The 144,179-nt window shown below is 37.8% G+C and overlaps 4 protein-coding genes across 6 annotated transcripts; 2 read left to right on the plus strand and 2 right to left on the minus strand.

Moving 5' to 3' along the window:
- The first annotated feature begins 53,790 nt into the window (after positions 1-53,790).
- On the plus strand, positions 53,791-57,744 carry LOC129258399 (uncharacterized). Its single transcript, XM_054896679.2, has 2 exons — positions 53,791-53,987; positions 55,906-57,744. The coding sequence occupies exon 2, from the start codon at positions 55,941-55,943 to the stop codon at positions 57,720-57,722; it is 1,782 nt and encodes a 593-aa protein (XP_054752654.2). The 5' UTR covers positions 53,791-53,987; positions 55,906-55,940; the 3' UTR covers positions 57,723-57,744.
- A 4,190-nt stretch (positions 57,745-61,934) lies between these two features.
- On the minus strand, positions 61,935-62,486 carry LOC135153991 (keratin-associated protein 10-3-like). The gene has a single exon (XM_064099001.1). It carries the CDS (start codon positions 62,484-62,486, stop codon positions 61,935-61,937), a length of 552 nt encoding a protein of 183 aa, XP_063955071.1.
- Positions 62,487-68,781: 6,295 nt separating this feature from the next.
- On the plus strand, positions 68,782-72,668 carry LOC129258397 (uncharacterized). The gene is made up of 2 exons (XM_064098480.1): positions 68,782-68,974; positions 69,341-72,668. The coding sequence occupies exon 2, from the start codon at positions 69,369-69,371 to the stop codon at positions 71,085-71,087; it is 1,719 nt and encodes a 572-aa protein (XP_063954550.1). The 5' UTR covers positions 68,782-68,974; positions 69,341-69,368; the 3' UTR covers positions 71,088-72,668.
- A 7,338-nt stretch (positions 72,669-80,006) lies between these two features.
- LOC129258943 (probable serine/threonine-protein kinase yakA) lies at positions 80,007-110,174 on the minus strand. Of its 3 annotated transcripts, XM_064098481.1 has the most exons (10): positions 110,006-110,174; positions 108,726-108,815; positions 103,500-103,677; positions 98,015-98,088; positions 96,338-96,549; positions 94,868-94,974; positions 88,984-89,125; positions 87,254-87,366; positions 83,557-86,153; positions 80,007-82,726 (listed from the first exon to the last, which is right to left on the minus strand). In XM_064098481.1, exons 1-10 carry the CDS (start codon positions 110,015-110,017, stop codon positions 82,499-82,501), a joined length of 3,753 nt encoding a protein of 1,250 aa, XP_063954551.1. In that variant the 5' UTR covers positions 110,018-110,174; the 3' UTR covers positions 80,007-82,498. The 3 variants fall into 3 exon arrangements, with proteins under 3 accessions (XP_063954551.1, XP_054753168.2, XP_054753169.2); XM_054897193.2 differs by lacking the exons at positions 108,726-108,815; positions 110,006-110,174 and adding an exon at positions 107,879-107,903; XM_054897194.2 differs by lacking the exons at positions 108,726-108,815; positions 110,006-110,174 and adding an exon at positions 107,542-107,553.
- Between the last annotated feature and the right edge of the window lie 34,005 nt (positions 110,175-144,179).

A 144,179-nucleotide genomic window follows, 5' to 3' on the forward strand; every position in this document is an offset into this window, starting at 1 on the left:
TGATAACCAGTCAACAGCAGTATCAAATTTGGTTTCAGGAGCTTACTATTTTAGCTATCAAAAGTAAATATAAATTAGCTTTAAATTTGTAATTGAAACCGAAGTAAATCATTATCAGAAGGTGTCAAATTTAATGAACGCATTGATGTGATACTTTTCTTGGTTTCTGAACGATAATTTTGATGAAATTGTCTATCTTTGATTTTGGGGCGTTTTAGCGGTGCATTATCTGTATGTGCAGTATCATAGCGTATTGCACGATGTGCCGAAATCTGACGAACTCTCAAAGGCTTATGATAGAGTTTGCTGTGTAGTATCGTGTCGTATTGCGCGGTCTAATGACTAATGTTCATTGAAATTAATCATTATCATGGATGGCCTTTCTGATCATGGGGTACTAAAAGCATCAAAGGGCCAATATTACATTCACCTACGATTCGTGTGATAGTGGCCCTCACTCGTGGAATATTTTCTGGTATCCCATTCTGATAGATTCAATGTACTAAATAAGAAAACAAATACACAAGCAAAAAATTAACAACAGGTACGAATGGAAACGTATTCAAAGTAAGAATCAAATGTATTTTTTTAGTTTTAAAGCCCTGTCACGCTTATTAAGAACCCAGTACTTGTCAAAATTTTGATGACATTCGGGAAAATGCACGATTACCGTTGACCAGGCGCGCCGCAGCGACTACATTTTCCTCACTATATCCACAGTGGCCATGGGAGCTTTCGCTCAGCAACGTAAGGAGCATTCAAGACAATAGAAAGTAAATTGCCAATTTCCCGACATTACAAAAAAAAGAAGTCTCTTTCGAAATTCGTGAATTGGTTCTGGGAAAATTACATAATTTGAAACTTTTCGTCAGCTCTGAAACTTAGGACGAAACCGCTGTTCCGGTTCACCAATTTCGACAACGACCTCCCAGTTTTTTTGTCATTTAATGGGCATTTTCGATACATTTACTCTGTTCTGGAAAACTCTCTATTGTGCAAGCGCCGACTGCCAAAGATGCTACGGAATGCTTCTTGAACGCTTTGAATGCTATGACACTACTCGCGTATGGATTTTAGCCCTGTGCCATACCTGTCATATTCCAGGACAGACAGGATATACCTCAGAAAAGGGGTTAACATGTCGCGGGATGGTAAACAAAGATCCTTCAGAACTCGAGGCATATTCAGTTTCCTACTCACTTCTACAAGTCATTCAAGTAAGGTTCTTATTTGAGATCATCCTAGATAAAGATACCGAGATATTTCATCGCTTTCATGAATTCAGGTTTTGATTATCTTCCAAAAAAGAAAAAAAGTGGAGGTGCTGATGCGTTTCGCATATAGGCGATTTCCATTTTCAGACATTTCAGAAATATCATCTCAAGAGAAATCACACCAATCTGCGTGGACATGAAACAGCAGCTTGCACCTCAGATGGGTCATTCCTATAGAGCGACTTTCCACCAAAGGTCATATCAACACCGATCAACGTACCTGTTGAAGGCTCAGTACTCGACAGGATCCTTGCGCCGCCATTGATCATAATTATCTAGAAATGTGATGTGGCCCAGAGGAGCACATTCAGTGTTGCGGCGTTTCTCAGTTACATGAGGGCCGTCTGCACCAGCCCGAGTTTTCGAATTAGCGCGCTATTTCTGATCCGGAAAAATTAACCAGATCTGAACAATCTCGAGATTATATTTAAGTAATGGAGACGCAATTATCGCGCTAGTTCGCAGGAGATTGTCTTCTGCGCCACAGGATATGCAATTGCTCAAAGGCGTCGAAAACGACTTCGAAAGAAATCGATAGAGAGTCGTCGTGTCTCCTCGTTAGTTAGCAGGGTTACTAGTGGATGTACCCAAGAGCTCATTGTTGATAACTTATCGCAAATATCAAGTAGCGGCCCATAGAAAGTTCCCGGGATTAGAAGAGACAAACACAAGGGTACCCAAACTACAAGGAATGACCCTGAGAGAAGAGCTACCGTGATCACACCTCTGAATCGTCCATTCGGTTTAAATCTCTTTTTAGGGATATCTCTTTGTTCGGAGATATTCCCAGAAGATCCAATGTGGCCATGTAGGCCTATTTCCAAATCTTGAACCATTTTCTGTTGCCGTCTAGCTATTCTCAGAAGATTAATGTACACCACTGCCGAAATTGCGAATGTAATAGAGATCGAAAGAATCAAAATTACAGAGTCAATAACTTCTAGCGGATTCTGTTTGAGAACGATTTCCTTCATGATACACTGGACTAGTCTATTCTGAATAAAAGGCGACTTAGGTACGGGAAAGTTATTTCCACTTGCAAGCAGAACTATCAAAATAATTATAGCAAGTATGACTCGTATCCGTTTAGTGGTAACAATGATGTTGTAGCGCATCGGTCGAGAGATCAGAAGGTAGAGGTTTAAGTTCATGGTGCAGAGACAGGCCATCATCAGTAGTGTGGTAAAACGAGTCGGGAACAGAAAAATGAGAGAAATGATTAAACATGAATATGCGTCCTTAAGTTGGAACCATAGAAGAGACCAAAGATTCCATACGATGCCATTTACAAGAGTGGCGGCCGCGAACACTCGGTGCATCAATCGCATCATATCCTGAAGTTCTCTCTGACGAGTAATGACGGTCAGAACTAAAACGTTCAAAAATATGCAAAGAACTAGATTGACAAAATATATGCTAGACTCAGGATCAATTTCAAACCCAATCGTGTATCTGTCATTGTTAGTGATATTCATTTCGATATTCGCTAAAACTTGGTGTCAAATATAGTTTGCCGATTTCAAGGGATGATGAAAGTCCCAAAATTTCATCAATGGATAGAGAACAAAATGGAGGTTATTTGGAACCTGGTGCGAACCATAAGAATTTGTTCCTGATGTGTTCTACTTGGTTACGTGGTTACTCTTCATTTAACATGTTTTAAAAAATCGTTCTCATTGATAGAGCTGGCGAAAATAACAAAAGTCGTCTTTGTATCTATCGAAGCTATTTTCGAAGTCGTGTAAAATATTAAATGAGGATGGTCTCCGAATCATGTGACATCTTCCTACTTATCTCCCCAATATACCTGAGCAGGCAAATCACTAGTTCCACTCCGTAATTACTCTTGACAAGTCAATTTTCTGTGAATGACATATCCATTAATATAGTTATCATTTTCAGCAAGTCACAGGGACAAACACGCATATTTTATGAAACCATCAATCATGATTATACAGCCCCTGGAGTATTAAACCAGCCTTCCCTCTCGACACTTTTCACTATTGATGTTCCTGTTCCAGTCAGCCGCATTTTGGTTGTTTGCAGTTTCCGAATAATCTCGATTTTTCTCGTTCGAATATACAAATAATTTTCAACTAATGTCGGAGTATACTTCTGCAGGCTATCCGAATGCCTTAGAATAATTTCCTCTTCGAAGACTTAAAGATTTGGAGCATGAGAGCTAATCTTGCCAGTGGATCTGAACATTTTAAATTGCTCCCTGAACACAGTCGGCGTATAATATAGACCAAAATCATTTCCAACGATAATATGATTTTAATGAGAAAAAAAAAGAATATCAAAAAATAAGCATGGCGCTTAAAATGTGCATGTGATGTTTTTGGTCATTTGGAGAATTTTATCATCAATATGTCGTCTATAAATATGTCAGATCTGGTAACTTTCCCTGATTTTTAATTTGCTAAGTGGCTGTCTGATTGTTTATATTGTAAATGTCGTATTTAAATCATTTCATGAAACTTTCCCCTGGTCTGTCTCTATAAGTAGCATAAAGGTTCTTTACAAACAATGATGCCAATGCCGATGAACTGAGACGTTGATGGTATGGGGACAACCTTTTCCTTATGTTCTTTATATCTCATGAAAATAATTTCTCGTATCAGGGAGGCCTTCTACTCCATCTCTTTAACACACGTTACGGAAATGCGGTCGCTCATTGACGTCGAAATCGAGTTCGAAAGAAATCGATAGCAAGTCGCCTTGCCTCCCCGTTGGTCACCAAATGTATTAATGGGTGGACCCAGGAGTTTGCTGAAGCTAACTTATCGAGGATTGTAAACAGCATTCCTGAGGAAGCTTTCTTTAATAGACGAGTCACACAAAAGGGCGTCCACACCACGAGAAATGACCCTGACAGAAGAGCTAAAGTGAACGCGCCTTTGAATCGCCCAATCTGCCTCGGTTTCTCTTTACGCGCATCTCTACGTTCAGAGCTTCCTGCGTCACTATTGTGGCCATACATTTCTAAATTTTGAACCATTCTCAGTTGCCTTCTAGCGATTCTCAGAAGATTAATGTAGACCACTGCCGAAATTGCGAATGTAATAGAGATCGAAAGAATTATAATTACAGAGTCAATAACGGATAATAGCGGATTCTGTTTGAGAACGATTTCCTTCATGATACACTGGTCTAGTCTATTCTGAATAAAAGGCGACTTAGGTACGGGAAAGTTATTTCCACTTGCAAGCAGAACTATCAAAATAATTATAGCAAGTATGACTCGTATCCGTTTAGTGGTAACAATGACGTTATAGCGCATCGGTCGAGAGATCAAAAGGTGGAGGTTTAAGTTCATGGTGCAGAGACAGGCCATCATCAGAAGTGTAGTAAAACGAGTAGGGAACACAAAAATGAGAGTAAGGATTGAACATGAATATGCGTCCTTCAGTTGGAACCATAGAAGAGACCAAAGATTCCAAACGAAGCCATTTACAAGAGTGGCGGCCGCGAATACTCGGTGCAACAATCGCATCATATCCTGAAGTTCTTTTTGTCGATTGATGACGATCAGAACTAAAACGTTCAAAATAATGCAGAGGACTAGATTGATTAAATATATGGTAGACTCAGGATCGATGCCAGAGGCAATAGTAAAGCTGTGATTGGTAGTAATATTCATTTCAGTATCCACTTAAGCAGCGTGTTTTTAACAAATAGGCCTATAGTTTGCTCTTTTCAAATGATGATACTTGTCACAAAAATTCTATGGACTTCGAACGAAATGGAGTTTATTTCTAAGCCGGTGCAAACCAAACGAATTAGTTCCTGATATGTTTTACTTGGTTGCATCGTTACCCTTTATTTTAAAAAAGCTCGATTTTGTTGGTAGAACAGGCGAAAATGAAAAAAGTCATCTTTGTATCTTTCAAAGCTATTTTCGAAATCATGTAAAAGATGAGACGACAATGGTTTCCTAATCATGTGACATGTTCATAATTGTCTGCCTTACATCTGAGCAGGTAAATCCCGAGTTCCACTTAATTTTTAACACGTTAATGGATCCGTTTAGATATGTAAGCAATCACTGATTTTTTAGAATGACAGTAATAACATCAAATATCTAATGACATACTGATCTTTTTCAGCGTGTCGCAAGAACAAACCTGCAGATTTTATGAATCCATTAAGGCTATTGAAACAGCCCCACTAGCGTACCTATAGGGGGCAGACTGCCCCCCCCCCCTGACTAGTCACAACTGATCCCTGACGAGCCACCAGTGGCCCCCTCCTTTGAAGTTGAAGAACAGAGTCACTTTTTTTTTTGCTTGTCATTTTTTTTCTGGTACGAAATCCTTTATTTGTGGTTGAAGACCATTTTTTTTGCTTGTCAATTTTTTTTGGCGGACGATTTGACCCCCCCTGTGGAAAATCCTAGGTACGCGACTGAACAGCCCCCTCCCCACCCCTCGACCCTCTTACACGACAGCTTTGTGACGTGAAAAAAATGTGCCACGATGTTTGATGACTTCTTTTCCTTAAAGGTCTAAGACCGTCGACACAAAATGGGACGCTCGGGTAAGCGCTTCCCAAGTTACGCAAGATTGTGAAAGTGCATGTCAGAACCAAACTTGCCCGCCAGTGTGATTTCAAGTACAAATCCAAAGCAATATCTTTATCTAGCAAATTTTGTTATTATCAGAAGGTATGTGATGGAAGTGTTGATATAATGCTTTGGCATCTTTACTGGTTATACATGTATTCTTGTTTGATATTTGATAAGACAAAACGACCATGGCCCTGGGAAGCGGGGGTGCTGGGGGTGCTTCAGCACCCCCAGAAATTCTGGAAGGTGCGACTAAATGGACAATAGTAACCAAAATGACCAAAATATTTTACAGAAAGCCTTTTTTTGCTTCTCAAATTTCTCGGGACGAAAATGAAATGAAACCTTTTTCTTTTTTTTTTGCTTGGCAAATTTACATCAGCATTCCCACTCAAAAAATCGTTCCCAGGACCCTGCAAACGACTACAGGTGGAATTGGGGTGTAAAACCCTGTTGAGTCCAGGAAACAGTTGGAATCATCCAGAACTTAACAATTTTAAAAGATATAAAGAAAGAAATTTAAATTTGTATGGATACATTTAATGATAACCAAGCGATTTCTAGGAACCGGGTCGTGTGGTCCAGTGGTTAGAGCATTGGACTCATTATCGCAAGGTTGTGAGTTCGAATCCCAACTCTGCCATTGTCTCCACTTTGATAAATAGGCCCAAGAGTGATATCTGTCGTCTATTACGTCAGCCACTATGACTGATTAACCTAGACGTAAAATGTTTCCAATGTAATTGGTTATATACCAGCTTGACGTTTACCAGCAAAATGCTGTCCTGTCGAGTTCCTACGGGAGTTACCACAAACAGAAACAGAACCTACCGATCTAACTGTGTTTTTCTCCCTCGAACACGACATTCTCAGTAATGTCGGAGTACACTTTAGAAGCCTGTCCGAAGAATAATTTCCTGTTCGAAAAGTGTAAGATTTTGAGCATGAGCAAAGCATGCATGAGTGTTGATCTTGTCAATGGATCTGAACATTTGAAATTGCTCACAGAACACAGTCAGAGTATTAAAGGCCAATCCATCGATCCTCAATGAAAATTTGATTACAATACAAAGGAAAATCAAACAATAATAGCATGACGCAGAAAAAAAACATTTGCATGTGATGTGTTTGATTTTTTTGGAGAGTGTGGTTAATCAACACTTGTCGCTTAGAAAGTTGTCTGATCTGATAACTTTCCTTGATTTTCATTGGCTAAGTGGCTGATTGATGATACGATAAATTTTGGATAAATCATTTCATGAAATTTTCCCCTGCATGGTCCGTCTCTGTAAAGGTTCGTTGCAATCCATGATGTCTATGCCAATGAACTGAGACGCTGATGCAATTAGAACAACTTATTTCCTTCTTTATATACTGGTAGAGGGCGTTGCAAGAACACGGAAGTTGGGTTGCAATTGAACGCATGAAATACCTACACATTTGCGTTAATAATTAAATGATTTTGCACATGGTCAATAATAATTTTACCTTCTAGCTAATTCAGTTATTGGTCTGTGTATTGCATTTCCTTCTATTCATGTCCGCTATATCAAACGAATAAATGTCAAGCCCGGTCAAAATGAACACACCGTCGTATGAAGTTAATACAAGTCATCCTGGCCTCCTTGGTAGTCGTTAGGTATACGAGGGGTTGGACCCAGCAAACTGTAGAAGCCAGTTTATCCAAGACGTTTAGCCAGTTACCCGACGAACCTCCTGGAATCAAATGTAACAGACTTATAGGTGTCCATACAGCGAGGAAAGAACCGGACAAAAGAGCTACGGTGAAGATGCCTTTGAATCGACCCCTTGGTCCCTGCTGTTTCCCCTGGCCTTGCAGATCCGAGCCATCGGATGGATCCCCGGTAGCAACATGCATTTCAAAGTTTTCAACAGCCTTTCTTTGTCTTCGCAGAATTATCAGAAGATTGATGTAGATGCCTAACAATAGTAAAAATGTAAAGTTGATAGGTACGAAGTAACTGATGGCGCTAAGAAGTTCGCCCAATCTTTGTTTCAGTACGACCCTTTTCATCACACATTCCTCAATATCCTGTTGAGTTACAGGGGAAGTCAGAACTGGAAAGTTGCACCCACTGAAAACCAACACAGCAATAAGTGAAGTAACGAAAGTAACTTTGACTCGTCTGGGGGTAACAATGGTGTGATAACGTAATGGTCGGATGATCAGAAGGTACTTGTTGACGTTGATGCCGCAAAGACACGCCATTGTTAAAACTAATGTCAGACGAAATGGGAACACAAATATAAGTGTAATAAGAGAGCATAGATGCCGACCTTTCACTGCAAACCAAAGCAAAGACCAGCAATTCCATGAGATTCCATTGGTGAGACACGCGATTGCTAGCATCCGATATAACAGCTTCATAACGTCCTGAATGTTTCTCTGTCTGTGGATTACGATCAGAAATACTATGTTGAAGGTAATTCCAAGGACTAAGTTGACTACATGCACACTGGCTCCATGCGTGAAGCTCCAGGTAGCCTCAATAGTATCATTATTCAGTTCATCCATTACTTTTTCTTTAAAGTTAAGTTCCCAAAGAGACAAAGATTACCGTTGTGCTGGTTAATGTAAGTCATCGATCGACAAATTAAAGGAACTGATTCTTTGGCAAATAATACCACAGAAGTAGCCACTTACACTATTTCAGGAATATAGCTGTAGTAATTACGGGAAATAATTTTACTTTCTTTGTAAAAGCGGTCTCGACTACAGACAAGATCTGCAAGATAACCATAGGCAACGATTTCACGCTTACATCGATCGTGTGTTGTTGAATCGCGAAACTTCTTCGATTCCCCTGGTATCATAGGAAGCATTCAACTGTGTGAGGTAAAGGAAAATAATTAAAAAAATTAAAGGCGCTCTGAGGGGGATACTGCAAATTAAAAAATCTAAGCCGGCATTGTAATCAATCATTATGAATGCAACAAACTGGGTGTCTTCGCTTATCATTAGTTCAGAATTTTATTGTAACCTCCGGAATAATGACATCGCAAGAGATGGAGTAAATTGCATGATAAGTTTGTTTTCTTTCACTCCATTATCTCACTATTGCATGAATGGTGCTGCACCATCCCGAGTTTGCTCAATCTCGAGATTTTAGCCCGATCGGCCCACTTCGCGATTAATCTCGAGATTCAAGAAACCCCGTCTCCACCATCGCAAGAAGAGCGATTCCTGCTCGAGCGAGGCAACAAGCCCGATGTTACGAGCATGCGCACTTTCGGATCTTGGAGTTTCAACGGCCCGCGCTTTTGAATAACTTCCCGCGATATGCAAGCAATGTACTCCTTTCACTAGCACTTTCGCCGAATTCGACCGGTGTTATGCAACAATCCTCTCAGCTCACCGAGTGAAGAAGTGATGTATTCTTCGTTAAATATGATGGCGGAGTAGGAGGCAACGACAGAGAGAGAGAGAGAGGGAGAGAAGGAGGAAAGAAATGCTATTTGCTCACATTTTGCGAAGGAATAAGACAACACTGCTGTCAGTGTTGTTATTGAATATGACCATCGTCGATGAGCGCCTCCCCCTTCGGTCTGGTCTCTCCCAAAATCCATTCACTGGTGGAACACCATCGTTGCTTATTAGGCAATTGATGAACGCTATTCGCATGTATAAAGTTGACTTTCGCACGTGTTTATGTTTTGACCAAGGCGGAAGTGGAACGCGAATTGCATTATGGTCTGACGTCGTGAATAAATTACCCCGAGTCCAATCTCGAGTGCGTCTGCACCGACGAATTAGCGGGATAATTCGTAAAATAGCGCGCTATTTTCCTATTTTGCAAATAAACCCGAGTTGACTTGGGATTGCAATCTCGAGATTAATCATACGAACTAGCGCGATAATTGCGTCTCCACCGCCAACTATCTCGAGATTTTTCAGATCGGGATAATTTGCCGGATCAGAAATAGCGCGCTAATTTGAAAACACGGGATGGTGCAGACGGCCCTATTACACCAGAAGGATGCAGAGTCAGACATCGGAGTAAGTCAAAAGATAAATTATTGATGGGACCAAGGTGGTACTCTCCGAAATCATATCCAGGGCCCTGTTGCATAAAAGTTAATATTATGGTAACTTTGCGATCCAGTGGTAACCACCATGGTAATGATCAACAGCCAATCAAAATCAAGGAGTCGATGCGAGTTACCATTGCATGACAAAGCTACCATAATGGTAACTTTTATGCAAAGGGGCCCTGATAAAGCACAAACCCTTCTCGGAAACCATTGATAATGTACGGTATCCATGGAATGAAAAATAAACATGCAGAATTAGTGATCAACCCTTCAACTGGACGATCTAGGATTTCCAGACGGTACATCAATCCGATTCCGCAAATGGCCAAATTTGTTACCCCTATTATGAGTATTCTCGGTGCTGCTATGTCGGAAAATCCTCAAACCATTGGTAAGCGCCCTTGGCCTGCTTATGCACGATGAAGAGTAAATGAAATACATCGGAGGTACAAGGACTACGGTTAAAAAAAAGGCTCGATGGTTAACGTTAATGAACGGGTGTTAATACGACCAAGGCACCTGTTGTTTTTAATCTCATCGACGGGAAATTGAAATGGGGAGATACGGTCCATGGATTACTATATTCAAAAGGTATTAAAAAAATACCAGTGAAGAGATGAGCTTTTTTCCTGGTTAGTACGGTGGAGTATCTGAATGGAGATACAGGTTGAAGCTAATTTCACAAAGACATATCATCACGGATGAGCACAAAGTATAATTTACAAAAGGAAGAATTGTATTGACAATTGTACAAGCCTCCCCACGCTGTAAAAACTGTGGTGTTAAAATTGACACCAGTTGGGGTTAATAGAGGACCACACCCCGAGGTGTTAAAATTACACCCTAGAGATTGAACATAACACCAAAGAGTGTAAATGTAACAACCAAAGGTGTTGTAATAACACCTATAGGTGTTAAACTAACACCATCAATTTAACACCGGAGTAAAATAACTGGTGTGGTGCTCTGATCTATGTACACCGGTTAACACCACAGTTTTTGCTGTGCACCTAGTTCCTCGACGGATATACACAGGATGCTCCAGAAGCTCCACCTGACGATGTAAGCAAGGTCCAAGATAGCCCAGTAATTGGTAACGCATCTTCATGTAGTCCTGAAGTTCTTTCTAAAGATGGATAGCAACAAGTACGATAGCATTGAAACATACCGACAGGGCAGATATTGCTCCGTACCCACACGCTGCTAGATAATTGAAATAGTCTGTAGCGTTCCCAACCATGTCTAATCCAGAATCAGTGGTGACCATCTTCCGGTCAGGACAGGTTCTTGGAGAATGTCAATCAGAGTCGAGATCAAAATGAATAATGACGTGTTCCTAAAATCTTGTCAGATTGCAGATTTCCGATCTTGTCATATTCTTGTCAGATTCCCAAGAAATCTAAGAACCATAAGCACACGAACTGAACGAATACACCTAATAGATGACAACACCCCGACGCCACGGTAATGTAGTATTGTATTTCTGTCACCTCAAAGTGAGCTCGTCAGGCCTGATAATTGAGCCACATCATTACTGGCTAATAACGTGGCCGATATAAAATGACAGCTTGATTGGATGGTTCATTATGAAAGTAAATATTAAGGATTCGGAGGGGGATCTGTATCATTAATGCAGTTGCAGAAAGTGGCACTATTTCTGAAAGGTAATATAAATTGATTGGGAAAATGAGCAATAACAGATCAATCATAATTAAACTTAGTTTGCATCATCAAATTAATTTCAAAATATAACCACTGACAAGAGGCAAATCTACCATTTGGTTCATTTCATTTCAACCCAGCATTAAAACAAATAGTTCTACAATTAACAAGATATCAACCCTATCTAACAGAAACGTTGATTCAAAGAGAAACACCTTCCCCTTTCTTCTTCCTTTTTTATTTATTTTTCTTCTATTTTCATTTCTTTTTTTTTCTTTCCTTGGTATCTTTTTTTTCAAACGGTAGTGGCATGTTGTCTGTAAATTTAGAGCTCACTCGCTTCAATTGCTTGCAGTTTGCATCTTATCAAATGCCAATTTCATTCAATTATATATTTTAATACAAAGATTTCGAGAATGTATTATACTTTTAATCACATCGGATAGTCACAATCTTATTTAAACTTACTCGTTGCTTTGGTTTGTATTTTGAACAGTAAGCAAGGATTATTTTTGAATTTGCAGACGAGCGTAGTGACCGAGAAAAAGGCATTAAGAACTGTTGAAAAACAAAATCATATATACGAGATGACGATTAGTTGGATGGTGATTCTGGAAGTGGAACGTACTTCAATCGTAGTTGCTCCGGAACACAAGGGTTACAAACCGTCTGGTCTTCCTCATTATCGTAGGATCCATCGCAGTGTTAGCATTAGAAGCTATACAGCAAACCACTAAGCCTATGGTCACATCAAAAGAAAAAGATAATTCAAATAATATTCTAAGTGTTTCAGGTTGTACTTAAAATCGGATCACAATGCCAGTATTTGAGACATTACTTGCATATAGTGCATCTCCTTCTTTTTGCAAAGTATTATCAATGGCTTCTTGGTGTCGAGGATCTCCGAGGAAGTTTCGTTCCATGACGTCTCTGATCATGTATTTCAAATGTGCAACAACTTAAGTAGAATTACCCAGGTCTGTAGCACCTTACAAAATTTAGGAAAAGTCCTCTTGCTTCAGGATTCGTCAACAAGTACACAATAGGCTGTATCCACGTGTTGCTCAGAGGGAAAAAGTCAAGTGTAGTTTTTAATGTGGCATTCATCGACATGCTGTTGAAAAAATATGGTATCCAACAGATACAGAAAGCAGAGTTCAAGATGAGGATCGTAACCAAACCTTTGAACCGTCTTCCCCGACGACGTTCCACCTTGCCACCCACTTGTAGGTCTGCTCCATTCTGGGTCTGTCCATGCTGTTGATGAGTTTCATCGCGTGGTCTTACTGCATTTTCAACTTCATTCGATTTCTTCCTGGCAATGAAAAATAGCCTGATATAAATGATGATTGTGCATAACATCGTTGCGCCTACTGGAAACAGAATATAAGCATAGGCGATCCTGAAAATTGGACCTTCCTGCATGACTTGAAGTGTTTTACATTGGTTTATGAGTGTTATAATGAAGGGAGAATCCGGAACTGGAAATAACATTCCGCACGCCAACACTATCAACAAGTAAGCGCCTGAAAGTGTACAGATGAATCTTTTTCTTGTTACAATAGTGTGATAGCGGAGAGGTCGTGTGACTAAGAGATAGAGGTTGAAACTAATACCACAGAGGCATAGCATTATGGACCACAGAGCTGTGGTATTCAAGAATGGAAAGACCATACTTATAATCAAACAGGTCTTGTAGTCACTGAAGGAGAACCATATCATGCTCCAAATACCCCATGTCACTGCCAGGATCATATCAGATATTGTCAAAATCTGATAGAGATGTCGCATGTATTCCTGCAGATTTTGCTGACGATAAATGACAAACAGAACAACTCCATTCAACACAGACGAAAGAAGTATAGTCAAAATGTAGAAGGTTCCACTTTTATGATCAAGGTTTTCAGTTTCTCTAGCCGCTCGATCGTTCCCTCCAAAGTTAAATCTTGTCGACTCCTGCGTAGAATTGATGATCTCCATTGTCCAGTAAAAAAAGATAATCAAATACTAGAAGAAGTCATTAAATCACCAGACAGCAGAAAGTGTCAAACAAGCGATTTCTAAAAGTCTGAAATCTGCTAATCATGACTCAACCATCAAGGAAGTCTTTGTCGATGGACATTGTCTGCAAAGAAAACCTAATTAAGTGAAGTATGATATCATTTACTATGTCTTCAGCATCAAAGAGTTGGAACATGTTCTTTCCAAGGCAGCTTCTCAATATTCCTCGCGGCCAGAAATGAAACTGTCCACGCCTTCTGCACGATGCATTTTGTTGTAATTTTTGGAAACATGCTTAATAACATGCATTTTCATGTGAAAGTTTTCTGATTTGTCATCTGCCCTGATAAGAGCTCAGGAAGTCGTGACAGGCAGGCGTAATATACAATCATACTGTAATTGCATATTTGATAACGTGTCATATCTAATAACAAAAGTTAATTTATCAATCTATCTGTGCCAATCGGATCTCATGAAGTCATATTTTCATAATGAAATAAATCAGACATTAAGCCCGGAGAAGGCAGCAAAGTGAACCATAATTATGTAAAAGTAATATTTGACCAAGGGTGCAGCTAAAATCTGCCTCAATTTGAGCTCATGAAGTCATATAATCATAAAGCAATTAATTTTACATATCGGAAAAGGCGGCAAAGTAAACCCATATGTGACAGCAGTTGGTCCAAGGTGACAGCTAATAAAGGGGCTTGGCTAAGGTGGGGAGGGGGCAATTGCCTTGACAATGGTCAGACGTGGAAAATGGAAGATAGACGGGAGGAGTGAAGGGAAAATTTAAATATTACGTCATGTTCTCATCCTGCATTTCTTTTTAATTCCTATCTCTATTTGCTTTTAAGGTAATATTGATTATACCTGTCAAAGTCGGCTACCCTCGTAACACCCCCCCCCCCCCTCCTCCCACCTATAAGGGTATGAAGGGTGTGGTTTCTTTATTTCTTCGAGAGAAAAATAAATTACTCCTCTTTACGAATCTATTATATTTCGTTTACTTATTTGAAACGTATGATTTATATTATTATTACTTTTAATCTTGTTCTCTCTTCCGTCAGTTGTCGTTTGATATATGCTTGATTCTGGCTCTTGGTTATTCACGCTGACAGTTCTATATATATATACGACTTTCGAAATATTGAATTGAATTTATTACCAAATATATCACTGTCAGGTACAATTACATGGAATAGTACAGCACATATAAACAAAACATTTGGTAATTGGAGCTAACATAATAGCAAGATGATAATCGAGGTTAGCCCCAAATAATGTCATTATCATAGTTTAAACAATAATTTTCACTAAATCTCAATATTGTACATCAAATTCAGTACTAATTCTACTTATTACTGTTGCAGAAAATTGCGATCATTTTAGTGAACATATTTACACTATTTACAAAAAAATATCATAATTATTCACAAAATCTTTATATAGAATGATTTGTTTTCAGGCGGTATTTACCATACCAAATTAATTATAGTCTTCCAGTAGCATTAATTTTAACGATTTGCTTAATATCTTGCGACTGGGGGTGTTTCTATTATTACTTGGCAGATGATTCCATAAAGTAGGACAAGAAAATGAAATTGATTGTTTTCCCAAATTGGTATTATTTTTGTCAAGATTGACATTTCGCTTTTCTCTATTTCTCGTATTGTAAGGATGGTCTATATGAAAAAAATCTATAAAACTATGCGGCAACCGATAATTAATTAAATCGTGCATAAATACTCCTATCAAATATTTGTATTGTTTGAAAATATCGAGAATATTTAGATCATAAAATAAAGGAGCAGAGTGATAAGTATGATGGTTGAACGTCATTATTCTAGCTATTCTTTTTTTAAGTAATAATATAGGGTTCAGGGTCTCTTTGCACGTCCCACCCCAAACTTCCAGACCATACGTTATATGTGGTAAAATAAATGAGTTGTATAACATAACTAAGATTATCTTTGTTACATAAATCCTCAATCTATTAAGTATTCCAATTTTTTTGCTTAGCACATTGCATACAATGTCAACCTGTTTCTTCCATTTAAGGTTTTTGTCGATACATATACCAAGAAATAATGTTGATTCCACACACTCTAATAAGGTTCCTTTCAATGACAATTGTCCTGATATTAAAATATTTTTTCGTCTATTTTTAAACAACATATATTTAGTTTTCGTAACATTGATTGTCAATTTGTTGGCATTGCACCATGCTATTATATTGTTTAAATTGAGACTAATTTCTGATAAATCAATATGTTGTTCATCACAATTGAAATTATGAAATAAATTTGAGTCATCCGCAAAAAGACGGAAATTGAAATAATTTGATGAGTTTGCAAGATCGTTTATATACAACAAGAACAAAGTTGGACCCAAAACTGATCCTTGTGGAATACCGCATGAAATCGACCTGTATTCGGAATTTACACCATCATAATTAACAAAATGCTTTCTGTTTCGTAAATAATCATTAAACCATTCTACTGCCTCACCACGAATGCCATAGTGTTCTAGTTTCTTAATGAGAATAGAATGATTAATCATATCAAAAGCTTTAGCAAAATCGATGAATATTCCTACTGTCACCTTTCCTTCATCAGTATATCTTGTAATTTGATTAATCAGATTTATCAGTGAAAGTTTCGTACTGTATCCATTTCTAAAACCATATTGGTGTTTGTACAATATTTCATTCTTTTCTATGAATTTCATCAATCGTGCATTCACTAGTTTTTCAAATATTTTGCTAATCACGGGTAAAATCGATATTGGTCTATAATTTCCAGGTAATTCTTTATCTCCCTTTTTGAAAACTGGTATAATTCTTGCGACTTTGAATTTATCTGGAAAAATGCCTGGGGTAAATGATAGATTGAATATATGAGAAAGAGGTTTGCAAATACAATTCATATGGTCGAACAGATATGTCATCATAGCCACTTGCTTTAGATTGATCAAGAGTGTATAACATTTCTTTAACTTCTGAACTTGTTATTGGCAGGAAGAAAAATGTTTGAATAATGTATGGACCAATGAACTCTCGGTAATTAACATTCGACTCCTTAATTTTCTCAGCTAGATTTTTCCCAATAGTAGAGAAATAATTGTTGAGTGAATTTGCTATATCAACAGATGAAGTAATCTCGGAAGGTTCATTTTCTTGGGTAACAACTAATTTGTTAATTTTTTAATTCAGATTCGAGCCACTATTTTTATTCAAAAGTTCATTGATATGACTCCAAGCTTTTTTGAATTTTTTTTTGTCTGCTTCAAACTTATGTCCATAATGCATTTGCTTTGCTTTCCTTAAGACGGTTGTTAACTGATTTCTGTATTTTTTTATATTTATTCAAACAATCTTTATCATAATTCGATTTTATAACTTGAGAAAAAAGTTTGTGTTTTGTCGATATTGAACGCTTAATACATCATGTTTTCCAGGGTTTATTTTTCTTTTTCTGTTTAACACATTTTGTCTTGATAGGAGCATGTTTATTACAAACAAACAAGAACTGTCTTTGGAAAATATTATAAGCATCATTAGGATCCATACATTCTAAAATGCTTTTCCAAAAATCAGTAGTAACATGTAGATCATTACAAAATGAATCTATTGAAAAATTATGAAAGTTTCTCCGTGTTACACTATTTTTTCTTTGTTTAACACACTTGAAGTTCTTAAAAACGGAGTAAACTGGGAGATGGTCAGAAATATCTACTTCAATACACCCTGCTTGAATAGGATAGGCATATATATTAGTATAAAAATGGTAAATGAGAGATATGCTAGAACTTGTTATTCTTGGTGGACTTGTTATCAACTGACCATAAGCCATAACATTCTGTCATGTGAATAAAATCACGCCAACTTTCAGTTGGAGATAAAAGATTTATATTGAAATCTCCTACAATAATGCAATGGTTTCTGTCTAGATTCAAGTTATGCAATTGCTCGTTGAGATCAAGACTAAATTTATCAAAGTTACTGTCCGGTTTTCTATAAATTACCCCAAACATGATACATCCTGAATAAGAATTTTCAGCCATAATGATTCAGCATTGTGCAAGGAAAAATTAGGCATTCGTTTGTAATTAAGTCCTGAATGAATATAAGCACCAACTCCACATCCTCTTGTAATATTTCTACATTGTAATTCAATATTATACCCTGGCATTGAAAACTGATTTATGTCCTTAACATTCCAAACTTCTGATAATGCGATTATATCAAAAAATGATTTAAATTCATCTTCATATACTTCTTTCAACATTTCAAAATTGCGATTCAAAGATCTCACATTCACGTGCGAAATGGAGCATGACTGAGAAAAAGCTTTTGTCGAGGAAATATTTTCAGGAGAAAGTGACGCTGTTGTTATTTGAAATGGATCAAGTTCTTCGTTGTCATTAAGCGTAATTCTGTTGATAATTGTAGTATCCATTACGTTCCTTAGTATTATGTAAAAGATAAAATAAAGACATTACATATTTACAGTTATTTCAGCTTCGAAATATCTTCCGTCGTGATTATGATGACAGGAGCTGTTTTCCCGTCCTTCGACTTTTCACTTACAGTTTTTTTTTATCGTAATACCGATATTGAATTGTCCAGTAAGATTTATTGCATAATAAAGATGCTGTTATTGAACATGCTTGCGTAAAAATGGATGCAAGTTTCCTTGGTCTCCCTGTTGGTCGTATATTAGTCCCATGCAATAGCCATGATAACTAAACACACCAGGTTATCCAGAATTGCAGGAAGTGATCTGACCATGCTCCTTGAATCAGGTTTAGAGAAAGAAACTCTTGTGTAAAGTTTACAAATGAGTACAGATAAAACACAGGAAATACAGAACAAGATTGGTCTCAGATTCAACAGGAAGAAATGTAAGGTAATGGAAATAGGCCAGAACACAACTCAAATAACCATAGATGGTGAGGCAATAGAGAAGGTAAACTCATTCCCATATCTTGGTAGCACAAATAGTACCAATGGGAAAAGCTCAGATGATATTTACAGAAGGATCGGCAAGGCGCAGTCAATGTTTGGGAGCATGTATGCTGTCTGGAAAACGAAGAACATTCGAATGCAAAACAAAGTGAGGGTGTATCAAGCCACCATCTTATCAATCCTCCTTTATGCCAGTGAAACCATCACAAATATTTACGAAGGATCTTAAATACCTCATGGAGGGCCCACACTACAAATGAAGATGTACAGGATGTAAGGAATCAAACAAACAAAAAAGTTACTTAGCCAAATAATTGTAAAACGAAGGCTGACATGGCTTGGTCACGTCCTAAGGATGCCAGAAAGCAGCATAGTCAGGACGGCTGTAACGTGGAAACCAAAAGAAATCTTACTGATCAGGACACAACTTGGAACGAAGTAGTCCTCATCGCCCAGGATCGACGCCAGTGGCGGACCTTTGCGGATCAATGTCCGCATGTGGATGGAACAAGCTACTTAAGGTCTAAGGTCTATGATCCGTCAGTATGACATATTATCTGGTGCAAAAATGATAAAGATACGAAACTCTGTCAGTAATAAAAATGATCCTTCCGCAATTAAACTGCTTCCAGTGCTGTAAATTCAGTAAAGTGGCTCATCAGCTCAGTAACAACTTACACATTTTAAGAAAATTCCTCTTGCTTCAGGATTTGTCAACAAGTACACAATAGGCTGCATCCATGTGTTACTCAGTAGAAAGAAGTCAAATATAGTCTGCAATGTGGTGTTAGATAATCTGCTGCTGAAGAGAAAAGGTATCCACGAAATACAAAAAGAACAGGTTAAGATTAGAATCGTAACTATAAGCATTTGAATCCTTTTCTCTGTCGACGTTCCGCGTTGACAACCACTTGTAGATCGGCTAAATTCTGTGGCCGTCCATGTTGTTCGTCCGTCCTTGGATTCCCCGGGGTGTCTTCTCGCTGCCTTTCTACGTTTTGAACCTCCATTGCTTTCCTCCTGGCAATACAGTGGAGCTTAATATAAATAAAGGTCGTACATAACATTGTTAAACACACTGGGAAAGAAGTATAAACATAACATGATCCAGTTATAGACTAGACACATTTTGGAAAAAGAGGCCTATATAAACTTTAAGAAGCATTTTGGGGTAAAAGTTGGAAACCGGACTATTTCACACAATTCAATTATGCTGAATCTGATCAGATCGGTTCCCAAGCTAATTTCTCATGTTTTGACCACCTAATTTGCATAAACAAAATGGCTACCAAATTGACAATTTATAATCTTATTTCTACAATATTCTTTTATAATTTTCGCTTTTACCGATATGGATACTGCAAAATCCTGCATACTTAACATGTACCATTTGGGGAAATTTGTTATTTCTGTTTGCGGCTAATTAATTATGCAAATTTATGCATATTTTGCAATATTATGCTTTAATTTGATAATTTCAGCTCAAATGTTTATATTTTTGGTACAAATAGCATTTACATCATTATAAATAATTGTACGGCCCTTAGAATGTAATATCACAGTGAATAATAATGTATCTTATTGTTTTTTTTTTATTTCTTATGTATTTCTTTGTATTTTGTACCTTTTGTTTTGTACATGTTTTGTTATGGGATCTGTCAAATTATTGATTATCAATGGCAGAAAATAATTAACTTCAATGATTTAATTATGTAATCACTTTTTTATTCGCATATATCCATGGGCATAAACAGATGCACCCACTCCCACATCTGCATACAAAGGTAAACTCCTGCACGGAGGGCCTTCCCATTTAAAAGCACACTGGTGGAGATCCAACGAATTTCATGAACCTATCTGTATTCAAGCGAATGTCACTATTAATTGCTTATATTTTTATTATAAAATGGTATCTTGAATTATGATATCAATCCATTCATATTTACAATTTTAGATGATGAATTATTAAATTTGAATCATAACAGTACTGTAATTCTCAACTCCTAATACTAGTCAATCAGTTGCATTTAATATCCTTTGGAGTAGTTATGTTCCCGACCAACAGAATCTGATCACACATACATGTATATAAATTTAGTGTGTTTTTCTTCAGCAAAATGAAGTGAAAACCGTCTGCTGAAAATGAGATGTCCTGTGTTTTTCTCCATTACGCTCGTCAAATTGTTTGTCCCAATATTGAACAAAAATTCTCAGAACTGAACCCACATATAATCCATCAATTAGACAGTTTCCGTGTTTTAAAAGCCAGACTGTGATGTTCTAAAGTTCCACAACGAATAAGTCACTGCATATCCTTTTAATAACAATTTTTTATCATTGGACTTCATTGACGGATTACATGTGCATCTCCATAATATGTCTTTTCCAATGCAGTACTGCACCTGTCCTATCAAGGATTGCCGCTTCATCCAACTTAGAGGCGTCCAGCTTCCCCCAGCTTGATATACACTTTTACCTTCGGGGTGTGGAATGATCAATGTCAGTTATATCATCGAGCTGGTGTTCCATTGGATGGCTTGATTGATAGGGCAGCCTCATATTATAAAAGTGATCTCTAATTGTTGAAATCAAATCAATTTAGTACAAGTATTCTGCGGAGGCAGTTCGTATCGAAGTCATCGTGTTTGTGTTCTTGAGATATGTCCGATTCTCATGTCACAGTAGAGAAAACCTAAACTTTTGTCTTGATAGAGAATCTGCTGTCTAACCAACCAGATCTTGTTTCAGGTGTTAAAATGCTCGGAGTGCACCTTTTCAATACCGCAGTGAATTGTGTAATGTCTTCTAGGTCATTTATCGAACTTCTAATATTCACACATCTTCATATCTTCATAAGATAGACTATTTCAAATTGATAACGAAGATATCTTTCAGAGGAAGGTGGGTTCCTGGCATGTTTGGCGTTCCTGTAGGTGATTATTAATCCACTTATTTTGATCGGTATTAAACCCAACAGCATCCAATAGCTTATACCCAGCTCTGATAGGCTGCATGCGAGTCTGAGATATCACCATCAAAGTCTAGATCGAGAATTTCTTCGATTGTAGATCCAGGATGTCTCTTTCTATGAGGAAAGCAGTTGCCTAAGTTATGTTTGACTTGTCAACCGGTTTTGATACCAGTGAACATGTCATTCCTCTTGGGAGACTGACAGTCTGTTTTGGAATTGATGATTCTGCACTCCAATGGCAGGTTTCCTCTTACCTTGCCAACAGAGCTGTAAGAAGCTGTATTCATCACTGGCATGCAGTCTCCTGTGACTACCCTTTGATATGGAGTTCCTTGGGAGTCTGTCCTTGTCCCTTGTTCTTCAAACTGTACATCATTCCTCTTGGCTCTGTAAAGTGGCAACATGGTCTTGCTATACACTTATATGCTAATGACATTCAGCTGTATACCTCACTTTTGATCCAAAAGGTAAATATACAGAGGTTTGTGCAGCTGCTGTTGTTGGTGCTCCCATTGAGGATTCGATGTTGGATGAAGGTCAACTTCCTGGAGCTTAACAATAAAAAGCGAAGTATCTTGTTCTGTCATCTCCATATATGCGTAATTATTATGACTACAAATCCAGTCTTAATAGGTGAGGAAGCTATATATCTCCAGTATGCAAGGCTAGATCTCTTGGCGTAGTCTTTGATACAACAATGAGTATGAAGAAACACACATCACATGTCTGCCAATCTGCACATTACCTGCTCCACAGAATTGCTGAGATCAGACATTGTCTTACATGAGGTGGTGCAGAAAATATCATCCATGACCGGATAACCTCTAGACTGGACTTCTGCAATTGTCTCCATGCTGGTTTACCTTCAACAGGCATCTCTAGCACTTTTTAACCATAGGACACACTGTGAAAATTTGTTCTGCATTGGGCAGTGACTGGGCTGGAAACCTTGTTTTGCCCATGTTTTAACAATGGAGCTAATCTGTGTTTAGCACCATGTTTTTATCATTTCCTCTTCTGTATTCAGTATCGTTCGTCAAAGAATCTTCCAAGGCAAGGATTGGATAAAAGCTGTGGTTTTCAGTTATCACTTTGATGGTTGACTTGGGGAAAATATACCGTTGCCAAATAAATAAATAAATCGGTAATGACCAAAAAAACTAGTAAGTGATCCAGTAATACAGACCCTTTGCATGTATTACAAATTGTTCTTTGGTTAACTGCCATGATTGCAGTTCTGATGGAGCTGAATCGAAGATATAATTTTGCTACAAGGATAAAAACAATGTACTGATACTTATATCCGATTGATAAACTACACTGCGTAAATCATACGTTTAATTGATTATTTGATCTGTTTTAAAACATTTTAATATATCTATTTCAAGAAATTTAAGTTCAGCATGATTACAGGTTTTCCAACTTCTAAACTCTTCTTTTCTTACGGGTTCATTGTATTTGGTAATTGTCATGATTATAGGATCAGCATCAATGTTTTTATATTGGGCATGTCTACTACATATACCTTGCAAGTATATTACTTTCTATATACAGGTGTGGGTGTGGGAGCATGTGTGTGTATTTGTTCCTGAGTACAATTAACAGTTGTGGCAAAAGAAGTTTATCAAATGATTCAAATCATTGAAGCTTAGTATTTGTCAGCCATTGATATTAGTTTTTTAAAGATCTCATATCAAACATATACAAAGCAAATGGCAGTAAATACAAGAACACAAAAGAAATATCAAAGAACAATAAAATAAATATAAAAATTGACTTGAGTATTATATTTAAGGGCCAAACAATTATCATAATGATACAAATGCTGTTTGTACCCAAAATAATAAAAATTTTAGGTGTAATTATCAAATTATAGCATAATATTGCAAAATATGCATAAATTTGCATAATTAATTAGCCGCAAACAAAAATAACAAATTTTCCAAAATGGTACATGTTAAGTATGCAGGATTTTGCAGTATCCATATCGGTGAAAGCGAATATTATAAAAGAATATTGTAGAAATAAGATTATGAATTGTCAATTTGGCAGCCATTTAGTTTATGCAAATTAGGTGGTCAAAACATGAAAAATTGGCTTGGGAACCGGTCTTATCAGATTCGGCACATTCAAATTAGGTGAAATAGACCGGTTACCAACTTTTACCCCAAAATGCTCCTTGAACTCAAGTTCTCCCCATATTGGTCTTGTCTATTAAACGTGTTGTCCCCAAGTATCTCAGTTTGACATATGCTTATGAGTTTGATTATGAAAGGAGAATCATTGCCAATGAACGCCACTCCTGCCCTTTCCGAAGTTGAATTGCTATCCATTGTCCAATCATTCAGGATCCTAAATTACTTTATCAAGACAATTCGTCCTGCTTACTGACAATATATTAGGAAATGTGACACTTGAACAGTTCGAAACCTTGCATCGATATCAGACATGAGTCGCCTCCAATTATTTGGACGTTCGACTGCAGATACAGACTCCTTGGTATGGAATACACCTACTGACCTACACATCGACAGAAATGTATTTGGCATCTCATCAGGAGGAATTTGCCATTTGCCTTAATTTGGTTAAACATGATAAAGCAATGGAATATGACATATGTCTTGCAATATTACATTAACAAATGTGTTATCTGATCAGTCTGCCTTAATTGGGCTCATGAAATCATGATATATATGCTAATAATGTGATAAAAACCATGTCATACTCACAAAAGTTTTTCTGATCAAAAATATACGTCTTGAGCATCATCCATGCTTTAACCCTATGAAGATGGGGGGCTGATTCAGCCCCCCTCAACATTTTTCGTGATAAATCCGCTGCGCAAAATTTTTTGACCGCGTCGTTCGCTGACTTTTTACATTCAAGTCTCGCGCAACTTTTGAGACCAAAATTGCGACTCCCGTGTACGCGGTTCCGATATTACGCAATATTTCGTAAGTGCATGCAGGCCCAAAGTTGCTCAAAAACGTGAATTTGTGTACAAATCCAATGGCAATTAGTGTTTGTAGCCAAAATGCATAAATGTATCATTATTTTTCCTTTTACTAATTAAAATCAATTAACCCCATCTTGTTTATGGTAAAAAAAAGTCCCCGACAATTTCCATTGAAAAAATAATAAAAAACAAAAAGTCGAAAAACAAAGAAATACACAAGAAATTTAGAAAACAATAAAATACATAAGAAAATAAATGTGATGTTGTAATTTTTTTAAGGTACATTCAATCAGATCCCTGTTAAGAGTCTGTGTACCAAAAATTAGCATTTTAGGGGCATTATTTAGTTAATAAAAGCAAACTTTTGATTTTACGCATAAATTAGCATAATTAATTAGCAATGAGATTTTACTCAGAATTTGATCTTGTCGTTTTGTAGATCACGCCATGGGTAACGTACGTGCCAATTTTCGTTGCGATCGCGCGATCGACGGCCGAGATCAAAGGGGGGGGGCTGAATCAGCCCCCCCCCCCTCAGTCTTCTTAGGCGTCAAAATATCCCAGTCTATTTAGGGTTAACCCTAAACGGACTGGGCTATTTGAGATGTATTGAGGACTGGGGGGCATAATGCCCCCCCCCCCCTTCTGATCTCGGCCGCCGTTCGCGCGACCGCGCCGAAATTTGGAACGCATTTTCTTTACCACATAAACTACAAGCTGGTATTTAAAAAAAATATGAAAATATTTATTTATTATGAATAAAATATGCAAAGTTATTCATGAAAAACATTATTTGCATATTAACACCCAATCTCACTTCAATTGTTCTTCTTTTTTTTTGCATACATTATGTCATAGGTTTCAACAAAGAAAAATTGCGAAAGCCAATTTTTTCTCAATGTATTTCTTTTTTTTTTAGATTTTCTTATGTATTTCTTTGTTTTTTCATCTTTTGTTTTTCATTGTTCTTTTTTCAATGGAAATTATTACAGACCATTTAAAAACTAAATTAAACCCTAAATTCATTGAGCAGACCAACTAGAACGAAGAATAATCACCTTTTTAAAATTTCATTTCCCATACCCTTTGTACACAAAGTATAAAAATGAGCCATTTTCGGCATGTCATTGTCTCGTAAAAAGTCACGTGACATCGCGATGCTATACCCGTATGTCGCGAATTTGGTCTCAAAGGTTGCGCGATACTTCAAAAAAAAATCCAAAAGATTTGCGGAGCTATCTTTTTGCGTTTCGGAAATATCGGGCGAAGCGTCGAGGGGGGTCATGGCCCGCAGTCCTTTTAGGGTTAATTATCAGTTTCTTTTTCTAAACATCGTGTACAATAAATCATTTTCACTAGGTTTTATGAACAGTCCATTTGCCTTGATTTGAGTAAACATGATAAAGCGATGGAATATGACATATTAGACTGGATGTCTTGCAATATTACATTAACAAAGGTGTTATCTGATCAGTCTGCCTTAATTGGGCTCATGAAATCATGGTATATGCTAATAATGTGATAAAAACCATGTCATTCTCACAAAAGGTTTTCTGATCACTCGCTTTGCTTTGATTATACTTACTTCCAAAATTAATGGTACCCCATGTTTGCGAGTGACTATCTTGATCAAACTTGTGAGCGGCAAAGTCAACAAATTCATGACAATGATCATTAATACAGAATTACAGAGAGGTTGGTTAGGAGAAGAGAGGGAGGAAATCTAATGACGATTAGAGACGGGAGATGTGTATCTGTAAGAGAGAGGGGGGACGTACAAAACTTTACCCCTGCAGTCATGTCAGTGCTTTCTAAATCAGATTTATTATCGAACTATAGTAGCCCCAACTTGTCAAGTCTAAATTTAGCACCTTTTGGTGGAGCCTCATCCTTTTTTCGGAGGGGGATCTAAAATTTCTGAGACGCGTGTAGACACTTATTTTCTTGCTTCTAGTGTCTTTTTTCTTACTTCTTTTTCTTTTCACTTAATTTTTAGCCCTTCAAGTGTATGTTATTGTTGTGTGACTTGGGACTCCGCCTCCTTAACAAAATGATGGCGTCTTCTTTACATACAAGCTATGTCACTGTGCAGGCTGTCTGGGAAGCATACTTCTCTGACGAGTAAAGACTTTTCCTAAACATACGATTGCGACCAATCAGAGAAAGCCACTTATTGGCATACATTAATACATAGCTGTCAATATTTTTCATTACTCTTTTGAATAGGGGTATCATTTTTTTCACAGATATATTAGCAGGTTTGCTCTAACATGCGTTGTGAAAACAGGGGAAAACAGCCATGCATGGTATAGATCCCTTGTTGAAAACTAGGCTGAAGACGTGGCCTCGATCAATGCCCAGTGAGCAGTGATCATACCATGCTTAGTAAAGACATGGATACATATATTACGAAGATATTTGACACATCTAATATCATGCATAATACAGGAAACATCAACGGAATTGGTATATTGTTTATGTGGAGAAAAACAGGCCAAAACGCACGATTTCTACATTTGAACCATGTTGAAAAGGGGGCTGAAAACGTAGTCAAGTATAGTATGAACATTTCATAATTGATTTATTGATATGTCCCGGTAGAGTTATCTTCTCTGCATAATTTGGTACCATCTTCATATGGATCTTTACATGCGCGACAGACTACGAGACAATCTCCAGAAGGTCGTACAATCTCAGTTGCGCCAAGTTGGTGGGTGAAGAAGGAAGTGTGAAAAATATTATATCTTGAGTACAAGCACCTACCAATTCTTTCACACAGAGACACACACATCCTCCTCCACACCCTCACGTACACACACTCGCTTCCACACACCTTCACACGTAACAGATCACCTCTCTCGCATACACGCACATACACCCAGCCAAAACTTCAAAACACTTCATTTCCCCCCACCCATCTCATAGGTCATGACTTCTGTTTATCAATAATAGTTAATGACAATTGTCCTATTGTTACGCCTACCTTCAAAATGCATTGCCTAATTTTGAAGCAGTTATAATGAGCCCTTCACCGGTGTGTGTGGGTGATGGTGTGTGTGTGTGTGTGTGTGTGTGAATTATACTGAATTATACAGATACACATATATTTTCTTTGTCGGGTATGGATTCAATTCAATTCAAGGCTTATTAAAAACATGAGTCGCAGCCAAATGGCTGAATTGGTCATGTATATACAAAGTAAAAATAATTAAAAGACTCATTACATATTTCAAACATTAAAAAGCAGTAACCTTTGTAAAAACTGACATGAGAAATATGTGTATAGGCAAGAATACTTAGGCAATGAAAATGTATATACATGTACATAAGATAATGAGGAAAAGGTAAATTAAGAATAATGAAAACAAAATAAGTAAGCTGTAAAAGATCAATAAAAATATATGGATATTAAATAAAAGAGTTGAGTTTTGAACAATGACAATCCGCCATGCCTCAGCTGAATCAGCGCGAATGCTTAGATACAGTACATGTACAGAACAAATTACAAGTGTGAGAAATTATACATGAGCAACAGATTTGCCAACTCTTTTTATTCAATTTTTGTGAAAAAATAGATATCCTATAATGTATTAATAACGATATTGATATTTATATAGCACTTTTGACAAAAGTGTCAAAGCACTGTTAAATCATCTACAAAATGAAAGAGAAAATTACATGAGAAAAATTATCAATACATAATAAAATATTACCTTACAATCATTCAATCGAATAGAAAACACATGATACATATAATCTAATCTACAGAATGACAAGAGCGTTGGAGTGTTGTGGCCCAGTGGATTAGTCTTCTGACTTTGAAACAGAGTGTCGTGGGTTAGAATCCCAGCCATGGCGTAATTCCTTCAGCAAGAAATTTATCCACATTGTGCTGCACTCAACCCAGGTAGGTGAATGGGCGGCATGACTAATTCCTTGAATGCACTGAGCGCTGAAAGGCAGCTCGAGCTAAAGCTGGGGTAATAATAATAATAAACACTGCGCCTCGGAAAAGATTATTTCTAGATAGATGACGCTTAATAAATGCCTTTTATTATTATCATTAAGAGAAGAAAAAATAATATCATAGCAATCGCTGCTCTGTCTGGAAAAGATGAGTCTTCAGTTTAATCGAAAATATGTGAGTGCGGGTGCATCATGAATGTATGCAGGGAGAGAGTTCCAAAGCAAAGGTGCACAAACATAAAAGACCCGGCTGTCATGGTGATTGTGAGTGCGAGGTGCAAGTGCGAGTTTGGGGTCCTGTGGAAGATCAGTGTCGAACGCACATAAATACTGTCAGCCTAACCATGGACCTACTACAAGTAGTAGTAGGTCCATGGCCTAACAGAGCGCTAACAATTATTATAGGCCTAAGCCCAAGCAGTCTCATCTTTCCGATTAAACAATAAGTCAAAATGTTCAGTTATCTAGGGTGTAAATAACGCGTTGTTATCGCTGCGACATTATTTTGTAACAGGGCTTCTGTTAGCACATTGTTAGTGCTATCAAGGTTTCTGTGCGGCCGGAAATGGGATCAAGTGTTGCTGATTTTGGTCGAGATCAGTTCGGTTAAAATATTATGATGCACAGTGATAGATAATGTTGTAAAATTTAATGAGGAGCACGATATTGAATAGGATTCAATTTAATAACAAGAGCGAGTGGTGAGACGAGTGGCGGTGTTCTATTCTGTGTGTGCTGAAGAGGGGCCAGGTGGGAAGCAGTTCAGTAATTGATGAGCAAACTGTTACAATATAGTCCAAATAACTCGACGTAATCTAGGCATTGTCGAGACGTTTCGTAGAGCTCTGATCAAGATAATTCATGTATTTTGGCCTATCCTGTAAATACCGAAGTTAGCAGCAAGGCAAACCTTGCGAATATGCTCCTTCAAGTCAAGGTTTCATCTACAATGACCAGACAAGTGTTTCCACTTTGAAAGAAATTTCCCGAATTTCGGATCTTTTTCAGGTGATTTTCGGCATGACGAAAGAGCTCCGTTTGATAACACTATACCCCTCTTCTCCAAGTACGAAAACCCTACTGCCCCAGGCATGCAATGTTAGTATCAAAACACCTGTTTCTTGACCTCGGTCCGAAGATAACACAACAGCTCGAGTGCGGTCCGGGAAAACATGTCGCCATTTTTTATTCACTTACTTTCCTTATTTCGAGGTTGATTTTCTTTGTTCGAAATTGAAACTGGGCTAGCATTGAATTTCTGAATACAATATGCCTTTGAAAACGTGATTAAATATCGAATACAATAATTTAATTCCGAAGGTCCTTCTACAGGCAGAGAAGACTTACATAATAGCACAGCTGTTGTTATCATTTCGTCCTTGGCTCAATGCTCATAATCTGGCCTGTGGGGATTACCTGGCCAAGCGGGGTTGATCAGGCGGGTGTTTCATAAAGCTGTTCGTAAGTTAAGAGCGACTGGTGATCATGTCTTGCGGTAAATGGTACAACTGGCGATGATCACCAGTCGTTGTTAAAGTCGCTCTTAACTTACGAACAGCTTTATGAAACGACCCCCAGGGCTTGGAAATGATGTTTTAGATTTTCAAACGCAAAATGGGGTGAAATACCGCAGTTTGCAATCCGAACTGCGGTCCGTTCCCAAACGGGGGTAAGACGTAATGGGAAATGAAAAAATGTCAGGAAATTCCGGGAAATCAGAAAATTACAATCAAACTACAATTAAACGTAGCAACTTTCAATATCCATGTTATATTTAAAGAATTGTTTGCCTCATACGTATCTCCAAATTTTCTGCTGGCGCTCCGCGCTCGCATTTTGTAATTTTGTTGCTATTTATAAAAGGTGCATTCAACAAAAGAGGTTAAATTCCTTGATTTTGGTCACTTGAACCAAGTTTAGGCTCGCTTTGTTATTGTCCGATTTTTTTTGTAAAAAAAAAAAAAAAAATTTGAAAATTCCAGGTAATGTCTCTGAATAAAAAAAAATAAGATTCAGTTCCGGGTAATTTCCTATTTCCTTTTTTTTCGCTATTAATATAAAAATCGATATAATTAGCATCAATATGTAATTCATAATCATCTATTTAATTCATACGCCACCGCCAAGACAGCGACCAAAAATATGTTTTTTGATCGATTCTTCTTACTGTTGCCGAATACGTTTCCTGATAAAATCAATGCAGAGTCGTCTTGCCTCTTCGTTATTCACTATATGAATAAATGGCTGCACCCAGGAGTTCGACGAGGCAAATTTATCGATGACATTCAGCCATAACCCTGAAGAACCTCCTGGGAAAAAGTACAACAGACACACTGGTGTCCACGCAACAAGGAATGACCCTGACAGAAGAGCTATAGTAACAACTCCTTTGAATCTTCGACGGAATCCAGGCTGAATCCTCTGAGGGTCTTGTTCGTTACGATGAATCTCATTTGGCGACGTAACGCCGCGGGTACGCGGATCTAAGTCTTGAATCGTTTTCAGTTGCCGTCGAGCAATTATCAAAAGATTGATGTAAATCACAGCCGAAATGACAAAGGTGAAAATGATCGGAAGAAGCACACTCATTGCGTCAACGACTCCTGCCATGTGCTTCTCCACAGCAATTTCCTTCTTCAGACACCCGTCAATTCTATAACGAACAATAGGAGAGCTCGGTACCGGGAAGCTACTCCCACCAGTCAGCAATACGATGACGAGAGCGACAGAAGATAAGAGCCGTACTCGCTTACTGGTAACAATCAAGTGGTAATGCATCGGGCGGGTGATGAGTAGATACATGTTCAAGTTGATGCCACAGAGACAAGCCATTCGCAATATTATGATGACACGAGTAGGGAACAGAAATATGAGGGTAATGATGGAGCATGAAGACGGATCCTGGACTGAGAACCAACAGGCGGACCATATATTCCACAAGACGCCATTGGCCAGGGTGGTTGCAGCGAGAACTCTCTGTAACATTCTCATCATTTCTTGAAGTTCTCTCTGTCGGTGTATGATTATCAGAACAATAATGTTAAGGCATACACTTAGAACTAAATTGACAAGGTATATGCTGCACTCCGGGCAGAAGGTGAAGGTTGGTTCTCTGCTGGAATTGCTAGTGATATTCATTTTTACCTAAAGAATTGAAAACTCTTTTGGAGAGAGACCCATTTGCCTCTGGTAAGAATGATTAATCATGACCGTTACACAAATGGCAATGAGAAATGATTGGGTTTTATCCAACTATAATCGTATATTACGTTATTTATCTAAATAATCATTTATTTGCTGATGACGTGAGCGAAAAAGAAGTTGTATTTGAACGCTAGTATTTGCAAATCAATTCATTTTAACGGAACAAAGGGATCCTTTAAATGAAATTACAGGTTGCTCGGTCACAACTGTTCATAGTCAATAGCAATATACATCATCGATTCATAGTCCTGACAATTTAATGAATCCATCGTGGTGCATGTGAATTGTTCATCACTGATACTGACAGAAGGACTCATCCGTCTAAAAACCACTTAATAAAAACCTAATCTCATGAGAACAAACAAGACTACAAAACATATATAATGGAACCATGAAGTTCAAACTTTAATTTTGAGTTGACTGTTTTCACTTACTGGGTACAGAGAGTTGTTTAAGGGTATCAGGGGATCCTCGGTCTGGAAGGAAACAGCTTCAACTCGGTATTCTCCGTCACTCAACTGTTACGTGTGGCAGCCACACCTTGGTAACCAACTCGAATGGAGGGTGCATTTGAGGGATACAACAGAAAGTTATCACCCAGAGACGTAAATGGGATTCAATAACGGAGAGTAACAGTCACAGTCAAGGACAAATGTGCAAATGTGTAGTTGTAAACGAAACTGCCGTTACGGTTCTTGATTATTTTTTTGACAAAGGTTTCTTATGCGTCCTTTATCACTTGACAATACTTTGATGATTTGATCTGTTCGTAAATACTCTGGACGCCGCTGAGCAAATCTTTTTCTATCTTGATACAGATCCCTGAAAATAGACCAAAAGTAACAGGAGCTAATAGTGGCTGCCGTGCTGTCAATATCACGAATTTCTCATGAAGTAATCGACTGGCGCACTAGTGTCATGAGCCCCCCCCAAAAAAAAAAAAAAAAAAAAAAAAGAGAATAGGGGGTCAGGCATGGCGCACTGGCAAGATTTTCAAAATCTAAAAGGCTGTGAAAGAGCGAAGCAATCTAGCAAAATCAATGCCCGATTGATGATAGATGTTAACATTATATTCGGAAAACAATATATCCCCTTATTTCCTTTCCCCCTTTTTCCTCTTTTTTCTTGGTCATAAAAATTTGGGGGTCCGTGCTCCCAAGCCCCCCCCCCCCATGAAGGCTATATAGCGAAGAGGCCTGGCGAGAATGAGGTAAGTTATTTTGTTATGAATTTTGCTTTCACGCAAAAAATTTAAAAAATGGAACCCATTAGAGATAAAAATCCATTCAAATGATTCAAATGAAGCCCCTGCTTCTTCAGTTTTGATGTTTTGTTGTGGTTTATGTAGTAATGGTTCTGTGATATAACATGGTTTGAAATACCCATGCATGTTTTTGTTTTTTTCTGTGTGTGCCTGTGCAGAGGTGTGATTCAATGTTGATGTTAAGGTGCATGAAAACAAAAGGAACCGCTGAGAAACACAGTCATCACCACAGTGACCTTCAATATTGTGTCATTTTGCAACTTTTGAATTTTGACCTTGCCCCCACATTTCAAGGCACTGCACCTCCATGTGAACCATAATCATATTATGTAGGGTGTCATTTTAAAGAAAATCGAATGATCTATTTATTGGTATCAATCAAACATTAATATTCACTAAAACCGAGGAGGGATTATCGATAAAAATCAGATTTCCATTTTTTTTTTAGGAGTTTAGTTGCATATACTCTACTGCGCTTGATACTTTGTATCAAATTATTACCCCGGCTGTAGCTGAGCCGCCATATAGGCGCTCAAGCATTCAATGACTAAATCCTACCGGATGCCTATTCACCTCACCTGGGTCGAGTGCAGCACTATGTGGGTAAATTTCTTGCTGAAGGAAAACACGCCATGGCTGGAATTCGAACCCACGTCGTCCCTCTGAATGAAAGTCGTAACCACTAGACCACGACGCCCCCACGTACAAGTCTTGCAGGGGCCGTGGAACCAGGGGTTGGGGCTGCATACTCTTTATGCTAAATGTTATTAATTTTTGTTTCATTACTATCAATAATTCAGAATGACAATGATCTCACGAGAGCAGAATATAACTTCACGACCATGGCATTGTCTTACAGATATCAAAGAAATCTTTCTCTACACTATGAATGGCTTTTCAAAGGGCTAAAACGAATGTTACAATCCTTAAAGATAATTTTCCCAATTATGTCATTGCTGCCGAAGATGCTTCCGGATCAAATCGACACAAATTCGTCTAACCTCCTCGTTGTTTACCAAGTGAATCAGTGGTTGAACCCCAGCAGTTTGTCGAAGCCAGTTTATCGAGAATGTTCGTCCATACCGCCGAGGAAGCTCCTGGGGTAAGGAAATTAACAAACATTGGCGTCCACGTGGCAAAAAATGACCCTGACAAAAGTGCCACAGCGACGACTCCTTTGAATCGATTTGGTTTTTCAAGATCTACCCTTTGACCCTGAATGTCAGATCCTTCAGTAACTTGCCCTTGAGCAGGTTGATTACGACCATATCCTACGTCTTGGATCACTCTCACTTGCCTTCTAACTATTATAAGAAGTTTCACATAGATCGCTGCAGAGATAACAAATGTAAAAACTATAGGAAAGAGAAGTATCAGAGTGTCAATGAGTCCTACAACATCATAATTCCGAGTAGCTTTCTTCTTTTCACACTGATTCACATTGATTCTGTATTGGATAATAGGGGAGCTCGTTACCGGGAAGCTACTGCCACTGATCAGAAACATAAGAGCGGTTGTGACTTTTTTCCGCGCAGAGGTTATGATCATGTAATACCGCATTGGTCGGGTGATGAGGATGTACATGTTTGCGTTGGTGGCGCAGAGACAAGCCATTCGCAAGTACAAGGTGAAACGGAAAGGGAAAAATAATGTGAGAGTAAGGATAACACACGAGGATTCATCGTTTAATGAAAACCAACAGATGGAATAAATATTCCACAAAAATCCATTTGCAAGAGTAGCAGCAGCTAAGATTCTGTACAAGATTCGCATGGTATCTTGAAGCTCTTTCTGTCGATTGATGACGACCAGTACTATAGTGTTTAAAAATACGCAAGGGATTAAATTGACAAAGTATATAATGCTTTCAAGATTAAAGTTGGAGAACGTCGCTTCGCCATGATTTGAAAGTAAAAAATTGCCTTTCTGCAGAGCACGGTTGTTTGATTTCGAGTGAAAATATTTGTAAAAACAATGAAGAATCAAAGTAAATCACAAAAGCAACCAGAATGTTGTTCCTGTGCTGTTGGGGAGAGCATTTGCTTTATGCCTGATGTGTTTCTTGTCGATGAATATGACAATAATGAAGCGACGAGCCGAGGATCTTTCCTATATAATAAAACCTTGCAGTCATAACCAACTGTTCATCATCATTATAAACTTGACAACCTCTGCACGCCAGGTGTTCACTTTCTTAACAAGTTGATGGATCCGTTCCATGTTTGAACAATCATTGCTTCATGAGACAAACACAGTGACTAATAAAATTATGTTACGTAGAATCTAATCTAACCAATGTATATAATAACATTATCCAAGATACCAGGAAAATGTGATGAAATCGTTTTATGATTTTTTTTTTAGCTTGCATGTTTTCATCACATACATAGCAATATAATAACAAGCCCCGTCATAGTTAATCCACAAAAGAAGCTGGGTCAGGTGCAACGCTTCTGTCCGCACGCCGGAAAACCTAAGAGTAATTTGAATCGTCATGTTCATCTGGCTATCTATTAATGGCCTGACCCTGTCAAAGATATTAGATAGGATTTCTTAAATGCTGTTCATTCATTCGTCATGGTAATTGAAGATAGTTTATAATGATCGGAGCTTTAATATTATTATTTCAGACAGTCCTCATCAGCTCATAATGCTGATGTCAAGTTAATAGAACCGGGTGTTGATGACTGGGATTATCATTTTCTTTATACGAGCAGTATCATGAGTAGGATCATCAGAATATATTTTTTGTTATTTGGCGAAATAATTTGTCTGTCTCGACAAACTGGGGTGATCAGCAGTTAATTGTGGTTAATTCAATATTATTTGTATCACTGGTGATTTCTGAGAATGAAAAATGTTTGGACGTAACGTTGGTATAATTAAGATGAAACATTTTAGAACCAGTAATCTGATTGTATGCGTGTCCTCTCATCATGGCTGTGTTCCCGGAAACTTGACACAATTATGTATCTTATTCACCAGCTGAATCAGGTTGTAATGTTCTCCCAATGTTCTGTTCATGAAAATGAGCAGCGAATCCGTATAAGACTCAGAGCAATTCGTTTGGCTTCTTCGTTGGTCATCAAGTACACGGCAGCCTGTACCCAGGATCCTGTTGCGGCCAACGCATCAAGGATGTTCAACCACTGATTTGCCTCCGGGATCAGGTATGACATGCATAGAGGTATCCATACAGCAATAAAAGAAGCCGAATGAAGTAAGACGGTCACGACTCCTTTAAATCTCCTTGACAATCTAATATTTCTAATACGGAGAGCGAACACTTCTCCAGAATGCCTTTGATCAAGCATACTCATTCTGTCAACCTTCCGAAGTTGCTGTCGGATGATCCGCAATAGTTTGACATAGATAACTGCCAACAAGGTGATGGTGAAGAAAATGGGCAGAAGAAGAGACACGGCGTGCCACACCTCTGCCATGCTTGTATCGGGCATACCTGTGGACCTTTTGAGGATACATTGGTCGATCCTGTATCGGAGGAAAGGTGAACCTTTCACAGGGAAGGAATATCCGCTGGCCAGTAGAACGAGAAATGTGATGAGACCTAATGATAATCGTACACGCCTTGTGGTTACCATCATGTGGTAACGCATCGGACGACTGATTAGGAGGAAAAGATTGAGACCGATGCTACAATGGCACGCCATGATCATCACAACAGCAAACTGGAAAGGAAGCATGAAGATGAGAGACATCAAATAACACGCATGCTCATCGTAAAAAGCGAACCAAAGGATAGACCAGACATTCCAGATTACACAGTTAGCGAGAGTGGTTATGGCGAGGATCCGGTGCAGCAGTCGCATGACGTCCTGAATTTCCCTCTGGCGATGTAGCACGATCAGGACTATGATATTGGAAAACAAACCGAGAAATAAATTGGCGAAGAATGGTAAGGTATTTTCTATGGTTAAATTGTCAAGAAGCCAACCAGTGTTATTTCTAAGCCCCTTCATATTCGTTCAATCTTTTCAGTTCTGCGATTTGACCGTATATGCGGCTAATATACAGTACTTTCATCGGAGAGCATGGGTACCTGTAAATATTCATCAAATGAAATCCCACAGTATCGCGAATCGATTATGTCTATATATCACAAAGGTATAGCTCAGGGTGACACTGACTGAGGTTTCATTTATTCTCCATGCTACGTCACAAGAATTGACCAATAACACAAAGATTCTTCGAAGAATATTCTGAAGGGAACGTCTGCATAAATATTATTTTATTGGACATGGCGGTATTAATTACTGTCTCTTTCAATCGACGATCTGTCAAGAATCTGTCAAATTGTTGGTTCGATTGAAGACCTTCAGCTCTCATTGTTTATGCATGTAATTGAAGCTTATACAACAAGGGCTACGAGGTACGGTATCGATTTCAGTGAAGAAGATCACTATTGAAGATGTGAAGAGCAGAGCAGGTGCAGGGGTTCGGTCACGATATCGTCGTTGCACCATTTCTGATGGTGCTATATAGGGACAAAGTAATCTCCTATGATTTTCGATGAGTGAAAAGGGTTTGAAGGGGAGAGGAAGGAAAAGGAAGAAAGTTTATCAACAAGGTAATCTCCTATGATTTTCGAGGAGTGAAAGGGGTTTGAAGGGGAGAGGAAGGAAAAGGAAGAAAGTTCCGGGAATCAAGATGAAAGATTTTGGTCGTGTCATTGTATAAGACCCTTCATTTTTTTAATGTGGAAAATGTAATACTTAAAGTGATTAACCCCCCCCCCTCCCATTCAAGTATAGCATGACGCAACACTCATGTAACTATAAACATCAAAATAATTAATAATTTTTTTTTCTTCACTGTTAAATATTTATTATAATCGCTAAGACATATAATACTTCATTCATTTCAACTTTGAAATGCATGGCTGGTAGACGAAATTCTAGATCTTCATCGATAAGAGAGAGAGAGCGTGGGAGTCTTAAGGTAAGTAGAAAATATCTAGATTGAGAACAGGAAACAATTCTGTATTCGTCAAATTATACTTTATATTTATTTAGCGAAGAAGTGATGTTTGAAAATAACTGGGCAAACACGCGAAGCATGCTCTTTGGTTAAAATAATTCAATAACACGTCTCCCGCACTCGGTGAAAGTCTTATATATTGAATTTTACTTACAAGTATCAATATTAAAGAGACGATAATTACAAAAGGTAAAACTTGCTATTAGTTGAATCGATATCTCGTGATTATGTCGAATTGAAAACTTATTAAAATGTTCCCTGGTTTCATGTACCTTTTGCACGAGAAATTATCAGGTATATAAACTGGTATGTCCGTACTATAGGTTTAACATAACACATCTGAAAGGAACTACCTGGATGTCAGTGCAAGTGGAAAATGCGCGGGAAATGTGACTTCATTGTAGCCATAGCCAACTAGCCAACCCTCTGAAATGCAGCCTCTTCACCTGTACTATCACCAGTGAGCTTTGACATAGATTTAATTTACAGAGTATACAAATGTCTGACTCTGCATCCGTCTGTTTTAATGCCGGTTCATGCAATAGTTGGATAATGGAGTGAAAGAAAACAAATTTATCATGCAATTTACTCCATCTCTTGCGATGTCATTATTCCGGAGGTTACAATAAAATTCTCAACTAATGATAGGAGAAGACACCCAGTTTGTTTGACCATTATTCACTTTTTTTTTAAACTATAAGGACTTGTCGGAAGTAGATAGCAATCAGCATTCAAACAACGACAGTAATATGACTCCATTTGCTTGAATGTCTTCTTTACCTTTAGAACAAAAGCACTGTACATTATTTCCAGACAGTTATATTCACAATGGCACGAGAGATGTCATGCCTAAATTTCAAATTTGCTGTATTTCCCTCAGACATGTGAGAGCGCATGTGTTGTTTACCTTACATACTTGATTGCTATGTACCCAGGGAAACGAAGAAGTTTTGCAGTTCAACAACACCCGACGAAACATGAAAAGCGTTGCTTGACTATCAGGTTTTGGATCTTGTGGATCTGCAGTCAGGATCGTTTTTCGGTATTTACATTAGCAAAGCAAAATATTTAACAGTAAAGGCGGGAATACTAAAATGTTGGCCATGTCGGCGTTGCTGCCAAATAATCAGTTTCTTTTGTTGATTTAATATTGAAGGATAGCAACCAGAATAACAGTATAAACAATAATCATGGATGAACTGAACAATGGTACCACTGAGGCTACCTGGAGCTTCAATCATGGAGCCAGCGTGTACGTAGTCAACTTAGTCCTTGGTATGACCTTCAACATAGTATTTCTGATCGTCATCCACAGACAGAGAAACATTCAGGACGTTATGAAGCTGTTATATCGGATGCTAGCAATCGCGTGTCTCACCAATGGAATCTCATGGAATTGCTGGTCTTTGCTATGGTTTGCAGTGAAAAGTCGGCATCTATGTTCTCTTATTACACTAATATTTGTGTTTCCATCTCGTCTGACATTTATTTTGATAATGGCGTGTCTCTGCGGCATCAACGTCAACAAGTACCTTCTGATCACTCGACCATTGCGTTATCACACCATAGTTACCCCCAGACGAATCAAAGTTACTTTCGTTAGTTCTCTTATTGCTGTGTTGCTTTTCAGTGGGTGCAACTTTCCAGTTCCGACTTCCCCTGTTACTCAACAGGATATTGAGGAATGTGTGATAAAAAATATCGTACTGAAACACAGATTAGGCGAACTTAGCTCCATTAGTTACATCGTACCTACCAACATCACATTCTTCCTATTGTTAGGCATCTACTTCAATCTTCTGAGGATCCTTCGAAGACAAAGAAAGGCTGTTGATAACTTTGAAATGCATGCCGCTCCAGGGGATCCATCCGATGGCTCGAATCTGCAAGGCCAGGGGAAACAGCCGGGACCACGGGGACGGTTCAAAGGCATCTTCACCGTTGCCCTTTTGTCAAGTTCCTTCCTCGCAGTATGGACACCATTATGTGTGATATATTTAATTCCGATAGCTTCGTCGGGTAACTGGCTAAACGTCTTGGATAAAATGGCTTCTACAGTTTGCTGGGTCCAACCCCTAGTATACCTATCGACTACCAAGAATGCCAAGAAGCCTTGTATTGACCTCATACGACACTGTATTCATTTTTACTGGGCTTGACATTGGTTCATTTGGTAGTGGATATGAGTAGAACTTAGAAGACAATGCCATACACGTACTAAATTAGCTTGGAGGTGAGATTAAATTGACCATGCGGAAATCATTTAAAAAGAAATTTATAATTGATATATGCGTTCAATTGCAATTTCAACTTTCTTGTTACAGCCCATTACGTCTGATTTGAGACTTATGCTTGATTTTCAATTAAACGTAACGGTTTGCAAAGCCCCATTGTGGAATTTACATGGATCAATATAAGTTTTACTCAGTGTCCTGATAAGATCTGCCTTCACAGAGAGAGAAGAAAAAACACGAAAGTTATAAGTGTTTGATGTATAATATTAGGCCTATCTGCTTTTTTTTTTATCTTGTGATGTCTTTTATGTATAGGCTAGTGTGTCCCTCTTTGGTGGATGATATTGACAAAGAACAAAAACCATGTGTTCCATATTTCAATTTTAAAAAGATGATAGAAAATCGACTTTAATTGTACATCAGATTAATAAATCAATTTTTTCCTTATTCTTTAGCAAACCACTTATTTTGCGAGTCGGAGAGGTGATTTGTTGACTTTGCCACTCGCAATTTTGATCAAGATATTTACTCAAAATGTGATGTACCATTAGATTTTGAAGTCAAATTAAAGCAGAGTGATTGACACAAAACTATTTTGTGAGAATGACTCGGGTTTAGCCACATGATGAGCATATACCATGATTTCATGAGCCCAAGTAAAGCAAACTGATCAGATACAGTGGCGTAGCTACGGGGGTGGGGGGGGGGCCTGGGGGGCACGTGCCCCCCCCCCCCCCTGAAAAAAAATTGGCAGAGCAAAAAAAAGGGAGAAAGAAGAAAGGAAAAAAGGAAAAGAAGAAGAAAGACAGAAGAAAAAAAAGAGGAGGAAAACGAGTGAATGAAATAATGTGAAGGGAAGACTTGCAAAAAAAAAAAAATCTTTCATGTTACTTTATAAAACGTTTGCTTGCGCTTCGCGCCAGAATTGCCTGTTCGATGAGATTCATATCTTGCTCAATATAGGCTGATATGGAGCAAGTTTTGAAGTCAATATACAAAATATATTTTAACTCGGACATCGAGCTTTCATCAATGTTTTTTTCATTAACAAATTTAAGTGCTCTAGCTGTAAAATGTCCCTTTTATAGTCTACATATCAGCATTTTTAAGCTCATGCACGCTGCGTGGTCAAATTGTTTGATTTGCCAAGTTCCTATTGTCTACGTGTATTCCATAATGTTCCATTAAACAAATGTATTCAGACTGCCCAGATTCTAGGTCTAAATCTAAAACATGCGCGATAGCCTGCATGTTCTTTATATTAAATGTACTTAAACTATCCAGTTTCACATCAGAATATCAATACTTGTATGCTCACGCTTCACGATCGCATTATTAATGATACCCAATTAACTATATCCTATTTATGATTTACAAAATATCTGGAATAGAGTGTCCCGCTTTTAGGTCTAAAATCTCAATTTTCTTCCTCTCCCGCTTCGCGCTCGCATCAATTGTTTAGTTACATACCTATCCCATTTATTAATACAAAAAAGTGCTTAGAATGACCATTTTTTAGGTCGGAATGTCAAAAAAAAAATTGCTCGCGCTTCGCGCTCGCACTATTGAAATATATACCGTCTTCGTGGGTAACTGTAAGCAGTCCTTAACAGGTCCCTTTTCGATAATGCTAGAACAGTTAATAAAAATTTCTGCTCGCGCTTAGCGTTCGCAGTAACCATCTACTTACATACGAATCTTGTTCAGGATCACACATAACATTGCCCAGAATATTAAATTTTCACGATACAATACATGAAAGTAACAACAACAAAAAATCGCTCGCGCTTCGCGCTCGCACTTTTTATAAGGCTTATGAGATTATTTCATGTTTATGTTGTTTTATAAGAATAAAACTAAGAAGTGACTGATCGGGGGAAATATAGGTGAAGATAATTTCGGGCCCCGTCCCCGATTGGCGAAAGTCGGATCCGCCCTTGTGACACATACACACACAACGGAAAAAATGGTGCCCCCCTGAAAGAGCAAGGACCCCCCAGGAAAAAAATCCTAGCTACGCCACTGATCAGATAACATGTTTGTTAAAGTCATATTGCAAGACATCCAATCGAATATGTCATATTCCATCGCTTTATCATGTTTACTCAATATACTTAAGATGGACTGTTCATAAAACGTAGTGAGAATGATTTATTTTAGATGATGTTCATAGAAAGAAACTGATATTAAAATACGGATGGTGCCCGAAACGTAGCAGTGTCATTCCAGATCCAGTGATAAGCTACCTAGAAAAAATATATTCCTCCTGATGAGATGTCAAATACATTTCTGTTGATAATTATGTAGGTGTGTTCCGTACCACGGGGTCTGTATCTGCAGTCGAGCATCCGAATCAATTGGAGGCGACACATTTCTGATATCGATGCAAGCTTTCGAACTGTCCAAGTGTCACAATATCTTACATTTTCAGTAAATAGGACGAATAACTGATGCTTAATTGGGTTAATTGTCCTGATAAAGTAATTTAGGATCCTGAATGATTGGACAATGGATAGCAATCCAACTTCAGAAAAGACAGGAGTGGCGTTCATTGGCAATGAAACAAAAAGCGGGACTAAAATCTTAGATCCGACAAGCAGCACTTTGTATCTCTTGAGCATCATGTTGTCCACTCTTTTGAATGGACTTGTACTGGTTGTCATTCATCACCAGCAAAATCTTCAGGATTACATGCGAATTCTCCATCAGATTTTGACAGTATCTGATATGATCTTCGGGATCACGTGGGGTGTTTGGAGCATGGTATGGCACTCCTTAGGTGACTACAAGACATGCGCGATAGTCAGCATGGTCTTTCCATACATGACTTACACTTCGCTGTGGTCCATCATGGTATGTCTCTGTGGTATAAGCTTCAATCTATATCTCCTTGTCACACGACCTCTCCGTTATCACACAATTGTAACAAGAAAAAGATTCATCTGCACGTTGTCAGGTGCTTACCTGGTGATAGTTATGTCCTGTGGAATCGTATTTCCGGTTCCGGATTCTCCCTTCATAATCAAACTCATAAGCTTATGTCAAACTCAGATACTTCGAGACAACGCGTTTAGCTTGATCATCTATGCTTATTGTTGTCTCCCCGTGTGTGTAACAATGTTATGTACGAGCTTTATTTATATTGAGCTACTCTGCATTGCCAGGAAGAAAGCAAGGGAGGTTCAAACCGTAGAAAGACGGCGAGAAGAAACCCCGGGGAATCAAAGGACGGACGGACAACATGGACGGCCACAGAATCTAGCCGACCTACAAGTGGTTGGCAATGCGGAACGTGTACAGAGAAAACGATTCAAAGGCTTAGTTACGATACTCATCTTAACCTGTTCTTTTTGTATTTCGTGGATACCATTGCTTGTGAGCGGCATGTTTTCTTACATCACATTGCAGACTATACTTGACCTTTTCCCTCTAAGTAACACATGGATACAGCCTATTGTGTACTTGTTGACGAATCCTGAAGCGAGAGGACTTTTCTTAAAATTTGTAAGGTGTCAATGAGCTGATCGGGCCATTCTGAATGTACAGTGCTTGCTGGCGGTTTAACTGCTAATGGATCACTTCAATTAATGACAAAGTATATGAGGTTCTGAAATTTGCACAAAGATTACAAGTTTATCATAGATATAACCTATTAATTTCCCGATTTTGATGGAATTGTTATGATTTAATTAATTCTCTGTAATCCTCCTATTTCAGTCAAATTGATTTTGCACAGGAGTTTCTTTCCTCCGAATCTGATTATAGGAGCATCGTCGGATCATTGTCTAATATTCTGGATAAACTGGTTTGTTCAGTTTCTGCATGGGACTAATTTATACGACGAACAAGGAAACCAAGGAAACTTGCATCTATTTTTCGCAAGCATGTTAAACAACAGTATCTTAATTATGCAATTAATCTTAATGGAAACTAATAACGGATTCGAATTGGACAGTTCAATGCCGATATAACGACAAAAATGATGTGTCTGTGAAAGTCGATATTTCGAAAGTCGTATAGAATTAGAACTGTCAGCTCGAAGACCCCAGAGCCAGAATCAAGCTTCTATTACACGACAATATTAAAGGATGAGAGAAAAGATTAAACATAATGTTAATTTAACAAGACACGTTACAAATAAATAAACGAAATATACATGTAATGGAGGGGTATTTTTTCGAAGCACTAAAGAAACCTCCACCCTTAGGGGGGGTCCGAAGGGAACCGCCTTTGACAGGTAAAATCAATATTACCTAAAAAGCAAGTAGACATAGCAATTGAAAAGCAATGCAGGTTGAGAGCATGACGTAATATTTAAATTTTCCCTTCACTCCTCCCATCTAGCTTCCATTTTCCACGTCTGATCATCATCATCATCATCAAGGTAATTGCCCATCCCCTCCTTAGCCAAGCCCCTTTTTAGCTGTCACCCTTGATCAATTATTATTTTCACATACTATGGTTCACTTTACCGCCTTCTCCGGGCTTAATGTCTAATAATTAATTTCATTATGAAAATATGACTTCATGAGATCCGATTGACACAGATAGATTGATAAATGAACTTTTGTTATTAGATATGACACGTTATCAAATATGCAATTACAGTATGATTGTATATTACGCCTGCCTATCACGACTTCCAGAGCTCTTATCAGGGCAGATGACAAATCAGAAGACTTTCATGAACATGCGTGTTATTATGCATGTTGAAAAAAAAAGTTACGACAAAATACATCGTGCTAAAGGCATGGACATTTTCATTTCTGGCAAAGGAATACTTAGAGGCTGCCTTATAATTTGTAAGAACATGTTCCAACTCTTTGATGCGGAAGACATTGTGCTGATAAATTATTTCATACCTCGCTTACGTTTTCTTTGCAGACAAATGTGCATCGACATAGTCCTCCTTGATGGTTGAGTCATGATTAGTAGATATCAGACGTTTAGAAATCGCTTAATCCTTTTTGCTTTTTAATGATTTAATGTTAGAATGATTTCTTTCAGTATTTGATGAACTTTTTAATCGGACAATGGAGATCAATTCTGCGCGGGATCTGACAGGAGTTGATATTGGAGGGAACGGAACGGCAAGACGAACTGGTGAGAACCTTGATTGTATCAGTGGAACCTTCTACATTTTGACTATAATTCTTTCCTCTCTGTTGAATGGAGCTGTTCTGTTTGTCATTTATCGTCAGCAAAATCTGCAGGAATACATGCGACTTCTCTATCAGATTTTGACAATATCTGACATGATCCTAGCAGTGACATGGGGTATTTGGAACATGACCTGGTTCTTCTATAGTGACTACAAGACCTGTTTGATTATAAGTATGGTCTTTCTATTCGTGTATACCACGGCTCTGTGGTCCATAATGCTATGCCTCTGTGGTATTAGTTTCAACCTCTATCTCTTAGTCACACGACCTCTCCGCTATCACACAATTGTAACAAGAAAAAGATTCATCTGTACACTTTCAGTCGCTTGCTTGTTGATAGTGTTAGCGTGTGGAATGATATATCCGATTCCAGATTCTCCCTTCATTACAACACTCATAAACCAATGTCAAACCCTTCAAGGCATGCAGGAATTAGGCTCACTTTACAGGATCACCTATGGTTATATTTCGTTTCCAGTAGGTGCAACGATGTTATGCACAATCACCATTTACATCAGGCTACTTTTCATTGCCAGGAAGAAATCTAAAGAGGTTGAAAATGCAGTAAGACCACGCGATGAAACGGATCAACAGCGTGGACAGCCACAGAATGGAGCTGACCTACAGATGGGTGGCCAAGTGGAACGTCGTCGAGGAAGACGGTTCAAAGGTTTGGTTACGATCCTCATCTTAAACTTTGCTTTCTGTTTCTGTTGGATCCCATATCTTTTCAACATCATGCCGGTAAACGGCACATTGGAGACTATACTTGACTTTTTCCCTCTGAGCAACACGTGGATACAGCCTATTGTGTACTTGTTGACGAATCCTGAAGCAAGAGGACTTTTCCGAAAACATGTAAGGTGCTGCAGACCTGAGCAAATCTACTGAAGTTGTAGCACATTTCAAATACATGATCAGAGACTTCAAGGAACGGAACTGCCTCTGAAATCCTCGACACCCAAAAGCCATTGATAATACTTTGCAAATAGGAGATGCACTACCATGGACATATGCAATTAATCTATCATATATTGGTATTGTGATCTGATCTTAAGTGCAACCTGAACCACTTGGAATATCATTTGTTTTATCTTTTAATTTTGAAGTGATCATAGGCTTAGTGTTTTGTTGTATCGCTTTACAGTTTTAATGCTTACACTGTTTGAGATCAGTTTCAACTTATACATTCTGCTTATTAAAACCAGGCCCTTCCGCTGGATCCTACAATAATGAGGAAGAGCAGGCGGTTTGTAACCCTTGTGTTCCAGACATGCCGGAACAACTACGAGGTACATTCCAGAATCACCATCTCGTTAATATGACTTTGTTTATCAACAGATCTTTTAATGCCTTTTTCTCGCTCGCTACGCTCGTCTGCATATTCATAAATAATCCTGGCTTACTGTTCAAAATACAAACCAAAGCAACGAGTAAGTTTAAATAAGATCGTGACTATGCGATGTGATTAAAGGTATAATACATTCTCGAAACCTTTGTATTAAAATCTATAATTGAATGAAATTGGCATTTGATAAGATGTAAACTGCAAGCGAGTGAGGCGAGCGAGCTCTACCACTAGAAAATTTACTACTACCGTTTGAAAATAAAAGAGATTTAGGAAATAAAAAATACTAATTAGAAGAAATAGACAAAAAGAAAAAATGAGATTTTTTTTTCCTCTTCGGATTGACGCCTCTATTAGATATTCATTTATTGTATGGTTGTTATCTGCCTGATTGAAAAACTATTTGTTTATATGCTGAGTTGAACTGACATCAACCAAATTAAAGACTTGCCTCGTCTGATCATATTTTGGAATTAACATGATTAAGATGATGATGCAAACTAAGTTTAACAATGATTGATCCTTAACAAGTCTCAATAAAGTTATTGCCCATTTCCCATCAATTTATATTACCTTTCACAAATAGTGCCACTTTCTGCATTTGCATTAATGATACAGATATCCCTCCGAATCCTTAATATTTACTCCTATAATGAACCATCCAATCAAGCTGTCATTTTATATCGGCCACGTTTTTAGCCAGTAATGGCGCCTGACGAGCTCACTTTGAGGTGACAGAAATACAATACTAAATTGGATTTCCGTGGCGTCGGGGTGTTGTCATCTATTAGGGGTCTTCGTTCAGTTCGTGTGCTTATGTTTCTTAGAAGATTTCTCGGGAATATGTAATCTGACAAGATTTTAGGAACACATCAATATTCATTTTGATCGCCATTCTGATCGACATTTATCAAGCGCCTGTCCGGACCGGAAGATGGTCACCACTGATTCTGGATTAGACATGGTTGGGAACGCAGCAGACTATTTCAATTATATCTAGCAATGTGTGGGTACGGTTTAATGTCTGTCCTATCGGTATGTTTCAAAGCTATCGTACTTCTTGTAATCCATCTTCAGAAAAAAACTTCAGGACTACATGAAAGCGCTTTATCTTGCCATCTTGTAGTCCTGAAGTTATTTCCATCTTGGACCTTGCTTACAGCGTAAGCTAGAGCTTCTGGAGCATCATGTGTATATCCGTTGAGGAACTAGGTGGGGAGGCTTGTATACAATTGACAATACAATTCTTCCTTAGTTTCGTATATCATACTTCGTGCCCATCCGTGATATGATATGTCTTTGTGGAATCAGCTTCAACCTGTATCTCCTGGTGACAAAGCCAATCAGATACCTAACCATACTAACCAGGAAAAGGTTCATCCCTTCACTGGTTTCATACCTTTTTGAACATATATAATTATCCATGGACCGTATCTCCCCATTCCAAATTCCCCGTTGATAAGATTAAAATTGATATGTGCCTTAGTCGTATTAACACCCGTTCATCGAAGTTAAACATCGAGATATTATACAATAATATCCCTGCCGTTCTAACCTTAGTCCTTGTAACCACGATGTAATTTCATTTACTCTTTATCGTGCGTAAGCAGTCCAAAGCGGTTGCCATTGGTTTAAGGATTGTCGGACATAGCAGCACCGAGAATACTGATAGTAGGAGACAAGGAAATGGCCATTTGCGGAATCGGATTGATGTAAACCGCCCGGAAATCCCATATCGTCCACTACAAGGACGGTTAAAAGGGTTGATTACAATTATTCTGATTACATCTTCTTTTTTTCATTACGTGGATACCGCACATCATTAATGGTATCCGACAAGATTATGTGTTTAATCTGGATATGATTTCTGAGAGTAGGCCTACCACCTGGGTCCAGCCAATTATTTATCTTTTGACTAATTCAGAAGCCAGAAGAATATGCTGGAAGTATTACCGACATTGCAACAAGTATCTATCGGCGTAAATGTGAAGAAAGAGTACAGATTTGAACAGACTGTGTGTACACCAAACAAAGAAAATGCGTTCTTCCAACACCTATAGGAACATGCCCCGAACTCTCACCTTTCCGGTCCGAAATTTAGAAGGCTCTGACTCCTTCGGCTGTTCATCACATTGAACTTTTAATATTGCCCTTTCTTTCTTTCTTTTTTTTCTCTTCAGTTTCCCCTTGCATTTTTTCACACACTGAACATGGCACTTAGCCCACGTGCCTGTCTTGCCCCTCCCAGATACCATATTGAACTAAACGATTTCGCCCTGGCTGTCCATATACATGATATACAGTTTGTATTATAATCATGGTTTAAAAACCAAATCGTTGCTTTAACCCTATCTAGGCCGGGGTATTTTGGGAGATCATATGCCCCCCCCCCTTTTGGGTATGAAATATCCTTAATCTATGGCTAAAAACCTTTTTTTTGGCTTGTCAAAATTTTCTCCGATAAATTTGCCCCCCCCCCCCCTTTGGAAAATCCTGGATCCGCCCCTGTCTGGGACATAACCTACAAAATTGTATAGCAATTTATTTCATGCAAATTGCTATTAATTGATTATGCTAATTTATATGCAATATTTTTTTTAAACACATGCACACCTAGTTACCAAGAATGCGTATAGCATTTTCATTTATTTGAATGCAGGATAAAAGAGCAGAGTAGATTAAATGCTTTGCTCACGGGCAAAGGTGACGCGGCCGAGGATCGAACCACGGACTTTCCATGTAGGCCTACAGTCAGGCGTCATTATACTTTTACATTATACTTTTTCCTATAACTCCCTAAATACAGCTCCAAATGTTCTAAATTTTGGTGTAGAAACTCTTTGTGGTGTTCTCAGCAAATGTGCGTAAAAAATTTGGGATAACGGATCAATTTCTTATGTATTATATTTTTTTTGCAATTTCTTATGTATTTCTCTGTTTTTTCGACCATTTGTTTTTTTCGATTAACTTTCTTGGGGACTCATTTGAGATCATAAACAGCATAAAATCAGCAAAACTAAAAGTAATCATTTATGATTTTTGGTTGAAAACACAATTTGCATTGACTTTGTACACAAAATCACGTTTTTTAAAGCAAATTTGGTCTGACCTGCACTTACAAAATGTTGAGTAATTTCGTAAACTGCGTACCCGAGCGTCGCAAATTTGTCTCAAAAGATGTGCAAGCGGCTCGGTCAAAAAAAATTGCACGGCGAAAATATTGCGCGAATCGTAGAGCTCGGAGCCCCCCCCCCCCCCTTGGCCTATTTAGGGGTAAAATAGTGTTGTGATTATAATAAAGATACACACATTCAGATTTGTTCATTCGAGTTGGTTTAAAGTAGGCCTATAGAATGTATTTGTTCATATTCGAATGTCATGAATTCTACCACTATGCTGTAGTACTTAAAATTCTGTGTACTTTTTTGTTTCACATATTAACTGCTTGTTAAACATAGACTCATTTTAGTCTTTATGGCGTGTATATACTGCGACGAAATTTCATTTTCTTACGCTAAACGGAATAGACAAGTGATAACTAGCTGATTTATTAATTGATTGATAAATTGTTATGATAGATTGACTGACTGATTTCTCGTTATGAATCCATCAATAATGTGTTACTGTTGGTTATTTAATTGTTATGGTTAATTGTATGGATCATTTTTTATTGAATTACTGATTGCTTGATTGATAGATTGATTGATTGATTTGATGATTGATTGATTGATTGACTTATCGAATGATTGATTGATTGAATGGTTGATTGATTGGATGGTTGGATGATTTGTTGGTTAGTTGCCTGCATGATTGATTGATTGATTGTTTTAGTGAATGGTTGATTGCTTCCTTACTTGATTGATTGATTGATTGATTGATTGGTTGTTTGATTGGTTGTTTGATTGATTGATCGATCGATTGATTGATTGATTGATTGATTGATTGATCGAATGGTTGATTGATTGATTGAATGGTTGATTGATTGATTGATTGATTGATGTTGATTGATTGATTGATTGATTGGATGGTTGGATGATTTGTTGGATAGTTGCCTGCATGATTGATTGATTGTTTGTTTTATTGAATGGTTGATTGCTTCCTTACTTGATTGATTGATTGATTGTTTGATTGATTGATTGGTTTGATGATTTGTTGGTTTGATGATTTGTTGGTTAGTTGCGTGCATGATTGATTGATTGATTGATTGATTGATTGTTTGATTGAATGGTTGATTGATTGCTTGCTTGCTTGCTTGATTGATTTATTTATTGATTGATTGATTGATTGTTTGATTGAATGGTTGATTGCTTGCTTGATTGATTGATTGATTGGAACTTTCTTGGGGACTCATTTGAGATCATAAACAGCATAAAATCAATCCTTTGCGACCAGCAAAACTAAAAGTAATCATTTATGATTTTTGGTTGAAAACACAATTTGCATTGACTTTGTACACAAAATCACGTTTTTTAAAGCAAATTTGGTCTGACCTGCACTTACAAAATGTTGAGTAATTTCGTAAACTGCGTACCCGAGCGTCGCAAATTTGTCTCAAAAGATGTGCAAGCGGCTCGGTCAAAAAAAAATTGCACGGCGAAAATATTGCGCGAATCGTAGAGCTCGGAGCCCCCCCCCCCCCCTTGGCCTATTTAGGGGTAAAATAGTGTTGTGGTTATAATAAAGATACACACATTCAGATTTGTTCATTCGAGTTGGTTTATAGTAGGCCTATAGAATGTATTTGTTCATATTCGAATGTCATGAATTCTACCACTATGCTGTAGTACTTAAAATTCTGTGTACTTTTTTGTTTCACATATTAACTGCTTGTTAAACATAGACTCATTGTAGTCTTTATGGCCTGTATATACTGCGACGAAATTTCAATTTCTTTCGCTAAACGGAATAGACAAGTGATAACTAGCTGATTTATTAATTGATTGATAAATTGTTATGATTGATTGACTGACTGATTTCTCGTTATGAATCCATCAATAATGTGTTACTGTTGGTTATTTAATTGTTATGGTTAATTGTATGGATAATTTTTGATTGAATTACTGATTGCTTGATTGATAGATGTTTGATATGTTGATTGATTGATTGACTTATTGATTGATTGATTGATTGATTGACTTATCGAATGATTGATTAATTTATTGATTGATTGATTGGTTGATTGATTAATTGATTGACTTATCGAATGATTGATTAATTGATTGATTGATTGGTTGATTGATTGATTGATTGACTTATCGAATGATTGATTAATTGGATGGTTGGATGATTTGTTGGTTAGTTGCCTGCATGATTGATTGATTGTTTTATTGAATGGTTGATTGCTTCCTTACTTGATTGATTGATTGTTTGATTGATTGATTGAATGATTGATTAATTGATTGATTGATTGATTGATTGATTGATTGATTGATTGATTGATTGATCGATTGATTTGATGATTTGTTGGTTAGTTGCCTGCATGATTGATTGATTGATTGCTTGCTTGATTGATTGGTTGTTTGATTGATTGATCGATCGATCGATCGATTGATTGATTGATTGATTGATTGATCGATCGATTGATTGATTGATTGATTGATCGATTGATTGATTGATTGATTGATTGATCGATCGATCGATCGATCGATCGATCGATCGATTGATTGATTGATTGATTGATTGATTGATTGATTGATTGGTTTGATGATTTGTTGGTTAGTTGCCTGCATGATTGATTGCTTGCTTGCTTGATTGATTGATTGATCGATCGATTGATTGATTGATTGATTGGTTTGATGATTTGTTGGTTAGTTGTCTGCATGATTGATTGATTGTTTTATTGAATGGTTGATTGCTTCCTTACTTGATTGATTGATTGATTGATTGATTGATTTATCGATTGGTTTGATGATTTGTTGGTTAGTTGCCTGCATGATTGATTGATCGATCGATTGATTGATTGATTGATTGAATGATTGATTAATTGATTGATTGATTGATTGATTGATTGATTGATTGATTGATTGATTGATTTGATGATTTGTTGGTTAGTTGCCTGCATGATTAATTGCTTGCTTGCTTGCTTGATTGATTGATTGATTGATCGATCGATTGATTGATTGATTGATTGGTTTGATGATTTGTTGGTTAGTTGTCTGCATGATTGATTGAATAACTTATTGGTGTTGCTCTAATGAATGATTCATTACGTCATCATGATTAATTAAATTCACTTACATACCTTACTTGTCTTATGACTATACGCAGATCAGCTACATAATCATGAGACAAGTGTCAATGTAAGTGGATTGATAAAATTAATTTGAACAGTCTGTGTCAATATTATACAACGTGTCCCAGTAAAAAAATTATTAGTGATTTATCATTACAAAGATCTTACCACATATACATATAAATAATTCTTATTTACCCAGGGCCAGGTAAGGATTTTAACGATAAGCTAAATTTCACGCGGGTTCTGCGTATAATTACCCTTCTCTTTTCTCAAAAGTCAAACGCAAAAAGACGTAAGGTCCCTTCTATTAAGCCTTGAGTCTTTTGACTCAGCCGAGTTTGAATAACGAAATTTTGCCTCTTTAAAACAATGTTTGCATGTCAATAATTTCATGAATCAAATTTGTTTAAACTGGTAGCCTATCATTGCGTAGTTGTTCTTCAACAAAATGTAAGAAAATAGAGTGGCGAGTAAAAAACAAAATACACAACCAGTGAAGATCTCTTCCGTAGTTTAATGCAAGTGTTAATTAAAAAGTATCCCGATTAATGTATGACATTAACGAGCAGATACTCTCAAGAAAAGTGATTTGTATTTACATTTTTTTCTTAAAATTGTCTTCACTTGCCAATGCCACATACTGCAAAAAAAGTAGATTTTACGATTACGAATGTTCGAGCAACTTAGTATACATGTACCTGTATATATTTGGGGTTAAGTTGTGGAAAAAATCCGATAATTCTCAATTTCGGGTTTTTTTATGGGACGCACTGTGCAAGCCTATCTGGTAAGCCATAATCAGAAGATAAACATATTGTACAGTTATTTTCCACAAACCTTGATCAGTAAATAAAATTGTCAAATCGGAAGAGGCTGCTCTGACGTCACTTGTAATAATCACGAGGAGCAGTAAAACACGTGTGAAGTTATTTATGGGCATGATGGACCTGTAAAGATGGAGTATATACATTACATGTACTTTATATAAATGATATCCCACCGGGCAAAGATATATGCACTTTTCTTCTTTGATCTCCGAATAACAGTCCTCTTCTATTCGATATCCAACATCCAATTATACATTCCTTAGCGGCTGTGATTTTCACTGCGTCAGCTAATTATTGTAAGTATTTTTGAATATCATCTATTAATTTGCAAGTTCATTTTTTATTAATTTTAACATCTGATCTCATTTGTACATTACCATTCTTGGTCTTGTGCAATATCGCCTAGTACATTCGAGGGCGTAGGCTGGAGGGGGGGGGGTCATTGGGTGCACGTGCACCCTTCCTCCGAGGCAAAGGAGTTCCGACACTGCCAAGCAAAACGAAATTTGTACCCCCTTTTTTGCTTTCAACAGATGATTTTTGTCTCACTGCATAGCAGAGCGAGACTATAGCCGCCGATTTTCCGACGGCGGCGGCGTCGTCGTCAACACCAAATCTTAGTTAACCGAAGGTTAAGATTTTGAAATGTCATCATAACTTAGAATGTGTATGGCCCTAGTTCATGAAACTTGGACTTAAGGTTAATCAAGTATTACTTTATTAACATCCTGCCTGAGTTTCAGGTCACATGACCAAGGTCAAAGGTCATCTAGCGTCAATGAACTTAGACCATGTTGGGGGTATTTTTTGATTTCCATCATAACTTTAAAGGTTGTGGATTTGGTTCATAAAACTTGGACATAAGAGTAATCAAGTATCACTGAACATCCTTTGTGAGTTTAAGGTCACACGACCAAGGTCAAAGGTCAATTATAAAATAAATAATATTGGATTTGTATAGCGCACGTATCCACCTTGCTAGGTGCTCAAGGCGCTCCTTTATTACCCCGGCTATGCTAGTCTACCCATTCTGGTGCGCACAGCTTTTTGAGGAATTATTTCCTGCCGGTACCCATTTACCTCACCTGGGTCGAGTGCAGCACAGTGTGGATACATTTCTTGCTGAAGGAAAACACGCTAGCCGGATTCGAACCCACGACCCTCTGTTTAAAAGGCGAGAGTCAGAACCACTAGACCACGACGCGCCCACTTTAAATATTTAGGGTCAATGAACTTATGTAATGTTGGGGTATTTGTTGAATTTGCAATCATAACTTTAAAAGTTTATAGATCTAGTTATAGAAACCTGGATGTAAGAGTAACCAAGTATCACCAAACATCCTGTGCAAGTTTCACGTCACATGACCAAGGTCAAATGTCATTTAGGGTCAACAAACTTTTGCCAGGCATGTTGGAGGTATTTGCTGAATTGCCATCATACATGTAACTTTGAAAGTTTATAGATCTAGTTCATGAAACTCAGACATTAGAGTAATCTATTATGATTAAATTGAACATCCTGCTCAGGTCACATGACCTATGTCAAAGGTCATCTAGGGTCAATGAACGTAGTATTTTATTATCATATGAATCGTGTTTCTTTTATCAAGATAACTGTTAATAGTTGTTTTTTAAAGTCAGCACTGCTGCTATATTGACTGGCGTAATGTAGGCGAGACTGCCAGAGGCGCTCCACTTGTTTAAACTTAAGTTCCACCTCCCCAAGATGTGCACCCCTCCCCCTCATATCACTTTAGTTCCACCTCCCCATGCTGAAACCAGCCCACGCTCTTGTCATTTTTGTTCGATTTCAGGGTCAACATATTTTCCATTCAGAGCAAGAATAAATTTGAAACAACTCAAATTATATCAAATGCGACTATACACACAAAATAAAATAATATTAATCTAGTACAGTTCAGGAGCTAGCAGAATCTATTGCTCTTGTCTATACACACATATAAATGTGAGAAATTATACATGCACAACAGCTTTGGCAATTCTTGTATTTAAATATGCTGTGAGAGAGATGAATGAAGAGAACAAGGTTCCCCATAACTATCACCCTTTGGCATGGCAGCTTATCATTGTTCAAAACTCATCTACACCCGACAAAGCCATATAGGTTGAATGACTAATCTAAGAGCGAAAACCAGCTATTACTTATAAAAAAAAATTTAACCCAGATTTATCATGTTTATATCTTATTTACAGATTTCTTACGAAAACTCACACAATTATATATCAGAATGGAAACCACCTCCAGCATACACAAACTTCATCAAGATCTCGAATGCCCCCTTTGTCTTGAATTGTATAAGAACGCGAGATCACTCATATGCCTTCATACATTCTGTCATGGATGTCTTGTGAAATACCAGGGGAAACAGCGAGTCAAGAATGTCCTAGTGTGCCCAACCTGTAGGGAGCCGACAGCTCTTACTTCAGGAAATATCTGCAGTCTTCGACTGAACACGATTGTTAATAGTATGGCAGACACTTGGAGAGCGGTTGTCAGATCTCCAGGAATGGGTGAAGAGAACTGTCAAGGTTCTATTAATGGTCCGTCCGCAGAGGGCGTTGTATGTCCCATTCACAAGAACGAACGACTCGATCAGTTCTGCTGCGTGTGCATGGTGGCTGTCTGTCGTAACTGCATTATTGGAGACCACAGGAACCACAACTTTGATGACCTAGGGATAGCTGTAGGGAAGATGGTAGCAGACGTCATGATCGCAACGAGTGCTACGAGTTCGTTCCTCCCTAAATTGGAAAATGCCAGAAAAGTACTGGAAGAGAAAGAGGAGACCGTCCATTTGTCGGAGGCAGCTACTGCATTAAAGAAAGAGATCAATATGGCCGCAGATTCCGCACTGGACTTTGTTAATGATGAAATTAATCTACAGCGAGACGCTCTTCTGGCTACTGTTGATGGTCTGAGTTCAGCATCGACTGGAACAATTTCAAACAAGATTGAACAGGATGCTAAGACCACGTACCACCTTGCACAATCTGTAATCGATTCGCCTCAAAAGAAAACTCTTTCTGGCGTCGAAGTTGCGAGCATCTATCCGGAGCTCCGACGAAAACTTAAGAATATGATAGAGTCTTGTCTTGACGGTGGTTTGCTTGATGCGATGTGCGGACTGCAGGTACCATCATTCTCTCCCAATCCACAACTTGTGAAGCAAATAAACATTGGGCGTCTCGACCATCCTACAAGCTGGCGGCTTGCCAGAACTGTGAGCGTTCCTACTAACAGAATCGGTGAAGCCATCTCTATGAAAGCAGCACCCAACGGGAAACTGGCGATTGGATACAAGAACGGAGGTGTGGAAATTATTGATCCATTGGGAACTAGGGAACATGAGTCAATCTTACATGACGTCAAGCTTCTTGACTTTGCTTTCCTGCAGGATAGCACAATTGCAATTGTGACGCTACACCGGAAACTATTCCTCTTTAGCCAAAAGAATGCCAAGCTCGATGTGACCTTCAACACCCCAACTACAAGTGGATTGATGTCTGTGGATGTCGACGACCACGGATCAATCATCGTTGGCTTTGCAGAACACCGGGTTATCCACGTCTACAGCCCAGATGGAGGAGACCCAACCAAAGTGATTGACCTTAAGGACTTTGCCCCCTGGAATGTTAAAACCGCCACCATGGGTCGCATCATCAGCAAGGATCTCAATTCAATCAGAGTCTACGACCGATCTGGTGCTGTCAAGGCCACCATCTCAGAGACACCTCCTCTCTGTTCCTTTGCCACAGCGGACAAGACGGGCAGTATCTTTGTCGCGGTCCTCCGTAAAAGCAAGCAGATCTCTGTTGCAAAGCATCGTCTTGATGGGACTCTCGATGAGATCATCATGAAGGAACAGACTGTCTACAAGATCGACGACAAGAAATTCTGGTTTTCTCTATCCGCGCTCTCCAGAGACTGTCTGGCTGTGTCTGACACGAGGAATATCTTCATTTATCGTAATATTCCCGTCCTTCCAGATTTAATCGAATTGGCAAAATAAACCCCTTGCCTCCTTCTTTTTTTCACAAAATAGTAAGATAGCAAATAGTAAGGACCTCCCTCATCACTGCTCTAAAAAACCCGGACGATCAACTACTATCTTTTTTTACTTGGCCTTATTCTGAAGGGATTAGGCATATTATTGACAGATAATGGGGGTTTCATCAAGTGACAGAGACAAGTAGTGGAATATTATACTAGGGATCAGTAGAAAAATACCCGAAAATTAATGTATTATTTATCCATGCAAGGTGTGTTAAGGCTAGAAAGTTTCAAAGTACCATTTTTTTTTTCAATTCATGGTCAGCTTATTTCCACTTTTCGCTTTGTACATACAACTCGCACAGTAGATTGGCATTTATCCAAAATAATTTGAGAAAATGAAATAAATGGCTCTGGTATACAGTTAAAAAGTATTGGAAGTTGTAAGAGCAAAAAGGTAACTTGAAAAACAAAATGCCTTGAATGAAAAAGGTACAGATGGGCCAAAGTTAAAGGCAAGCTTGTGATCGAGTTATAGACCCTGGCCGCAGATAGAAAGATAGACAAGGCTATGATATTGTACACACAAAAAAATTCCAACAGCCATATCTTTCGTAGACCTTACTCGATATCTTTCAAACTATCAATTTCATATATTTCTCATATCACACAGTTCATTGTATTGCCATGGCTGGATTCCCCTTAAACATTTTTTTTAATATGGGCCTTTATTCCCTGCCATTCAATTTGAATATTTTTTAATCCGATTTCTGAACTTTGGAGTTGAGTGCTTTACTCAATATCACTTTGATTATTACTGTTAAGGAGTCCGTTTTTTATTTGTCATTTCATGCGCAAGAATTCTAAGAATGTTCCAGTTTATAATTACTTAAAGAAGTAGTTTGGATTGGCTAATGATTATATTTGTATTTCAGTAATAGTGAAAGAATTGTGTGATGGCCATGCACAATCGTATGCATAACTAATAATCCCTTTTAGGTTTATACGCAAGGAAGGATATTGTGACGAAATGTCACTTTGAGCTAGGTAAAAACCCGCAATGCAGCTTTAAGGTAAAGAGCCCTCTCGCGGGAAGAGAGGGACAGGCAAAATTCTCTCCAGTTTAACTGTTTCACTCCCAGGCCGACCAACACCTACACGCAGTAGCACTGATTGACCATTACCCAGGAGTGGAATAGGCTTAAACTACCTTTTTATAAATGACCAAAATCTCCAGACAATGGAAGCTTGTGAAAACCTAGCACTAACCCATCCAATACCGCACAGCCCTACTTCCAGCTCCACTCCAGTAGTTAAGACAAATTTCGAGAGGTATTGACTTAAGCGATTAATTGTAACTCTTAGGAGTAGAGAACAAGGGAGGCTATGATCGAGGCCAGATATAGTTACCCTGGTCGGGCTATTTCCAACCCCTGTGTTTAGAGTGGGGAGAAATAGCTGAATTTTAAGTACAGCTCCCTATGGGTAAAACTATCTTCCGGGGTTTACAATGCTTAATGAGCAGAAGTAATGCTTATGTAACTCTCCCAGAGTCTATGCTTGAGTGGTATAGAAGGGCTCGCTCGAAGGGTATAAATAGGGAGGATTTTTCGGGTAAAAGAGAGGCACTTCCAGAGCAGACTCGAGCAGGAAACTTCCGTACCACCAAGCATCTAAATTTCAGTCGTGAGACTGGGGGGCCAGGCATCAACACCAATGTAGGTTACCATCTACATCCACCTTGGGTTGGGTGGGGGGCAGAAGGCTGGTATACAACGCCTATGGGTGGGCGGTGGTGCACAGTTACTAATGGGTAGCCTAGTAAATGCTCGAGCTAGCTTGCTCACACGAACAGCATCCATGTACTGGCTGTGCATCCCCAATTACTCTATGGGGTTTACATACTAGGCCACATCACGTTAGGTTAGTGGGGGATTCATAGGGCTTGTTACATCCTTGGTATGGGGTTACATAATAATACATGGGTCGAGGAACTACCTCGGGACTGCCTAGTATGTGTATTACACGAACAGCGTCCTAGCCTCCCCTACGTATATTATGGTCGTCTCATTGCCATGGCTGTTTGCATAGCCATACCAAAACAAGGGGGATTCATAGGGCTTGCTACATCCTTGGTATGGGGTTACATAATAATACATGGGTCGAGGAACTACCACGGGGCTGCCTAGTATGTGTATTACACGAACAGCGTCCTAGCCTCCCCTACGTATATTATGGTCATCTCATTGCCATGGCTGTTTGCATAGCCATACCAAAACAAGGGGTATCCATTGTTAGTATGGGGTTACTAGTGTACACTAAAGCACTGCCCATGGGTTTACATAGGAGAAGAGTTTAATAGGGTTAGGCAAATTGTTACATAAACTTGTTGGGGTTCCACCATCCACTGTTTACACAGGGACTTAATCATTAGGGTAGGAAAGACTCAGGCATGTGGGCAGTTAGGCTGACAGGCGCAGTTGGGAAAGCAAGGGACAGCTTACTTTAATGCATAGTATATTAATGATGTACTGCTCATATACCTGTTCCAAACCCCTTCCTCGCAATGTTTGCCAAGCCAGCCCCACAGTGCAATGAGAAGGGATTATGCAGATAGATTAGGGACCGTTATATACTGTTATGGGTCAAGGGATATGTATAGTCCAAAACATTGATGCCTGCGCCGACCCAAGTTCTCATTGGCTTGTTCTATTATTATATTTATCATGTTCACTTTTTATATGGCCATGTATAATGCATTGGTATTGGCCTTCACTGTATATACACTGCATCAGTATGATTGGTTGGAAGTAGTATCAATAAAATGGGAGCTGGAGAGCCCCAATATAGTTGCACTGCAAGATTATGCTCTCCGTGTCGTCATTGGTTTAGCACCTATGTCATACACAATGCGTGGATCTCAGCCCCACTGTTGCTTTGTTGACCGCTCGCTACCAAGAGAGGGATTGATCGAGAGAGAAGCGCCCCGTACCCCATTTTCCCAGTACTACCCATACCCCCTCGAACTATAGTTGATATAAAAGAGAGAGAAGGATTGGAAAGCCCCTGTGAACCACACCCCCCCCCCCTCTATTTTCGCCACACCGGGGGCAGCGGTGGGATTGAAGAGCCCCCGTGAAGCACATCTCTTTCCCCCTTCCCTCCATTTTCGCCACACTGGTGGCAGCGGTGGGATTGAAGAGCCCCCGTGAAGCACATCTCTTTCCCCCTTCCCTCCATTTTCGCCACACTGGTGGCAGCGGTGGGATGAGATCAATTGACTGTTGTTAACTGGCATTGGAGAGTTAGCTGATTGCAGTGTCAGACTGGTTGCTGGAATCCGCAGCATAGACATGGAAAACGCGAGCTGAGTGGATGCAGTTACACTACAACATGTATGCTCGATTGGCTGATAGTACAGCAGGCGTGGCAGTGAATGGACCGCCAACAAGGAGGGCTGAGCTACGGGAAGGCAGCTAGGAGAAATGGCTGCTGAGAGGGAGCAGGTAGTGAGCTGAGTCGGCGGTAGTACAACCCACGTGCATCAATGCAGAGCTACATGTATATAGCAGTACCTAACACAACAGGTACTGTCCACTACAATCAATGGGCTGTAGTACAGCTAACAGTACCTAACACAACAGGTACTGACCACTACAATCAACGGGCAGCAGTACACCTAGCAGTACCTAACATAGCAGGTACTGTCCACTACAACGGGCAGCAGTGCAGCTAGCAGTACCTAACACAACAGGTACTGACAACTACAATCAACGGGAATCAGTGCAGCTAGCAGTACCTAACACATCAGGTACTGACCACTACAATCAACGGGCAGCAGTACACCTAGCAGTACCTAACACAACAGGTACTGACCACTACAACCAACGGGAATCAGTGCAGCTAGCAGTACCTAACACATCAGGTACTGACCGCTACAATCAACGGGCAGCAGTACATCTAGCAGTACCTGACACAACAGGTACTGACCACTACAATCAACGGGTAGCAGTACATCTAGCAGTACCTAACACAACAGGTACTGACCACTACAATCAACGGGAATCAGTGCAGCTAGCAGTACCTAACGGCTAACACATCAGGTACTGACCGCTACAATCAACGGGCAGCAGTACAGCTAGCAGTACCTAACACAACGGCTAGGTACTGTCCACTACAATCAACATGTAGCAGTGCAGCTAGCAGTACCTAACACAGCAGGTACTGACCGCTACAATCCACGAGCTACGCAATCACTTGCAGTATCCAATATACAGCAGGTACCAGAGCCAGGAGACAGCAGGGCTGTGACGGCATGCAGAGCCAGGGAGACAGCAGGGCTGTGACGGCATGCAGATCCAGGGAGACAGCAGGGCTGTGACGGCATGCAGAGCCAGGGAGACAGCAGGGCTGTGACGGCAGAGCAGAGCCAGGAGACAGCAGGGCTGTGACGGCAGAGCAGAGCCAGGAGACAGCAGGGCTGTGACGGCAGAGCAGAGCCAGTGAGACAGCAGGGCTGTGACGGCAGAGCAGAGCCAGGGAGACAGCAGGGCTGTGACGGCAGAGCAGAGCCAGTGAGACAGCAGGGCTGTGACGGCATGCAGAGCCAGGGAGACAGCAGGGCTGTGACGGCATGCAGAGCCAGGGAGACAGCAGGGCTGTGAAGGCAGAGCAGAGCCAGGGAGACAGCAGGGCTGTGACGGCAGAGCAGAGCCAGGGAGACAGCAGGGCTATGAAGGCAGAGCAGAGCCGGGGAGACAGCAGGGCTGTGAAGGCGGAGCATGGCTAGTGAGACAGCAAGACAGAGATGGCATGGCAGAGCCGCTTAGACCGAAATGCTAAGGTCGCAGAGCGAAAGTCGGGAGACACCCGTGATGAGACTTGGAGAAGCAGAGTGGTGGAAAAGCAGTGTCATTATGGTATAAACAAAACAAAAACCCGTCGCTATATGCAAGGGGATGGAGTGGTGAAAAGAAACTGAACAATCGGCCTTTAAGTTGACCGCTGTTATGGGCACATTGACAGGGCTAGAGCACTTGAAATTCTGTACCTGCTATTAGTGGGGATACAGTGCAGTTCTGTGTGCCTATGATTTGTGTGATACTTGGTAGCGGAGATTAAGTTATGTGTATGAGATTCACCGGAAACAGTTATATGGACTCTACTTCATATACAATTGACTGTTATATGCAAATGATATTCGTTGGACCTTCTGTCGCTACAACCACGGTGAGACGTAAGCAAACAGTGATAACGTGGATCAGTGGAGGAGCTGAATCACAATTGATTTGTGTATCAATCCCAACGATTGGCAGGACGTTCACACATAGCCTATAACAGAAACTCTACATTCTTGAATGGAGAAGGGCATTTGGACTATGACATCCAAGTTCAATCAAATCATTTAGTGAACGCTGGAATCATGGGCAGGAGGCCGCAGTAAAACGTTTTTTTCGCGGAATGTCAACTTTATTTGCCAGGGCGGACAGTGATAATTGTTATGGATTGAGTAAGCATCATATTCATACGAGATGAATGACACACATCAGGCAGTCACCAGTACGGTTTGTAAGGTGGAAGCAGACTGAGGCAGATGAACTGGTTGGAAAATGCTGGTCAATGGAATGAACCATCTTGCAGCCCATGTTAATCACCTTTTTGTTTTACGGAGAAAAGGAATGTTTCGACAAGGTTCTGTGTTGAATTTTGGAAAATCGATGACGTCGCATTAAACGATGCCTATCCAATCACACGGACTGGCAACACCAAAGAACTGTTAGGAGAAGCAAATGGTTCCGCAGTTTGGACCTGGATAGATGCTACGCAGGGAACTGGATGAGGACAATGAGGACACGAGGAACCGAGAGCAGCCCTTTCTACTAGAATGGACCAAGGGAAGGAGAAATATGGGTTGTGTAATGCCCCATCGATAATGATCTGAACAATGACTGGAAAGACATTGGGCATGATGATTGGTCTCTCTTTAAATGAAAGACGCAGGATTAAGAGACTGAATAGACTTTGAACCCTGATTTCTATAAGAGCAGTAGATTTGATTTTAGTGGGTCATGAGTATATCAAAAGCGAAGGACTGTATACCTTGATGACTACGTCTAATGCTTTGGCATTGATAGGTATGGTTCATTATTTTTGTTGATAAAACGTAGGTTCTATTGTATCCTTATTCTCTTTTCTCTTTTCCTTGCCATTTCTTCTCGGCACTTCAAATCTGTCACGCTACTCAGCGTAGTACTATCCTACTACTCTCCACTACTTGCATTAACGAATTTCCATACCTTATTCTTTTTAACAAACTTTCCTACCCTCCTATAATACCTCTGCAGACTACCTAGAAGCAGACTATTCTCCCTTCTTTTCTCACAACCTTCTTGTCACTCATCTTTGTCACTGCATTCTACTATCTATTCTCCTTGTCCTTAGCAGGACACGGCTTGAGTTATGTACGTCAATATAGTTCGGTACGTCAATAAACGATGGTTTAGAGTTAATACAGTAAGTGTCAGACTGTAAGGTTATAACTTTCTTTGTATGAAGTGTGTTTTCTGTAGGAAGGTGGAAGAGAATATTAGAACGTAGGTAGATTTTTGTTAAATAGTTGAATAGTCAAGGATCGGGTTGTAAGGCAAATTGGTAGGTGGTAGGTATACTCTCGTTATGCATAGTTATTACATAGATTGTGTGTTTATGGTGTCACGGTAGGCGTAGGGATTTAGAGAGCTAAATAGTCTATAATCTTCTAGTACGAACTTGATTTGGTTGCGTAGGTATAAGTTATTATCATATTTTAGTAAGGCATTGGTTTCGTAGAGATACAGTAAGATCCCGGGTGCTTAATGCAACTTTGGTGTGCTCAAAACGGATAGGATATTCACTTAAATATGTGTGTTACTATAAGGGATATGGTAGAACACTAGAGGGTGGATGCTCAGTTGTTTTGTTTTGTATTGTGACTTAGCCGATTAGAGGGGTATAGCATTGTTTAGGAACCCCAAGTAGATGTAAGTAGAGCAAGAAGTTAGATGGAAGTAGATAGTTATGTAGGTCTTTTTTGCACTTTGGTAGGACGGTATTAGTCAATGTGTTGATGGAATGGAAAATATTTTGCCAGACCAAAGTAATTTCCTCGATCCAGGAGTATCGAGCTGGGGAGGGGGCTGTGTGACGAAATGTCACTTTGAGCTAGGTAAAAACCCGCAATGCAGCTTTAAGGTAAAGAGCCCTCTCGCGGGAAGAGAGGGACAGGCAAAATTCTCTCCAGTTTAACTGTTTCACTCCCAGGCCGACCAACACCTACACGCAGTAGCACTGATTGACCATTACCCAGGAGTGGAATAGGCTTAAACTACCTTTTTATAAATGACCAAAATCTCCAGACAATGGAAGCTTGTGAAAACCTAGCACTAACCCATCCAATACCGCACAGCCCTACTTCCAGCTCCACTCCAGTAGTTAAGACAAAGTTCGAGAGGTATTGACTTAAGCGATTAATTGTAACTCTTAGGAGTAGAGAACAAGGGAGGCTATGATCGAGGCCAGATATAGTTACCCTGGTCGGGCTATTTCCAGCCCCTGTGTTTAGAGTGGGGAGAAATAGCTGAATTTTAAGTACAGCTCCCTATGGGTAAAACTATCTTCCGGGGTTTACAATGCTTAATGAGCAGAAGTAATGCTTATGTAACTCTCCCAGAGTCTATGCTTGAGTGGTATAGAAGGGCTCGCTCGAAGGGTATAAATAGGGAGGATTTTTCGGGTAAAAGAGAGGCACTTCCAGAGCAGACTCGAGCAGGCAACTTCCGTACCACCAAGCATCTAAATTTCAGTCGTGAGACTGGGGGGCCAGGCATCAACACCAATGTAGGTTACCATCTACATCCACCTTGGGTTGGGTGGGGGGCAGAAGGCTGGTATACAACGCCTATGGGTGGGCGGTGGTGCACAGTTACTAATGGGTAGCCTAGTAAATGCTCGAGCTAGCTTGCTCACACGAACAGCATCCATGTACTGGCTGTGCATCCCCAATTACTCTATGGGGTTTACATACTAGGCCACATCACGTTAGGTTAGTGGGGGATTCATAGGGCTTGTTACATCCTTGGTATGGGGTTACATAATAATACATGGGTCGAGGAACTACCTCGGGACTGCCTAGTATGTGTATTACACGAACAGCGTCCTAGCCTCCCCTACGTATATTATGGTCGTCTCATTGCCATGGCTGTTTGCATAGCCATACCAAAACAAGGGGGATTCATAGGGCTTGCTACATCCTTGGTATGGGGTTACATAATAATACATGGGTCGAGGAACTACCACGGGGCTGCCTAGTATGTGTATTACACGAACAGCGTCCTAGCCTCCCCTACGTATATTATGGTCATCTCATTGCCATGGCTGTTTGCATAGCCATACCAAAACAAGGGGTATCCATTGTTAGTATGGGGTTACTAGTGTACACTAAAGCACTGCCCATGGGTTTACATAGGAGAAGAGTTTAATAGGGTTAGGCAAATTGTTACATAAACTTGTTGGGGTTCCACCATCCACTGTTTACACAGGGACTTAATCATTAGGGTAGGAAAGACTCAGGCATGTGGGCAGTTAGGCTGACAGGCGCAGTTGGGAAAGCAAGGGACAGCTTACTTTAATGCATAGTACATTAATGATGTACTGCTCATATACCTGTTCCAAACCCCTTCCTCGCAATGTTTGCCAAGCCAGCCCCACAGTGCAATGAGAAGGGATTATGCAGATAGATTAGGGACCGTTATATACTGTTATGGGTCAAGGGATATGTATAGTCCAAAACATTGATGCCTGCGCCGACCCAAGTTCTCATTGGCTTGTTCTATTATTATATTTATCATGTTCACTTTTTATATGGCCATGTATAATGCATTGGTATTGGCCTTCACTGTATATACACTGCATCAGTATGATTGGTTGGAAGTAGTATCAATAAAATGGGAGCTGGAGAGCCCCAATATAGTTGCACTGCAAGATTATGCTCTCCGTGTCGTCATTGGTTTAGCACCTATGTCATACACAATGCGTGGATCTCAGCCCCACTGTTGCTTTGTTGACCGCTCGCTACCAAGAGAGGGATTGATCGAGAGAGAAGCGCCCCGTACCCCATTTTCCCAGTACTACCCATACCCCCTCGAACTATAGTTGATATAAAAGAGAGAGAAGGATTGGAAAGCCCCTGTGAACCACACCCCCCCCTCTATTTTCGCCACACCGGGGGCAGCGGTGGGATTGAAGAGCCCCCGTGAAGCACATCTCTTTCCCCCTTCCCTCCATTTTCGCCACACTGGTGGCAGCGGTGGGATTGAAGAGCCCCCGTGAAGCACATCTCTTTCCCCCTTCCCTCCATTTTCGCCACAATATAATTTCGTTCGATAACGTGCCGGGGGTAAGCATATTATCAGACCGTTCCCATCTTAATCCTAAATCAACTTTGATATTTTTTCTTGTATTTTTCTCCGGACTTTTTAAATGAATAATCATGTTATTTATTTCAACCCTAGTGTTATTAGTTTGTTTGTTGTTGCTGTTATTGGATAGGTAATAAAATCTTGAACCGGAATCTGGAACGACGTATTGATTGAAATATGGATCCCCGTCGTAAATCTTCCAAGCACATCGAAAAAAGAAGGGAGCTTCATATTATTTTTTTTTTGTATTGTGCGAAAATGCGATAAACCCTTTCAGAGAATTTGAAAAACACTCCCAAAACGAGGTCATTGTATGTATTGGGGGAATGGGATTATTTTATGTTATCAAGTATATCAGATATTGGTATGGGTTTCCCGTTTTCAGGGTGTATTTATAATAACGAATGACGTCAACCCAATAGGAAACTCTTTTCATGTTCATTGTTGTGCAGCGGCTGAGGAAGTGAGGGGGCTGGAGGGACGGGAGCCTTTGTATTTTTGGCCAATACATTTAGTAAGATGAAATACAGCATGAAAAAGGATGTGTATTAAATGCTCTATTATTTTTCAAATATATTTCTTTAAAAATAGTTTTCCATATTCAAATTGCTAAATCTAACAGAAATATATTGGCGTAAGATGATGTTAGATACACTTCTCCCCTCCCTTTGCTCATTTGTTTTTATTTATATTCAGGTTGCTAGTTTACTATTAACCCAGAGATTATATTGACTTCATCATACCTATAAGGCACACGATTCTTTTTAATAGTTGATTAAACGACATCTGATGCCAATAATCTTGGTAAATACAATATGATTCAATAAAAAATACATTTTTGCTAGAATTTTACGGGTTTCTAGCATCCCCTCCCCAGTAATTGAATGCGTAATCAATGGAGAAAATATATAGAGACAGTTAGCTAGAGAGGATGTAAGAGAGAAAAAAGAAAGCACAGATAAAACATGCACATGGGAGCGTTTACGTTTGGGTGTGTGTGTGTGTGTATTGGTGTGTGGGAGGATGAGGGTGTGTGTGGACATGCGCGTGAGGCGAAGAGTCGTGGCTGAGTGGGCTAGGGCGCCCGACCTCACCATGAAAGTCCGGGATTCTATTCCCGGCACGGCCCTTGAGCAATTGCATTTTAATTACATTGCTCTTTTATCTTGCATCTAATATAATAATGAAAATGGTGTATCCGTTGTTGATACCAAGGTGTGCACGTGTTTTAAAAAAAATGAGATAAAGGGCGAGAGATAAAGAGAGGGAGGCATGTCGGGAAGAATATGACAAAGTAATATCAAAGGGATTTTTTTTATTGTCCATGTTCGATGAAGTTTCCAACAAGATAACAAGAAAAACAAGACGAAACATTTCTTTAAGAAAAAATAAATCATGAAACAAAAAATCAAGCTTGAGATTAATAATATGAATATAGGCTATTGCGAATTGATAGCCTGATATCTTATAAAAGAGTGGAACACCAGGACCAGTTTCTGGTTCATTTAGTTTCAACAATTCGTCATAATTTTTTTTTTCAATCTTTAGGAATGAATATTCGCACCATTCAATAGAAATCATTGAACTGTGTTATGACTAAGGGTAGAGTCTCATTGGTCGGATGCTTGTTAGCTTTATTATGATACGTAGAGGTGTATTACATCAACCGCTCGACAGAACATAAGGTTCACCAGTGCTATGGAGTTTGTGTCAGTTCCTGTTGATAAAATTGGAAACTGTATGCTTCAAAATCAAGGGTGACGAGCTGAGCCTTCTGACAAGTCCAAAACTCCCGGTGTCCTGGCCTACAATTCTGGTAAGAAAAATTGCGGTTAAAATAATAACAATTTGTAAAATGAAAATGTAGTTTTAGTGTTCCTAACGCTCTGATCCGGTGACTGGTTCATGAAATGAAATACTTTAAAGAAAAATAGTTTCTGCCTCAACAATTTTGTGAAAACCTGCGATAAGCCTACTATACAGATTGGAATACAAATTCGAATTAATAGTCATAAATTGTGAAAGAATACCCTCTCTCTCTCTCTCTCTCCCCCTCTCTCCTTTTCACCCTCATTTCTCTTCTTTAAAGTTTCTCTTACTCGTGTCTTTTCAATTCCCCCTACCTAACGAGATTTCGTATGGGTGGTATCAGAAACCGTATACCTTTTTCATATATTTCTAGGTCAGAGTAACGACTTTCATAAACTAAGATGGCCATGGCGTTTTCTGAAGAAACGACTGATTTCCGCTGCCAAATGTGCACAAACGACGATTGCAGCGAAACTGTAGCAAACTATACCCTCAACAGCATTAGGAAAAACCTCTGCAATGGATGCGCTAAGAAATGCCAACAAAACATCGTCACCGATAAGGTCCTCAACAAGTGGACTTGCCACAAGCACCACACAAGGAGAGCCGAAATCTTTTGCGAAGACCATCAGAGTATCATTTGCCACAACTGCGCAACAACGTCACACAAGCCTTGTGACATAAGAGAAGTGGAAGAAATTCTGGATGAACGGAGATGTAAGTTGCAGCGGATGATTGAAGAGACGAAGCAACTTGGGAAATCCGAAGCGTCAGTTGAAAAGCTTGTCGCAGAAGCATCAACACATCTTGCAAAGGTCGAGGTAAAGATGCAAGAGGCAATTCACGAGGCGATTGAATACGTTGAAGAGGAAGGAAAGCAGACTTTGGAGTCGATCAATAAAGAAGCCGATAGAGAGATTGAACAAATCAACATCAGGAGAGCAGTAAGATTGAAGAAGAACCTTGCCGTCATCGACCAAGGAAGGCAGGATATCTTAAAGAGACAGTGCATTTTACAGGACGAACTGCAGTTGCTTATGGGAAAACTGAATGACTGTGCGAAAACGTGTTTGAAGAATCAAAGCTCTGCAATCGAAAATTCGCGAATGAAGGCCGAAACACTTATTAAAAATGAGATCTTGTTGCTTAAAAACTATTCGGAAGTGGAAGGTGAGATGATGCAAAGTCTTCAAAAAGACAACGTCGAGCGTTTGGCCCTACCGATAGTAGAGAAAGCACGACAAGTCAATTTCGAAAGAGAGTCGGGACCAAATCTCGGTATATTGCAGGGACTGGATGGAAGTTGGGTTCTTAAGCCATCGCTTACCGTTGATATCAGTGAGCCTGCCTTGGTCGGGTTTACCAACAAAAAAAACGTCATTGTAATCGACAAGAGAAGCGATTCCCTCGTTCTGGTTGACTTCCAGGAACAGCAAGCATGTAAAGTCGTGAACGGTGAATTTCCTCGAAACATCTACAGACTGGCTCTTCTCGATGATGAGAAGGTTGCTTGTGGAACAACTGACGGATCGTTGTTCATCTTCCAGAAACAAACATGGGAATTTATCGAGAGAGTCCCTTTATATCTAGGCACGCCTGTGATTCTTGCTGTTGATAACGTATCTCGCAACCGACGAATTTTGGCAGTTGCTCAAGGGGAATGTATCATTAACATCGTCAGCCAAGAGAGTAACGAAGTAACATCTTCTGTTTCTGTCAAAGACACACCAATTATTGACATCGCTGTACTTTGGCAAGGGGACATTGTTGTCCGTACTCGCTGTGCTTCAGGAGACGACCTTGCAGTTCTTAATCGCAACGATTTCACAGTGACATCTGTCACACATTTCCATGACAAGTATCTCCGAAGCATCACGGCTGATCAAGGAAGAGACGCCCTCTACATCCGACATTTTGATCCCAATCGTCAGAAGTGTTCTGTTGAAGAGATGCGTCTAATGGATGGCAAACTGACGTCTGTGGGGAGTATCTTAGAGTTCTCTCCTTTGAAGAATAAGTGGCCAATGATCAGTGCCGACTGTTGTGCCCCTGAGCAGGGGAAGCTTGTGCTTCTCCGGGGGAAGCAGATCATGGTGTATACGAAAAGATTCCTTACCTAGGAAAAGTGAATGCTAAATCACAGTGAAAAATTATAATTACTATAAAAAGATGAAGGTGTCAAACAATACTATTCTTTGATATTTCATATTGTAAAGCGCTTAGGGTATAATGGGAAGGCGTCATGTTAAAATGTATGTTTACGTATGTACATCATTCTAATATCCCAACTTGCTGAATTATCAAGATTAAGGGGGTATGATAATGATGATGATGACGATGATGATGGTGATGATGATGATGGTAATGTTGGTGATGATGGTGATGATGACGATGATGATAGTTATGATGATTATTATGATGGTGATGATGATAACGATAATGATGATGATTGAATGTATAGTCGTGTTGATATTAGTGATGGTACTGGTAACGATCGATGGTGATGATGCTGATTATGAAGATGATGATTATGATGATGATAATGATGATAACGACGATTATGCTGCTGCTGATGATGATGATAATGATGGTGATGATGATGGTGATGATAAAGCGGATGATAATGATGACGATGATGACTGCATGTATAGTCTTGTTGATATTGGTGATGGTGTTGGTGATGATGGTGATGATGATCTATACAGGGATAAGTGAATATTAGAAAAAAATGGAATAACCTAAGTGGAGATAAGATAAAATGGTAAATCGGCTAGCCCAAATGGCTGGTAAACGAACAAGGTTTAGATAGTTATAGTTTTTTGGGATGAGACCAGGTGGCAAATTAACATGGTAATAATTGATGACAATAATGGTGATAATCTCACAAAGTTGGAAAAGTAAGTATCGACTTCATTTGATGAGCGAGATTTTAGAATGTGAAAATGAAATATCTTTAACTATTGTGATTTTTTTCTTCAAATTTTAATCACATCGGAAATTACTACAGTTTCCATGTTTATGATTATTATTGAGTTCATCATGTTTGTAGTCAGTTTGCGTTACTTATATTGTCTAAAAAAGTAGATGGAAGATGAAACTTTACATACGTTATCAAAAAATGTTCAATTATGTTCATGTAAATATTGTTTGTTTGATTATAATTATAACTGCGTGATCATTCTTTTTATAATGTCTATCATTTTCCCCTACTACTAGTAATTGTACATGATTATCTACAGTACATGTTGTTTTTTACCAATATATATTTTTTCCGGAACCGGAACAAATATTGTGTAAAGGTGTAGGAAGGTTATATGTAAATAGATATTGCTTTATATTCAGCTAGAAAAGGCAATTCAATTGTTAGACATGTGACAATGAATGAAGAGAAAATACAAATAAAGAGGAAAGCCCCCGACATCATAATAACCACTGATCTGTATAATAGCAAAAGCTTTAACCGAAAAATACACCCGCTTTAATTATACTCATGTCATGTGACAATGAGTATAAGAGGAATATGAGATGATCGGGGAATACCCATAAAGTCCATCATAATACCATGACATCATTAATAAAGACTTGGACCGAAAAAAGTACCCATTAAACTGCACGTAGTGATTTTCATTTTCGGGTATTTTGACATTCTGACGAGAGTAAATAAAGTTTGAAGTTTGAGATGAAAATAGATGTTCCCTCGGTAACACGCGATATGTAGGCTACATTCATCTCATTTTGGGATTGATTGTGTTTTATTTCCTTCTTTTTATTTGAGACATTCTTCCGCTACTATTGAGCAATGACACCAGCAATAACAATAATAACACATAACTATTCCTGCCTGCTGCTACTACTTCTACTGTACAACAACAACTACTACTACTACAACTACTACTACTACTACTACTACTACTACTACTACTACTACTACTACTACTACTACTACTACTACTACTACTACGACTACTACTTCTACTACTACTAATACTATAATTTGCTTCTGCTACTACTACGTCTACTACTACTACTACTACTACTACTACTACTAACTACTACTACTACTACCACCACTACTACCACTACTACCACCACTACTACTAATACTATTACTACTACTGATGCTGCTACTACTACTACTACTTCTACTACTAATACTATAATTTGCTGCTGCTGCTGCTACTACTACTACTACCACTTCTACTTCTACTACTACTTCTACTACTACTAATACTATAATTTGCTTCTGCTACTACTACGTCTACTACTACTACTACTACTACTACTACTAACTACTAATACTACTACTACCACCACTACTACCACTACTACCACCACTACTACTAATACTGTTACTACTACTGATGCTGCTGCTGCTACTACTACTACTACTTCTACTACTAATACTATAATTTGCTGCTGCTGCTGCTACTACTACTACTACCACTTCTACTTATACTACTACTACTACTACTACTACTACTACTACTACTACTACTACGACTACTACTTCTACTACTACTAATACTATAATTTGCTTCTGCTACTACTACGTCTACTACTACGTCTACTACTACTACTACTACTACTACTACTAACTACCAATACTACTACTACTACTACTACTACTACCACTACTACTACTAATACTATTACTACTACTGATGCTGCTGCTGCTACTACTACTACTACTTCTACTACTAATACTATAATTTGCTGCTGCTGCTGCTACTACTACTACTACCACTTCTACTTATACTACTACTACTACTACTACTACTACTACTACTACTACTACTACTACGACTACTACTACTTCTACTACTACTAATACTATAATTTGCTTCTGCTACTACTACGTCTACTACTACTACTACTACTAACTACTAATACTACTACTACTACTACTACCACTACTACCACCACTACTACTAATACTATTACTACTACTGATGCTGCTGCTGCTACTACTACTACTACTTCTACTACTAATACTATAATTTGCTGCTGCTGCTGCTACTACTACTACTACCACTTCTACTTATACTACTAATACCATAATTTGCTACTATTACTACTACTACTACTACATCTGCTATTACTACTGCCATCTCTCCTTCCCCTATAAATCCCTTCATCCCCACCCTCTTTATATATGTATATTTATCACTCCCCGATCCCCTCTTTCCTCTCCTTTTCCCCCAATCTTTACCCTCCCCTCCCCGGCACACACTCTCTCTCTCTCTCTCCCTTCACTCACTCCCCCTCTTCCCCACCCTCACACCTCCCTTTTGTCTCTCTCTCAATCCCTCTCTCTTTCTTCCCTACTCTCTCTGTCTCCTCTTCCTTCACACAATTATATATATAATCAGTCTTAATACATCACTCACATTCTTTTAATTCCAAAAATGCAACACACAAATTGCCCATAATACAGATTGTCATATTTTTTGTATATTACACATGGCTGTGTATGTTCATGTTTCAAACAAGAGTAAGGGGAGCATGAATTTACAAGCATAATAACTTGATCTTGATATAATGCTCTTACCATACATTTAATTTAGCTTAGAATACTGCAAAAATAGTTCATCATTGAAAAAAGATGGTTGATACGGGATCAACACACCAACATGCAATACATGCAAACATTATAATATATATTTTTAGTTGTTCCTATGGATGCTTTGAACAAGATAACTTAAAGTTGGTACATACAGAGAGAAAACAGTAAGAAAAATGAAGGGTGGGGTTCAAAATTACATCGGGCCAGGATATATAAGAAATATCAAGCTGTATATACACTTTTTTCATCCATGCACACTTTGGGGAAAACATACCTATATACAGGTTATAAAAGTTTAAACAATCATTAATAAAATTCCATGATGATGATTTAGAAATTTCATACAAGAGCATGAAAATATGATAGGATTTAATTTAAACCGGTCAAAGGAAACGCAAAGAAAGGAACAAAAAGTGAAGAGTTAATTGAACTATTAACGCAAATAAAGCAATAACTCCAACTGCAGTCCATGTTTCTTTGTCAAAATACACATGCAGGCAATACTGAGTGGTATACACAAACACACAAAATAATACAATAGCAGGACACAAAATAATGAAAACCATATAAATGGGTATGGTAATTGAGAAAATAAAACCCACGGACAAGGAAGTTTGGAAAGCTACTCTTATCACTCAAAATATTTTCAAAATTTTGGTCGAATGCAGGCAGTTTGTGAGGCACCTGGGCAAGAGTCGGAGCAGCGTCTTTTCACAAGGTGTCCCTCTCTGCGGCTCCCAGAGTAGCTTTCCCCACAATCCTCATTGATTTGTACATCGTGAGGTGTGAGGTTAGCAAAGGATAAATGCAGATTTCTTGCGGAAAGACAGAGCTAACTTCTGGTGAGGTGCCTTATTGGATTTCATATCTTGATAACCAGTAGCGATCTACCTTTGTGCTAGGAGAGGGGGGGGGGGGTAGACTGATGCAATGACAATGAGCCGCTGTGAACTTTGGGTTTAAACCCCTATACCCCCTCTCCATCCCCCACTGATTACACCATGTTCTTATTCATGCTATGCAATACGCCCATTTAAAAAAAAATTACTGCTGATAAGAACGTATGTATAGTTTACAGATATATGCAGTTGTTTTAACAAGGATAGGCCACACTAGACTACTGTAGTCATACCAAGAGTATTTCACAAAGAGTTTATGACTTCATTTCTGGTTAATGTGTCAATGATTATTATTTAATTATCAAGTTATCAAAAAGTGATGTGACTATCAAAATAACATGATGTAATACATACTGCAGCCAATCAGATATTTAAGAGTGATTTTAAATCACAAGAAAAGAATCTTTTTGAGTTCTCAACTTATTTTTATGTTATCTCCTGATAAAATTTATGTAAAAGGGTCCACCGCAAAGACATCCTAATACTTGAGCTATGACCAGAAACAGTTAAAATCAAGACAAATTTTAATGTGTGTCTTGCTTATTCATTTATGTGTACAGACCGTGTGATCACTTAGAGTTCCTTCCATCATTCAAATCTCATGACAAAAACTGAAATTGATCTTAAAAGCTCTTGGTGAAACAACCTCCGAATACATTGCATTCAACTCCAGTATGAAGCTGAACACACACTCTGGGCCCTGGTATCTCAAGCCTGCTATAACAAATGCTATCATTCTAGAGCAAGTTTGATTTCAACAAATCAACTTGCCAGATTCAGTAGCTTATAGCCAGGGGCGTTATTATTATCATCATATTTCTGGTACTTTCTACCAATGGAACTCACTGGTCTGCCAGCCCTGCTTGCAAATTAATATTCTTAAAAAAATAATTGCTCCTGCAAAATTTATGATGATTAATATTGCATTTATGAAAGGAGGAGTGCCAACAATATCTAACTATAAAAAAAATAACTCATCAAGTAATAGAGCAAAAGGTGATATTTTGGGGGGAAATAAAATATATTTTTGGTGAATGTGAAAGTGCAGGACAGTGAGTTGCGTTCATTCAGCTGGTTAAGCCTTGTACAACAAGTGCAGTGACGTTGTTTAACAAATATTTCTCTAACAACGGACTGAATCATATGGGACATTTGGAACAACAAAGGTTCATGTGATGGCAAGAATTTCTTAAAACGTCAATTCATACTTTCATATTGTCCTTGTCTGTAAAATACAGCATGGCTAAAAGTAAATATTACTTCTTTTGATTAATTTGACCACGTTGAAAACATACAATTAGCTGTGACCTATTCTGATATATTTCATAGTCAAGATTAAGAATAAATTTCAAAAGTTATCTTTTCCACATATTCATTTCTATCACATTTATCATGATTTTTGGTAATTTTATATAAAATTATACCTATGATCAGTTTTATCTTTATGAAAGCTTAAAAAGTTAATTCTATTTCAGATGATTTCAGATATTTCATTCAACAGATATAATTTTAAGTTGTTGTTTTGTTACAAACTGGATTATATACATAAAAATAAATCTCAATAAGTCTAAATTCATATATCTCAAACGAATCAAAGGAATGAACAATGAATATTAAAAGCAGCATAGTTTACAACAATTCTGAACACTATTTCAATTAATCAGTACTTAAGTCGTCATAATTTCAGGATACTGAATTTCTCTTAATTTAATGGAAATTAGTTGTATTTCATAAATCCCCTTAATATTTTTATCATCATTTGATATCTGTATTTTTGTCGGTATTTTTTTCACACATCTTTAGACACTCATGTGTTTGCCGATATTTTTTAGAAGCTGGAATGAGATGGGGTGTGTCTCCACTATTCCTCCCAGATAAATACCTAAATGAAATTAAAAACCAATAACTGAAGGTAATATTTTATTATTATTATTAAAGTACCTTCCAAAGAAAATATTAGTGAATTGAAGGTGTCCTATGTGAAATTTTCTATGAGTTGTAAAAATTACTTGTACGATTGTAAAAGTGTTTCTTCCATGTAGATTAAGGCATGTGTGTATCTGTTAGTATGGGCACTTTTAGAAGATAAGCATTTGTTATTATTATGTGTAATCCATGTGGATTTAAGATATATTGCAAGTTTTCATAAAAGATTATAAGCGATTTAAAATTATTTAATGTAAAAATAAAACTTGGTTCCAAGTATTCATGAAAAAAGGTACAATCTCTGTGATGTTACTATTGAGTTGCAATTATTTCATGCGAAACTACGAGTGATGATAATAGACATAAAAATCTTGTCTTCTTAAATTGCATGCTATGGAAATTACATGTGAAATTACTTGTGAGTTGCAATTATTTGTTGTAGAATCAGAGGTGATTGTAAGAATTCATTACAAATGGATAATTTTCGTTATGAATTACTGATGAGTTCAAGCATTTAAACAAATATAAGTGATCAACAATAACGTATGAAATTACTTTGTGAGTTGCAAAACTGTCTGATAAAAGAGTGAATTTTTTAATAGATATCTCATGTGAAAGTCCAACTGATTACAATTCCTAATGAAATTACTGGTGAGTTGACAAAGTGGTTTCATGAAAAATGCCCCCTATGATAAATACAGATGATTTGATATTCTTCCAAGTAAGGAATAACTGTAAACATGCACATAATTTCAAAGCACTCCTTCAAAACTGTAAACCAACTAGGGTGTGGAGTTTCACAAAGCATTATGTCTGCGACTTTCAATAACAAATTTAGTCTGAGCTAACCAAATACAAAGATTTCCTTAGCTTCATGAAACCGCCCTCAGAGTGCAGCTTTGCCGGGTTTTTATTCACAGATCAATTGAAGCATGGCATATTCTAGTATCTAGTCTGAATGTCACTTTTACAGTATTATTTCATCTTGATATTACACTTCAAAGAAAAAAAAACTTACAATTTATTTCCTTTTGATCCATGCAACACAGGTTTTCTTAGCTTTGCTACATTCACAGATTGAATATAGAGTCACTGATCGAAGCAATCATAAGCAATCTTTGGCCACATGCAGGCAACTGGTTTTCAAGATAGGTTTATATAAAATAGGAAAAGATTACAGGAATACAACCACTTTGCATAGCTCTTGCTCCTCGGAATAAGAAGCAAGTTCACACAAGTATACTACAGATTTCAGCCTTGTATCATATGTTATCTACAGTGATATAATCTGCTAAGCAATATAAAATGTCTTTTGACTGTCTAATAAGAAGAGCCTCATGTAAAACTATGAAAAGTCTGGAAGAGAGTCTATGCATTTACTATTCTTTCACACAACATACCATCATTGTCCATTGCAAGTGCTCGTGAAAATAAATGGAAGCAGTATCAATGTTTAAATGTACCCTTTCTCTCCCTTTTCTTATCGTATAGAGTACAGTTTCTTATTTGAAATACAATTTTTGCAATTTTTGTTTACCTCCAGATTATGCCTCAAAGAAATGCACCAACTTTTAAGATAATTAAATTGTTTTCCAAATATTGTGTATAATTTTTTTGCCATTTTTAATTACAAGCCATTTGATTTTGGCCGATTTTATTTTCATAACAAATTTTTTTTTAAATTGCAATGTGATATTACGCGAAACATAATATCACTACTTCAAGAGCAAATTTTTCTTCAATATTCCTTTTCTGTGATCACATATCACAAGAAAACCAAATTTTGACAGATCAAAAATTTCCAAAATTTACCAAACACTCTCTGTCTGATTTTAGTTTGAAATAACAATGAATTTAGAATTAGAATTTCATGGAGGGACATTCCTTTCTTAAATAAATGCAGTCTGATACCGTTTTCAGTAACTCTTGATTTTTTGGTCTGCACCAGGCTTGCACTAAAATAGTCCGCACCGCAATCGTTCAGTCACTACTCAGCAGAGCAGCGCTACTTTTATGATCACAAATTCAAATACTTGGGCAGACATGGGATGGCGCTGGTCTAAGTGCTGCTAATGGCAGCATCAAAACAGCACCGGTCTGGTGCGGGCAACTTTAGCGCACGGCATTCATGAAGTAAAAAATTTTACGACTTAGCCCGGAGATGGTCTGGACCAGCGAGTTACTGAAAGCGGTGTGTGATTCTCATAACATTAAAATAAAAATTCTATTGCAACCAGTATTTAACCCTAACTAGGCCGGGCTTTTTTGGCTGTTCTGTGGCTGGGGGGGGGTTGATTCAACCCCCCCCTGAGATCTCGGCCGCCGATCGCGCGAACGCCGCAAAAATTTGCACGCTGGTAGTGTGCGATGTAATCTTTAAGGCTGTATGGTAAAATTTTCCAAAATAATGAGATTTTATTATATATGAATTAATTATGCTAATTTATGCATAAATCATACTTTTTGCTCTAATTCACTAAATAAAGCTCCTAGAATGCTATTTTTTTGTAAAAATATTCTTTGTAGCATTCTTAACAATGGCAATTGAAAAAAACTTCGGTTTGGAAATCAATTTCTTATGTATTTTATTGTTTTATGAATTTCTTATGTATTTCCTTGTTTTTCAACCTTTTGTTTTTCTTTGTGTTTTTCGCCAGATTTATTGCACAACCTCTTTGAAGCATAATTATGCTAAAATCAATTGCTTTCAGCTGTTTAAAGTAAAAATAATCATATCTTTATGAATAAGATGAGAAAACTCAATTTGCATTGACTTTGTACACAAAATCACGTTTTGGAATCATTTTTGGTCTGACATGCACTTACAAAATGTTGCGTAATTTTGGAACCGCGTACCCGGGCGTCGTAAATTTGGTCTCAAAAGATGCGCGAGACTTAAATGTATAAACTCTGCGAGTGGCGCGGTCAAAAAATTTTGCGCGGCGGAATGATCGCAGAAAATGTTGAGGGGGGGGTTGAATCAACCCCCCCCCCCCGGCCATTTTAGGGTTAAATTCCACTTGGCTTTTACTAATTCAAAAAGTAAAATCCATCTGATTTCTATTTATACTCAGAATGTAATAGCACGGTAATCACTAGTATCATATGAAATCAAACTTGTGTAACAATTCTTTTAACTTGGATCATTCATGATTGCATATATGGTATAAACCTACATTTAATTTCTTTGCCCCCCACCAACCCCTCTCTCTCCCTCTTTATCTCTGTCTCTCTCTATATCTCCGAAATCATCAAATAATTTCAACCACCTTGGCGTCAGGAAGGCAATACTAAGGCCAAAGGGTCCCTAGGAATCCATGGAGGGAACCACAAATATCAACCCAGGGTCCCGTCTTACAAGGAATTTTGATTTGTCCGATCAACCTCAACTGTATGGAAATCCATCAATGTCATAATTTTTTCCTACAGGAAATTTGCAAACAAAGAGGAGCATACTGAATTGTCAATAAAACAACAAATGTTATGAATATACATCATATCTAGAAAACATTTTTTTAAAACATGCATTCTATATTTTGACGCTACTGGCTTTCAATTGTTTTGGTTGATCTGGGGTCCGTTGCAGAAAGAGTTGCGTTTAAACGCAAGACAAAAAATCAATCGTAAGTCCAAAATGCGCGCTGTTGATTGGTCGAAAATCAAGTTGCAACTCTTTCTGCAACGGGCCCCAGATCAATTGCACCTCTTGGTAAGATGGTGACCAGGGGGGTGTTTCACAAAGATTTAAGTATGACTTAGAGTCGCACTTAAATGCCTAGTTGCATGTGGTGTAAAAGGCATCACCGCATTGGTCAGATCATACAAAGAGGACGGGCACTACCGCGTATTGTATTGATCAATTAGATTGCGCGTTGCATTTGAGATACACGTTGGCATTGAAGTGCGATTTAAGTCATACTTAAATCTCTGTGAAACCCCTGGTCTTGTTCCTCATTTCATCTTTGGCTATGATGCTGGAGTCACATGACCAAGGGTGCCAGTTGGACATTCCTTGGCACCATAACATAAAGCCTGTTGATTGATAGTGTGGCTTATTTCCACAATTGATTACATTGATATACAATCAATCATAATAAACAGCCCCACGATCACTTGCTATTAAGCTTTCTGTTACGGGGCCCAGGGTTGAAGATACTCAACCTTCTCATAATGGAGAAACTTACATATCAGGGGCCTGTTACATAAAGCCTAGTGATTGAGAGTGTGGCTTATTTCCACAATTGATTACATTGATATACAATCAATCATAATCAACAGCCTCACGATCACTTGCTAAGCTTTCTGTTACGGGGCCCAGGGTTGAAGATACTCAACCTTGTCATAATGGAGAAACTTACATCCGGGGCCCGTAACATAAAGCCTAGTGATTGATAGTGTGGCATATTTCCACAACTGATTACATTGATTATTGTATAGGATCAATCATAATAAAAAGCCCCACGACCACTTGCTAAGCTTTATGTCACACGGCAATGTTTGTTTAATTTGATTTTTTTTTAAACATGTTTGGTCAATCAAAGTTTAGTTTGATTTTTAAAAAGATAGAAAGGAAAATATCTATGATAACTATCAAATTAAGTTGAATACGCAGATGATGTTCATTTTTTAATCTGATTAAATTTATAAAAGAAACCTATCAATGAATTGCAATTCTTAAAGCTGTAGATGTATAAAAGAAAGAGGCAAATGTCCGATTTCTAAACACAACGCCGCGGTATTCCTTACAAAGGACTTAATAAACTAAGCACAGCACCTTGATGAGCACTACTGCCTGGATCGTGGTTGTGAAAATCTCAGGACATGTCAGGCAGATCAGGTCAAGGGTCAAGGTTCATGCATAGCCAAACCATCAAGGTACACTTCGAAGATTAGCCCTTGACAAGTCCTGGGGAGTATTTCATCAATATTTTTGTCGCACAAGTTACTTTCTTTGATTTTGATTGGCTGAGAAGCACTGTTACTATGGTAACTCTCAGATAAAACATCCAGTATGTCCTTTCATGAAATACTCCCCTGGATTAAAAGAGGGCCTAAAGATGAGAACAGGCAGCAAACTGGCACCCCTGGATCCAAGCCCGGAACTTGGAGAAACCTCTGGGGATCGGCACAGGATTGACTCATCTCAGACATTCGAGGTGTGGGTCAGTGCGACCTGGAAGCCATTCTGGATGATAGCACCGCTCCCCATGACCATGCCCTTCATTGGAAGCTCAAAGAGTCCCTGGTTCTCCCCTACTTGTTGGCCACCCATGCCGGGCATCATGGCGGACAGGAGCTCCGATGTCATGTCCGAGGTCATCGGGTCGAGTTGGCTGGTGGGATGGAGGTTGTTGCCAGGAATCGACATGTCCTAGAGAAGCAAAATGAATGAAACGAAATCTGCTTTAAAAAAACACACGGTTCAAATCCCAGTCAATTTGGTAGCTGTTTCTTAGGTAATTTCTAAGGGGGAGGGGTTCAAATATGCTTTACAAAACAGTTATTCAAGCACTGACACAGCTATTGCATAACACATTGACAGTGAATTTGTTCTTTGGAAGAACAACATTTTATTTATTTCTCCTAGAAAGAGAAACAGGATTGAGCAGGTGATAATTCCAAAGACTACCTAGTTATCAGAACGCAAGAAGTAATATTCCCTGCCAATGACACTGGGTCTTTTCACCCTAATATTTGCATGTTCAATTGGATGAAATATTTAAAAATTTAATTCCAAGGGGGCGTTTCATAAAGCTGTTCGTAAGTGAAGAGCGACTTTAAGAATGACTGATGAACCTTTCTTGTTCACCATTAATGTTCGTTGGTGATTATTTATCGCGTAAGAAAGGTTCACCAGTCGTTCTTAAAGTCGCTCTTAACTTAGGAACAGCTTTATGAAACGGCCCCCAGATCTTTGGAATAATTTCAATTATCTGTATTATGATCTATGAAGCATGGACACCTTTCACAAATGGTAAATTATTCATTCTGGGAACTACCATGGAAACGTTCATTGTCATAGGCTACAGAGTCCTTTTACCATGGTAGTTGTCATAATGGCAAAGTTATCATAACAGCAAAGTTACCACAGTTGTAGCTCTTTATGAACCAGGTGCCAGGACATAAATTTGAATATAAATTTGAATTTCAAGGTGTTTCTCGGTGTGCCACTGGAATTCATAGAGGGATACTAGCTCCTACCTGATTGAACTCAAGTCCAAGACTTCCACCACCATTGTGAATCATCCCTTGGTTTCCTGAGAAACCGCTCCTGTCCGACTGCATGTTGTTCTGTGATGCCATCCCATGTGAGTACCTTGTCTCCATTTCACATTTCATCACTGGCAAGTTTGTTGTCTTGTAGCTGGAGTTCTGTTGCTGCCGATGCTGCTGTTGATTGAACTGCTGGCCCTGCTGCTGTTGCTGATTGTGCTGTTGCCATTGCTGCTGCTGTTGCTGCGGATGCACTTGTGGTTGTTGCTGAAAGGTGTGTTGCTGTTGGTTGAATTGCTGTTGCTGCTGTGGCTGCAGCTGTTGATTCTGCGGATGCATTTGTTGTGGTTGCTGATACATCTGACGCTGTTGTTGCTGAACCAACTGTTGCTGTTGTTGTGGATGATGAGAAGAAATAGCAGTAGCCCTTGAAGGTTGTTGTATCTGGGTTTGTATTGCATGTTGCTGCGTCTGTTGCCGACATGACTGCTGTTGACCGTTGGAAGAAATGTCAGCAGCTCTATTCGGCTGTTGGATCTGTCGCCTTTGCAATTCCAACAATTGCTGCTGTTGTCGGTGTTGATGTGACTCTTGCCTCAGTGCTTGCGTTGAGTTCTGCCCATGTTGCTGAGACTGATTCTGAATATTAGAAGTGTGCTGGCTGGTCATTGGAAGATTGTTTAGAGGATTGTAAGAGTTTGGAGAATCAAAGACAGATTGAGCTGGTGGCTGCTGTCTCTGACCATCCAACTTACAGCTCGCCTGAGACTGCATCAGGTTGGTTTGATGGCTAGACTGGTGGCTGTGCTTGGCTTGCTGCTGTGAATGAGATACCCTGGAAGAATGCACAGGATGCGGCATTTGCTGCGACGACCCGGAACCTTGCATGAACACATTTTTGGACTGAGGAGTGGCCATGCTGGGTTGCTGTCTGGATTGGGGATGGACTGAATTCAGGGAGTTTACAGGGGTTTTGGCCGATGGTGACCCCCATTCTACCGTGTTTGGGTGGGTGATGGACGTGACTGGAGATGAAGAACTCTGCACCTCCTGCTTACAAGAGACCTGGGTCTGAGGATTACTCAGTAACGACCTCAAGACGTTACAAGAGTCATGATTTAGTCCATTATTATGAGTTGGCATACGGTTAAACTGCATAGTGTTCATTTCTACTTTTGGTCCAATTTGGTTTGGCATATTGTGGAATTCCTGATTTGGGGCATTATATGATTGTTCATTGTTAGAAGTCCATGTGTTTGGTGCAAGCATTTCAGGACCACTGCTTGCCATAAGAGTTCTTGCAATGGCCCCTTGCTGTCCTGATTCAAACGCCGATAAGGAAAGGGCTTCGTCAAATGTTGGGATATCATCTCCATTCTCATATGGCAAGTTGTCCACCCCACTGTCAATGCTCCCTGTGCTAAGTGTAGGAGCCCTGGGGTCTTTGACTCTCTGAGGAAGTTGCATTTCGGGACTCACTTGGCAAGGACTCACTACAGCCACTTTCCTTGATGCTTGGTTACGGCCAATACCATTATTCTGCATCTGTCCATGCATGGGCACACTGTTAAACCCACTGTCATTGCTACCTGTTGATCGCGGAGAGCACATGTTGGAAGTTTCTAAGGCAGCACCTTGTGAATGGTTCTGCAATGGTAAATATGTAGAGATCTTCTGCTGCTGCTGATACCGAAGTTGTTGTTGTTGCTGCTGCTGCTGTTGCTGATATTGCTGCTGTTGCTGCTGCTGTTGCTGATGTTGCTGCTGTTGTTGCTGAGGCTGTTGCTGTTGGAGCTGCTGATGTTGTTGCTGCTGCTGTTGCTGATGTTGCTGCTGTTGTTGCTGAGGCTGTTGCTGTTGGAGCTGCTGATGTTGTTGCTGATGCTGTTGGAGCTGCTGTGGATGCATCTGAGGTGATGACAAAGCACTTTGATCAGCAGGTAAACTGTTCAAAGCATTATGCCTGCATGACCAGGTCTGTGATTCACTCAACATATTAACAGATGCATCCCCAATATTTCTAGAAAACTCTGTCCTCAGGGATTCCCCTGCCATTGTTGGAAGGGACTCCTGGGGGCTGATGTGCCCCTTGATTCCATTTTCCAAAAGACTTCTGTTTCCATTTACCCTCTGATCAAAGACACCACCGACCCTATCATTACCACCATTCTCCATGCCCTCGCAGGAGTAGTTGGGAGGGGAGTACCCAGGCGATCGTTTGAACTGGTATCTCGGTGTGGGTCCTTCGAACGATTGAGTCCCACCCCTTTCCGACCTCGGACTAAACATGGATTCCTTATTCATACCAAACGGTGGTGGCCCGTCATCTCTGAACTTCACAGAGTCTCCAAAGGGGGGCATTCCACCAGGAGGGAAATCCGTCATTCCCGGAGGCATCTCCCCCATGCCAGGAGGCATACCTGGAGGCATGCCAGGAGGCATACCTGGAGGCATGCCTGGTGGCATACCCCCCATTCCTGGTGGCATTCCGCTCATTCCTGGAGGCATATCTCCCATGGGGACTCCTGGGGGTGGCCCTCCTCCAAAGCTGGGAATCTCCCCTCTCTGAAGAGCATGTAGTATGACTGGGGGAAAAAACAAAAGTGAAATGAAAGATAAGTCCATCATGCAATTTTTTTACTTTATGGTACAAACTTACAGATTTAAAGAGATGATAGAATAGACAATATTGATTGTGGAAGGCAATGCACTGAAAAGCTAGCAGCTCATTAAATTCTCTCATTCATTGGGGAGTCTGTTTAGAAGTCATCTTCGATTTACATGTAATGTATTTCCTTCGAACAGGGAGAAGTTTGGCTTTCTCTCGAAACAAAACTTTTGAAATATTGAGTCACCTTTAAGGTGCTTGTTATTTTTATCTGCAGAGGTCAGATTTCAACTGTAGTTGGTATTAAAAATTGAGAAAGCCATTTTTCATCCGAGAAAGGGTCACTAGTCGTGGATGATGTCAAGCATAATTTACAAAGGGTTTCATGATGCAACGGCAAGATGTCCTTTCTTCCGCATGTACATGTAGGTATATATTTTAGGGGGGGGTGTTGCAAGGCAATATTTGCAGATCAATTTCAAATTTTTATTGCAATACTACAATTAATGGATACATTTTAACTAGTGCAAATCAAACCTTTTTGCAAGGGGCAGACTAGCAATGAATTAATAATTTGAAATGAACTGGAAGGCATGATTGACTTGAGGTTCTTAAATAGATAAGTTTCTTGGAATGCCTCATTAAGCCCAGCACATACTATGCAAATGTGATTGCACTCATATGCGATTACAACGAAATCGCGGGGTGCTCACACCAACCTGCAACATGCTGCAACTGCAATCCTAATTGTTGCAGAAAAATAGCAGATCAAAGCTCAGACATTTGAAATGCCGAATCTCCCTGCCATTTATCTGCGATTTTGATAATTTGAGCCAATCCGATTTGTCCTAGACGATGATGTCATGACCGATTTGCTGCACTGCTGCAGTGCAGACAACTTACACGTAAAGGAGATGACACAAAATTGCAGTGCATTGCAGAGCTATTGCAACGTATGCGCTGGTTTGCAATGCAATTGGCAATTTGTTGGAATTGGATCTTAAAGCAATCGCATCGCAAGGTGTGTGCGCTGGGCTTCAGACCAATCATAATTCAGAATATGAAAACCTGAGTTACCTGGCGGAATGGGAGGGTATGGTGGGTTGCAATCGTACAGGTCGGCTTTCCCTGTGAACGGCCATCGGAACGGCTTCCTACGGTTTATCAGATGCTGATCTCCTTCCTCGTCACTATACAACACAAATATCAATAGGTGGGGCAACAATGAGAACTTCACACAAAATGGGGCATACTTCATTCATATAAATATAGCACAGGTGATTTCTTGTAATGGTTACGTCACTTGAATGGATGCAAAGGTAAAAGGTTACGTCACAACGGAGCATTTGCTTGTAAGTTAATGGGCACCTGGTAAAAAGGAATTCTTTGGGTGATCATGCCCCTGATCACAATATCCATGCTGAAGCCAGGATAATAATATGCAGAACTTGGAACATTCATATTAAGCGCTATATAAATATTGCATATTGGACAACACCTACATAGCTTGTTGTATGCAAGCAAATGAGAGGCTGAACGTGCAATATTCCATAACGTCCAAAAGGTACCGTTGCACGGCTTTATGAGGTGATATCACAATGTGATTCGATTCATTGCGCTCAGTGCAATACACGTATTGCGCAATGCTGCCCTAGATATAATGCACGATTGTGAGATTTTGCTTTTTGCTTTCAATATTTTTTCCTTTCTCATAGATTAACGCGGGGAAAACTTGTTTTTTGTTTATATTTTCGATAACTTCCCAAGTATTATACAACACAAATAGCGAATATTCCTATTCGTGCAATGGTACAACATTTCGTATTCGATAAAAGAAAGATACTCTATTCAAGTGCTTAGAACATTGTTCTTTCACCCCATGCAAAATCTCATACCATCACACTCGTGTCTTTTCGCTATTTGTATATTATTATTCTCAGCTTTTAGTGCAAGAGTGGGATTTGAATACCTGGTGGGTGTTTCATAAAGCTGTTCGTAAGTTACAAGCGGCTTTACAAACAATTGGTGATTCTTTCCAAGGAGCTACATTAACACCAATGAAAACTAGTGTGATGTCTGAAGGTTTGCATGGTGGTATGAGTAATCGCGGAAGAGGTTTACGGTACACCATGTGTAAAGTCCTGGAAGGACTGAGATAAGAAAAGTGGATAGAATTGGAGGTGAATTGGAAAGGCGAGAGAGTGGAGGTTTGAAAGTAGAGTATTCTTTTTTAAATTAGTGTAGTCCTTAAAAGGACTGTAAATCAGATGGAGAGGAAAGCTGAGTAGTAGGCAGGCTTGAGTAGGTGAGAGAAGGCTGGCCTGAGTTGGCGAGTAGAGTGGTAGCAGGAGTAGGAGAGTTAGTGTACATAATTTTCAAGAAGAAAGGGTCACCAGTCATTTATATAGTTGCTCGTAACTTACGAACAGCTTCATGAAACACCTACCACGACCTCTTATAAACTGACCCATAAACATTTATTCCATGTTCTGTAACATAATCCTGGGACGATTGAGCCTTTGCTCATGCCGCACCAGCCCTGTGGAATGCACTACCGTGGGAGCTGAAGAAATCAAACTATGCAACATCCTTTAACGGGCAACCTGAAATTGCATTTGTTCACCAGCAGGTACTAGGTTTGAAGACAGACATTTTTTTCCTCATTGTAATGTATCTTTTCTAGTACTTCTCTTCACTTTTTTTTGCTCGTTTTAAGCGCCTTGAGCATTTAATCTAAATGGAAAAGACGCTATATAAATCCTATGTATTGTTATTATTATTATTATCATTATAAGGGATGAACTTACCTCATCGGCCTGTGGGTGGAGACCAGGTAGTCTGGCTTGCCATTCTTGTACATGACCCTCCCTTTAGCCTGGACCCAGATCCACTTCATGACCTTTGACATCAACCGGAAGTAGATGAAACCAGTCTCTCCTTTACGGATCACTGTATGGGAAAGGGGGAGAAAGGCAGGGGAGAATGGGAGGGAGGGGTGGAGAAAGGGAAGAAGAGAAGAAGAAAAGGAAGATAAGAGGGAGGAATGGAGGGGAAGAGTAGGTAGGAAAAGAAAGGACAAAAGGAGCATGGAGTAGTGGAAGGGCAGGAAGAGGTAGGAATTCAGGAGAAAAAGGGGGAGTGGTAGATGGATGGAGAAAAGGGAGGTGTGTAGAGGACAGAGAAGAGCAGGAGGGGATGAAAGGGGAAAGGGAAAGGTAGGAGAAGAATAGAAAGAAAGGATGGAAAGAGTATGAGAGGGAATAGAAGAGAGGGAGAAAGAAAGGGTTAGATAACCAAAGGAATGAAGACAGGAGGGATTGAGAAATGAAACAGAGGAAGGGGGATGGGGGGATGGAAGAGCAGTGAAGAGAGAGATTATATACAGAGTGACAGTAAGCAAAGATATCCAATAAGATTTTAAAAGGGGTTGGAAGAGAAGAATGAAAAAATGAAGAGGGGGAGAACGATGGTTTCAGAAGGAGAGGAGAGAAGAGAGGAGACAGGGTGGGGTGGGGTGGGGCAGTGGAAATAGGCCAGATCCATGCATTGTGGGATGTTTGAAAAGAGAAGGATGGAAAAAAAAAGAAAAATATTAGATTAAAAGGTTTCATCTCCTATCTAAAATTCATCAAAATTTTGTCCACTCTATCCAAAAATAATTATGTTTAATATTGATTGATATGTTTCTATGAAAATCTGCATGCATTAAGTATTCATTCTATATCAAAGAACAAAAAAAATAACCTCCTGAGACCCGTTGCATAAAACTTTTGCAATAAAAAACTCTGGCAAATAGACAAAAACTCTGGCAAAAAAATTTGCCGGAGTTTTTTAAGGCAAAAGTTTTATGCAACGGGTCCCTGGCCTCTAATCTAAACAAAACGTAGGCAGTGCGAACTGGCTCTGTGGTGCCAATTTGGCGGGAAGTTCGCAAGGGATGCACATGACCAAAAACTCTGCCATGCTCGGGTCAGGAGCGGTCCTTGATATACAGAGGATATACACTGCAATGCAGACCACACAGCTCGTCATGACACTAAAACAGGTTCTGACTTTGACAGGAGCATCCACAAGTGTATCTGCCACTTTATTTTAAAAATATCTATTCATTGTATGCATTATTCTTCTGTTTCTATTTTAATTCTGGTCAATACACATATCAGTTTTTGAGGATGACAGAAGCTTCCACCAGTAGGCAAGCCTACATCCACCATTTCAAATCAAGATTTGATTGTCTTTAGCACTATTATTTTGCTTCTTATTTGGGATCTCTTGGTTCTATTTTAATTCTGGTTGAATCACCGATCAGTTTTTGAGGTTGGCAGAATCTTCCCCAAGTAGGCAAGCCTACATCCACCATTTTAAATCAAGATTCTTCACTTTATTTGCTCCTATTTGGAATTTTTTGTTTCTATTTTAATTCCGGTCAATCTTTTGACATTGACATACAGAAGCTTCTACATGAACCGGTAGGCAAGCCTACATCCACCATTTTAAATCAAGATTCTTCACTTTATTTGCTCCTATTTGGAATTTTTTGTTTCTATTTTAATTCCGGTCAATCTTTTGACATTGACATACAGAAGCTTCTACATGAACCGGTAGGCAAGCCTACATCCACCATTTTAAATCAAGATTCTTCACTTTATTTGCTCCTATTTGGAATTTTTTGTTTCTATTTTAATTCCGGTCAATCTTTTGACATTGACATACAGAAGCTTCTACATGAACCGGTAGGCAAGCCTACATCCACCATTTTAAATCAAGATTCTTCACTTTATTTGCTCCTATTTGGAATTTTTTGTTTCTATTTTAATTCCGGTCAATCTTTTGACATTGACATACAGAAGCTTCTACATGAACCGGTAGGCAAGCCTACATCCACCATTTTAAATCAAGATTCTTCACTTTATTTGCTCCTATTTGGAATTTTTTGTTTCTATTTTAATTTCGGTCAATCTTTTGACATTGACATACAAAAGCTTCTACATGAACCGGTAGGCAAGCCTATATCCACCATTTTAAATAAAGATTTGTTATTCATCTTTTGCATTATTAATTTGCTCCTATTTGGAATCTTTTGTTTCTATTTTAATTCTGATCAATCTTTTGACATTGACATACAGAAGCTTCTACATGAACCGGTAGGCAAGCCTATATCCACCATTTTGAATAAAGATTTTTCACTCATCTTTTGCATTATTAATTTGCTCCTATTGGGAATCTTTTGTTTCTATTTTAATTCTGATCAATCTTTTGACATTGACATACAGAAGCTTCTACATGAACCGGTAGGCAAGCCTATATCCATCATTTTAAATAAAGATTTCTTACTCATCTTTTGCATTATTAATTTGCTCCTATTTGGAATCTTTTTTGTTTCTATTTTAAATCTGGTCATTACACATTCCACAAGAAAGGCAAGCCTACATCCAACATTTCAAATCAAGATTTTTCATTTGTTACTAGCCTTATTATTTTGCTTCTACAGTATTTGAAATCTTGTTGCCAACGCAACAATCAGTTTCAAAGGGTGCCATGAGCTTATAAAAGCACAACCATAATTTGAATATTCAAGATTTCTTTCTGTCATTTGTCTTATCATTTCCTTTAATTCTAGTTGTACAGTAATACGAAACAGGTTTGAGTGGGTCAGAAATGTTTACATATACATGTATGCCCATCATTTGACTTACTAAAAAGATTGATTTCTAAAGAACCATTTCTTCAGATTTCAAGTTTGAAATAAGCGGCATCACAAGTTTTACCTTCCTATTTGATGCAAATGGGGGGATTTCAAGCAAGCAAAAAATAACAAATAAACTTCTCACTCAAGATGATAAATACACATGACCAATGTCTGGGCTATTTAAGTTTAAAAGCATTATTTTCCAAAGAAATGTGAGAGTTATATCCATCATTTCTTTTGATTACTTGTCATTATCATTATATAAAGCTGTCACAGCAATGCAGTTTTAAAAAACAAATAAATATGTCTTGCACATCCCTCAATCAATGTTAGAGCCATATTCCATGTGCATTGCTAGAAATATTAGAGGAAAAAAAAGAAAAAAATTCAGCCTGGCACATTTAAGATGGATCGACAGACTGTATACTGATGCCTTTTGCCCCCTTTATTTAGCAAGAGTATAAAAAAAGAAAGTAAAGTAATAGTGGTGCGAGCAGCTTGTCATTTTAAATTGGGTCAAATGACAAAATTGTTGCTACAGGTGTGCTGTATGCGCCCAGGTGTTCATTTAAAAATTTTGCTATCGAAGTTGACGTATCAAGGGTATCCAATTAAATTTCATGTACCTGGAGTATTTCAAGGGGGCCCCATATGAATATTGGTTGTGCAAGGATATACTTTTTACAACATAATTCTGTCAAGATTAGGGTCACATGTATATTCAACTTAATACTGTTTCCATGAATATAGAGCATAGGTATCACTAGTCATTCCATGATTAAAATTATGCCTTAATGAATTCTTTATAACAATAATGAAAGCTTAACCAAACTTAGTACTTGATATTTCACCCAACTCATGGTTAATCATGAAAGGGATGTTCACAAGTGAAATAAATTTAGTATTAGAGCCGAAAGTGCGTTAACTCCTTTATCAAAGCCTGCCAAATGAACTCTTGTGTATTCAAGCATGTATAAACATATAATGTTTACTAAGTGTTAATGTATAAGATATTATAAATTTAAGATATTAAAATTTAAGATATCATAAATTTAAGATATTATAAATATTATAAGATATTATAAAAATGTTTCTTCTTATTCTTTTCTTATATTTCTAGCAATTCACATGCAAATTTAAGACCAGACATTTTATCAATTACATGAAAATTTCATTATATAATTGACAATAACAGTAAGAGAGGAATCTCTTTCTTGATTTAATACCAAATTAGACTGATAAGAACACCAACAATAAATAGTTTCAAATTTTCACCATTTTTCTGCGCAACTTTCAAATGACATCGAAATTTCAAATTCTTTGTGCTCATCTATGCATGTTTTATATTTCATGTCATATAAAGTATTAAAAAATCATTAAACTTTGGACAGGAGTTTCCTTTTTTTCCCTTGGATGCACACAAACTGGTGGGGAGGAGGGGGTTGAATTACAAAACGATGAAAGCAAGGCAGAGTTTGCGTCCGTGAGAACAGACCTATCAAAGCGAGAGGAAGTGTAGGGTGAGGGGTCTAATGAAATCAACCCGCTAGGAATGAGTCATTAGAAGGATACTCAGGCTACTTGTCACATTCAATTGGGAGGAATCATCCTAGAGTCTTTGATAAAGAGACGCTGATCCCTGAAATCAAGAAGAGCCTGTCCAATCTTAAAGGGACAATCACTTATTCTTCATGACTAATTAAGATATCGTAAGCTCTCTGATCTATCTGATCAAGAAGAGCCTGTCCAATCTTAAAGGGACAATCACTTATTCTTCACGACTAATTAAGATATCGTAAGCTCTGATCTATCTGATCAAGAAAGAGCCTGTCCAATCTTAAAGGGACAATCACTTATTCTTCAATACTATGAAGATATCTTAAGCTCTGATCTATCTGATCAAGAAAGTGCCTGTCCCATCTTAAAGGGACAATCACTTATTCTTCAATACTGATAAAGATATCGTAAGCTCTGATCTATCTGATCAAGAAAGTGCCTGTCCAATCTTAAAGGGACAATCACTTATTCTTCAATACTAATAAAGATATCTTAAGCTCTGATCTATCTGATCAAGAAAGAGCCTGTCCAATCTTAAAGGGACAATCACTTATTCTTCACGACTAATTAAGATATCGTAAGCTCTGATCTATCTGATCAAAAAAGAGCCTGTCCAATCTTAAAAGGACAATCACTTATTCTTCACGACTAATTAAGATATCGTAAGCTCTGTTCTATCTGATCAAGAAAGAGCCTGTCAAATCTTAAAGGGACAATCACTTATTCTTCAATACTAATAAAGATATCTTAAGCTCTGATCTATCTGATCAAGAAAGAGTCTGTCCAATCTAAAAGGGACAATCGGTCATCTCTGACAACTATAACTACAGTATTTGTAAATCATCTCGAGTCGTTTGATAAAGAAGCCTTGATCTCTCCAATCAAGAAAGAGTCTGTCCAATCTTCAAGGGAAAGACACTCATAATTTATAACTATATCTTGGATCATTTTGAATCTTTGGCAAAGATGTTCCCACCTCTTCAATCAAGAAAGAATGTTCCAGTCTTAAATGGAAAGACAATCATATTTGATTATTATAACTATACCTTTGATCATTTTGAATCTTTGGCAAAGATGTTCCCACCCCTCCTGTCAAGAAAGAGCCTTCCAATCTTAAAGGGACAACCATATATCTTTATTATAACTATATCTTGAATAATATTGAGTGTTTGATTAAGAAGTTCACACCTCTTCGATCAAGAAAGAGTCCCTCTAATCTTTAAAGGGACAATCACCCATCTTTGATCATTTTAATTATAACTCAAATCATCTTGAATCCCTGAATGAAGCTCTCATTCCTCCAACAAATAAAAACACAACTGAAAGTCAATTATACCTTAGTCTCCTTATTCCTACATATTCATAAAATTAGGCCAACTACAATGTATGTAACTAATGAAGTAAGATGTTTCTGCTACTTTCACATGTGAATCTCCTCAACTTACATGAGCTATGCATCTCAGAACAGTAGATGATGTCTTCATAATGCACGTACTGGTAGCCAGGCAAGGATCGGAACTCCGTGTCGGTGTAACCAAGAACTTCAGTGCCCCTAGAAAAGATAATTTAGGGAGAGAGAAAAAGATCATTATTCATTATTTCTAAGGCTTCTTTGGAAGCTCCTTATTGTTGTAATTGTTGTTTTTTAATGAGTAAATAATATTGTAGGGCCTGTAGGTTTATTTTTTAAAAATATAAATCCTGTTCTTGTGTTGTGGCTAGTTTCAACATGTCGATCCATGTTCTTAACATCAATAGCAATACTTGAATACCATCACCAACACTGTACCGTACTTGAAATCGTGCATTAAAAACACATCCGACTTGGTATCTAGTTTACTTGTCTTGTTAAAGTGATTGGTTAACATTGGTTTGACTTTTAAAAAATCTGAGCTAGAAGGTCACACTTGTCACCTGTGTCTGTGATATGTTACAAAAATGAAGCCCAGAAAAAATTGCGTTCGAAAAATAATTATTTAGTGCTTCAAAAATTGAAATATATAGTGACCGAAAACACCATCTTAATTTCATCCCATACACTTAAGTGTACTATTTAGGCGTCTATAAGACGCCTATTTACAAAATCGGGGTTTGCCTTGTAGTTTTAGCTTTTCATTCTCAATAATGGTTGTTTTCAGGGTTTATTAGTTCTAATACATGCACTTGTACACATGTTTCATCTTGGTTTGAGAATTTTTTTAATCGGCTGCTCACAAAGTTAAACAATACCTTTAAGTGTAGACCACTGATGTGATATTATGAACAGTGGCTGTAATATCAAACTTAAAATGAGGTTGGTATGTTTTCTTGTTTTTAGATTTCACTGAATTTTACCCACTACAGTACCATCTCTAAATGATAGGATATGGTGTGTATATGCAAGATTTGATAAATGTGATCTCTTCTTTCTCCTTCTGGTTTTTCTTCCTTTTCTCTCCTCTCTTTTCAATTCTCTCCATTTACCTTCACGACTACAATTTACATTCATGTAGTTTCCCTTTTTCTTTTCACTCACCTACTACTACATTCCTCTTTTTTTCCAATGACTTCATTTTCTAAGATCACATATTTTACTTAATAGGTTTGTGTACCATTTAGAAAATGTTATGATACTTTGTAAGAACACTTTATATGTAACTTGCATGTTTGTAAAATTGATCACAAATTAGCCTTTGGCTGCGATGTTCTTTTAATAAACCATTTTATCCATCCATCCATCCATCTAGTGTGGGTTTGTCATCAGTCGGTACTCAGCTAATGAGTCCACTATACTGTGAGTGCTGTCTTTTTATATAATAACTAACATTTGGGGTTGGAGCTACTCTCAATGCCTTTATCAAATTTTCTACACAGACACCAATTACTTTAACACCAAGACCACCACTATACTTCAATTCACAAATGTCGCGTCATACTTTGTATCCAGATTGACCGTCTTGAAGTCCAGCTTGTGCTTCGTCCTGAAGATCATGTTCCGCACATAGATCTCCATGATGGTCGGCTGCTGGAGGGGACAGGCCAAGGCGAAGAGCGCCATCTCTGGTGGGTCCACGTCAACGGGTATGCCATCCTTGCCTCTCGTCCGCTGGCCATGGAGCATACGCATACGCCCGCTGAACTGCAGGCTCTGTACATATGAAATGAGAGAAGTATCGTTTTACATCATGATTATAAAATGTATACGATTATGTACTTCAAATAATGTATGTGCTTTTACATGTATAAGCTAATTATTTAGTTGATCCTTCATATGGTTATTTGGTTATGACAATAACAAAACAATTTCAATGATATGACCTTTGCGAGATGTGACCTTGATACCCATTTATGCATACAAGTAAAAGAGAAAATTTGCGATTGAATGGCAAAATATTTTCTTGCAACACCCCGTAAGTTATACTTAAATCTTTGTGAAACACACCCTGGGACCCGTTTTATAAAGAGTAACAACTGTTGTAAGTTTGGCATTACGGCAACAACCATGGTAACCTTGATTTTTATTTGATACGGAGCCCTGTTGCCATGGTAGTTGCCATAATGTCAAAGTCCTGTATGAAAAGGGCCCCTGATCTATAAAGATGTCACGTTATTTTCAAAGCCATACTGGACAGTATCATTGGTCAGTTTCGAGTCTGTTTCATTGGTGTGACTTGGCATATCAGATAACGCTTTGCATTAGGATACACGTTGCTTTCAAAATCAGGTAACCGCATTACGAGACCAATTGTATATCAACTGAAGTACTGTACCATGAATCCAAAGAGATAACTCCATACGGACTTCTATAATGAACCTGGTGGGTGTTTCAGAAGGCAGTTCGTAAGATACAAATGACTTTACGCACGACTGGTGATCCTTTCTTGTGCTATGTGATATCCCTATAAAATTGATTTATGACCCAAGAACATGTTCCAGTCGCGCGTAAAGTTGTGCATAACTTTACAAACGGCTTTATGAAACACCTCCCTGTTGTTAAGACAATGTATTATCGTGAACAGGGGGTTGGGGCATGCAGCGCCAGAACTCAGAAACAGAATCCCACACAATTTATAAAGGCAAGTTGATACAATCAAGTCTGCACTGGAAACATGATTACGTAACTGATGATAATGGCCCGTATTCTGAAGTCAGGTTTAACTTAGACCATGGTCTAACTCTGTGCTAGAATTTGAAGCCAAAAGAGTCAAAATTTTTATTAAGTTGTTTGTTTCTTACATTTACTGTGCTCTTTCCTGATTCTTCAATGGTGAAGACAATCATATATTTATACTTCCTAGACAATTATGAATGATTTGAGAGCCAAATGAGCTGAAATATGATATCTCTACTGTTACTGATTTATGTAACAATTGGCTATCCATACTTAAACCACAACTTTAAACCTGAGTTTAAGTTAAACCTGACTTCAGAATACGGGCTAATATCTTCATAGTATCACCAGCAGCTTTCCCTCCTGTTTTCTTCTGTATTTTTTCTGATGTGCACAGGAAAACATTTTGAAAGGTATAAAGTGCTATATAAGAACAGTTCTATTATTATTAGTATGTTGTTATCTTTATAATTATTTTATTAAAGATATCTGAAATATTTACCAGAAACCCTGAGGATTCATCTAGGAGGCATCTGAGACGACTGGTGAAGTTTCGGTCCAATGATTGCTCTGAATCTACAGGAATGAACAGACATGAAAATCACATTTTGGATTATCACTAATACTAATTATAAAATAGGATTTGTATAGCGCACGATTCTACCATGCTACAATGTAGGTGCTCAGTCGCTCCTATATTACCCCGGCTATTGAAGCTAGTCTACTATTAAATCAATGCAGAGATCAACACATTTTGAATGCATTTTTGTATTGATTGTTTTAATATATATAACATCAATACCACTGAATTGCAGATATTTCCTAATTTCAAAGAATATGACACTTGCATGTCATCATGACATATACTAAGAAATTGTTTATCTGTTCAAAATGATTGAGGTTACTTCTAACAGATACTCATCGACCAATTGTCACAGATAAATAATCAATCCAAATGAAATATGACTCACTATAGATAACATACAAAAGAGTACAGGATATGATGCAACATCATAATTAATATTATACATTGTAAGTAGATGATGGAAAAAAGGCAAGGTATTATTGAGATTCTTTTTTTTTCATCCTTGGTTTTTGTTTTTGTACATGTAGCTCTTTTGTGTTATAAGGATTCACCTTTGAAGGTCTTGAGGCCTATTGTTAATCCCACCACTTTCTGTTCTTTGCCGTATTTACAATGTAAACTTTTGTATTCGTGTTTTGTATTTTTTAATGTTTTTTATGCTATTGTACCAATAATTTTATAAGATTGTGGAAATAAATCTAAATCTAGAAATATTTAGCAATAAGATGAAAAACTGTATTTAAATGTTTCTTAGAATTTTTTTTTTTACTGTATAATGATTTTTTTCTATCTAAAGATTGCTGCACGCACATTAAATCGGATTTGATTAATACAAACTATGTCAATAACTGAGGAAAGATATATCAAAATATAATGTTATCTTCTTTTTTTTTCTCAAGATTTAAGTTTGCAGTCTTACTTGTAAGCTAATCCTTGATTTGCTGTGCGTAATTCCATGAAATTGTAATTTTTCTATAGATTAACATGAAGGAAAAGATTGTTCCACAGAAGTGCATTAGAAGTCTAGCATGCATTCAATGAAATCATTTTAATTATTATATGCAGAGTAGGCCTACATTCTTTTTTTTAAAAGAGAGTACAAAAGTGAGACCGCAATAAACATTACTTTGTTAGACTATCATCATGCCATCAAACAGACTTAATGTATTAAGTAAATATATATATATATATTTTAATGTATTTATGATATTTGTTCTTAATCAACTTGAGGTTGTAACTTTGTCATGTATAGGGAGCCCTATCTACAAGCTCTGCTTCTTCGGGCTTCCATTTTTTACGGTGTATTGTATTGTTCTTTGAATATTACTGTATATTTATCTTGTTTTTAAAATGATTGAATTTAATAATGAAATATATAAAAATAAAAATAAGGGTGGACTATCCTGTGGACTATCTACAAGCTCTGCTTCTTCGGGCTTCCATTTTTTACTTTGTATTGTATTGTTCTTTGAATATTACTGTATATTTATCTTGTTTTTAAAATTATTGAATTTAATAATGAAATGAAATAAAAATAAATATAAGGGTGGACTATCCTGTGGACTATCTACAAGCTCTGCTTCTTCGGGCTTCCATTTTTTACTTTGTATTGTATTGTTCTTTGAATATTACTGTATATTTATCTTGTTTTTAAAATGATTGAATTTATTAATGAAATATATAAAAATAAAAATAAGGGTGGACTATCCTGTGGACTATCTACAAGCTCTGCTTCTTCGGGCTTCCATTTTTTACTTTGTATTGTATTGTTCTTTGAATATTACTGTATATTTATCTTGTTTTTAAAATTATTGAATTTAATAATGAAATGAAATAAAAATAAATATAAGGGTGGACTATCCTGTGGACTATCTACAAGCTCTGCTTCTTCGGGCTTCCATTTTTTACTGTGTATTGTATTGTTCTTTGAATATTACTGTATATTTATCTTGTTTTTAAAATTATTGAATTTAATAATGAAATGAAATAAAAATAAATATAAGGGTGGACTATCCTGTGGACTATCTACAAGCTCTGCTTCTTCGGGCTTCCATTTTTTACGGTGTATTGTATTGTTCTTTGAATATTACCGTATATTTATCTTGTTTTTTAAATGATTGAATTTAATAATGAAATGAAATAAAAATAAATATAAGGGTGGACTATCCTGTGGACTATCTACAAGCTCTGCTTCTTCGGGCTTCCATTTTTTACTGTGTATTGTATTGTTCTTTGAATATTACTGTATATTTATCTTGTTTTTAAAATTATTGAATTTAATAATGAAATGAAATAAAAATAAATATAAGGGTGGACTATCCTGTGGACTATCTACAAGCTCTGCTTCTTCGGGCTTCCATTTTTTACTGTGTATTGTATTGTTCTTTGAATATTACTGTATATTTATCTTGTTTTTAAAATTATTGAATTTAATAATGAAATGAAATAAAAATAAATATAAGGGTGGACTATCCTGTGGACTATCTACAAGCTCTGCTTCTTCGGGCTTCCATTTTTTACTTTGTATTGTATTGTTCTTTGAATATTACTGTATATTTATCTTGTTTTTAAAATTATTGAATTTAATAATGAAATGAAATAAAAATAAATATAAGGGTGGACTATCCTGTGGACTATCTACAAGCTCTGCTTCTTCGGGCTTCCATTTTTTACTGTGTATCGTATTGTTCTTTGAATATTACTGTATATTTATCTTGTTTTTTAAAATGGTTGAATTTAATAATGAAATGAAATAAAAATAAATATAAGGGTGGACTATCCTGTGGACTATCTACAAGCTCTGCTTCTTCGGGCTTCCATTTTTTACTGTGTATTGTATTGTTCTTTGAATATTACTGTATATTTATCTTGTTTTTTAAAATGGTTGAATTTAATAATGAAATGAAATAAAAATGAATGTAAGGGTGGACTATCCTGTTCACAAACTGTCAAGAACGTACAAATAAAAAAAGGTTTCCTATTTTTTTACCATAAAATGGACAATATCACACTTGTATATCTACAAATAGTCAATAGATGCACTACTATATTATAAAACCATTTTGATCAATCATCACATAGTTTTCAAAGCTAATGATATCACAATTCACCAATTCAAACATTTATATTTCCCTTTCATAAGGATCTCTCTTTGGGAATACAGTGTTGCTTTATAAATATACCTGCATTTATGTCATCATTTCTTCCATCCTTCCAAAATAATTCAATTTCTGAACATATTAATCCAACCTCACTCATACTACATTAAAAATAACTCCTTCCTTGATTACACAATACTGACTCATCCAGACCCTTAGTCTTCTTTTCATAGGACGCACTTTCCCTTTCGCCACTCAACTCCAATATTACACACATACACCTTAAGATACTAATGAAGCGAGCACCCAATGAGGTGATGAGATCTGCAGACGTTGTTCATTAGGATGATGTAAAAAACATGCCGCTAATTAGAAGAACAAGAAAGGCCATGAAAATACAATTTCTTGCGTTAAAAATTACTCTCCATAGTCCCATAGCCAAGAAGGCTGTGCCCTCGTAATGTGAGTTGATAAGGTTCCTAATGAAATAATTTGCAACAAAATCTGGGGTACGTCCTGATTATAAGACAGGTGTCTTTCTTATTTGTGCAATGATATCGTTGCATTAAAAAAAGGTTCGGGCTTATGAAGTCGATAACATAACCAATATCTTGACCCTACTTGTAAAATTTTGGCAGAATATCGGTAGAAATATGATTGAACAATCATGTAAAGATATAGCTTTCTCATCCAAGAAATAAGAAACAAAAACAAACCATCTAGCTTGCTATCAAAAATATCAATTAAAGATAAGTAATGCATATCACCAGAAGAAAATATCAAAGGAGAAATAAAGATATTCGACTATTAAAAAGTGCAGCAAGTTGTCATGATTATCAATCCTTCTTGAATTGCAATGCAAAGTTTTTGCTCAATTTTTAAGTTGTTCTAATATTCGTCCACCATTTTGTCCTGTTTGTCACTCAATTCCTAAGCTAAAATGGAAGTGTTTATTTGCTTCAGTTAGTATGTAATTTTTGTTCTATTTCAAGCCATTTTATGACTTTTCATGAAAAGGTTTGAACTTTGGACTTGATTACAGTTGATTGATATCTTTAACTTTAAAATAACTTCCCCATCAAGAACGGAAACTTTTTACAAAAGAGAATCTTTGACTATTAAGGTTCATTGATTTGTTCTTCCTGATTTGCTCAATTAGTTTTCCTCTTCAAAGACTAAGTGCAAATAAAAATAGAATGCAAGCTGATTCCAGAATGAAGTGCATAAAACCAACCTCGCTGCATAATACAACATCATGTACCACAAAATGTCAGTGTATTCAGGAACATACGGTAGGGTAATCGGCTTAACAAGGAAAACCCTTCATCCGTGCTAGCCTAGAGATGCAACTCATTTCACACGATGTCTCATGTAACATGTGATTTAATGACGCGACTCTCTAAAGCCGTTGGTGCTCATAGGCTCAGCCCTTAAATGAGTTTTCAGCTCATTTGCAGAAAGCCTCTTTGCTTCATGAAGTGCACAGCGGCGATTGTTGGGTTTAAGGTCATGCTTATAGACTGACGTTCCTTTCCTGATGATGTCTCAATCACCTCTTGTTTACCCCATCATGCTTCTTTTACACATATTACTCTGACTGCGTTTAATCAACACTTTTTTTTTACTATAGTAAAATAATTTTTTTTTTAATTTGGTTCCAACCACAGTTGCGTTCACTCAATTTTTTGTAGGTCGTAAAAATAAATGTCTTTAAAAATGCAAACAATACATACTGACAGAAGATGCAATTCGAAAAGCGATTATGTATGATTTGTGATGCTCACCTAAGAAGTTTTATTGAACTTTAATCTTTCTCCTCTTCCTAACCCATAACAATCTTAATTCCTAATTTCTTATTGTTTTCGCTACTTTTTATATGAAAATTGCAATATTTATAATTTCTGTTTTGATATCATTTTAATTTAATTACAGGGTATATAACTTGGTCATCACTGGTACCTGTGCTCCTATGGAGCTGCAGATGGAAGCCATCTTAATCCTTTCATAGTCATCATCATCATCATCCTCATCATCAGCATCATTGTCATCATCAGCATCATCGTCATCATCATCACCATCACCATCACCATCATCATCATCATCATCGTCACCATCATCATCATCACCATAATTATTATCATCATCATCATCATCACCACCATCATCATCATCATCATCATCACTATCATCATCACCATCACCATCATCATCATCACCATCGTCATCATCATCATCATCGTCACCATCAGCATTATCAACACCATCATTTATCATCTTCACATCCAAGCCATTGCCTTCATTACCATTCATTTCAGGGGGTACATCTTGGTGGTCATCACTGCAGCCATTGGCACTAGTGAGACTCCTCTGGGTCACATCCTGTGAGCAGGTTGCGGGTGGGCACACCAGGAGCTGCTTCTGGAAGTCCTCCCGGTCTTCCTTGTGGATCAGCTCAAAGACATTCTGGTGCATGATGTCCGCCTGTACAACAACGAAACATGTGAAGGTACAAGATAAGGATTTATTCTTCAATAAGGCAATGCCCATTGAAAGCTGCTTCAAGAAGTCCTTTCAATCTTCCTTGTAGATCAGCTCAAAGGCATTCTGATGCATGATATTTGCCTGTGTAGTAAAGAAAACAAGTCTGAAGAAAATCATTAATTCATATTCATTCTTCAAATTGGCAATGAGTCTGCCTTTACATTAAAGCAAAGACATGTGAAGGCTTATAATAATCATTATTTCAGATTAATTCTTGAAATATACGCAATTCAAAACTATCCTTCCTGTAGAGTTAAGGAAACAGTACAAGTCTAAGACAAAAAGGCCAAATTATCTACAAAGAAATATACTTCAGTTCTTGGTTTTTTTTTTAAAGATATGGGTCATGGTGTCATTCGAGGAAAAACATGAAAATTCCAAACAAAAGCAATCTTTGTTTAAATCACAATGTAACAAAATCTACCTAAGCTTGCAACAACAGGAAGAAAATGATAGATAGGAAGGATTTGAACTTTAGAAAAAAGAGGAAAAAAGTCAACGCAACCCAGAGACCATAAAACTTCCTGTGCCTTGATCAACACATCATTTTTTTTTTTTTTGGGGGGGGGGCTAAATTTGTGTTAAATTTTAGTTTTAGGGCCCTAAAACATTGAATAAATAGGAACGAGAAGCACTAACCCCTTGAAGTCATAGGGAGGATGGGAATGATTGTAGCAATTCCATATGCTGGTACTTGACTATTACATTTATTTATTTTATTCATTTTTCTTTCAGGTATAATAAAATTGGGTTGATACTAGAGGCTGTAAATGTGTCAGAAACAAGTGGTTAAAAAACAAGATTAAACATTTATTTTTCCTTTCCCAGCATTCACGTGGCTATCTTATCATATCGCTTGTAATTGTTCTTTCTCTGTGTATTGATTATGCCAAATGATGTAATAAGAAGAAAAGAAGAGGAAGAAGTAATAAAATCAATTAATTTTACCTCAGCTGCTTCTGAAGCTTTCCCAATAAATGGTTTGTACCAGGCAAAAAAACAAAAAAAATCATTTTCGGGAGTTACTTTTAACAACCTACTACCTAAATCTGCAACATTGGCTATGCTATAACATTGCAGGGAATGGGAATTTTTCAGGGATCTTTTCTTTTCATTTTCCAGGGCGCTTTGAGCACTTCGGGGGGGGGGGGGCTTTATTGCCTCAAATACCCATTTACCTTTTTCCCTGGGTCGTACATACAATCATAGAGGCCGTTCTCATTACGCTTTCTAAAACTAGTTTACTGGAAACCGATTCAGGAAACCACTTTGGAAGATCGCTTTGCCAGCGTTCTCACTTGATCACACGAAAGTGGTTTTCAAAATCACTTCACGTAAAGCGCTCTTGTTGCTATGGAAATGCTCTCAGTGGGGTGACACGTTTCGCGCGAAATTCGAAACCGCAGCATAGGCATTCTACACCTGTCGTGTGGAGTAGCGCACTCAAATTGTGCGAAGATCGCTTCCCGAAGAACGGTTGTGTCCTCACTTACGCTAAAACCAGTTTAACGAAGCAAAGCGATCTTGAAAACTACATCGCGAGGTGGTTTTCCAAACTGGTTTGGGACATCGCTTCCAAGACCGCTTCGACCGTTCTCACTACGCGTTAAGCTAGTTTCCACTAAACTAGTTTCCAGTAAACTAGTTTTAGGAACGTAGTGAGAACAGCCTCATAAATAACCAATCACCGTCACCATTGATCTCCTTGTCATAAGGTTCCAAGTATTTATTTTTTTGCCAGACTTGCCTTGGATTAATTGCACCCAATGTACAAACTCCCGTTCATAAGGTGAGGGTTCTGCTTATTTAGCGACAAGCCCAGCAAGCTTCGTATCTGTCTGTACACACGCTAGTAATTTTTTGTCATTTTCTGTAGTGACTGTTGCTATGCCCATTTATACTGTTATCCATTGATAGCAAATTAGAGCTCAAAACATTTCATGCCTTTTGACCATTCAAGCTTCCGTTTCACTCTGTTTGATTTTATCTTCTATTAATTCGGCTTTGTTCTTTAGAGATGCAAGTCAAAAGAAATTTGATCGGGGAGCTTAATGAGCAACCGATTAAAAGTGAAATGATCACGGCGGTTGGATCTGCAATTGACGTGATCCATATCCGGAATTGGTTTACCAACAATCAAAATCATTCTCTTGGAAAACTGGTAATCAGCTGAGCATTTGATAGCTCCTCTAGCTGTGAAATACAAATCATTGAAATTCAGAATGTATTAGGTTTTCTTGCACCTTTTATCCATAAATGAATTATTCAGCATGAAATCCTCCAGAAGCCCACATAGTTTCGAATGGCTTGTGAAGAAGCGTCAAGACAATTAGTTATCGAGTGGAAAGATTGACAGCCTGATGTTCCCAGCCAGTGAAAGCACATAAAATGCCCATGAATTTCATATATAAATGTCCTCATTTGAATAAAATTCCCATCTTATGACCACGTAGCATCAATGGCTGTCAGTTCGATGGGTGTATTCACAAGACCTGAAAACCACCTACACTTTTTACGTGTAAACTGATCTTCACAAGTTCACAATAATTCTTGGAAGCTACAGTAATGAATATCAATTACAAATATTCACCGGAAAGATCAATTTCAAGTGTAGCAAATCAAGTTGCACTTTCTGTTGCAAGAGCCCGGCAATAAATTGGAAGACTATGACCACTTTGGAGACCTAATATTAACTTTGAATTGATTTAATGTTTTTGCAATGCTCCATATAGATCTTGTAAAACTACTTTAACCAATCAAACAATCAATACATCAATCAAACTGTATCAAGCATTATAGTAGTGTGCAACTTTACTGCATTCTACAAATTGAAGGTACCTTAAAGGTCAAGTCCACCCCAGGAAAATGCTGACTTGAATAAATAGAGAAAAATCAAACTAGCAATAGCATAGTGCTGAAAATTTCATCAAAATCGGATGTAAAATAAGAAAGTTATGACATTTTGAATTTTCGCTTAATTTCACAAAACAGTTATATGCACATACTGGGCGGTATGCAAATGAGGAGACTGATGATGTCATCCACTCACTATTTCTTTTGTATTTTATTACATGAAATATGAAATATTCAAATTTTCTCCTCCTTGTCAAGTGAAACAACTGTTAATTCCTCCTTGAACATGTGGAATTAGCATTGGTTAATACTATATGTTTCAGTCAACTTGGTCCTTATTGTCAAATCTGTACAAAATGAAATATTGTATAATTGAAACAATAAAAAACAAAAGAAATAGTGAGTGATGGACATCATCGACTGACTCATTTGCATGACACTGAGTTGTACATATCACTGTTTCGTGAAAAATAAGCGATACTTTAAAATGCCATCACTTCCTTATTTTACATCCGATTTTTATGAAATTTTCAGCGTTATGCTCGTTTTATTTTTCTCTATTTATTCAAATCAACCTTTTTTGGGGGTGGACTTGACCTTTAATAAAGCATTTCTTCTCCAAAGGGGGGTGGGGGCGCTCTTAAATACGCATGTTTAAATTGGATTCCCAAACCATCTGTTAATATGTTGTAATTCATATTGGTCATATATATCCTACTAACAGATTTTGACACGTTCTCATATAAATCAGGAACTCTATATATGGAAATAAAGCTAGGTGAGGAATTGATTACACAATAAGAACAAAATCAAAACCAAGATTTTGTCTCAATTTACAGAGACATACCTGTTTCTCAGCAAAAACCATCCTTTGTATATGGTTTTCTGGTCGCCTATGTGTACAGAAATATAGTTGAGTGACCCCCCCCCCCCACCTTCGATCAATCATACATCCTGGAATCCAAGATGCTCCTGTATACAGATGGCGATGTTTTGGGGTTTTTTTTGCTGTTGCCTGTGTGTAGAGCAATACAGTTTGCTGCCCCCACCCCATCCCCAGGTCAGCCAGTCCATCCCCCACCCCTGTGGGAGGTCAGCCTTTCATTCATTCAAACCATCATAACTTGCATCTCGGAATACAAGATACTCTTGTACAGAGTGTGATGTGTTTCTGGATGCATGTGTGTACAACAATATAGTTTGTTGCCTTCCCCACCCCCTAACTCAAGGATAAGTCAGTCCAGCAAACACCCCCCCCCCCTCGTTTAATCAAGCCACCATAACTTACATCCTGGAATCCAAGATACTCCTGTACAAAGGTTGATATGTTTCTTGATGCATGTGTGTACAACAATATATTTTATTGTCCCCCCCCCCTCACCTTTTGGGACAGTCGGTCCATTCCCCCCACCCCTGGGGTTGGTCAATCTGTCATTTAATCAAGCTATCACAACTTACATCCTGGAATCCGAGATACTCCTGTACAAAGGTTGATGTGTTTCTTGATGCATGTGTGTACAACAATATACTTTATTGTCCCCCCCCCTCACCTTTTGGGACAGTCGGTCCATTCCCCCCACCCCTGGGGTCGGTCAATCTGTCATTTAATCAAGCCATCATAACTTACATCCTGGAATCCAAGATACTCCTGTACAAAGGTTGATATGTTTCTTGATGCATGTGTGTACAACAATATACTTTATTGTCCCCCCCCCCTCACCTTTTGGGACAGTCGGTCCATTCCCCCAACCCCTGGGGTCGGTCAATCTGTCATTTAATCAAGCCATCATAACTTACATCCTGGAATCCAAGATACTCCTGTACAAAGGTTGATATGTTTCTTGATGCATGTGTGTACAACAATATATTTTATTGTCCCCCCCCCCTCACCTTTTGGGACAGTCGGTCCACTCCCCCACCCCTGGGGTTGGTCAATCTGTCATTTAATCCATCCATCATAACTTACATCCTGGAATCCACGATACTCCTGTACAAAGGTTGATGTGTTTCTTGATGCATGTGTGTATAACAATATATTTTATTGTCCCACCCCCCTCACCCTTTGGGACAGTCGGTCCATCCCCCCACCCCTGAGGTCAGTCAATCTGTCATTTAATCAAGCTATCACAACTTACATCCTGGAATCCAAGATACTCCTGTACAGATGGTGAAGCATAGAAGATCTGTCCATCACTCTGGATCACTATGATGAACCCATTCAGAGCCTGAAACAAGAACAACAGTTAGAGTCAATTGTAAAAGCCATTTTACAAGGAATATGGTGTCCTCCCGTCAAAGGAAGTGACCCCCCTACCCTCACCCACAAGGCAAAATAACAATCATTTTACATATTATTATGTATTATTTTGAAAGCAGTAATACAAATAAAAAACGAAACAAACATACAGCACTTTCAATATGCCATCAATGTAGTTTAACTATTCTGAGTTGTGGGCAGATAAAATAAAGTTAAAAGAGCAAGCAATTACAAATAAAGGAAATATATCATTTTTGTGTGCATCTGCTCTTGTACGTGGCTGAAAACGCTATAATCCATATTTGCTTTGACCCCGGCCCACATATATACGGGATCGGTGTCCAACGGGTTGAGCCCGGCGCAATCCTATTTTCAAAGAAATTATATCAATAGCATTTAACATGAATATTTCCACTTATAAAATCTTAACGATCAAAGTTCAAAGATAAAAAATAGTTCAAAGTTCAGAAGTGTTTAAGAAAATAGTGTTATAAAATCCAAATTCTATCACAAATCACAATGGGGTCTCCATCCATTGCAACTTAAAGCCGATTTGGACTTTAACTTTAATCCACCCACAAGACTTGCAGCAAAGCAGAATTATGATCTTCGTATACTAAGCATCATGCCAAACTTCAATTAAAATAATTTTGATTCTCGGATCTTTCAAATTCAATGAAAATGAGAATCGTTCAAAAATCATGTTAGTGTTTGGCTAGCTTTAGACAACTGTACCGGCCGCACAGAAACGTTTTAAGTGCTAACAGAGGCCCTGTTACAAACGGCAATGTTGCAACATTGCCTTATATCACGACAATGCGTTATTTGACTTCACAATCTGGAAGATGTGACTGGGTCTAATCTTGGTGTTCTGTTACATGTAGCACTAACAACGTTTCTGTGCGGTCAGTACTGGTTATTGCAGTTGGATTTCACCAAGGGCTAACACCTCGGTCACATGTGCTCTACAGCGACCGCACGGGGAGTCGAAAACAGCCGTTTTATTAAATTTAATTCAAGCCACTTTATGTAGCTGGTACAAAAAATGTTAAAACGGCTGTTTTCGACCATACGGCCGCCGTAGAGCAAATGTGACTGAGGTACAAAACACCATTGGCATAAAACAGAAGCAAGACTCTATCTGGTTAGGTCACTCACCTGCATGTACATCTGAGCCTCTTCTTCCAAGAGGATGGCATCCTCCGTCTTCTGCCCGTTGCCATCTGTAACGGTCAGGGATGGAGACCCGGAAGAGGAGGAGGGTAAGGTGAGGAAGCGAGCAAGGCCACCGTTGGAGGAACTAGTCTGGAAGAGATCCTTGTCTCGTGCACCTGAGGAGTTGATAAAAGAGGAAGAGAAGAAGAAGGAGACAGATAAGAAAAAGGCCGAAGTTCACATTCCTGACAGTATAACAAGGTTATCAGATTCATAAATGCCATTATCTGCAGAAGAGGAATTTAAAGCCATATAAGTTTTAAAACATTGAAAAAACAGAGCAGTGTGATCCGTCATGCTCTCAGGGAATGTTGAAAGGTCTGCCAGAGATTTCAATTGAAACTGTTAAAAGCTACTGAAATCCTTGCCTCTGATTTGCTAAAAACACTCTAGCCTATCAAAATCAATGGCAAGATGATACATAAAAAAGCCCCCCCCCCCCCTGGTGTAGGTCAGTGTAGGTAATGTGATTAAACAAGAAAGACCTGAAAAAGCACTTAGATATCAAAACGACCATCTTGTGCTTTATAACGTATTAAAAATACATTGAGTGATCAAAACATGAGTATCTGATCCCATGCAACTGACTTCAACTTTACATTTACAGACTGATTCACACCCAAGGATTGTATAATTGTTCATAATCAGTATTCTATTTGAATTTGGTATCTCCGTCATTACTTGCTACATTATTAAAAACCTGCACATCATTGATTAATTATCCATCTAATTATTCATACACCAAATGGACCAACATTTATAAATAACTTATTCACAAGTGAATCCCTTTAAGAAAGATGAAACACTAGTGTTTTTGTTCAGATAAAAATACAATGATAACGACAAAAGATACATAGTATAATGTCAACACATTCTTTGGAAATTACCGTTAGATAATGAAAAATGTCCCAAGCACTCCCCCCCAAGAATGGGTGTTTTATGCTTTGTAATTTCATTGGCCCGTATTCTGAAGTCAGGATTAACTTAGACCATGGTCTAACTCTGTGATAAAATTAAAAGGAAATATAAGAAAACACACTTCGCGTAACACTCTTTCCGCTCTCCATTCTATTCATCTTTATGCCGGTTTATGTTTTCAACTTTCAATTTAGTATTCATCACCCAGTGCACATATATCTTTTGTTTTTTTATATATCTATGTTTGTTAATACCTATGTCACTCATTTTTTTTCTATCTACTATATCTGAATTTAAATTGTTTAATGCATTTTTTCCTGTACATTGTTAGATGTTTACTATGTCAACAGGACAATGTTGAAAAACAGTGTATATATTATCTGAACATGCTTATCCTGTATAAAGATTTTAAATATATAAATAAATAAATAAAATCAATAAACGATAACAATTTGCTATCCAAGTTCAGAATACGGACCATTATGTCTTAAAACCCTTTCAAAATGTTTTTAGAGACTTTTTTTATTCTAAACCCTATATACGATTAATTTCGAATTTCATGCTAGATGTACTTTGTTCAGTACTAAATACTATCTACTTTAAAAGCCAGACATGATTTCATAGCTCAGCACAACTGTGAGGTGTGTTAGCCTTATTTTCTTGCAGGGCTAGTAAAGTAAAGACAATTTGGAGGGGCTAGGCCTTAAAGGTAAATGCTAGTTTTGGTAACGATATCAAAATGAGTTCGTACTTAATCCAATGAAATGACCACCAAAGTGTCTGTTTGTATAAATAAAACGCATGTGCCAAAGGATTCTGGAAGAAATTGTGTAATTGCTGAGAAATCAGCAAATAAGCACAGGATTCGGGTAGAGCGTCGGGCCCGACGCTCAAAGCAATAATTATACATTGTCCCACGTGCGCTTATCTGTGTTGGGGAAGTTCAGTCTGAACATTTTTCAGCTTAGATTTCAAGATTTCACAAAGTTCAATTATGTAACTGTACCAGATCTAGATCCTCGATGATATACTGACAATTAAGCCTGGTTTTACAGACTTTCTCATGAAATCAGTGTTTACTGCAACTACTGGAATTTCTCTTTAAGCCAAACACTGAGTTAGAGGCAGTCCAATACTGTTAGTTGGGCTAAGACCTCCTTTCACCAATAGATACATGTACTTAGGACAAAACCTGATTCTACAATAACAGCACATTCAAACCAATAATCCAATATCATAGCATGGAGGTAGAACTACCCCCATGATCATAGGATTATAATTATATCCGTATTGTGCAAAAATCCCAGTTTCCTAATAAATGCAACGCACTTTGAAACCAACAAAAAATGCATCATACATAATGAATGGTAGTCAGCCAACTAAACTTTATAGACCAGAATACATGCCACCCTGTTCCATTGTATTTTGACAGAAAGTTGTATTATGAAAAGAATGATTAAAGTGGGAGAAGAAAGAGACCCATTTTTTCATTCTGGAAAGGAAATTAGTATCATGCATAAGTCATCTTTTGTGGAGTACACAACCAGTGATATTTTTATTTGAAAGGGAATATATTCATGTGTAGGGTAAGATAGCACAGGGCCAAAGAGGGGAGAAGAGGGGGGATAGAGAGGAGGAAGGGGGAGAAGATGAAGGCGGGAGGAGGGGCGAAAAGAGAGATTGGGGAGGACGACGGAACAAAGCAAAAAGATAGAGAGTGAACAGTAAGAGAAGGGAAGGCTGAAGAAGGAGGGAAGGGGAGAAGAGGGGAAAAGGAAATGAGTGGAAGAAGGAGAAGAGGGACGGAGAGGGAGAAGGATTAGGGATTGAAAATGAGCAGATAGGGAGGAAGAGGGAGAAGGTGGTGAGGGAGAGAGCAGAGGGATAAAGAGACAGAGAAAAATGGTGAGATATGGAGGAGAAGACGGAAGAGTGAGGAAGAGGGAGAACAGGGATGAGGGAGGGGAGGGGAGAAGAGAGAGAGTGGGAGAAGGAAAGGGAGAAGAGAGGGGGAGAAGAAGGATAATGGTGAGAAGGGCAAGGAGGGAAGAGGGCAGAGAGGGAGGAGAAGTTACATTTTTTTTTTTAATAAACGTGAAGAAAATGTTGAGACATAAATGTTAAGTGCTATTCCCAAACTTATTTCTTCAGAAAAGATGAGATCACATCGAAAGTTACTAAACTACTATTCCAGCTGTAAGGAAGTTAACTCATAGCATGCTGCGAAGAACTTTGCTCTGTGGTCTGCTGCATGTGTATCATGTCGTTGAACATTAAATCAACAACTTTGGGATGTCATGAGTTAAGGATGAAAACAAATCAGGAAACAAACTCCCAAATCGGTCCTCGCCAGAAAAATTAAGACAAGACGCTTTCCGCAAAAAACAATCTCAAGATGTTTCATCAGAGCAACGATGACTATCCAGACGTCCAAGCGAAGCCCGGACTAAATGAGTAAAACATGTCCGCATTGGCACGCAATCCCCTCCGCTCGGTAATCACCTCAGCACAAAAACAGAAACACATTCAGACACATTTACCCATTTTCTTTCTCACTGTCAGGATCTTGATCACTGTCGACCCCACCCCTGTCTCATTTCGTCTTCTAACCAATAACTTTCTATTACTGTTACAGTCACACCAACGAAACTGACTCCAAACCAACAGATGGTATGTCATTCGAAATTACAAAAAAAAAGCTTTGGTTGACATTGGGTGGGTTTTCTTCGTATTCCTCATTTTGGATTTTTAAGGATTGTTTTATTAGGGGACTGAGAAAAAGAATTCTACATTTTACCCCCTGAAAATCTGAAATAAAAAAGGTCATCACGGTTCCCGGTGCAGAGGTCTAGAGCTATCATGTGTACAAGTGCATTGGTGGATCTTTCATCAAGTTTGTATGAAGTTTAATGGGGAAAAGAACTAATAACAGTAGGTATACATTGGTTGTTAATATAAAACAACAGTTACCATCCCAGTACATCGTTCTAAATGCCTTTTTGAGGCAAGGGACAAATTATTTAAAGGAATTTGAGGTCAAAATTAAGAGAGGACATCCATGGAATCCATAAAATTTAGAGCAACATGTGAGAATGCAGTACCAGCTGGAATTATAGAATGATTTTGTAATAAAATACTCTCGGAGAAAAATAAATGGCACATGTTTGTAAATGAAAGTATCCGTAGTATGTGCAGCAACTGCATCGGAGATCCCTACAACGGTCGGACGGATGCTGAATTGATGACTGGCGAAGTTTCGCTCGTCATCCCCTAGACGTGGCATTGATGAGGGCGATAATTGAAGAACTGGGAGCAACTGTCACGACGAGAAAATCAAACCGACAGCAGACAAACATTTCCAGATTGGCCGGGATGTGATGAATCTAGACCTGTATCCCTCTTGTGGGCTCTCTTCATCTACTATCTGTCTGGCTCTCAGTGCGTGCGTTTTCCTCGTCCCTACTTGAGGACCCTAGCTCTCTCTTGAAATTTGTCTCTCTCTCTCTCTCATTCTCTTCCTCCCTCTGTCTACTCTCTCATCCAATCTGTCCCCTCAACCCTGCATATCCCATTACATTCCCACCCCCATCTCACTCCTACCCCCTCCCCACTCTTCCCTCACCCCAATCTCTCTCCTCGTCCCAACCCCCTCTCCCTCTCCCAATACATTCCCTCGTCCCATTCTCTCTCCTCACCCAAACCCCCACCCCCAACACATTACCTCCTCCCAATCTATCTCCTCACCCAAACCCCCGCCCCCATACATTATCTCATCCCATCTTTCTCTTCACCCCGCTCCCAACCGTCCTCTTTCAATACATTTCTCATCCCAATCTCTCTCCTCACCCCCAACCCCGACCCCACCCCAATACATTCTTTCACCTCATCTCTCTCCTCACCCAATTCCACCCTCTTCATCCCTCTCTTTTTATCTCTCTCTATTTTCTCATCTCATCTATCAATATCTCTCTCCTCACCCCATCCATACCAGCCCCCATCCATCTACCCCCCCCCCCATCCTCCTCTCTCTCACACCCTCTTTTTTTCTCTCTCTCCCTCTCTCTCCCCCTTTCTCGTGCTCTCCCGAAATGTCTCATCAGCCCTGATTTGGGTCCCAGTACTGTGTCATTAATCATACAAATGTCACTTTCAATCTCGGAGGTATATATGGTTTTCCTATATCTCTTTCTTATCAGATCCTTCCCATCCTCTCCTTATTTTTTATTTCTTCTGATCGTTATTCCTTCCCTGATTCTCAAAGTTGTCTGCTTGCCAAATTTTTTTCTGCGGGTGATCTCATCAAAGCCAGCATAACATTTTACGACTGAAATCCCTTTTTCGTAGTTGTGTCTAAGAAAATTATAAACAAGATTGCACGACATGTACCCGGTGGGTATCATTGAGTTTTGAATAAACAAATGGTAGCATTCATATAAGAATCCTACTCCATTTATACTAAGATTTACAATACTTAACTCTTCAAAATCTTTACCCTAATTTTCATTCATGTTATTAACTTTTAATGTGCCATTCACTGTAATCAGCAAGTGCCATTTTTTTCAGAGTCTATATTTAATTGTTTAATTTATTTAAAAAAAGTAATCACTCCTGGGACAATAATATTAAACCTTTTGACCATAAACTCCTCAAAATGCAATAGGCATAACGATAGCTGTGTGACCATTGCACGAAAATGTGTTTGTGGCACTCCAGTGGATGCACAGATATTTGTTCATGGCACGTTAAAGAGTTAAGGGTAAAATTCACTCCAAAAGAGAAAGTCATTCTTAATTGAGTGAACTTATTCACACCCTCCAATCAGTGAATCATTCACTCAATTTTCTTTAAGAGAGTATCCTCGTGTCGGTGCAGAAACGCCTTTAGCACCACACTTTTGCGCACCTCACCGGTGCAGAAACGCCTTTAGCACCACACTTCCGCGCACCTCAATGATGGGGAAACGCCCTTAGCACCACACTTCCGCACACCTCACCAGTGCAGAAACGCCCTTATGCAATTGCCTTATGCGCGCTACTAAGGGCGTTTCTACGCGCATGAAATGTGCGGAAGTACATGTATGGTGCTAAGATTTCCTGCACCGACACGACGGCATGGAGATGCAATAGAACTTAGACTTATTTCAAGGTTTAATCATTCTTTACTATGAATTCAATTACTATTATTTAATTAGAAGAATGGATATGGTGGAAGCATCAAATGCTTTAGAACTTCAGGATAGCGTTGAATGGTGAAACACAGTCGTATATCCGTGATTGGAAGGGAATAGAAATGTCTGGCATGATTCCTGTAACTCTGATTAGATGAAAAAAAATACATGATTTTTAAATAACTAAGCCTATGCCAAACCATGTGACCAATTTGACTTACGATTGATTGCAAGTTTCTTGCAATGCCCCATAAGACTTGAAGAAACTCTCGGAGGAAATGAATATGAGCAGGGAGAGGCATGAGAAGAGGAAATATCATGGGTTAGATCCTGCAGGATGGGTAGGATACAACGGAAACATACTTTTCCTGATATCTGCTTCCTTCTTACTCTCCTTGGGGTCAATCAAGGATTAGTACATTCAACTAGAAGCAGGGGCAGTTCGAGCATCTTTACTAGGGGGAAGGGTTGAGTTCTGAGCAAGAAAGGGGTGTTTACTGTTAAAAAATAGCCACCATCGGAGGTAATCTCTTATCCCAAAAATATTCTGATATGTGCAAAAATGAAAGGATTCGCAAAAAGAGAGACAAGTGCCCTTTGAATTTGGTCCGCACCTGATCGGAAGCATTATTTATCGCAATGAATGCAGGACAAATTGTTGACATAATAAGATATGTGAGAATTATATGAAAATTCAGTGTTGTACCTTTACCCTAGCAAAACAACTGAAAACCAATCCAAGCCTGATTTACATGTTATCTTATGAATATCTACAGCATCAAAAATTCCTCCCTATTCAATCTGCATTGCAGCCTCATGTGAAATGCAGAGAATCACCGGTCATATCATGCAATCTAAATCTTGAAGTTCCTCATTATTTATCATTAGTATTACTTTTAGTGTCATTGCTTCTCTCTACCACTTGTTTCCCTCCTACACCTAGGTCCAAATGAAACCCCTCCTTTCTTGCCCTCAACAGTTCCTTCCCCATCCCCTACACATCGTCTTCCCTTACCCCATTCTCTTTCTCCATCACCTCCTTTATCCCATCTACCCACTGCCCCCCCCCCCCCAATCATTGTCATTCTCTCTACCACTTGTTTCCCTCCTACACCTCTGTCCAAACCCCTCCTTTCTTGCCCTCAACAGTTCCTTCCCCATCCCCTACACATCGTCTTCCCTTACCCCATTCTCTTTCTCCATCACCTCCTCTATCCCATCTACCCACTGCCCCCCCCCCCCTCCCCCCAATCATTGTCATTCTCTCTACCACTTGTTTCCCTCCTACACCGAGGTCCAAACCCCTCCTTTCTTGCCCTCAACAGTTCCTTCCCCATCCCCTACACATCGTCTTCCCTTACCCCATTCTCTTTCTCCATCACCTCCTCTATCCCATCTACCCACTGCCCCCCCCCTCCCCCAATCATTGTCATTCTCTCTACCACTTGTTTCCCTCCTACACCGAGGTCCAAACCCCTCCTTTCTTGCCCTCAACAGTTCCTTCCCCATCCCCTACACATCGTCTTCCCTTACCCCATTCTCTTTCTCCATCACCTCCTCTATCCCATCTACCCACTGCCCCCCCCCCTCCCCCCAATCATTGCCATTCTCTCTACCACTTGTTTCCCTCCTACACCTAGGTCCAAACCCCTCCGTTCTTGCCCTCAACAGTTCCTTCCCCATCCCCTACACATCGTCTTCCCTTACCCCATTCTCTTTCTCCATCACCTCCTCTATCTCATCTACCCACTGCCCCCCCCCCCTCCCCCCAATCATTGTCATTCTCTCTACCACTTGTTTCCCTCCTACACCTAGGTCCAAACCCCTCCTTTCTTGCCCTCAACAGTTCCTTCCCCATCCCCTACACATCATCTTCCCTTTCCCCATTCTCTTTCTCCATCACCTCCTCTATCCCATCTACCCACTGCCCCCCCCCCCTCCCCCCAATCATTATCATTCTCTCTACCACTTGTTTCCCTCCTACACCTAGGTCCAAACCCCTCCTTTCTTGCCCTCAACAGTTCCTTCCCCATCCCCTACACATCATCTTCCCTTTCCCCATTCTCTTTTTCCATCACCTACACTGTTAGAAAATTTATCCTTAAAATAAAAGAAGTTCTTGCAGCAGAGTCTCAAGAACACCTGTAATCTTACCAGATTGCGTAATCTTTCATTATATCATGTAAAAATTACAGAAAATTGGTATTTGGTGTATGGAACCTTACAAATTTCCTTAAATAAAACACCATTTCCCCTTTTTAAACAGACCTGTTCTGTTAAATTGTAGAAAAATTCCTGTTTTATGAATTTACAGAAAGATTCTGTTACGGCTTTCTGCAAAATCTTGTTTTTTCTGTAAAATCAGGGTTTTTTAACAGTGTATCTCATCTACCCACTGCCCCCTTCCCTACTGCACCTTCCCAACCCCTCCTTTCCTGCCCTCAACAGTTCCTTCCCTATATCCTACACATCGTCTTCCCTTACCCCATTCTCTTTCTCCATCACCTCCTCTATCTCATCTACCCACTGCCCCCTCCTCCAATTATTGTCATTCTATCTACCACTTGTTTCCGTACTGCACCTTCCCAACCCCCTCCCTTCCTGCCCTCAAAGGGATGGTCCGGGCTGAAAATATTTATATCTAAATAAATAGAGTACAGTTCACAGAGCAAAATGCTGAAAATTTCATCAAAATCGGATAACAATAACGAAGTTATTGAATTCTTAAAGTTTATCAATATTTAGTGAAAACAGTTATATGCACATTGTCATGAATATTCATTAGATGGGCTGATGATGCCTCTTCCCCACTTTCCTTTTTCTTATGTTATTACATGAAATAATAAATGTTTCATTTTTTCATACATCTGTAAATGATGTGTCTCCATTATGATGAAATAAGTTGCAGCAATAAATAACTAATGCACTTAATCAGTTGTCAATCCAATTGTTTTAGTTCTTGGTAAAAAAAATTTGAATAAACCTAATTTCATATAAAAAATACAAAACAAGGGGGGATATAACATCATCAGCCCACCTAATGAAGACATGTCTAGAACTGTTTCACCGGAATAATGCAAATTTTTAAAATTCAATAACTTTGTTATTTGTTATCCGATTTCGATCAAATTTTCAGCATTTTGCTCTGTGAATTTTACTCTATTTATTGAGATATAAATATTTCCAGCCTGGACCATCCCTTCAACAGTTCCTTACCCATCCCCTACACATCATCCTGATACCCCCTTTTCTTCCTCCATGACCTCCTTTATCTCACCAAACCACTGCCCCCCCCCCCTCCCCCTGAAACCCCTCCCACCCCTCTTGTCATTTCTGATATGTACTGACAGCCCCTAATGACCAGTCACTGCTTAATGTCCATTCAGTTCATTCTAAGGACAATGCACTCTTAACAAGCATCCAGGTTAATTTGATGCCCACATCGCTAATTCCAACTGACAGTTTTTCATACCTAGCTACTATACTGCCCCAAATGAATTACTTTTACACCGATTTTACATCTGAAATTAGGCCCGTTTATATGGAAGAATAGTGAAGATTATTAATCCAAAAAATTACACTTCTATATAAACGTATCTATCATTGTATGCTTATGCAGGCCTTTTCATATTTATTATCAATAGATTTTATTTGAAATAAACACAAGGTCTGCATGTGACAGAAAGAAACCAAAATAATATGACCAAAATTGTGTTTTGGGCACATGCTCAAACCTGCACAATTTCTACCAAAAAAATTGCCCAAAACTAAACTTTACAATTGTTATTCTTTTTTCTTTAATTTGCTTTAGTCACCATCAGAGCTGCCAAGTTGTATTTTGCATTTTCATATTCTTATCCCCCAAAATCAGTATTTTGACCCAAAAAAATCAGTATTTTTACCGTGTGAGATAAATATTTTGTATTTTTCCCCAAAAAAGTGTATTTCATAATAAAATGCTTGGCGCACTCGCCCATCACGGCGCTCAAGCTGCAAGCAAGCTAAAATGCGCACTGCTCTTGCAGATGAAAAAAAAAACCATTGAAACTTGTGTATATCTCACCCTGGTTTTTACAAAATGATTGAAAAAAAAAACAAGTTACCTGAAATTACATTGATCTAATAACCATATTTGTGTACGTTTTATGAAATAGAGACATATAGAGATGATTTTTCTCTTTTTTTTTACAAAAAACGTATTTTTTAAAGAAAAAACGTACTGCCGGATTTTGGTTGCAAAAACGTACTAAATACGGCTAAAACGTACTGGTTGGCAGGTCTGCACCATCATTATCTCTCTTTTTTCAGTCAATAAACTTTTTTATTCATTCTTTTCAATATAATTTTTTCATCTTGTCTACCACTTAATGAAGTAATGAAGGAAAAAGTAATGTAAAACAGCAGTTTCTTGTTTGAAATGTTTGTGGAAATTATGCAATGGCAAACCAACTTACATGTATGAAGTTACAATTCATTTTCCTTTTTCTCAAATTTCAGGAAATAATGATTTTAGTTGTGATTTGATTCTTTGGGGAATTCCCCCAAATAAGAAATATCAGTGGAAAAAATGATTATAGTAAATTTACAAAGATTCAAGGTTAAAATCAGATCCTTCATTCAGCTAACCCTTTTTCTTTCTTTTTTTAACAACCAAAGTGCATGACTCCCATTAAAAAGATGAGTTTCCATCAGTCCTAACTTGCTCCAGCTCGAGATTCTACCTTGCAAGAGAACACTGAATTTTCACAACACTTTAAAAAGTAAACAAAACTGGCAATTCTTGCACAAGAATGGAATATACATGTACAGATCTGACATCATGAATTAATATTAATCCTATCCCAAAACCGTAATGTCCCTTTTTGTCATTTTTTTGGTCAATACTTATTAGAATGAGCTAGTTCTAATTCCATTAAAATCATATTGGAAAATTTAAGATTTTGGGCTGACGAAAACAAGCCAAATTACTCTTTCCTTCTACTAATATTATGTCTCCAATGCATGTTACTTGTGTTATCACAAAGAACTACACTCTTTCAATTGAAACTTCCTAAAAAAGAAATTCATGTCAGATTTAATAGACACGGATCAATACAAAAATTATTCTTTTCAAAACAGAGACACCTAAAACTGATTCCATTACAATCGTACCTCTTTTTTGTTCCTGCAGTACCCTGGCAACTGCTTGATGGCACGCAATGTGACGTGAAGCAGTGTTGGACAATAAAGAGTACAACCTCAATTCATAAAATGTTCAAAAATGATTACAAAGACCTTTTTTACATGCCCCTGAGGCAAATTTATATGTGACTTATTAAAGTGGATAACTTAACAAAATAAAAACGTATCATAAACAAAAACCTGCTAAAGGATCAACCAAATGCACAACTTACCGTCTCTGAGCTGCTAAAACCTTGTACCACAAAATGAAAATAATTTGATGACAGCTCAGAATTAGCTTGATTTTAGAGTGATTACATGGGTAGCAGCCTTCTTTTGCCTGGAAAGAGTTCTTATCAGGTATCAGGAGACTGTTTTCAAACAATAGAAGATTGCCACAATTGCCATATTTCCAAAATACAGCTTTTTCTAAGCTCCCCATGAAAATAATTTGATGACAGCTCAGAATTATCTTGATTTTAGAGTGATTACATGGGTAGCAGCCTTCTTTTGCCTGGAAAGAGTTTTTATCAGGTATCAGGAGACTGTTTTCAAACAATAGAAGATTGCCACAATTGCCATATTTCCAAAATACAGCTTTTTCTAAGCTCCCCTCTTTTTTTTTTTTTTTTGAGATAAAATATTTTAAAAGGCACGTTATGTACCTTCCCCAAAATAACATCACAGCTTTGCAACATTCCGGATTCTTTAGCTGGTATTAACTAGGACCCCTGTTACACCGGATTTCCTACCCGAGACCAGTCTCAAGGCGCCCCAAGACTGGTTTCCAAAAAGTTTACCTAAATTTTTGACCCGCTATTACACAGGAATCGTAATGAGTCTCGGGGCGCCCCGATACAGCTTTCTGTGCGTTTACACAGACTAACCAAAGCTCTCCGAGATAGGTTTGGTAGGGTGCAAAGCATGTGCTGTGTTTGTTGTTTGGATAATCGTTCCACGTGTAGCGCATCAAGCGAACCTGTCTCGGGCAGGTTTGCGTTTACACTGAATCCAAAGCAGTCTCGGGGAACCCCGAGACCGGTCTCGGGGCGCGAGGTGGCCTGAGACCGGTTTGCTCAGAAGGGGTCTCGGGTAATCCCGAGACTACTTAGGAAATCTGGGCCCCATCTTACAAAAAAATACGATTGATCCAATCAATCGTAACTATGGAAATCCATCAGTGTCATAATTTTTTCAACAGGAAATTTGCAAAATATCCTTTGTAAACAAAGGAGAACACACCAAATTGTCAAGAAGTCAATGAATCTATGAATATACATCATCTAGAAAAAACTTTTGAACAAACATGCATTTTATATGTTGACTTTGCTGGCTTTCTATAGTTGCGATTGATCAGATCAATCGCAAATCTTTGTAAGACAGTCCCCTGGTGTAACAGGTTTAAGCATCCCCATTGACTGTCTATGCAGGAATGAGAGGAATAGAAGTAAGAGTGAGATTCCTGCTAAAACTGTGGCTAATCATGGCTGGATGACTCCGTCCCCCTCCCCTCCCAGCCTGCTGGGTGGGTTGGTAATTGTCTTCCATTTATTACACAATATTTATTTTGTTGTCCATCTTATTACCAGTGAAAATCCTGGATTAGGTGAAAAATAATTATGTACCTATCTTGCATATATATCTGGAATGCATAAAATATACAAGAGTAACCATATTCCCTTGAATGTGAAGCTTAGTGCACTTGAAATCTACGATAGAAAAATGAATCTGTTGCTATATGGGGCAAAACGAGAAACTGATGAGAACATTGTCGATGTGGTGGGAAAGGTCTTCAAAGAAATGGGTATTCAGCAAGATATACTCCTCAGTAATGCTCACCGCCTACCCCGCCGTGCTCAAGGCGGCAGCCAACAATCGCCAGAACCAGTCATCATCAGATTCGTCTCGATGATGGATCGAAACAAGGTCTTGAACGCCTACCAGCAATGGACATCAAGAAGAGGAGACAAGTCACCTACGCAGTCACAACATTTCCCATGGAGATTCGTCGTAGATTTACCTCCTCAATTGAAAAAGCATCGATACCTACTCGAGAAAGAGGCCTACAGAATCCGTAAAGAGGAAAATAAGTCGACTAGAATCAGGCTGATTGGAGTCAAGTTATATCTACAAACCAGAGAAAGGGGCTCAATCCACTCAGAATGGAAAACTGTGAATGGCTAGCTTTGCAGATTTACTCATCATCATCAAGTTTTAGATCATTATATTTTTTACTTTCGGACTTCCCTGAAAAAAAGAATCATCCCAAGCGGTTTATATTACCTTCATTTAACTTTGGACTACATCCATTCCATTTCTAGTGCTTAGTTTTCATTTTTTAAGTTCTTAATACATTGCTTTTTCCATGTCATACTAAAGAAAGATAAGCACATGTTTTTGATTTTTGCCTACATCAACTGATGGGCAATGGAATGTTTTTGTTGTCTATTACATGAAACAAAATGAATAGGCCTATTTTCCAGTACAAGATAACAATTTACCTGGATGATAACAAAATATTTTTGAAAAAATAGAATAGAACTTGTACGGGGATTTTGTGCCAAAATGGAAAGGGCATAAAGAATACTTTAGTTTTATGAGACCCAGTATTAACATTTAAAAAAAAATCCTTTCTGCTTCTTTTGTACTGCTCGAATAAAGAAAATTGAGTGTTTTTATGTCATGGCTTTTATTCATAGAATGGATGATAAAGACTTAGTTGCTGCTTTTATATATATATATATTTTTTTTTTTTTCATGCATCTCCAAATAATAGATGTCAAATAAGGAGTTGGTTAACCTTTGAAGAAATTTTTAATTTCGTGTTTTTTAAGGCCTTTAGAGTTGGCTAAACCTTTCAAGATCTAATGATTTTAAGTTTTTCAGTTATGTTTTTGACATGAAAAAATTGTGGCTGTTCTTTAAAGTTTCTTTTATTATTATTAATGTTTTGGGTTTTTTGGTTTTTTTTGTTTTGTTATTATGGGGTACTTTGTAATAATATGAAAAAAAACAAATGAAAGAAAGTAATATAAAAGAAAGCACATGAATAACGTGTAGCTCAAGTAAACTGGTATAGTTCTCACCAATGTTATTTGCATGTCTATGGAAAAGTAGTAAGTATGCGAGAAAATAAGAAATAAGTACATCTACTGACTACTAACGGTTTCAGAAAGTTGGTTTTATTTATTGGATGATATTTTTAAAAATGCTGTTAAAAAAAAAAAAACTAGGACTTTTATGTATATGCAAGGCTGTGCATTCAATTGACTAAATAATCTTTATAATCTTTGATAATGCAAAATGACAGAGTCCTGGTATTAATAACGCATACTTCGTTTACTCACATACTGGTTGTTTTATGTAGATTATTTCTGGTTGCCTTGCGCACGAAATTTTTGCACGAAATGTACACGGACATTTTTACAGTGCCTAAAAAGTAGTGGATTTCAGTTTCTATTCTTTGGCATAATATTGAAGGCCTGGATAAGGACCTAGGCGCGATGGTATGCGCCATGTCTTCCTTGTTCGTTTCGCGTGAAATCATGTTTAGTGTTGTCTTGTTTGTGTGTCAAGTGTTTATGTTTGTTTTTGTTTGTTGTTTTGTGTTTGTGTTGTCAGTGTTAAAAAAAACTGAAAAAGCCTCCACAGGAATTATTGTTCATAACTCAATGCTAGATTCAATGTATGATGGGTAGTTTCAGTATAATTTCTTTGAACTGTCGAGGTTTAGGAAATAGTAAAAAAAGAAATGATGTCTTAGAATATATTCAGGCAAAAAAGTTTCATATATGCTGTTTGCAGGACACTCATTTTGTAGGTGAAGAAGAAGTTTCAATAAAAACTATTTGGGGAGATAATTGTTTTTTTAGTCATAAGACGTCTAATGCTAGGGGTGTAGCCATTCTCTTTGCGGAGGGTGTTATTTTTAATATAAATCAAATCAAAAGGTCAACCGAAGGGAATTTTGTTGCTTTAGATCTTAAGATATATGATTATAATATAACATTGATATCTCTATATGGCCCTAACCAAGACAATGTTAACTTTTATTCAGATGTTGAAAATGTTGCATTAGAATTTGAAAACCCTTTAACAATTTTTTTGTGGTGATTGGAATTTGGTCCAAAATTTTGATAAAGACACATTTAATTATGTTCGTTTGAATAATCCAAACGCAAAGAAAAGAGTTGATGAAATGAAAACTAACTTAAGCCTGGTGGATCCATGGAGAGAATTACATGAACATGAAAAAATATTTACATGGCGCCAACCCACTCCATTTAAGGCAGCCAGATTGGATTATTTTCTTGTATCTCATGAATTAATGTCTCTTGTTAACAGAATAGAAATTCTACCAGGATACAGAACTGATCATTCGTTGGTGAAGTTATCATTGAATCTAAATCATTGTAAGACAGGACCGAGTTACTGGAAATTTAACAATTCATTGTTAAAAGATGATATTTATATAGAACTGATTAAAGGTGTTATTCAACAAACAATTGATACCTACTCAACCCGACCGGTAAGATTCGGTGGAAATGTAGTAGATGGTCAAAATCCTTGGTATGAGTTTAATGTAAGCGATCAGCTGTTTTTTGATACGCTGTTAACAGTTGTTAGAGGTGAAACAATTTCATATGCTGCTGCAAAAAAGAAAAAAACCGTTAATCTAGAAAATGATTTAGAGAAAGAAATTGTAAATTTAGAAAAGAATTTGGTTTTAAATACAAATATAGAAAGGGAATTAACTGTTCTGAATGAGAAGAAAGCTCAGTTAGAGTCATTGAGAAAAGAAAATAATGAAGAAATAAAGATGAGATCCAGAACTAAATGGATGGAGTTCGGAGAGAAACCATCCAAATATTTTTTAAATTTAGAAAAGAAAAATGTTGTTAATAAAAGAATATGCAAATTGATTACCAATGAAAATAAGGAAGTAACAACACATGAGGATATTACATCAGAAATTGTTTCTTTTTATTCACAACTATATGAAAGGCACCCTGTTATAAATATTGATTTAAATGCAATGATAAACAAAGATGAACTAAATAAATTAACAAATGCTATGTCACGGAATTTAGAAGGAGAGCTCTCCACCGACGAGGTTTATTATGCCCTAACAAATATGAAAAACAATAAATCTCCTGGTCTAGATGGATTCACTGTTGAATTTTTTAAACATTTTTGGAAGGAAATCCATATATTTTTAGTTAGATATTTAAACTCTTCATTTTTATCTGGTATGCCTTACATACAGAAGTTAGGAGTTATTACTTTAATCCCCAAAGGAAGTAAAGATAGACACTATTTAAAAAATTGGAGACCCATATCATTATTAAATGTTGTATACAAAATAGGATCTACTTGTATAGCTAATAGATTGAAGAATGTACTCCCTCTTCTTATTCATGAGAATCAGAAAGGGTTTATGTCCGGACGCTTTATCGGAGAAAACATCCGCTTGTTATATGATATATTATTATATACTGAATTAAACGATATTCCCGGTTTATTGTTACTTATAGATTTTGAGAAGGCATTCGATTCAATTTCTCATGACTTTATTCGCAATGTACTACACTTCTTTAAATTTGGTCCGACCATTGTTAAATGGTTTGATGTGTTTTATGAAAATGCTAAATCTTGTGTTTTAATCAATGGACACCTGTCTCCCAGATTTTCAATAGAGCGGGGCTGTCGCCAAGGAGATCCATTGTCTCCATATATTTTTCTATTATGTGCTGAAATACTTGGCGTTTTGTTTCGACAATCAACGTCAATAGATGGTTTGAGGATGCCCTCTGGTAAATGTCATAAAATATTACAGTATGCAGATGACACTCTTCTGACATTAAACGGTTCAGAAAGAGAATTGAGTAGTGCTTTTGACATCTTGGAAAAATATAAAACAATATCAGGTTTGACTGTTAATATAACCAAGACACATGCAATATGGATTGGAGGATATAAGAACAAGAAAGACTGTATTCTTGCCAATAGGAATTTGAATTGGGTATTTGATGAATACTTCAGATATTTAGGTATAGATTTTTGTACAGATCTTCAGAAAATGACGGTGCATAATTACAATGAAAAGTTTAAAGAGATCAAAAGTCAAATGACTTCATGGTTAAGACGTTACCTGACGGTCCTTGGAAGAGTTACAGTTGTCAAGTCATTGTTTGTGTCTAAATTGAACTACTTAATTCTTTCTCTCCCGAATCCAAGTGAGTTATTTCTAAAAGATGTAAATTCCCAATTTCATAGATTCATATGGGGAGAGAAACCAGATAAAGTAAGTAGAAATCAAATGTCTCAGAGTTATTCTGAAGGTGGAGTAAAAATGATAGACATAAATCTGCATTGCCAGTCATTGAAAATTTCTTGGATGAAAAAAATGATAAACGGTTCCATTGACGGTAATATTATTTGTCTTCTTCAGTCTTTTTTGCATAAAACGCAAAACTTGGATCTTTATATGGGAAATAGCTATTTTTTTAGACTGGCACACGAAATTAAAAATCCTTTTTGGAAAGAAATGTTCTTAGCGTATAGCACACTGTTATCTATGCACTGTAATGATATACCTTGCCAACCCTTATGGAACAATGATTTTATCAAAATAGGTAATAGCTCAATTCACAGTAGATCTCTAAATAATAGGGGTGTTCGTTTTGTTAATGATATTTTAGATGTACATGGCAATTTCCTCTCTTTGAATGACCTTAAGGAAAAATACAATGTTCAAACAAATTTTATTTTTTACCGTGGATTATGTGATGCTATAAGAGACGGTTTTAGCAATGGCACACACTTTAGCAAGTTCCAAGAACCTATTATCCCTGATACAATAGCACTTGTTATGAAATATAATAAAGGTTGTTCACACATCTATACGATTCTTAAAAAGAAAAGAAAAGTGGAATGTAAAAGTTTCCTTAAGTGGAAGTGTATATTCGATATGAATGACAAGCAATGGCAATCGTATTGCTCTATTGGATTCAGTTGTACTACCGATGTGAATTTACGTTGGTTTCAGTTCAAAATAATGCAACATATTTTATATACAAATGAAATATTGTTTAAAATTAATTTAGCTCAACAAAAAGAATGTACTTTTTGTAATGTACACCGTGAAACAGTTACTCATCTACTTTGTGAATGTACATGTATTAAACATATATGGGACAGGTTTGAACAATGGATATTTCTTAAAACTGGAAATAGATTTTTTTTCTCTAATAAAGAAAAATTATTTGGTTTAAGAGGTTCAAGTAATTATGCATTAAATTGTTTATTGATAGTGATACGACAGATGATCTATACTTCCAGAGTAAAACATCAATTACCTGTTTTTGATAATATCAAATTTGCACTTCAGAATTATTTCAAGAATGAAAAATATATCGCAGAGTCAAATTGTAAAATGGTAAAGTTTACAAAGAAATGGTTTCAATTACGTGCCATGTTTACATGAAGTGATCTGTTCAGTTCCCTTTCCATGTACAATGATACATATGAATATTATTGTTCATTTACTCCTTGCTTGTTCCTTAAATTGTTTACTATTATGTAAACCTGACAGTTCAATTTATATATTTGTTACAATTACTGTTGTATTGTATTTCGTTGTTATTAATTTGATTTGTCATTGAAAAGATATCTTGTTATGTTTTTGAATAATAATAAAATCCCTGTGGAGGGGAAACAAATTGAAAAAAAAAAAAAAAATATTCCCTTTAATTGCTTGAATTATTCCAGACCTCGAAATAACGTTCCATTTTTGTATCTCTATCCATCTTGTTAGTAACTTTGTTCTCAATTGCAGAAGTTGATATTAACATCAACTTTGTGATTGATTTGAACAAAAGATAAATAATCTCCAATTTGAATCAATCACAGTCACAATGTTTAAACCCATAGATCATAATTCACTAAAGAGGCCTAATACCAAGAATAGGAGACCTGTACAAAACCATGGACTATGCAGATTTTGCATATAATACAGAGTGCAGTGACATAACATATGCTCCTCCGACATTTGCTCCGGTTCCAATATCTCAACGGGCATACGGTTAAAGTGAGGATTGTAGTAGAGTTTTGGGGTCAGAGTAATGGAAAAATTAAGGTAAATATTGAAGATAGGTATCATATTTGGCTTATCATGTAGATTTTCCACCGAAGTAATTGTCGCCGGAGAATGTGCACACTGAAAAGGGTTCAAGAATTCATGCACTTTCTGGCAAAGGATGTTAAATTTACACTAAATTGAGTGAAATTCTGCGGAAAACTTTACTAGTCCATGGTTATATAGCAAACCCCTCCTGGTTTAAACCATGGACCTACTGGAAGGTCCATGTTAAAACTTATTTTATGACTTCATGCCATCATGGGGTGCGTAGCACTCGAGTGTGAGTACAGATTAATTGCGACCAGCTCCATGGTGAAATCACATCCCAATGATTCTTCCTCTTCACAACAACAAAAGGTAAAGCAGACTGTCACTCAAACCTGTCTCACGCCCAGCTAACCATCCAATCAATACCACACATAACTCAAAGATGCTATCACCAGCCCTCCTTTCAATGCAGTCAAATTCCTCCCAACAAGTGACCTTCTCTCTCCGTACAAGGTCAAGGTCAAACAAAAGGTTCATGTACACAGACTGCACACAGAGAGCAGACTGAAATAGAAAGTGAGGTTCACATGACAACAAATTAAAGTTAACTTTGAGAATGGGTTTAATTTCAAGATTGTATGAACAGACCAAGGTATATGAATTGCATGAATAGATGTCATGTGGAAGTTTTGTATGTAAAGGGTAATCAGCAGGGGGGTATCAGTGGACACTTGATTCAAATCTTAACTTTTATAAAAATTACTGAATAAAGTTTAAAACTCTAGACAGTTACAATAGGTGGTTTCAGACCGCCTCGAAGTTCGTCAGTTCCAGGTATTCTCTAATCGGGAAATTTACCCCGATCAGAAAATACCAGGTATTTTGGTAATGTGAACGCAAACTACGCGTAATTTCCCCGAAATAAAATACCCGCTAAATAAGTAGATACTTGGCGAAATTACGAAAACTTTCGCGGGGATTTTTCCAAGGTCGCAGGTATTTTGGCAAATTACGGGAACTTTTAGCCCAGCGTGTCGTTGGGCACGGGCGCCGTGGTCAAGGTCAAACAAAAGGTTCATGTACACAGACTGCACACAGAGAGCAGACTGAAATAGAAAGTGAGGTTCACATGACAACAAATTAAAGTTAACTTTGAGAATGGGTTTAATTTCAAGATTGTATGAACAGACCAAGGTATATGAATTGCATGAATAGATGTCATGTGGAAGTTTTGTATGAAAAGGGTAATCAGCAGGGGGGTATCAGTGGACACTTGATTCAAATCTTAACTTTTATAAAAATTACTGAATAAAGTTTAAAACTCTAGACAGTTACAATAGGTGGTTTCAGACCGCCTCGAAGTTCGTCAGTTCCAGGTATTCTCTGATCGGGAAATTTACCCCGATCAGAAAATTCCAGGTATTTCGGTAATGTGAAAGCAAACTACGCGTAATTTCCCCGAAATAAAATACCCGCTAAATAAGTAGATACTTGGCGAAATTACGAAAACTTTCGCGGGGATTTTTCCAAGGTCGCAGGTATTTTGGCAAATTACGGGAACTTTTAGCCCAGCGTGTCGTTGGGCGCGGGCCCCGTGGGTGGCTGCTGGGCTAGTGGTTTTGAATCTCGCGCCTTGCCTGCTTATTAGACCATACTGCGCATGCTCCTAACTTCAGGAATTTATCCCGAAGGGTATGTTTCGGGGCGGTGTGAATGCAGGAATAACTAATAAAAATGTTCTCGTAATTTAACGGGGATTCTTGTGATCGAGGCGGTTTGAAACCACCTAGTGCCATGTGAACACAATCAGAGAGACACATGAGATAACCATCTCTGTGTGATTAATAGTGCCTGAAATCAAAGATTGTTATCAGACGTGTTGGCAATCATTCCAAGGATAGATTTTTGGAAGAAGACCCATTCCGAAAAACAAAAGTCCACATCTTTTGAAAATTAACACTTTTTCCCATTATTTCAGGATTAGGCATTTGAAATGAAAACAATATTCTATGTGTTTGGGAGTGTTGACCTGAATGTGAACTTGGAGTTATGTGTTTGTGAGTTTATAAGAAAAGAATGAATACATTAGATTTTAACGACTTGACTTTCGACCCTTTTTACTGATGCACATCACTGAAGCATTCTCCAGACTGAATATCAATTCTCCATAATCTTTCATATCTACACCAAAAATACAATTGGGTTTTTATTTGACTAATACATAGTTGTGATGTGACAGTTAAAAGAGATGTTTTGTTCAATATGAAATGCACATAAACAATTGTATCGAGCATTTATTGATAGTAAATTGTATGATTTGGGCCTAAATATTGATGAAGAGCACATCATTCGTTTTAGATATAAAAAGTTGGACTTTGGGTTCTGATTCTGGAAAGTAAAATTTTGATGTCACTACTAAACTTGAATAATCATTATTTTCTGTTTCATAGAAAATAATAATATTCTAGTTTCGTATTTAGTGCTTTTGACTGGGATGACATCTCTAAGCACTTTACAGGCATATTAGTAATCATGTATGAAAATGAAGTCAGGTTTAACTTAAACCGTGGTCTAACTCTGTGCTAAAATTATGGGAAGCCAAACATGTAAAAATTAGTTCATATGTTTCTTATATTTACTGTGCTCTTTCCTAATTCTTTAATGGTGAAGACAATTATCTTATTAATCCTTCCCTGACAGCTATTAAAGAATGATTTGAGAGTCAAAGGAGCTGATATACTACATGAACCTCTACTGTTAGAGATTTATGTCACAATTTGCCATTCATAGTTAAACCACAACTTTAGACCAGAGTTTAATTTAAACCGAGTTCAGAATACGGGCCATGATTTTTAAACCGATGGTAGCTCTGATCCCCAGGAATATTCTCCCAACATAAAAACACAAAATATCTCTATTCCTTAATCCATACATACTTATAGAAAAGCTCATCATGAGTCAAGGATCAATGAATATTGCTCCAAGAAAATTACTGGTAACTATATCAACCGATGCCGATGGCAACTACGTACGGTGATAAAATGACTCAAGATTTGTTTATTTGATCATTTATTTCTTTCATAATTTATTCATATTCATATAAAAAAAACAGGTCATTACATAATAAAATGCTTGCAATCATTTATGTAAAAATGATTAGGGTTAATGTTTATGAATGTAAGTAGAATGCAAATGAATGGCACAAATGACTCAAAGCGAGAGGGGAGATGAGAAGAGGATATACAAGCATGGAAGAAATGAAGGGTTGGAATGAGCCAGGGAAGTCAGAAAAAACACGCTAATTTGCACCTGCCGTAACCCTCCCAGAGAAAAAATGAAAGTCTACAATCGAATCAAGAGATCATCTTCCAGAGATTTGAGATGCAATGCCAACAAATAAATTGGCTATTTTTGTCTGATGACTGCTAAAAGGGCTTCTGTGCTAAAAAAATTGTGATAAAAATGGCCAATACATATATCGCTCCACAACATTCTGGAGAGCATGTTCCTTCAAAGGTATATCCATATCAAAAAATAAATTGAGTTGATTCAAAAGAGTATCAGAACAGTAAATTTTGATGGAACATGACATTTTGTATATTTGTTTTATTTTGTAAAATGGTGAAATGATAACGACAGAAGTATACAGATTACATAGAGGATATTGCTGAAATGGACTTATTCTTGTGATGCTTATAATAGAAATGAAAAAGGGTGTAAAACTTGACTAATTAAATGAATTCCAATGAAATATTTCATGATTTTAGACAAGCATGGAATCTTATAGTTGTTCAAGCTACAAAAGGTGGTAAGAAAGGTAGAGCAATCATTTCAATATTTTTAAATGAACGGAGTACCATAATTCCAATAAAATATTTCATATCTTTAGTCAGGCATGCATGTTCAAATAAACATTTTCTTCCTTTCAACATTATAATTTCATACAAAATATAATGATTCTGAAACGCAGAGAAAAGGAATATCAATGGTGAGAACACATCCTTTCCCTGAGTATACCATGATTTTAAAAAATCAACAAATGGAGAAAATAGAAAAATTACGATTTTACAGTTGGACAGAGATAAAACGAGTGATCAACAAAAGAGATAGAAAAGAAAGACGGATAACTTCATTACTTTCTGTGACATATGGATGACCTACTGATGAGGCAACATGATGATATCTCGGGGCCTCTAAGCCTTTTCTACCACTGTGACATATGCTCTGTTGCCAAGACCAATCGCTGTGAGTGATTTGTTCAACTGTGGAGTTTATAGGCTGGTATTTACAGTGCATACACCATCGACGAGCAGGGCAACATTGGTAGAGAGAAGAGCTCGCTTGCTAGGCACGACATACAAACACGGACGTCGGGTACACTTCCAGGGCATGGCAGAGCGCTTTTTTTTTTCTCTCTTTTAAAAATAATTGCTTTCTGAGACCACTTTCTATAAATAATTTTGTTTGTTCTATTTCAGTGTCATGTTTCTCTGCACCCTTGTAGTGATGTATTTCATATTCTTACACATATCAACTAGTGTTCTAACACCATGCATCAATAATTATAATAATAATAACCATATTTCTAATGTGCGCATATCCACCCAAGGAATGATCAAGGTGCCTGCCAATTTATCATAAATCCAACATAATAAAAAATAAATTAGAAAAAATGAATAAAAATCACACTAAAGGGAGAAGGGGTTTATTAGGGTACATGTATTAAAGGACATGAGACTTAAGATAGATTTTCAAGTTTGTTTGGAATGACCGAAGAGAGGATTAGATTTAAACTGTGTAGGGAAGTGAGTTCAATGGACGGGGTGCAGCAGCGAAGAATGCTCTGTTACCCCATGTCCTTTTTGTTCTGAGTTCTTTTAGTTTGATTATGCAATAATTACATACCCCCAATTACATATATTGAACATACCTGAGACACTACAAGTATTCCACTGGCTATTACACACACAAAAAAAGAAATACAAAAATAAGTGTGATTCATTGAGTATCACTAAAAAATTTGGGGCATTCTAGATCTAAGACTATTATTAAGTTTGTATGAGTTGCATGAACAAGATAACAATAATTAAATGAAATATAGTACCGATCAAATTACTGATAACATAAAGAACTTCCAAATGTTTGTCAGAGAATCAGTTCCTCTGTTCAGACCATCATTAGAAAAGACTCCCTGGTTGCACTCCCTGGTGCAACCAAATTATTTTTAATGTCCAGACTTGGAAAGAAAACTTTCCTAAATACTGCAATAGTTTTGGTATGACCTATAAATAAATGCAATTTCTCCCTTTTCTTGTGGTGTCTGAACAAGAATTTTAGGGGCCAACCTCTAAAATATCAGTTGAAACATACATGAACTTTACTCTTAACATGCTTCTGTTGGCAACTAGCACGAAATACACACAAACCATATACAATGTAGAGCTCCAATGCTAGATGGCACATTAATATTTAAGGGCCATTACATTACATTTGTTATGTACCCATTAGTAATTCATGTTACAATTGCTACCAGTCATTAACAATATAACACTCTTTAATGAGATATGCTGGCATCCGTTATCACGAAATCAAAATTTCAATGATAGTCACACATGCCTGAAACATGTGTGAAAATAAAATCAAGGATTCAACAAATCTGTTGAGTAATGGTATAAACATATCTCTTTACCTCCATGATATAAGCATGGACCTACTACTGTGGTGTTGTAGGTCCATCATGGTAAAAGTAACAAATCATTGTATAAACAAGTTGGAACATGAAAGTCGAAATGGGATTCTAAACTATTTCTTTAACAGAAATTTTACAATGAACCCCAAATTCGGCTTGCGCCATCGCATCGGGTTATCACGCATGGTCGGATAATATAACCTGACCATTCAAGAAAAGAGCCCCCTAATATTAATGAAAGGTTGGGTCCAGTTTACCTGACCCTTTGAATAAGTGGCTCATAATTTTCACAAAAATGTTGATAAACTGGACCCGAACATTTGTATAATTGACTGATAATTTTCACAAGCAGCGATAGAACTGAACCTGGCAATACAGGAATTCAGGAGGCTCTCTTCTCGAACAGTCTGGTTAGGCAATTGTCTGACCAGGGGGCCGTTGCAGGAAGAGTTGCGATCAAACGCAATTAAAAAAATCTTGCGCAACTTGATTTTTAGCAAATGAAGCACCCGTATTCGGGACTTGCGCTTGATATTTTGACTTGCGTTTAAACGAAACTCCTTCTGCAACAGGCCCCAGATAACTCTATGTGATGGCACAATCCCCAAATCCAGAAAATAAATTGGAAAAATGTTGCGATCAAACGCAATTAAAAAAATCTTGCGCAACTTGATTTTCTGCCAATGAAGCAACCGTATTCGGGACTTGCGCTTGATATTTTGACTTGCGTTTAAACGTAACTCCTTCTGCAACAGGCCCCAGATAACTCTATGTGATGGCACAATCCCCAAATCCAGAAAATAAATTGGAAAAATGGATGGGGTTAAAGTTAAAAACCCCATCCTAAACTATTTACGCTACAGTCGCACAACCAAACAGACTCAAGGGGCCCCATTTCATAAAACTTGTTATCACAACAAATTTGCAATAACAGTTAAATGCCACTAAAATCCTTCGATCTGATTGGTTGATAGTAAACTTGTTATAGAAATTGTGCATTTGATGTAATAACAAGTATAAACAGGACCCAGAACAATCAAAGCTTATGTATCAGTTGACATTTATTTTGCCATAATGTATCGGTCGGTTTGGAGGAGTTTTGTAGGTATGACTACAGCATTAAAGGGGAATCCAACCCAAATAAAAACTTATTTTTATAAGAAAAAGAAAAATCAGACAAGTTGATAGGTGAAAGTTTGAACAATATTGGACAAACAACAAGAAAGTTATGAATTTTTAAATGTTGTAAATATTGGTAATCACTATACCCATGGAGACTTCAAATTGGCCGCATATGGGATGTCGTAGTGATGTAAGGCAAGGACTACTCTTCCATGTACTCCAATACATACTATGGCTAAAATTTCATTTTTCCCAAAAGTTTTATTTCAAATTATATTTTTCTTTCATGAGGACATCAAACAATATACTACCTGGGTTATATTTAGATTACTGGCCCAGGGGAATGGGTACTTTATAGGAGAAAACCACAAATCCCTGATAATAAAGTACATGGCCTATGGGAAAGTTGTCCTTGCCCCTTGTCATAATTTACTTACCTAGTTGCCAATTTGAAATCTACATACTATTAGTGATCTCAATTTTAAAGCAGCTATAACTTTCTTATTGCTTGTCCGATTTCTTTCAAACTTTCACCATTCTGTTTAATTTATTTTTCTCCTTCCCAACACAACATTTTATGGCCAAGGCTGGATTCCCCTTTAAGCATATTGAAATAACTTACATGTAAGCATAAATGTATAGATAGTGTCTATGCAAGCAGTTACAAAAACCACAATTATGACTGGATCAAATAAAGTTTAAATATACATTTTAAAAACTTGTATTACTTTAAACCAGGAGGGGTTGAATCTCTATTGTGAATTATTCAATTAGGGCTTAAGCATCAACATGAACTAAATTTTGAAAAATGATTATTCTAGATAGTAAAAAGTTATGAAAAATGTATAAAGACTTAAAAGCAAAATATTGAGCTTTCTATGCTTGAACACAAAAAATGGATAACATACAATTTTCAGAACTATGTTCTCTTTATTTAAAAGCCTATCTTTAGTTTTGGTAAATTGCTTCAAAAGTGCATGTCACCATTCCATTTCATTACTACATTTGCCCCAAAACAGATGTGATGTGAAGGATGTGAACTAAAAATGTGATTATTTAATAAATCTACCGATTTTACTTCAGAATTCAGAATTGCTTCTCGGCCTTTTGGCGAAGATCATGTGTAGTACCATGTGTAGAATTTAATTTGATTGGGTCCCCAATCATGATAAAATATATGAATATCTCTGTCTTGCTTATAAATATGAAACCCTCCTTAAAACCAACCTATTTTGATAAGTTTCACTATCCTATCTTTCGCTTCCATTGTGTTTTGTTTGAAATTTACACTCCATCAGTTACTTTGCATTGTTAATCATAATGTGTTTAGATCTTTAAAGTCAGATTATGTTTTTAATTATTAGGATTATTTGAATTTACTCACATGATTATCGACCCGTTGTATTTAAGTTGTATTTTTATTGATTATCTCTATATTTGTATGTATTCTTAATTTTTGTATAATGTTTTCACTTTCAGTTTCTTGGTTGTTCTTTAACTGAGAAATCTTGTACTTTTATTCTTCTTTCTTTCTATTTTCTTTCTTAGCGCTTTGAAAGGTCCGTGTAAAGCACTTTATAAATTTTGTATATCATTATTTATTATCATTAACACATATTCCAGTATGGAATTGGCTTAAAATTGCAGGATATAATCTTTAACCGTAGCTTTCTCATATCCAATTACTAATGTAAAGCAACTGCTCAAACAGCTATTTAGAATAAAAGTAAATACATTACCAAGAGAGGATCGACACTATAAATCAATTCAATTTGCAATGGCCAGATAAATGCCACATATAAATTCTAATGGGTAAAAAAAATAAATCCAATTGACTACTACGCTTTTGTAATATATTAATGTTTGATGAGACTCAAGTGTATATTAATGACCCATTACCAAGGCTTTAGAAAGGCTTTGATATCATAATAAAGATAATCAATATACAACATGGGGAAGGATTATAGAATGAATGAAGAACAAGACAATGGGAAAAGTGCTGGTAAGATAGAATTCGCCCAAAACCGTCTTTCGTTTTCCAGTGAGTCTGGAAAAGTCGTTAGTGACACAGCAAGTCGCGTACCGTGAAAAGATCATTAATAAGATGACATGATAACCCCGAAGTGATGCTAATATAAGGTGTTTGTGACGCGATGCGGCCTTTGCTACATCCGTCTCGATTTCTACCCTCCTTTCTTTTTGTCCTTTTCACTCTCGTTTATGCTCTTATCAACTCTCTTAATGCTCCCTTGGGTGTTGCCCCTATTCTTTGTTCAATCTATTTTGGGCTTTTACCTTGCCTTTATTTGAATCTCTCTCTCTCGCTCTCTCTCTTTCTCTTTCTCTCTCCATCCTATCCTCCAATTCAGATAATAATAATAATAATCATAATAATGCATAAGATTTATAGTCAATGCGCAATAATATTTACACTGCATTGTTCCTTTCTTTCACTTAACTTTACAAAATTAAAGACCACAAGTCATAGTGTCACAATGAAATACAGTGATTTTCTTTGAAAAGTAAATAAGGTACTGAAAACCCTCAACAACTGGTTGAGAGCAAATACGTCAGTGAAGATAGTTCATGACACTTTTCTTCCGGGAGCCAACACTTGACCAATGCTTATGACTGACCTTTCACCCCTAACTTCCTCTACTGTACATCTCTAAAGCCCAGCGCACACTATGCGATACGATGCGACGCGATATTTTGATAAATCAAATTTTGCATTAAATATGACATTCCCAAGAAGCAAAATTATTTTATTTGAAGATCGGCATGATGTTAGGAATAATAAAATCCTAATTTTGCTTTGCAACAAGCCCTGTGTTCGGAGTAAAGTCCAAATCGGCTTCAAGTCGCAGGCGATGATGACGTCATAGCGATTTGGAATTGATTTTGCTTTTATACCTACAGGGAGGCTCGAACTCGACTGAATTCCGATATCAGTAGTCCCATCACAAGTCTAAATATTGATTGCTAAGATTTTATTGGTTGGAATGTTCATATCACGTGTTATTGCATTTCTTTGAAATTTGGATCGCAATGAATCGCATAGTGTGCGTCGGGCTGAATGGACCAGTCCATACCAGTTCATGCATTATGTTGATGTTTATTTCACATTAATGTTTATTTCACATTTTTCTTCCGCTCTTTTGGCCATTATCATTACTCTAATTATGTAATTTAATATTAATGAATAATTTGATTTGAGGGGTCCACGATTTACAAGCATAGCTTCACAGTGGACCTCTCCATTTCCAGCATGTTATTTTCAGCCACCGATATTTAATGATCCATATTAAGTTTCAAATGTATGATTAATATGAATATATATATATATATATAGAGAGAGAGAGAGAGAGAGAGAAAGAAAGAGAGTTACATGTTTCTGTATTACATTTCAATTGTTATAACTGTATTTATGATGGATTTTGTCTACTGTTTTGTTGGAAATGAGAAAAAATACAACTGAAACTGAATACCCACTGATAGTTTGTTTATCATTTTAAGTGATGATCATTATATATTAGTACCAATACTGTCAATATCATATTCATAATTGCTAGCAAAGGAGCCCCTCCTCAGATGCTTAATTGCTTAATTTATGCCATGACCTTTGTTACCTTTTTCTCATCAAATTTATTCCCCAGGTTCCCCCAGATTTGGAAGAGATCTCAAACACGGAATTCAAAGCAAATATGATCAAACCATCTCGTCCCCTCTCTTACCTTTCCACCGACGAGCAAACAAATCTCAAACGGTGGCGCTTAATGCTCTCATTTTGCCGCGACCGTTCGCACGCATTGAAGATCGCGACGGCGGAAGCGATGTGTCAACCATTAGCAAACAGGAGACAGTATGAGTGCTATGTTTCCATGCTGGGTACACTGAAGATAACACCTAGGGGGATCTATTCTTTGACGGTTCTGATTCACCTGTGCGTTGAAACTGTCACAGAATGCATTATCCCGTGAGAAGTAGACAGGCGTTAAAGCTCTGAGGAGAAATATGACTTTAATGATCTTCTGACAATATCGTAGATTGACAAAGTGGTATTGCTACTGGGGTGATCTCTATATCATGAGGGTCAGGTTTTTATAAAGACATAAAAAAGCACAATATAACAAGTACAGGTAACAACTTTAAGTATTAACCAATCAAATTGAACGTTTCCAATAGCTTAGAAATGTTATATTTTATTGTTGATGCAGAGTCTTATGAAACAAGACCCATGGTCCCATCCTCCTTGGTGTTGAAACAGTCACAGAATATGCAATCCAATAAAAGCAAGAAGGGCTTTTAATTATTATCTGGATTTAACACCTTCTTGCACTTAGTATAAGATTTCATACAGAGAGACTATTTGCTACCAGTGAAATTAGTAATACCTCGATCACATTTGTTCTACGGCGGCCGTACAGTGAGTCAAAAACAGCCGTTTTAACATTTTTTGTACTAGCTACATATAGGTGGTTTGAATAATAATGAATAAAACGGCTGTTTTCGACTCGCCGTATGGCCGCCGTAGAGCATATGTGACCGAGGTATTATTTTTGCATTGAACAGATCATTTTAAAGTCAAAGGGTTCAATTAAATCCAAGGGATAGTGAAATGTCAAATTTCCAGGCTAAACTATCAGAGAGCATATAGCAAGAGATGTAAAAATGAGATGAGCAGTTGCATGTAGGCATAAGTAAAAGTTGACAAGAACTGTAAAAAGAACTTTCCAGCAAAGCATTGGAAAAGCCAAAAGGGACTTGGTACGAAAATATGTAAACAAGTAATGTACTGTACAACCTTGGGGAAACATTCTTATGTAAATAATACCACATTTGGAGTAGTTTGAAGAAAAGGGGGGGTTATCGTAATTGAAAAGGGCCAATGCAGAGCCTAGATACACTTGCTCCATTGTGGCTAAAATTGTGAGATGTATCTGATTACCGAATAAATGGAAACTGGAGCAGGGACAATTTTCGGGAAGGTTATAAAAGTCAGAACAACAAAAGAGTCAAACTTCTTTGAAAGAAACACAGGTATAGAGCTCCACTGGCAGCCTAGCGCTAAATCACGTTGGAAAGTTGCCCATTATTTTGATATAAACGACAAGGTCGTTGGATCAAGATTCGAGGTTCAGCGGTGCATAGCAGCTTCGCATGCAATACTGCAGTTAAATGTAAATCACACGTCCCCCAAACTCCATGGAGTCTTACATATAAACTGCAAATTTGCTGGTAACACTGTTATAGTCACTTTTTATGTAGTAAAATATTTATAGATGGTATAAATGTAGCTATTAGGAATTCTTTCCCTTGCCCTTTTCAACTTTCTACATTACATGGAATGCAAGCAGTTATATTTATTTATTTTACATGTATCCACTGGTGCGAAAAATGATAAACATTCATCTGTCGACACACATTAAATCAAGATAAAAGTTCAACGACATGCCACAATCAATATCTGCGTAGTGTAACATTTCAAGAAGGAAAGGACATTTAATACTTAAAGGATAACATCCAACAACAACAAAAATAAGTGTGTTGTTGCCAACTACTAAAATTACCTCAAATAATTTCATCAAACACTTCAGACCTACTGGTCAATGGTTTTGGAATATAGTATTGACATAACCCCCCCCCCCCAAAAAAAAAAAAAAAGTTCCCATAATTTGTTTTCACACTGCCAAAATACCTGCGACCTTGGAAAAAATCCCCGCGAGAGTTATCGTAATTTTGACAAGTACCTACTATTTTGCAGGTATTTTCTTTCGGGGAGATTACGCATAATTTGCTAAAATACCTGGAACTGACAAACTCCGAGGCGGTCTGAAACCACCTTGTCTACAGTGTGAACATTGCTGAAGGGCTGAAGTTCAAACAAAGCTCGAGATGAGATCTTATCAGACTAGTGATATCCTTGACCAATGGCACACATAAATCACCTCCTCGATTAACCTGCTCTGGTACACAAGGTGTATTCAACAAGCCAATAACAATAACAGTGATAATGGAATAACAAAGAAATGAAACAATATGTTTGTATTTTACCATGAAAATTATTGATTGTGTGAATAAGCTCTGCTGGAAAGAAAATTAACTGATGGTAATTGATAAGGGGTAGGAAGAGCTGGAAAAGAAGAGGTGGAGAAACAAAAAAGGGATGGGACAGGATAAGAAGGAAAAGAATACAGAAAGAATTTAACATGACAGGGAGTCGGGGACAACTTACAAACAAACAAAAAAGAAGAATAAGGTAAGAGAAAAATAATTAATAGCTAATGGAAAGTGCTGTAAGCTCTTTCATACAACCCAAGTGCATAATCTTTGGACGTTTCAAATAAACCCCAAATACAACTTTAAAAAGAATAATCAAAGTAACAAAAGACAATGAAACGACATACAACGAGATAGAAATACACACGAGACAGGAAACTGAATATCAAACTTTAAGCCACAGGATCCGTGGCTCTACTTGTTGCAGATGAGAATTGTGGACTTTGATCCACGATTCTTATGCTTCTTAGCAAAATCAATTTTCAAGGTACCCTTTTAACCCATTTGAAGTCTTGCTCCTTTGAATACAAGATAAATGGATATAGGAAAAAAAATCACCTGCCAATGGCCAATTTTCCTTTCACAGACACCTTACCTGAGGTCAAACTATCCAGGTCATTTGAGGTCAGTGTAAAGTACAATACTTTGCCCAATCAGGTGGCTATAAGTTATGCAAAATCCTGGCATAAAGCACAAACAACACAATGTCTCAGCTGACATGTAGTCTACTCCTGCAAGCTTATTTTTGGTAACTTGTAAAATAAAAAAGGGTTCGCCCCGCCCCGTGTCATATATTATATATAAGCATAGACCTACATGTATATCCCAACTCCCTGATCAAACATGTTGTGTTTTTTTTTACATATTTTCAGTTTTGAAGACAAAACAAAACAAATCAATAGGTCTGAAGCATAAGACTATCCAGAGTGTAACATGACCCCAAGTTAAGGTCATCACAGAGCTGAAATACTACCCTAATCCCTGTTATGTAATGTTTGTCTGGCTTGGGAGACTGCCCAGGGTAGCAGACAGACTGATGATGTAATGTTTGTTTGGGTGCTGTATAACTCCATTCCTACTGTCAGACCATGTAGTAGGTCCATGGTCAGACTCTTGACTGGAAGTGGGATGAGAGTTGATTTTCTTTTATTCATTTTTGTTATAAGTTAACTTCTAACGATTCATGTTTCTTTTATCTCTCTTCCAATATTTTCCTATCTTGAAACTCCACAGATGCGATAAATACATCTCCAAATTAAGTAAAATCAATAGTATATCAAATACATCAAGGTAATTTATATCACTTATCAATCCACCAATCACATGCTAGTAGGGGGTTCCAATTTCAACATCAAAAACATTTTTCATAAGTTTTAGAAATGCTTTATAAAACCGAAGATCCATGAAAAAAATGTCTTCCTGCCTTCAATTCATTGTGTTGATATTATTTATACAGAGCTAATGTTTTGCAATATTTAAACATGTTTTCATATTACTTTTTATATAACACTGAATTCATTGTGTGTTTATCAACTTCAACTTCTTGCATGATGCTTAATTGAACTCATGAAACATAATTGAATGCCTGTGCCATAAAATGTGATTCTTTAAGACTATATATAAATGGTGGCTTTTGGAGACTAAAAAACATATTCCTCTTTAATTTGATAACACCTGTTTTTCTTATCACCCATCTTTGAATGAATAGATGGATCCGGTATGAGCTCTGTGCAAATCAAAGCAAGTATGACAAACAGCGCCCCACCCCCATCCCCACAACCCCCTAGGCACCAAATTACTATAACCCCCAAATTACGGCAGTCATGATCTTCAAACCTTGGCGGGTGAAGAAGTTAATAAAGTGAACATTGTT

The sequence above is a fragment of the Lytechinus pictus genome, chromosome 4, assembly GCF_037042905.1.
Source record: "Lytechinus pictus isolate F3 Inbred chromosome 4, Lp3.0, whole genome shotgun sequence".
In the NCBI taxonomy this organism is placed as follows: domain Eukaryota; kingdom Metazoa; phylum Echinodermata; class Echinoidea; order Temnopleuroida; family Toxopneustidae; genus Lytechinus; species Lytechinus pictus.

Coding starts and splice junctions, on each gene's coding strand:
- LOC129258397 (XM_064098480.1), top strand. CDS start 69,369: ATGGCCATGGCGTTTTCTGAAGAAACGACTGATTTCCGCTGCCAAATG.
- LOC129258399 (XM_054896679.2), top strand. CDS start 55,941: ATGGAAACCACCTCCAGCATACACAAACTTCATCAAGATCTCGAATGC.
- LOC135153991 (XM_064099001.1), bottom strand. CDS start 62,486: ATGCTCCGCCTTCACAGCCCTGCTGTCTCCCCGGCTCTGCTCTGCCTT.
- LOC129258943 (XM_064098481.1), bottom strand. Junction 89,126..94,867: donor TTCTGAGATGCATAGCTCAT/GTAAGTTGAGGA, acceptor TTTCCCATACAG/TGATCCGTAAAGGAGAGACT. Junction 87,367..88,983: donor TCCACCCACAGGCCGATGAG/GTAAGTTCATCC, acceptor TGTGTTGTATAG/TGACGAGGAAGGAGATCAGC.